The sequence below is a fragment of the Capsicum annuum genome, chromosome 9, assembly GCF_002878395.1.
Source record: "Capsicum annuum cultivar UCD-10X-F1 chromosome 9, UCD10Xv1.1, whole genome shotgun sequence".
Lineage (NCBI taxonomy): Eukaryota > Viridiplantae > Streptophyta > Magnoliopsida > Solanales > Solanaceae > Capsicum > Capsicum annuum.
In genome coordinates this window covers 158,029,374-158,164,772 of record NC_061119.1, presented here as the reverse complement: position 1 = coordinate 158,164,772, position 135,399 = coordinate 158,029,374, and the positions used below count along the sequence as shown (strand labels likewise).

General features: G+C 35.3%; 1 protein-coding gene across 3 annotated transcripts; it reads right to left on the bottom strand.

Annotated features, from left to right (window-relative positions):
- Positions 1-25,612: 25,612 nt before the first annotated feature.
- Positions 25,613-74,155, bottom strand: LOC107842435 (protease 2-like). 3 transcript variants are annotated; one of them, NM_001324597.1, is made up of 11 exons: positions 73,840-74,017; positions 70,222-70,505; positions 69,928-70,125; positions 69,112-69,458; positions 56,078-56,369; positions 42,400-42,558; positions 41,365-41,730; positions 40,924-40,989; positions 40,737-40,785; positions 30,098-30,221; positions 25,613-25,697 (listed from the first exon to the last, which is right to left on the bottom strand). In NM_001324597.1, the coding sequence occupies exons 1-11, from the start codon at positions 74,015-74,017 to the stop codon at positions 25,616-25,618; spliced, it is 2,145 nt and encodes a 714-aa protein (NP_001311526.1). In that variant the 3' UTR covers positions 25,613-25,615. The 3 variants fall into 3 exon arrangements, with proteins under 3 accessions (NP_001311526.1, XP_047251836.1, XP_047251835.1); XM_047395880.1 differs by lacking the exon at positions 25,613-25,697 and adding an exon at positions 28,955-29,470 and having other exon boundaries at positions 73,840-74,154; XM_047395879.1 differs by lacking the exon at positions 25,613-25,697 and adding an exon at positions 28,957-29,507 and having other exon boundaries at positions 73,840-74,155.
- Positions 74,156-135,399: the final 61,244 nt, after the last annotated feature.

Genomic DNA, 135,399 nt, shown 5'->3' with positions numbered 1-135,399 from the left:
ATGTGGGGTATTACATGGTACATCATGTTCAAAATAATATAAACAAAAATAAAAGGTCTCTTTAGCCAAATAAGCCTCACATATTGATCCCTCAATTCGGGAACTATTTTTTATGGTCCGCTTACATTTGCCAATTGTCCTACCTAGTATGATATTTTAGATAAAATAATGTTCAATTAAAACACACGAAGGTAAATGTTAAAAGTCAATACCTCTTAAAGGGATACATCCATCAACACTGAACAGGCCCTCCAAGTCGTGCCTCTCGCACAAGGTGAATTGGAAGATGCTCCATAACATCAAAAAAAACAGGAGGAAAATTTTTTGCCAACTTGTTTAAGGTTAAGCAAATGTTGATATCCATAAAATATAGGTTCTCCTCCCTTAATGTGTTAGAACATAAATCTTTGAAAAATAAGCTTATCTATGTTATGGGCTTCCAAATTCTATCAGGCAATGCACAGAATGCAATAGGCATCAATAACTCCATGAAAATATGACAGTCATGGCTCTTAATAGAGGTCAACTTTCCTTCCTTCATGTCAACACACCTAGACAAATTTGATGCATATCCATCTAGCATTTTAAAATTATTAACCCAATCACATATCACTCTTCTATCCTCCAAAGTGAATGTGTAACTGGCCTTGGGCTTCTGAATCTTATTGTTTAAGTATGTTAGGTACAACTCACTGTGCTGAGAATACTCCTTTAAGTCCATCCTGGCCTTTAAGTTATCTTTTGTTTTGTTACTTACATCCATCACAGTATTAAACAGGTTGTCAAAGAAGTTTTTCTCAATATGCATAGGATTCAGATTATGAGGCAGAAGATTATCCTTCCAGTGATCTAACTCCTAAAATATGATACGTTTAGTCCAGTTATATGTAACACCATAACCAGGTATCCTGGATGGTGGAGACTCTGTTACGTTAGGCAGATTCCTCACTATATTCCAAATTTATGGTGATAGTCAAACCATGAGTTTTTACCCCTATGTTTCAAAGTGAATGCTTTTGTGTCTTCCATACAACAAGGGCAAGCTAACTTGCCCACAGTCGACCACCCAGACACCATTCCATAAGCAGGAAATTCATTTATAGTCTACATTAAAGAAGCACGCAATCTAAAGTTTTGTTTCATTGATACATCATGCTTCCACACCTTCATGCCACAATAAGTTCAACTCATCAAACAATGGTTGCAGATATACATCAATCAAAACTTTTGGATTGCAAGGAGCTTGAATTATACAAGTTAAAAATATATACTGACTCATCATACACAATTCAGGCGGGAGATTATAAGGAGTCACAAACACTGGCCAACATGAATATGGTGTAGCTGAGATAGAAAATGGAGTGAATCCATCAGTAGATAATCCCAAACTAATGTTTCTTGGTTCACTAGAAAAATTTGGATACACACTACCAAAATGCTTCAATTCTTCTCCATCTGACGGATGACATAAAACACCAGGTGGTCTTTTATTTTCATAGTGTCATCTCATATGAGGGGCAGAGCTCATTGACGCATACAACCTCTTTAACTGTGGTATAAGGGGTAAGTAATGCATCGACTTCATAGGAACCTTCTTCCCTTTGGCATGTGTGACTTATTTATAACGAGCCTGATTATAAAATTTGCAATATTCTAAATTTGTATCTTCCTTATAGAATAACATGAAACCTTTCTCGCAATAGTGAATCCTCTTTGATGAAAGTCCTAACTTAGAAACCAACTTCATTGTTGTGGAGAAATCTTTGGGTAAGTCAAGTTTATTTGGGTTAAGTTCATTCATAAGTCCAATGATAGAATTCATGCCCTCTTGAGATATAGAATAATTTGACTTAATACTCAGTAACCGAACGGCAACAGATAACTTAGAATGCACTGATCCTTTATAGAATCGAAGACTAGCTTCCTTTAACTGTTCATAAAAGGGCTTAGCCTCATCATTTGGTTCATTTTGAGCCCCTGAGTGTGTCCCAAAAGCATCCCTGACCATCTCACTGTATCGTGAACTTTCAACATTATTCTCTCTTATTGGACTTTCAATATAATTTGAAAAAGCAAAATTATTACCAGCACTCTCTCTTCATGAGCTGTCCACACAATATAATTCACCATAAAACCCTTCTTATAAAGATGTAATGTAACAGCATCTGGACTCAATAACTTGCAACACTTGCAATTCCAACAAGGACACCTAATTTTCCCTTCAGTAAGAAAATCATTAAGTGTCATTGCTTTAGCAATAAATCCAGCTACCCCAACTTGATATTCCTCTCTCAACCCCGCACGGTTAGGATAAAGTCTATTATACATCCATGTACGATCTTCATTTTCCATCTACACAAGAATGACAATAATAATAATAGAGAAGAGAAATAGAAACAAGAGAAACAAAACAATAACAGGTTTGTTTAGAGATGCTACTACGCAGTGGACATAAAAAGAAAACTAAGAGATTCAATACAACATAGTAAAGCACTGCATTCACTAGATTATATTTCAGAGGTCATTTCAAATAAAAACTTGGTGCTAACACACAACTTTCAGACACATATCAGTTGTATCATCACACCCAAACTAGTTACAATAACAACAACGACATACCTATAATTCAGATATTAGTTGCATCCACGTGCGGTCACTCGTTCTTAAACAATCTTGCTAAAGCTCAAGCTACCTGTTTCCTTATCTACTATTACATATTATAGTAAGGTGCCTACTTGTTATTCATAAATGTCCATGATTGTAGGTAAATATTTGATTTTATTGTCATCTGCAGCAGTACTAATTAACCTCCCTGGCTACCACAGCAATACTCCCACCTACTAATCCTCTACCCTAATTCGTGTCCTCTACTCTTTACCAGAACAATATTCATAAAGCTTGATGTTCTTACTTAGACAAATTTTACAAATATTCTGCCTAACATATTATTATTACTTGTGATAGTACAATTAATTTGAGAGGGTTCCCAAAGCAAATTTCTTAATATACCAATAAATGACGCCCGCATTCTAATAATAGTATCTAACTATTAAGAGGGTACTAACATCAAAATAAAAGTACTGGAAATTAGTCATATTACAGAGCAACAAAGACGTCATACTATAATATCCACACAAAACATTGTCTATAAAAAAATATTAGGGAAGACCCGACCGTATCAAATGCTTGAACATCAAAAGTAATAAAGTAACAAATCGAACCTACCTAAATAAATATAATTTTTCTTCTTAAGTTCCTATTAGTTTGAGTTAACTACTATGTTGCTTTAATAGGATCCTTATTCATCATTTTGAGCTTATATTTTACTCTGTAAATATCTTGGATCTTATGCACATGTTTAATTAATATTTCAGTCATATTGAAAAGTTTGTACTTACTTGTGAATATGGTTTCATGTTTGTTTTCATTCTTGTTACTTTCTTCTTGGCTTTTAGTCCTTCTTCTAACTCTTCTTCTCCATGGTTCACTAATATTTTCTCTTTAAGTAGTAGTAGTAGTAATAGTAGTCGAAGTGGAAGTGGAAGTGATACTTTTTCTGATGCATCCTATAGATCTCATTTCTCTTCTGTTTACTCTTACTTTTTCCCTAATTCTTCACAGCAAGTTCAAAATTATAATAATCCCAATCCCAAAATGGAGTCTTGAATAAACCCTTGAAGAATTCTGTGAATGTGTCAGCAGTGGCACTCAGTACAAAGAGTTTCAACAATAATTTCGCAAACAATCTAAAATCTTTTAATTAACCATGAATTCACCAAGCCAAGCAAAAGAAGTAGTACCATTAGTCATCCAAAAAGCACTCTGAAATCAACCAAAAACCACAAAATATACTAAGTAAACAAATACTTATCTAACATTAAGCTCATCTATACAAACAAATGAACTACAAAACGAACACTGAATAGCCAACATAAAATGGTAGAAGGAAAAAGCAAAGCACAAAGTATACCTGGAAAAGAGGGAAGGTGAGTTAGCAGTAGTTCTGGCACCAGCGTAGATGATCTGATTAATAACTCACTTCCCCAAGTTTACGAGTCCACGGCTATTTACTTACTAGTGGAAAACAATATCTGAAAACTAAGATATTACTTAGTCAAGTCCTATAACAGAGAACAACAATCATTTAGCACAATTTCAACTTTAAAGCTATCCAACTTATTTTTCTCCAGCTTCGGTACATATAACAACCAGTCTTGTAAATTCATAAATGGCATAACTAAGGACTAAAACTTCCGACTAAACAAAATCAATTTTCTTATCAACCCAAAATTTTTATTAAAAAGATTCAATATTGAAGAAAAATTAGTTGTAGAGGGATCAAAAGAGGTTATAGAAGAAAGACAACAAACCTCCAACTCGCCATCGCCGTTACCACCAACTTACCATCGTCGTCACTACCAAGTCGCCGTCGCCGTTGAGTTGCGGTATTTTTTGTGAGATTGTGAATTAGGGTTGAGAAAGAGAGAGACGGCAGTTAGAGAAATGGAAAAGTGTTAATACTATGTTTATTTTATATCTTTTATATATATATATATATATATACATACACATTATTAGATAATTAAATATAAATTTTTGACTACTTTTGTCGGAAATAAATTTAATATATTTAATTATTTATAATATTTCCAACTTCAATAGTCGAAAACATTTTAATTATATTTAATTAATTATTAATTTTATGTATAAAGGTACGATTATAAATTTATTCGTATATTTATTAAGTTATTAGTATTTCTGACTACAGTAGTCGTAAATCTATATTTAATAATTTATTTATTTGATTATTTATATTTTCGACTACAATGGTCAAAAATATAATGGTAATAATTTAATTAAATAATTATTTAATTTCTATATAAGGATATGATTATATATTTGTCATATATTTATTTAGCTATTAGTATTTCCGACTATAGTAGTCGAAAATATATATTTAATAATTTATTTATTTAATTATTTATATTTTCGACTACAGTGGTTGGAAATATATATTTAATAATTTATTTATTTGATTATTTATATTTCCGACTACAGTGGTCAAAAATATATATTTAATAATTTATTTATTTTATTATTTATTTTTCGACTACAGTGGTCAAAAATATATTGGTAATAATTTATTTAAATATATTTTCGACTACAGTGGTTAAAATATATATTTAATAATTTATTTATTTTATTATTTATAGTTTCGACTATAGTCGAGGAAAACATATATTTGATAATTAATTTAATTGATTATTCATATTTCCGACTATAGTGGTAGAAAATATATATTTAATAATTTATTTATATAATTATTTATTTTTTTTATTACAGTGGTCAAAAAAATATTTATAATAATTTATTTAAATAATTATTTAATTAGGTATGATTATATATTTAGTCATATATTTATTTAGCTATTAGTATTTCTGACTACTGTGGTCAAAAATATATATTAATAATGTATTTATTCAATTATTTATATTTCCGACTACAGCGGTCGAAAATACATTGGTACTGATTATATATTTATTAATATATTTATTTAATTATTTATATTTTCACTACAACAGTCAGAATATATACTTTTCAAAATTTGTCGCCAAATATTCTGACTGTTTTTGTCACAAATATTATTGGAAAAATATTTTGCAAAAAATAATTTTAAAAAAAAGTAATTTTCGACTGAAGCAGTCGGAAAATAGCAAATTTCTGGTAATGGCTTCTTCAACACCAGAAGATTAAAAAAAGGATAAAACACTTACCAGGTGATAGAGAAGATGATAAACAGAGCCCGTGCATAGATAGACAACGTCCAAGCCGAAAAATAATCCATAAAAGGAGGAGACGCAATTGGTAGTTCAATCGATAGGCCTCCGACAACATGGTTAAGCGACAGAGGAAGACAAATGAAAAGTGTATTGAGTACTCCCCAACAAGTCTTAGATATATGTGTGGATTAAGAAACCTAGGTTTTTATTTTGGGTTTGGTTCGCTTGTGTCAGGCCTTTTTTGTTTATTTTTTGGATTAGGCTTATTGCCATTTTATATTATCTAAAATTTTGACTGAAAAAGTACAGACTGACAAAAAATTGAAAATAAAAATAAAAAAGAGAAAAAAGCTTTAAAAAGGGAAGTTGAGAGAACAAAAAAAGTAAGGGTTAATAAAAAATTTAAAAAAGGAAAAAAAATCAAAGTAAAATAAAAAGGAGAAAAAAAATAAAAAAATCGAAGTTCAGAGGAGAAAATAATAAAAAGTAAGGGTTGAGAAAAATTAGAAAAAAGGAGAAAAGAAAAACTAAAAATTAAAGTAAAATAAAAAAAATAAAAGTTGAAAGATAAATAAGTATGGAGTTGTTTAGAAATATTTGATATATGGAGGGGAAAATAGGTATTTACTCTATACATAATAGGAAGGAAGACTAATTTTGTAAGACCTTTTTTATGAGGGACAAAATAATAAAGTCACCCATTATGATGAAGATTTATATAATTTATCCATTTTAGCAAGGGTTAACTTAGAAAATGTAGGGGTGGGAATAGACCTTAGGCTCTTTGCCTTAGTAGAAAGTAAATTAAAAGAGTTTTTGATAACTACGACATCACCTTTGGTCATATTTTTGTCCAGAGAATTTGAAGATTCAACAGTAATAGCCTTCCCATTGTGGAGTTTGTTTGTGTTTTTCTTACCAATGTATTTTAGAACTTCAATTTCACGAACTTACCTGTAATGAAACAAAATAGTTTGACATTTATACCTCCTATTTCTTGGGTACAGGTCACTACTTGTGGTTTGACATTTCTCCATTTCATGGTTTGTAGTGGTGTCTTATTTTTTGATTGAAGATCATCATCTACCGGTGCTCCTTCAATTCTTGTAGTTTCTCAATTTCATCTGTCTATCATCGTAGTGGATGTAATATTTTTTACTTTTGTGGTTTCTCAATTTCATGTGTCTATAATCGCAGTGGTTGTAATATTTGTTTGGTTAATTCTCTATTTCTCTGATTTATGTGTATGAACACTTGGTTTGCATATGCCTAACTCTACCATAAGCTCCGCAAAAGGATGTCTCCACTTTGTAAACTATTTCTTGCTTCAAGTTGCCTATGAAGATATGTTTCTTAACTAGTATTATTATAGGAACTACGATACAGAAGTGATGACACTCAGATCACACCCTTGATATGTAAGCGATCGTCGTCAATATAGTAACCCAATGAAAGTCGGGGTCGAATCCCCAAGGAGTGAAGACAATAATTTTAATACTCAAGAGCGTTAGAAGTCAACTATGAGTTGACCCGTAATGCATATTAATAAACATAAAAGTAAAAATGAGGAGTTTGTTTGAATGCTTTCGAATTTAATAATTTATTGTTTTAGAATACTATTTCAAATCTAGAAATAATTAGAGATTAATCAAGTGTAGACGAGACTTGGGGTTATGCCTTACTAGGTGTGGGTTCATGCATGGGTATTTGATTACTTTTTCAAATTTAGCTAGAAGTCATGAGTAAGATAGATCTAGAGGTTTTCGTGTCAATTTGTCAATCAAACACCAAATATCACAAATGGGCTCTTTCAAACACCTCATAAGTGTAACAATTTTATCAATCTATGGCCTCAACTAACATCCTTATGTCTAAGAGATGCTATTAAATAAACTAATTCAAGTTATTGATCACATTCATTCCTCACCCATATCCCTTCTGTCAAAGATGATATGGGTTCAAAGGCAACTGGGATTTGCAACCCCCAATTCTTAGTTAAACTATGGAATAAGTAAAATTCATATTGAAACGCTAATTAGGAAGACAAATAAACAAAACTCATGCACTAATCACAACTATTCAAGCATAACCCCAAGATGAAGAATTAGCTACTCCTAGAGAGAGAAAGTAAAGATATACCAAAATTCTCTTTAAATTGATCCCTAGAAAGTAAAGAGAATATAATATCCAAGCTTTAATTTTAATAAATCTTCAATAAAAACTACGAATTCTTCACTGAGTGTCTCTCCAATATTTCTTAGCTCAAGAAGTACAAGAATAGTTCAATAATGGTGGAAATGAACTAAAAACTCCCTTTTTGACCTCAATTTCACGTTTTCTAGATATTACCAAAATGTCACTGCATTCTTGATCTGCTCAAGGTAGATGGGGTGTAGTTTGGGCGCACCTTGGACACAGATGCCACTGTTTGGTCCATTTTGGCCACCCATGTGCGCGGATGGCCTCTCGAAACGTCCATGTGAACTTTTGCGCCTCTTTTCTATCATATTTGACCTCTCATTGACTTGAATGACTTGCTCATCTTCATTTTCAAGTTTTACCTACATAAATGAGCATTACATATAAAATTAACATCAAATCAATGAGAAAAGCATGATAATTTAAACCTAAAAAGTGCCAAAAAGTCATCAAATTGATGACTTATCGATCAACCCCTCAAACTTAAACTATTGCTTGTCCTCAAACACCCAAGAACAATCCAATTAGATAGGGTATATACGACTCAAAACCACTCAAACGAAAGCTATCCTAAATATCTAGGCTAACAAAGCTCAACAAATACTTCTCAATATGTCATGGTAATAAATAAATCAAAATTTTCAATAAGCACATATCTGTGAAGCAAGGATGAAAATTTAGTATCAAATGAACCTTTCAAATCAATAATGTTTCTCAACAGGTGACAAAAAATCTTCAAAGATCATCTCAATCTTCGCAATGCAACTTACCTTGCTCATTATCCAAAGTGGGGGTAAGACATCACCCTCTACCCTAAAGTATCGATGTTGCTCACATGCAAGAGTTAACTCCACATACACAAGACATTTCAATTCTTAAAGAAGCTTAAATATTACAAGAATTCACACTCACTCTCGAAAAGAAATTCAAGTACAACGAGTAGAACCATAGGCTTTCCGTTTGTGTTTTTTGCACTAGTGTAGACTTACCCAGTTTGGAGTCACCAAATTTTTACGGGTCTATATGAACGTTTAAGGTGTGGGACGGAATATATGAATCAAGTGACTAAAAGACCTTCTTCAACTCAATCTCTTATCTCCTTCTACCCAAAATTTTCAAATCATCCATCTTATTCACCTTCAAGTCATTTCCCTTTGTTTCTCTTAACCTTTAGCTTAGAAATTATCATACAAATCCAACATACCATTTTATTTCTTCACTTATTTGGCTTTTTCAAGAGATGTTATCACTTTAAGCTTTTCATAGACCTTCATGTATTTAATTTCTCCTCAAGTTCTATGGGCTAGGTTATTCAACTTTGTCATCAATCACATCTCTTTTCTCTTAAGTACATGATTCAAAAACTCAAAATACACCTTTCTTAACTTATCTTAGCATATCACAATCTTCACCCAAACTACGAGTTTGAACTACCCTTAAATCAATCTCAGTATTACATAACCCCCCAAACTTAGGCTTTAACCTACATTTTCTTACTTAGAATCATGCAATGTATCAAAGGAGGTTAAGTGTCAAAATGGAGTTTTTCAAAAGGGTCTTAGGTGTTTTAACATGGTTATCATCAAAAGAAGAAATAAAAATGGGCAAAAGGCTCAAAAGGGTTACTAAGGATCAATGTTAAGGTGGGAATTTATCCATGTGACGGATCAAAATGGTCTCAAGTCATCCTCCAAACCAATATTGCCTAGGATTTTGCTTTGAATACACTCGGGGAAAGTTCTAAACTATAGGTATGTACAAGAATTATTCAAAAACTCACCACACAAGGCATCGTACTCATAGAGCAAAAGATTAGTCTCCTAACTAATTTGAGCAATTTAAGCTTAATAAGTTACTCCCAGTCGAAGACTCATCCATTCAAAGAGAGAGCCAAAAATTGAATTTAATGGTCTCACTCAAGAGAAAGTTCATAAACATCGTTGTTCTTTTTCAAAAAGGAAACTATATTTTTGGTTTTCCTAAAAATCAATTCATACCTTGCCAATGTTATTTTGAAAGAATTTTTGAACTTTTGTCTATTCCAACTCAACTCAAAACACTAGGTATCACCTAAGAATGTCACCTTACGATCCATCATGGTGAAATACCATCCGGTTTGACAAAAAAATGAATAAAGTGAAGACAAGAAAAGTAAAAAGGAAGAGAAAACAAAATTTTTGCTCCTTGGAAAAGAAATAAGTTTTGAAGAAAATCCTTGGCGTTTATTGGACACGTATATACAAAAAGCGATAAGAACAATGTGCAACACATCACCCAAAAAAAAAACCAACAATAACAATACAATCACAATCAGGTATCACTTTAATATTAAGCATATGAAACAAGCCCGACAAGGTTACTAACCGACATCATCATCAATATGTCCAATAAGAGTCACATCCAAAGCAATGTTGATCATGTATAATAAGTCCCATGAGGGCAAAATAAGCATCAAAATGTATAAAAAAATAGAGTATGTCTCTGTAACCCATCCAACCAATGCCATCAAATGAATCAATAGGTACAGACCATTAAATATAGAATAAGATGCCCCACCCCACACTGAAAATCATTGCATTTCCCCAATGCAAAAATAAAAATAGAGTAGAGGAGGGTAAAGACTATTTGTGGCATACTAAGCGCTCGGGTCCATGTCAGTGGATTGTAGTACAGTTTTACTTAGAGCTTCATCAGACTGGGCTCTTATAATTAGGTCCTCTATAAAAGACAACTCATCTTAGATGGCACGTTCAGGCCTTGTTGGACTACTTTAGAGGTTGGTTCTTTGTCTTTTTGGTTGTAGCTTTTGATTTACCGTTATTTGGAGTAGATCCCTTCGTAGCATCCTATGGCAACGTCTTGCTTGGAGACATACCTATGAAAAAGAAAGAATAAAACCAATACAAAAGAAAAAGATAAAACATGTTTTTGAGATTTTCATATGGTAAGAAAAGAAATAAAGATAAAAGAAAATGAAAGAAAATGCAAGGTAGCATGGTCAATACAATTCATGGATCTATTTCATCACAACAATCCAGCATTGAGACATTATATTACCACTCTATGTTCACATTTCAAGGCATGTGAGCAACCCAATCTATGATTTATATTACCACCCTATCTCCACCTGTTTGACAACCCAAATTCAAAATTTCTTATTTCTTAATGATGCTCATATTACACCCTTGAGATGTAAGTGATCGTCGCCAATATAGTAAACTAACAGATGATGGGATTGAATCCACAAGGAGTGAAGATAATGATTTCAATACTCGAGAGTGTTAGAAGTCACCTAGGAGTTGACCCGTAATGCATGGTAAATAAATATGAAAGTAAAATGGGGGGGGTTGTTTGAATGATTTTGAATTTAATAATTTGTTGTTTGAGAATACTATTTCGAAGATAGAAATAATTAAAGATTAACCAAGGTAGATGTGACATGATCCGAACCAAGGCCTAGTTGTGTCAAGTGCCTCAAACCTAACCGAGGTCGAAGACCACCCCCAATACCCAACCATAATCACCCCACACCCGGTGTCGGACGAATTCTGATTATGTAACATAACAAGATGGAACAATCATAAATCAAATATAGTCAAACAGTGTCAGCCCCAATACCTATACCAATGTCAAGGATGAACCAATACTAACACCGCCCATGCCAACCCAAAGTAGTCTCATAAAGCTTCAATCCGAAATTAAAACAACATCTGGTCAGTACATGCCCCCGACCATAGCCAAAAAATAAAGTCTAAAAATAACAAAAGTGTGTAGAGAAGTCCATAACATAAAATGGAGCCTTTCAAAGTATGAAAGCTCGCCACTTTAATCCGACACAAAGTTGTGCTCGAATCCAATCACTGAGTAGGAGGAGGAGTATAGCCGGTTCCTGCATCGCGTCGGAATACAGTGCCCAAAGATAGATTAATGGGTGAATGCTAGCATATACTCAAGAGTAAGGATAAAATAATGTCAACATTTAAAACCAAGTAAATAACCATATAAAATCACATCTATATATATATATATATATATATATATATATATAATTCATGCAAGGAAAGGGAATTAGGTTTAGCATGTATTTAAAATCTTTAACCTGGGTTTGTGTAGTTTTACCACCATAATCCACCCACGGGCTATATGGATCCAATGTTACCCCCTGAACAGGCCCCAGTGTGTGTGTAACTGGACGAACCAAAGATATCACAGGGGTAGAGAATTTTGTGTACTCTTTGCCCTCCGTTATACATATATACAAGTGTAAACTTAGCGGATTCCCATGTAACCCACAAGTATAAGGTCACCATGGCCACCTCTTTTCATGACCCGACCTAGGGCCTCACCGTGACGGATATCCGACCCGTAAAGGCCCGGATGTCCCACTCTATCTGGTAATCATGCACAACATTCATATAATAAAAGGAAAATACGGAATTCAAATTATAAATTAAATACGAAAACATGTCCATACTCTGAAATTAGTTTAACAATGAAGGAAAACTCCAATAATATCTAAATAACATCTGACTTAGTCTGCGAAATCTCTACTAAATCTCAAAACAATACTATCTGAAGTCTGGGACAAGGCCCCCAATAGACAAAAACTATAGAATGATGAATATTTGTAAGACTATAGGCCTTTCAAAATATAAAAGGCTCACCACTGCACAATCTCTTCTGTTTTCTGAATTATCTACTGCTTATCTTGACCCCTAGACTGTGCCTCAGAACCTGAGAGGCTGGAGGGGGAGGGGGTCAATACAGATGTACTGGTACGCAGAGCTAATCCAAAATAGTCATTTATAATCAACATATATGAGATCAATTTGAAATAGTTCATAAACATATCATATAGTAAGATATCACATGGGCATTTTAAAGACTTTGAAATATTTCTTTGAAACCATGACTCATTCTTTGTCTTACTTTTTAGCTAGATGGTACACCCTACAATCTGTAATTCCACGGGCTATATAGAATCCGCCCTTGACTCGGCGGCCAAGCCCCCAATCCAAGTTTACCGCAAGGATTGGAGTATCTATAAGGGGGATACGCAAGATCACACAGCAGGGTGCCAAAATCCCTAATCAAGTCAACATGTCATAGTAGTGCATAATATCACAAAGCAAGGCACCTAACCATAGTCCTAATTTGGGATGACATGAATCAAGGTACACAAGATCACAAAGCATGGTACCATAATCCTGTGTTGGTAAATCATGATTTCTAGCATAGAGTCTTTCAACTCGTACTTTCTTCGGGTAACCATCTCTCTTAAATCAAACTCTAACTCTGTCATGGCATAAATTTATATGGTATCATCATACCATTGACTTGCAACTCACATTACCACATCAATTCTCCAACTTTCCATTCCATTTACAACATGCACATATATAAAACCTTCACACACATCAAACGCATGCACCATGGTTCTCAACATGTAATAGTTTTAAGAAACTTTATCATTTATGAGTAATATCATGTCAATTGTAAAAACTCATGCTCTCGATGGTTTAACACAAGTATAGTATGGGGTATAAAACATTATCATGGGGGATTTAAAGAATTCACAATTCATATACATCGCACCTTTTCGAAATTCAGATCACATGTTCACAATTCAACAATTGAAATATATGCAAGCCAACAACCCCATCATATTTCAATATTTCTTTCAAAACCATATCACAAAACATGTTATTGATATTAAAACAAAACCCCACTTGTAAAAACATATGTATACGTATAGATAGTAAGGTCTTGTGTAAATTATTTTCAAAAATCATCCCCATGAAATTCGAGACAACCCTACGTACCTCTATTTCAGAAAGTAAATGGATGATTCTTAGAGCCTACGATGCGAGGATTCCAAATCTCCCATTATCTTCTAAAACCCACAGTTAAATCTTGAGCTATGAGGATTTTTAGTCTGAAACCCTAATGGAGTTTCTTGAGAGAATTTGATGAAAATAAACTTACGTTGATGTTCTTGGGATTAAACCCCGTGTTAGAGATGATAAGGGGTTGGAGAAGTACCATTTTTACCCTTAATGAGATGGAGTAAAAATATAACTGGTGCCTAATTTTATGGGCCACCACGATGAGCCACAATTGCGGTGGCTCACTGGAAATTACCAATTGGGAAATTGTCTCACTCCACGATGCACCACAATCATGAAGTCTCACTAGAAATTGATGAATGTGAAATTGGGATCCTCCACGATGCGCTAAACACTTGAATGACGATGTTTTACGACTAGCACATAAAATAGCCATAACTCCCTCGCCGGGTGTCCGTTTTGGATGAATCTTATATCAACAGAAAGCTTATTCAGTCACCTACATAATGAAAAGTTAAAATTTTAAGAATTCCACAGGGAGTTAAGTATAATTCACTCTAGAATCCCATGCTTGATACTTTAGGGACAAATTTTAGCTTGGAAACTTTTTGGGCGTTACAATATCCCCCTTTTGGGAGCATTCATCCCCAAATGTTGATGCTGAACACAGACAAGCATGACTTCAAGTATACTAAGGCATAGAAAGAATAAGGCAAGGATTGTACCTTCCATTTTGTCATCCACTAGGTCAAAAAGGTTTGGGTACCTAGCTCTCATGTCAACTTCTGATTTCCAAGATGCTTTTTCAATTTTCTAGCTTCTCCACAACACTTTAACTGAGGCAATCTCTTTGTTTCTCAATTTTCTAACTTGGCGATCCAAAATTTCTACAGGCTCTTCTTCATAGGATAAGGAGTCTGTCACTTTGATTTCTTCCACAGGCAACACTAAAGAATGGTCTCCAATACACTTCTTCAACATAGATATATGAAATACCAGATGAATGCAACCCAAAATGGATGGAAATTCTAACTCATACACTACTGCACTTACCCTTATCAAAATCTGATATGGTCCTATATATCAAGGACTCAGTTTACCTTTCTTCCCAAACCACATAACTCCCTTCATGGGAGAAACCTTGAGAAACACCCAATCTCCAACCTCAAACTCTAAACCTCTTCTCCTAACATCAGCGTAGGACTTCTAACGACTTTGGGCTATCTTAAGTCATTCTCTAATGACTTTCACATCCTCCATTGCCTGATGAACAAGATCAGGCCCAAACATTTGCGTCTCACCCATTTCATACCACCCTATTGGTGACCTACATCTTTTTCCATACAACGTCTTAAATGGTGCTATCTTAATACTGGAATGGAAACTGTTATTATATGCGAACTCTATTAGGGGCAAGTGCTCCACCCAACTTCCTTTAAAATCAATCACACAGACCCTCAATATGTCCTCAAGGGTCTAAATGGTGCGCTCAGCCTGCCCATCAGTCTGAGGGTGGAAAGCAGTGCTTAGGTTCACTTGGGTACCTAAGCCTCTCTGAAAAGATCTCCAAAACTAAAAAGAAAACTATGTACCTTGGTCGGATATGATGGACACAGGTGCCCCATGCAAACGAACTATTTCGGTAATGAACAGCTTGGCATAATCCTCTCCCGAGTAGTTAGTCCTGACAGGTAGAAAGTGGGCTGACTTGGTCAGCCTATCTACAATTACCCAAATGGAATCATACTGGTTTCGGGACCTTGGAAGCCTTGTAATAAAGTCCATATTAATCATATCCCACTTTCACAAGGGTAAAGCTATCTCTTGGGAAGAACCACCTGGACTCAAATGCTCTACTTTAACTTGTTGGCAATTCAAACAGTTGGAAACAAAGTTAGCCACATCACACTTCATACTATTCCACCAATACATAGATTTCAGATCATGGTACATCTTAGTAGAGCCTGGGTGAACAACATACCTCGAAGTGTGAGCTTCGTTAAGGATTCTCTGCCTCATACCATCTATATCTGGCATGCACAACCTACCCTGATATGTCACAATGCCATCACCACCAATCTAAAATGACGTCACCTTCTACTGACCTATATCACTCTTTATCTGCATCAAGATGGGATCTCCGGCCTTCTTTTCTTTAATTTCTGCACAAATGGATAATTTAGCTATTTCATGCACCATCACCCCTCCATCTTTGGAATCTAAGAGTCACACTTCAAGATTTGCAAGTCGATGAACATCTTTCACCATTTCTCTCTTCCCTTCGTCAACATGAGAAAGGCTACCCATAGATAATCTGATGAGGGCATTGACTACCACATTTTCCTTACCCGTATGATAGTGCAGGCTTATGTCATAGTCCTTTAAAAGTTCCAACCATCGTCTCTGCCTGAGATTCAACTCTTTCTATGAGAAAACATACTGTAAACTTTTGTGGTCAGTAAATATATCAACATGCACCCTATACAAATAGTACCGCAAGATTTTAAGTTCAAAAACCACAGCCACTAATTCCAAGTCATGAGTAGGGTAGTTTCGCTCATGCACCTTCAACTGCCTGATGCATAAGCCACTACCTTACCGTACTGCATAAGAACACACCTAAGCCCCATTCGGGACGCATCACAGTATACAACAAAACCTTATGTACCCTCTAAAAGAGTCAAAATAGAAGCAGTAGTCAACTTGTCTTTTAGCTTCTTAAAACTACTCTCACAAGAGTCAGACCAAAAAAACGTTACCTTTTTCTAAGTCAACTTAGTAAGTGGTGCAGCTATGGAAGAAAAACTCTCTATGAATCATCTGTACTAACCCGCCAAACCTAAGAAGATTTGAATATCGATTGGAGTCGTGGGTCTGGGCCATTTCCTCACTGCCTCAACCTTTTAGGGATCAACCCGAATCCCTTCACTAGACACAATATGCCCTAAAAAAGGAATAGCATTCAACCAGAATTCACACTTGGAGAATTTCGCATACAACTTATGATCTTTGAGAGTCTGAAGAATAATCCAGAGGTGATTGGCATGGTCCTCCTGACTTTTGGAGTAGATCAAGATGTCATTGATAAAAACTATGACAAATAGGTCTAGGAACTGACGGAAAACCTTGTTCATTAGGTCCATGAAAGCTGTAGCAGCATTAGTCAACCCGAAAGATATGACAAAGAACTCATAATGACCATATCTGGTTTGGAAAGCTGTTTTAGGAATGTTTGACTCCCTAACTTTCAACTGGTGATAGCCTGAACGAAGGTCTATTTTAGAAAAACACTTAGCACCCTGAAGCTGATCAAAAAGGTCATAGATTCTAGGAAGAAGATATTTATTTTTCACTGTGACCTTGTTCAACTGACAGTAATCTATGCACATACACAGGGAACCATCTTTCTTCCGCACGAAGAGTACAGGTGCACCCCAAGGAGAAATACTAGGTCTGACAAAACCTTTATCTAGGAGATCTGCTAGTTGTTCTTTCAACTCTTTTAACTCTGCAGGAGCCATTCTATATGGCAGAATAGAAATAGGATGGGTATCTGGCAATACATCAATACCAAAATCTATCTTCCTATCAGGTGGAATTCCTGGGAGATCATTTGAAAAAACTTTTGGGAATTCATTCACTACAGGAATAGACTGAAGAGGAAGACTTTTGATGTTAGAATCTTTAACCCGAAGAAGATGATACAAGCAACCTTTGAAAATAAGTTTACGGGCCCTGAGATAAGATATGAAGTTCCCCTAGGTGCTAAAGAGTGCCCTTCCTACTCTATTGCTGGCTCATTCAGAAAAAAAAAAAGGTAACCTTCCGGGTTCTACAGTCTAGTGTAGAATAACACGAATGGAGCCAGTCCATCCCTAGGATAGCATCAAAATTAACCATATCAAGCTCTATGAGATCTGTCATAGTATCCCAACTAAGAATAGACACTACACAATTTTTATATATCCTCCTAGCCATAACAGAATCACCCACCAGAGTAGAAACAGAGAAAGGATCGATAATGACTTCAGGCTCAAACCCAAAACCAACAGCCACATATAGGGTCATATAAGATAAGGTAGACCCGGGATCAAGCCACACATATACATCATGGGAAAAGATTTGTAAAATACCGGTGACCACATCTGGAGAGGCCTCTGCCTCCTGGCAGTTGATCAAAGCATATAGCCGATTACGACCGCTCCCAGCAGCTGAAGTGGCTCCTTTCTGAGGTGCTGGTGTAGAAAAATCCGCCTGTGACTTGGCTCCCCCAATATTACCTCCTGTATTAGGTCAATCTCTCTGAAAATATCCCACCTGACCGCAATAATAACAATTTCTCCTCTCAAAGTAACACTTTCTAGGATGATTCTTCCCGCAGGTGTTACAACAGGGAAAAGATCGGCAGGCTGCGCCACACTGCCCTGCGACTGAGTTTTGGGTCCCTGACTTGTCTAAAAACTCTAAGATAGCCTATCAACTGGAGGTCTAGGCACTGGGGCGCTAGCTGAAAACTGTGCCCTGCCCCAAAACTTCTTCTTTTACCATTTACTGCCCCAGTTACCGCTTTGTGGCTTATTGTGTTTCTGATCCATTGTTCTGGCTCTCTTCGCCTGCCTATATTTCTCTCTAGATTCAGATATTTTCTTTTCTTCTCTTCTACCTGCTGCATGTGGACTGACAGCCTAGCAAAGTCTATCTCCCTATTTAGCATCGCCCCTTGACATTCAAGTGCTAGATCATTGGAAAGGCCGGATACAAATTTCCTCATCTGGGCACTCATATTTTCTATCATTTCTGGTGCATAATAAGCCAGTTGATTAAACTTCAGAGTGTACTCATGGACACTCATCTTCCCTTGTTTAATATTCACGAATTCCTCTGCTTTGGCTTCTCTCAACTCTAGAGGAAAGAATCAGTCAAGAAAAGCTCCCACGAACTCATCCCAAACTGTGGGCTCAGCACTCTCTCTTTTCGTATCCTCCCACTCATTGTACCATTGGTTCGCTGCATCCTTAAGTTGGTACGCTGCTAACTCAACCCCTTCCACCTGATCCACATACATAACTCTGAAAATCTTCTCCATTTCATCTATGAACTCCTGGGGGTCCTCTTCTACTTTAGTGCCAGAAAATTTGGGTGGGTTCATTCTCATGAACTGGCCCACCCTAGTGGCCTCAGAAGTGATAAATGCATACCCAGTATCTTCTGATCTCTGAGTCTGTGCGGCTACCAACTGTGCTAGCATGTGAATGGACTGCCTGAATTCTACATTCGATATGTGCCTTTGAGAAAAAAAGGGACGGTTAACATTTATCCTCGGAGCTCGAGAAGGATTGGTCAGGACTGGAGGTACTCCCAGAGTAGGAACAGGTTCTGGGGTGTGGGCTCTGTTATGGGTCCGCATGCCATGAGTGGGGCAGACTTCATCATCCTGAGTATCCTGGTTGCTGGAACGACGAGGGGGCATGACTGTTTTCTGAAATACGATGGATCACTTATTAGGGGACAGTTCTAATTCAGACTCTAAATCATGAACTAAATCACAAACAGGGGAAACACTTTCCTAAACGCCTAGTAGCTTTCTGCTTATAAGTGTGGTGCGCTACACACCCATAAACAAGACTCTACCCGACGCAATTTCGCAAACACCCTGGGACCATGAACCGTGCTCTGATATAAAGTTTGTCATAACCCAAACTAGGGCCTGGACATGACGGATATCCAACCCATGAAGGCCCGGATGTCCCACTCTATCTGGTAATCATGCACAACATTCATATAATAAAAGAAAAATGCAGAATTATAAATCGAATACAGAAACATGGTCATACTCTGAAATTAGTTTAACGATAAAGGAAAACTCCAATAATATCTTAATAACATCTGACTCAGTCTGTGAAATCTCTACTAAATCTTAAAACAATACTATCTGAAGTCTAGGACAAGGCCCCCAGTAGACAAAAACTGTAGAATGATGAATATCTGTAAGACATTAGGCCTTTCAAAATATAAAAGGCTCACCACTGCACAATCTCTTCTGTTTTCTGAATTATCTACTGCTTATCTTGACCTCTAGACTGTGCCTCAGAACCTGAGAGACTAGAAGGGGAGAGGGCCAATACAGATGTACTGGTACGCAGAGCTAATCCAAAATAGTCATTTATAATCAAAATATATTAGAGCAATTTAAAATAGTTCATAAACATATAATATAGTAAGAAATCACATAGGCATTTTAAAGACTTTGAAACCATGACTCATTCTTTGTCTTACTTTTTAGCTAGATGGTACACCCTACAATCTGTAATTCCACGGGCTATATAGAATCCGCCCTTGACTCGGCGGCCAAGCCCCCAATCCAAGTTTACCACAAGGATTGGAGTATCTATAAGGGGGACACGCAAGATCACACAGCAGGGTGCCAAAATCCCTAATCAAGTCAGCATGTCATGGTAGTGCACAAGATCACAAAGCAGGGCACCTAACCATAGTCCTAATTTGGGATGACATGAATCAAGGTACACAAGATCACAAAGCATGGTACCATAATCCCGTTTTGGCAAATCACGGTTTCTAGCATAGAGTCTTTTAACTCATACTTTCTTTGGGTAACCATCTAACTCTCTTAAATCAAACTCTAACTTTGTCATGGCATACATTTATATGGTATCATCATACCATTGACTTTCAAGTCACAGTACCACATCAATTCTCTAACTTTCCATGCCATTTACAACATGTACATATATAAAACTTTCACACACATCAAACACATGCACCATGGTTCTCAACATGTAATAGTTTCAAGAAACTTTATTATTTATTAGTAATATCATGTCAATTGAAAAAACTCATGCTCTCGATGCTTTAACACAAGTATAGTGTGGGGTATAAAACATTATCATGGGGGATTTAAAGAATTCACAATTCATATACATCGCACCTTTTCGAAATTCAGATCACATGTTCACAATTCAACAATTGAAATATATGCAAGCCAACAACACCATGATATTTCAATATTTCTTTCAAAACCATATCACAAAACATGTTATTGATATTAAAACAAAATTCCACTTGTAAAAACATATGTATACGTATAGATACTAAGGTCTTGTGTAAATTCTTTTCAAAAATCATCCCCATGAAATTTGGGACAACCCCACATACCTCTATTTCAGAAAGTAAATGGATGATTCTTAGAGCCTACGATGCGAGGATTCCAAATCTCTCATTATCTTCTAAAACCCACCGTTAAATCTTGAGCTGTGAGGATTTTTAGTCTGAAACCCTAATGGAGTTTCTTGAGAGATTTTGATGAAAATAAACTTTCTTTGATGTTCTTGGGATTAAACCCCGTGTTAGAGATGATAAGGGGTTGGAGAAGTACCATTTTTACCCTTAATGAGATGGAGTAAAAATATAACTGGTACCCGATTTTATGGGCCACCGCGATGCGCCACAATTGCGGTAGCTCACTAAAAATTGCCAATTGGGAAATTGTCTCACTCCACGACGCACCACGATCGCGAAGTCTCACTGAAAATTGACGAATGCAAAATTAGGATCCTCCGCGACGCGCTAAACACCTGAATGACGATGTTTTATGACTAGCACATAAAATAGCCATAAATCCCTCACCGGGTGTCCATTTTGGACGAATCTTATATCAACGGAAAGTTTATTCAGTCACCTACATAATGAAAAGTTAAAATTTAAAGAATTCCATAGGGATTTGAGTATAATTCACTCTAGAATCCCATGCTTGATACTTTTAGGGACAAATTTTAGCTTGGAAACTTTCGGGGCGTTACACCTCTCATGTCGGCAAACATGAGTTTCTAGCATCCGTCCATCGGACTTACACCTTCACGAATAGCTATCACAACCTGTCATCATTGCCTAATTAAAACTTTTAGCACATAACCAAACCACCAATTCTAAGATTTAATTACCAAGGCATTATGAAGTGGTATGTATCGGCTACCGACTATAGCTTGCAAGCAATGACATTAGCCAACACTTAGAGGATTCCCATGCACCCGACTAGATTTCTAATTTACTAAAACCATGACCACCAAGTCCTTACCAAATCATTTAAAACTATCTAAATCAATTTAGGTTCCAAAACCATATTATGCAATGCAATAGTTTTAATAAAAGTCAAAATATGTGACAAAACCATTCTCATAGGCATTTTAACAAACATGTTAAGGGTATATAGTTTCGAGAACCAAAACCAAGTACCAAAAACCAAGTACCAATTGACCATTTTCATAAAATCACATGTTCAATCCCACAATTCTAACATGAAAACCATAAGAAAAACATGGGAAAACAATATTCATCCATTTACAACCAAAACCCCCAACATATAATTCAAAACCAAATAATACCCATAATTTAATCATGAAAACCATTCATTAAAACATGAATTTAGTTGAACTAACAATGAGGGAGGAGTAACATGCCTTAGATACCAAAGGGTACGGAGAGAAACCACCCTTGAAAGCCTTAATTGACCACCTTGAAGGAAACTCTAGCCTCTTCTTAACCCAAGAGCTTGAGAGAGATTTGAGAATGTTTGAAGTGTTTTTTATTAAGAATAATAGGGTAAATGAAGTCCCAAAAGTGTTTTAAGTCTTGGGGTCAAAAGGGGTTAAGAGGGAAAATATCCAGAATACCCCCAACTTAAACTATAAAAATCGCTGCATGAGGGTACGACTTCCCTCCCCCTTGACTCATATACACAATATACGAGTGGTACCCACCACTCGTACCCTAGACAGAATATTGGACATCACACATTGTCCATCATATGACTTTCCTTACCTAAGTCGTACCTGCATCATACAACAAGTACCTTAGAACCGTACCCTAGGCAGCCTACAAAGGGCACATACTGATCAATATATGAGTGGTTTTTCTCACTCGTACCATCTCCATATGATTAGTATGGTGTCCATTCGTATCTTGGATAGTAATAATCAAAACCACACTGAGTAACATACGACCAAGACCCCTAAATCGTACCCACATTATACGACTAGTAAGCCACAGTCGTATGATGTCCAGAGAGTTCAAAACTCAAGAAATTTCTAAGGGTCAAAAGCCAAGGTGTTTCAAGATGAGACTTGGTTATGACTTAATAGGTGTATGTTCATGCATGGATATTTGATTATTTGTCCAAATTTAGCTAGAGGTCATAGATAGGCTAGATCTAGAGATTTTAGTGTCAGTTTGGAATTCAAACATCAAATATCACAAATTGGTTCTTTCAAACACCTCATAAGTGTAACAATTTTACCAATTTATGGCCTAAATTATCATCTTTATATCTAAGATATGGTATTAAATGAACTAATTCAAGTTATTGTTCACATTCATTCCTCACTCATATCCCTTCTGTCAAGGATGATATGGGTTCAAAGATAATTGGGGTTTGTAATCCCCTCTTAATTAAAACATGAAATAAATGTAAAACCCATATCAAATAGTTAATTAGGGATACAAATAAATAAAATCATGCACTAAACACAATCTATTAAAGCATAACCCCAAGATGAAGAATTAGCTACTCTTAGAGAGAGAAAGTAGAGATATACCAAAATTTCCTTCAAATTGATCCATAGAAAGTAAAGAGAATACAATATCCAAACTTTAATTTCAATAAATCTTCAATAAAAACTACTAATTCTTCACTTAAGAGTCTCTCCAATGTTCCTTAGCTCAAGAAAAGTACAAGAATAGTTCAATAAAGGTGGAAATAACCTGAAACCCCCTCTTTTTGACCCCAATTTCACGTTTTTCAGATATTACCAAAACCTCGCTGCACTTTTGATCTGCTTGAGAAGATCCAAGGCAGATGGGACACAAGTTGGGCGCAAATGGGGCGCATCTTGGGCGTAAATGCCACTGGTTGGGCCATTTAGGCAACCCGTGTGCGCAGTGGCCTCCCGGGACGTCCATGTGAACTTAACACTTCTTTTCTATCATATTTGACCTCTTATTGACTTGAATAACTTGCTCATCTTCATTTTCAATCTTTACCTGCATAAATGAGCATTACACATGAGATTAACACCAAATCAACGGAAAAAGCATGATAATTTAAGCCTAAAAAGTGCCAACAAGTCGTCAAATTGACGACTTATCAAGAAGCGAGCATGTCTGCCCCTCAACGTTGTTGATGATGTACTCACATCAATTTTAATAAGGCTTCCTAGTTTGCTTGCAATTTTTGCAAAAAATTGAATGGTCGTACCACTGGAAGTTCAGGTAGTCTTATCCAAATAGAGAAGTAAGTTTCAATAGTTTTTGAGGATCTCTTTCTGTGGGTCAGACAACTTCCTTAAGTCAACAGACATCATATTGATCTCTACTGCTCCCGCAAACGGTGATGTGTCAATTCCCATTGATCGGTCTGCTATTCGGAATAAACCTTTGTCCAAGTAATCTTGAATCAAAATCCTGAAATTTACACAATTATTTATAGAGTGAGTCCATTTCTCATGCCATGTACAATAATGTTTTTGCTTTCTTTCTTTTTTAGGCATCTTATATGCCCTTGGATTGGAAGAAGCCATTTATGAACCGAGGCCCATTTTGTAGGGTTGTTTGTATGCTTTCTTTCTTTATGAATTTGATTATAAAATAATCAAATCCAAGGTCTATTAGAGTTATTTCCTTAGTAGGTTTCCGTAGGATGCTCAACTTTCTGTTGAGGTACAGATTATCCATCTCTGTGTCAATTAATTTGATAGTAACTTAAAAGGGCCAAGGCCTGTGAATCCCTTAAAGTCCATATTAATTTTCGATATAATATTTTCAACTGAGCTTGTAGCCTTTACTTCGGGACAGCAAAAGTAATTGGGTAGCCGGTTTAGTGCAAAAATAAATATCGACTCTTCTGCAACTGCTGAATTAATACGCTTACTATCTAATCTCTATTTAGCTGACCAAATGCAGGTTCGACAGCTGGTAATTAATCTACTGCACAATGAACAAGAAACGTATGCAAATATCTTACATAAATGCAGAGAGCTATTCCACATGATGGGAAATCCCCCATCAGGCATGAGTTTCAAGAGCAAAACAAGGTTGCGGACTTGTTAGCTACATAATGAAAATATACTCAAAGAAGATAAGTCCTTTCGTGGATTGGACAGTTCCCCATGTTCGTTTTGGAAGGCAATGGAAGCAGACAAGGAACTCCTTTTACGAGGCATATAACGTATTATATTATATAGATTGTACTCCTAGTTCACAGAAACTATCTTGTGCTAGAAAAACGACAGCCATTTAAGTTTGTAATGATGCATAATATACTAAAACTCCTTTTTAACGGGGAAAAAAGTACACCCATATTGGGAGAACCTGAACACAACTTTACCGTTCTCAATCGTATCAGTTTCGAATAAGACAGTTTGACGGCTAAGATTATAAATAAATAGTTGAAGTAGATTGATGACATTACAGGCATTACATGGCATTTTCTAAACCCACACAACAGATCAATCACATCAAACAAACCGAACATGGCATTGGCAAAAATAAATAATTCTCGACAAAATTAGAGGAAAAAAGAAAAACTAATGTGGACAACCATCGGATTTGGAACCAGAACTACCATAAGAAAAAATATATATATCTCAAGGATTGTCGAGAAAATAGTAGAAGCCAATCAAAGTCAATAATGAGAACAAACGATCAGATTTGGAACCAAAAATAAGAAAATGGTTAATGTTAGAATTGTTGAAAAGATGGGAGGATTATCAACATGATTCATCATTGTTGACCAGAGCCTAGCATGTTGAGAGCCTTGAGTACGAAAGTGTAGGTAAAGGCATCCTCCTGGAGCTTCTCAAATCTGCATCAGACATGGAAGGTTAAAACCGTGAGAAGACTAGATATGTAATTTTCATTCCGTTCCACCTTTATATAATTTATTTTTTTTCAAAAAAATTCTTATAGCAAAATAATTGACGAGAAAGTAACTTATCAATTTTAGTTTGACAGTGAGCTTGATCGAAAACTTGAGCAAATGGAAATAAGAACGACACGAATAAAGCTATTTATGAAAATTTTGTTCAACTTCGTTCGTATACTCTCTATTTTCCATCAGTCCATTTACAAATTTTCAGTCAACAAAAACATACCGAGTGAAATCCCACAAGTGAGGTTTGGAAAGAATAGTGTATGGAAATTTTACCCCTACCTCGTGGAGGTAAAAGAGGTTGATTCTGAAGAACCCTGGGCTCAAGTATAACATATAAAGATAGGTATGAAAAAGGGAAAACCAGTTAAGAAAACAGAGCAACTAACCACTGGGAGGTAGAAGGCATATATATTTTTGATTGGAGGGTATCTAAAGAAGAAAATCCATAGTAGTATAACTTTGGTATGGGATTTTGGGGTGTTGGAGGAGAGAAGGGAGGCATAAGAATTAAAAAGGACTCGAAGAATAAAAAGGGAATTAAAAAGAAAGTCAGTGGACCCACAAAGAAACTCTTGAAAAGAGAATATATGAGGTGACTTTTGAGAAAAAATTGAATACGCGAGATTCGAAACACCGACCTCTGAAACATTTTGCACGGTCCTTACCGCTAGACTAGAAGGCAAAGTCTGTAGCCGTGTCAAAGGTGTGCAAACGCAAATACATATTGGTAATTCTAAAGTCTTGACCTATATACACATAGTATAATTTTCCAACGAAGGGTGTTCACTTGCACACCCTTGAAGCTGTAGCTCCGCCCCTGCCCATGGGTATCCACCAACTGTACTCTCATTAAAGTATGTTAGGGTGTAGGAACCTCTAAAATGTACACTTATTAAGGGTGTGTTTGGTATGAAGATTAATATTTTTCAATATAATTTAAAGAAAATAACTTCCGTACATGAAGAAAAACATGTTTCAAAACTTTCCTTAGAACCTGAAGAGCCCGAAATGAGTCACAACTTCTGGCCATAGACCGACACGAGACATGGGACTTGGCTCTCAACTACGACCCCGACCAGGACCCGACTCCCGACATAGGAGTCGAATCTTGACCCCGACTTCCGACTTCAACCCCAATGCAAGACCGAATCCCGACCCAAACCCAGTACTAGACTCCTGACCCTGACATTAAATTGAGGCTCGACTCCTGACACCGGCCCGGAGCCCGAATCTCGATCCCATTCAGACCTCAAAATCAACCCTGACACTTCACCTGACCAGAGACCTAACTCCCAAACTGGACCCAATTCTTTATCCTAACCTGGGATCCTACTACAAAACCCGATCTGGGACCCGGACTCCCTATCCTGATCCAAGAGCCGACCCAAACCCAAATCCCAACCCCGGCACAGGACCACTTATTTATTTTCTAGGCAAATAGAAAAATATTTTCCTTATTACCAAAACACCCTAAAAGGAGAAAAAAGAAGAAGAAATGCTTGTAATATGGGAGTACTTATTTCTTTTAAATAATAAGAAACAATGGATATTATGGATATCCATATAATCCATTGGTTTACCCATTTTTTTATCCATATAAAATATGGGTGGGGCAGATATTTTATCTATTTTCACCTAACTCATTTTCGATCCGCGCATTTGCCACCCCTAACTCTAATCAACATCATATAGGACAGCAAACCCACATACCTTACGTCATTATTCCCTATTTCCAGTAAGGTATTGATGAAGCTGGACGAATCAGGAGGTTCTTACGGGATGGCAACAATAGTCCATACAAGTTCAAAATGGTGGAATGGGACACAGTAGATTACCAAAAAACGAACGAAGAAACAGAAGTAAAATTTGGCAGCACACAAGAAAAATCTACCTCTGAAATGTGGAGATACAACAATGATAATGGGACCCAATGGAACAAGTTGTAATAAACCAAGGACATAGACGAAAGTCGTTGGCACCCAACAATGTCAAGACTCCACATGGCACTGCTCCCTAGAAATATATCAAAAAACTATGGAGTAATTCAATAATTATATTTCCTTTGAAGTTGGTGATGGAGATACATCCGACAGGACATGACAAGTGGCTGAGCTATGCATTCTAAAAGAAGATATTCCAGATTTGAGATTTCTTCCAGTTTGTAGCAGAAGCAGACTCTCAAGCAACAATAGCTCAGTGAAGGACAAGGAGCACTTGGAATATTGTTTTCAGAAGGAATTGACAATATTAGGAGCTCAACAGCATGATGGAGTTGCTAGCAAAGCTGGAAAAAGTACAATAAATCCTCAAAGGAGAGAAAAAATGAAATGGGGCAGCAACGCGAAAGGTACCTTTTCAGTAAAATAATGCAATAAATTACAGCAGATTTAATGAAAATTGGCCCCAGAAAATCATCTGGAAAACTAATGTTTCCAGCAAAACTGGCGTGTAAAACATGGATAGCCTCACTACATATCTGTCTCACACAAGATAGCCTCAGAAGAAGAGGAATAGTGTTGTGCTGCAGGTCTTACCTGTGCAATGAAGAAACAGAAGCATTTACACTTATTTCTACACTGCACAATTGCAAGAGGCATTTGGAATCAGTTTGGTCTGCCATGGGTGATACTGAACAAATTAATGAAGTATTTATATGATGGGGTAAATGGAAATGCAAAGACTCCAGAAAGATTGACAGATGATTTCTCTTACCATCTTTTGGTGTCTACGGAAGGAGAGAAAACCTGATATGCTTTGGAGGAGTCTCGATGTCTTCCGTCTTAAAGTCTAGATATCTAGTGAATCTTTTTTGTTCGTATAAACAGAAACTTGTAGGTGAATACTTTTTGGATTTGGAAGGCTCTCTGTATTTTGGTTAGGAATGACAAAGAGCAAGTAGAGGACACCAAATTTTGCCTGAATTGTACTCTGAAGAGATCTACGGGATGCATATCAACAAAAGTTCGTTACTTCATTATAAAAAAAATTAGACCACTGAAGCATTATCTAAAGAGGAATCCAAGTCTTTAGATAGCAAAAGGCCCTATTTTCTCTTTTTTATATTCTTTAACCTTTTAAAGTCAAATGCAAAAAAAATCCCTTCCCCCCCTCCCTTACTATACGAAGAAGAGCACATTTCTTTAAAGTTGTATTGTTCACCAGTGTGAAGCAAGAACCCCTCACCTATATTTCCTTGCTTGATGGACGAGTAGATGGCTTTTAATAGCATCAGTATGATCTTAACCCCAAAAAGTAGAAATTATACTTCAGATCTAGAAAACATCTCAGAATTCAGTTAGAGCTTTCATAGGATGGGTAAGATTTTCTCAACAATAGATGCTTGATTGAGACCTAAGTGGTGCGGACCCTTCACTTCCGATGCCGTACCAGTGTCAGATTCTCCAAAAATACACTACTTTTGGAGAATCCGACACGGACCCATTGACATTTGAAGAGTCCGAGCAACATAGCTTGAGACCCAAAGTGATCTCCTGGTTTAGGTGGATAGTCGGTCATCACTAGGTGCTCATCTGATGGGGATTCCATAAGGCTGCTTTGTACTCGACCGGAAGAGTGGTTTCCTCTAGACCCCCCGGGCAGATACTGAAGTCAGAACAAGCGCCTTTTCAACCGCAGGCTGGACATGCTTCGCTGCTATCGCCTTCTCTTCCTCCGCGTTCTAGCCCTTCGAAGAATCGGCCCGTCTGTGGGGCAAGAAATTGATGTCGGATGACTGACATTCTGTTATCAAAAAGGCATCGCAAACTCTAAACTAACCAAAAAGCCTAAAAAAGATGCAAGTCCCACTGGTTATAAAAAAGAACTTATCAAAAGATTTTTTTTTTAACTTAACAAATGATTCAGGTCATAAAGCTGGTTATAAAATCATCGGATAGTTACCAATATATACTATTCGGCCATCTAGTTTACCAAACATGGCCAAAGTATACACTACTATGTATATGTATGTATGTTACTCCCTCCATTTCAATTTGATTGCCCTATTTTGACTTGGCACGAAGTTTAAGTAATTCAAGAAGACTTTTGAATCTTGTGGTCTTAAATTAAAGATATGCCAACTATACTAAAATACCCTTTAATCTTGTGGTCTTAAGCATGCAACGTGGAAAGTTGGAATTGAAAGAGTGGCTAAAAAAAAGAAAAGAGAGTTTCTTTTTTAAACAGACTAAAAAGAAAAGTAGAACAAACAAATTGAAAAGGAGAGAGTATATGTATATTAGTATAAAGTATATACTAACTATACAGTGTGTATATATTTTTAAACTAGATGGCCTGAAGGTATTGGGCTGTAAATTTTTCTAAAATCATACCTTCCAGATTTTGAAAAATGTCCTGCACCCATTTCACATTTGAACAAGAGTAAATTATCATCCGTCTTCATATCTCTCAATTTGGCCACAAACTTCGCTGGCTCAGTGTACATAACACGTGGATCTGTTACAATTTAAGACCTCACATTAAAACAAAAGTAGAAATATCTAAATAAGTGAATGAAGATTACTCCTTTATTTCATGGCTGTTTCACTAAGTTTGTGTAACTACAGATATAAGCCAATATATCAGTCTTGTGTGATCTCTTTCTGATTTGTCCATATTCATAAGCAAGCTTCCTTAGTAGCTACAAAAGAGAAGCACATACTTGTGGACTGTAGGAAATTTACACAGGATCACAAAGATGAGATCATATCAACTAAATGAACTTGAATCTTGTGAATATCTTTTGATAATTGAATCTTATGAGAGCTTCATAAAAATATAATATGAACCTCTAATCTTATTTTGGACTTTTCCTGTAATGATATTTTACGTGTTCCGAATCTAAAAACTGTGAGGAAAAGCCATCATTTGCTACTAGATATTTTTTTTACTTGTTCATAAAAAGGTAGAGATGGCTGTATACAATAGATAAACTAAAAGGTGAAGAATCTGCAAAATCTGATTCTCCACAAAGTCCACCTATTCTTCTATACAACAAGGAAATTTTTAGGTGCACCAAAAGAAAATAAGTGACCGGAGGCGATTCCTCAACTGGAAAAAACTCGACTCTACCCCTCAAAAGCTCTCCTATTTCTCTCATTCCATATCACATCAACTCAAGAGGGACCAAATTCCATGCCTTACGTCTTCTCCGCCTATACCCGCTTCTCCACAAAAAATTAAATCTTTCACAGAATTTGGCATTACCCAAGAAACTTTGAACCACCTAAGCATGTCCCACCCTAATCATATGGTAGACAATGAATGAGAAGATGATTCACATCTTTCCCCGTCTCCTTACATAAGAACACCAACTGACACAAACAACCATTCACTTTCTAAGATTTTCCACCGGCAAAAACACCCTCTAGATGCTAGCCAAGAGAAAAAACAGACCTTCCTCGACACCAACACTATCCAAATTGCATCACATGGAAACACAACCACCTCCCTGATTAGGAGTTTCTCATATAAAGATTTAACAAAAAAAAGATTATTATTTCTCAAACCCCAGCACAAAGCATCAGGTTTATCCACTAAAACGACTTGCCCGTGAAGGATGGCCATCAACCTTTGGAACTCGATCACCTCCCAATCGTGGAAATGCCTCCTAAATCTCAAGTCCCAAAAAGTCTCTCCACCATGTATCTTCCTAATTTGTTGAACCAACAGATCTCTCATTGGCATGATATTCTATACAAAATCCAAAAATCATCTTTCAATAAGTTATCCCCACACCACATATATCCCCAAATATTAACTCTTCTCTCATTTCAAACCTTGAATGAGATATTTTTGTTGAGATCATCTCTTCCATTCATTATATTCCTCCACAAACCACATCCGAAAGGCATAGTGACATCTCCAATTATCCATCCCCCTTCCATTACCCCATATTTATCAACTATCATCCCTCCCCAAAAGTCTTGTACCTCCATCCCGAAACGCCAAAGCTATTTGCCCAACAAAGATTTGATAAAAATCGCCAAATCATACTGAGACCTCCCTATTTAGGAGATGTGACAGTCTTCCATTGCGCCAAGTGATATTTCTTTGCCCCATCCACCCATCCCCAAGAAAGTTTCTCCGTAACCTCTTTTTTTCCTGTAACCGTAATTAGAGCCTGAAACAAAGGCACGAAGTAAGTGGGAATACTTGATAAAGTGCTCTTAAGAAACACCTTTTTTCCTCCTTTAGACAAGTATCTTTTTTGCCACCCTGCTAATCTCTTCTCACCCCTCTAGAAAACCGGACTCCACACCAAAACATCCTTGTTTGAAGCCCCTAATGGTAATTCAAGATAGGTAGTTGGAAGAGCCCCCACACTATAGTGCAAAACCTGAGTGAGCACCTCAATATGCCTTAGGATGGGATTGAAAAGCCTTAAACTAGGTTTAGATTAGTGCTTGCTTAGGTTGGGCTTCCGGGACTAGTAGTGGGCCCCACCAGCCCTTCTTTAGGTAGAATGCCTAATAGCCCTTGTTGGCCTAAATTACCTCCTTCCAATACCTTGAACTAATTCTTGAACTTTAGGTTGACTTAATTTATTTTATTGAACTCTAACTAGCCTTGTGACCCCGGTTGGAGTAGTATTTGACTTTAGACCATATCCTTCGGCTTAGTGACTAAAACTGGTATCACTTAGGGTTCGTTTGGTAGTGTATTAAGAAAACTAATGCTTGCATTATCTTTGTGTATTATTAATACCTTATTTTGTACACTTTTTTATCCTATGTATTACTAATCCTTACATCAGTTATACACTATATTTGATATTAAGGAGCGTGTTACTATTGCATAGAAATCATTGGTATTGCAATGGATTCTAATGCATGGATTAGCATGGTTAACGTCATAATTGTCCCTCAAAATCCTTTCTACATCCTTTCCACCATATTTACAAAGGGTATTTCTATAAATAAAAATATGTTTTTTAGAAATTATGCAATTCATGTTATTTTTAATACACCAAACCAAATAATGCATAAGAAAAATGCAAGCATAACTAACGCAAGTGTTACTAATACACAATATTTTGCACTATTCTTATACAACGTACCAAACGATCCCTTATAGACTTGACCGCCTGACTTGCAAATCTTTGACTTCTTAGACTCGAGAGAAATGATAATCTTGGATCACTATTACCTTTCGATTATTTATCAGTTCTGGTTCAAGTTCAGCACCTAGTAGCTATCATATTAGTTATCAGATTGGGTTGGACCAGGGCATTTTAATATTATGGATGGTTACAAGCTGTGGTACTCTGAGAGCGAGAGGTGTAGGAATGGAGTTGGCATCTTAGTAGATGAAGAGCTTAGAGGTCAGGTAGTGGAGGTGAAGAGGATCAACGATAGGTTGATGACTATTAAGTTGGTCATTCGGGGGTTTACCCTGAACGTGTATAGTGTTTATGCACCGCAAGTGGGATCGGAGGGGGAGGAGAAGATGCGGTTTGGGGAGGTTTTGGAGGAGGTGGTGAGAGGCGTGCCTAGTTCGGAGAAGATTGTTGTAGCAGGGGATTTCAACGGGCACATCGGGGCGCTGCCGAGAGGCTTTGGTGATGTGCATGGTGGTTTTGGTTTTGGGGAGAGAAATGAAGAAGGGGCGACCCTATTGGAGTTTGCGAGGGCCTTTGGGCTGGTGGTGGTGAACTCGGGCTTCCCGAAGAAGGACAAGCACCTGATCACCTTTCGAAGCGCGATAGCCAGGACTCAGATTGACTTTTTGTTGCTTAGGAAAGGGGATAGGGCATTGTGTAAGGACTGTAAAGTCATCCCGAGTAAGAATCTTTCGATCCAGCATAGGCTCTTGGTTATGGATTTGGGTATAAAGAAGAATAGAAAGAGGAGGAATAAGGTGTAGACCGAGAATTAAGTGGGGCGGCCTGACGCCAGTGAATGCGTGGGAGATAGGGGAGAGGTTGGCGGGAATGGGGGTGTGGGAGTGTAGGGGGGACGTGGATAGTATGTGGGACAGGGCGGCAAGGTGCATCAGAGAGAATGCAAGTGAGGTGTTGGGTGTTTCTAGGGGCCGGGCCGGGCACCTTCGGGGGGATTGGTGGTGGAATGAAGAGGTGGAGAAGAAAGTGGAGACCAAGAAAGGGGCGTATGCTAAGTTGGTGGAAAGTCAGGACGAAGAAGAGAAGCGGGTAAACAGGAAAGAGTACAAGCTAGCGAGGAAGGAGGCGAAGTCGGCAGTCACGGCAGCTAAGACGGCCGCTTTTGAGAGCTTGTATGCAGGGTTACAGGGGAAAGGAGAGGAGAAAAAGTTGTTTAGACTCGCTAAGGTTAGGGAGAGGAAGGGTCGTGACCTCGATCAGGTGAGGTGCATTAAGGGGGAGGACGGCCACATTAAGAAGAGATGGCAGTCGTACTTTCATAGGCTCTTGAATGACGAAGGGGATAGAGCTATTGTGTTAGGGGAACTAGAGCACTCAGAGGAGTGTCGGGATTTTAGCTATTGTAGACGTTTTAAGGTAGAAGAGGTTAGACAGGCTGTCCGCAGGATGCGAAGGGGTAGGGCGACGGGGCCGGATGAAATACCGGTGGAGTTTTGGAAGTTCGTTGGAGAGGCCGGTGTAAGGTGGTTGACTGGATTGTTTAATGAAATCTTCAGGACGACAAAGATGCCCGAGGCGTGGAGGTGGAGTACCATGATCCCTCTCTATAAGAATAAGGGGGATATTCAGAGTTGCAATAACTATAGGGGGATTAAGTTATTGAGTCACTCTATGAAGATCTGGGAGAGAGTGGTCGAGGTGAGGCTGAGACGGATAGTGTCTATCTCGGAAAACCAGTTCGGATTTATGCCCGGCCGCTCGACGACGGAGGCAATCCACCTGGTACGGAGGTTGGTGGAGCAGTATAGGGAAAGGAAGAAGGATCTGCACATGGTGTTTATCGACCTGGAAAAGGCTTACGACAAAGTCCCCAGGGAGGTGCTTTGGAGATGCTTGGAGGTGAGTGGAGTACCGCAGGCATATATCAGACTAATTAAGGATATGTATGACGGAGCGAAAACCCAGGTGAGGACGGCGGGAGGAGACTCGGAGCATTTCACTGTCCTGACAGAATTGCATCAGGGATCTACTCTTAGTCCCTTTTTGTTTGCGTTGGTGATGGATGTGTTGACGCGGCGTATTCAAGGAGAGGTGCCGTGGTGTATGCTTTTTGCAGACGATGTAGTTCTGATAGATGAGACTCGAGGGGGCGTGAATGACAAATTAGAGGTGTGGAGGCAAACTCTTGAGTCTAAAGGGTTCAGGGTGAGCAGAAGCAAGACAGAGTATGTGGAATGCAAGTTTAATGACGTGAGGCGGGAGAATGAGGTAGTAGTGAAGCTGGAAGCACAGGAGGTATGTAAGAGGGATAAGTTCAAGTATCTTGGGTCCGTGATCCAGAGTAACGGTGAGATTGACGAGGATGTCTCGCACCGTATTGGGGCGGGATGGATGAAGTGGAAGCTCGCGTCGGGGGTGCTGTGTGATAAGAAGGTGCCGCCCAAGCTTAAAGGCAAATTCTACAGGGTGGTAGTCCATCCAGCCTTGCTGTATGGGGCGGAGTGTTGGCCAGTTAAGAACTCCCACATCCAAAAAATGAAGGTGGCAGAAATGCGGATGTTGCGCTGGATGTGTGGACTGACTAGAGGGGATAGAGTTCGGAATGAGACTATCCGGGAGAAGGTTGGTGTGACTTCAGTGGAGTGCAAGATGCGGGAAGCACGATTGAGATGGTTCGGACACGTGAAGAGGAAGGGCATGGATGCCCCGGTCCGTAGGTGTGAGAGGCTAGCGTTGGATGGTTTTAGGCGGGGTAGGGGGTAGGCCGAAGAAGTACTGGGGTGAGGTGATTAGGCGGGACATGGAACAGTTACAGCTCACCGAGGACATGACCCTAGATAGGAAGGTCTGGAAGACGCGAATTACGGCAGAGGATTAGGGCCAGTTTGGGTCGCTAGTGTAGGGATTACTTGGTGGGGGTTTTATTCCTGCTATGATTCCGTGTTCCGTGTTCCATGTTTATTACGAATCTGTGTGCTTTCCTCTGCTTTCCGCTGTTTTATATTACTTATGGGTGCCGTATTTATGTTATGTAATCTGCTTCTGTGCTTTACTATGTGTTTGTGTGGTATCTCGTGCCTGGAGCCGGGGGTCTTTCGGAAACAGCCTTTCTACTTCATCAGAGGTAGAGGTATGGACTGCGTACATCTTACCCCCCCAGACCCCACTAGGTGGGAATACACTGGGTTGTTGTTGTTGTTGTTGTTGTTGTTCTCTAGTTCCAGTTCAAGTCCGGCATTAATGATCTATACGCGGCATTTTATTATTAAGATACTTTTCCCTAGTTCCAGTTCAAGTCCAACATTTATGATCTATTTGGGTATCGATCTGGCATTGAAAACCCGATAAGGACCGAAAAGACTTAGGTTATGACCGGGAAGGAGCATCAAGTACGCTTACTACGCATTGGCTCGCATTACTCTTAGCCTCCGGGCTCCAAATGGAAAAATCTCACACTTAAGTGTAAGGCCTGACACCACCTGGAACCAAGAAAGCACTCGGCCTAAATGATCTAGTTGGTTCATATCTGCATCACAACAAACTAAAGTATCAACTGCAAACCATAAGTGAGAAATCAACATTATCCCAACATCCCCAGTCACTGCATTAAAACCCTTTAAATAAACTCCCAAGACAGTTTTGTCCATCATCCTACTCAAAGCTTCCATAACTAGAATGAACAAGCTCGGGTATAAAGGATTTCCTTATCTCAAGCCCCTGGAACTCACAAAAACCTGCAACAATTGCCATTCACTAAAACTAAATATCTCACAGAAGAAATGCAAAATCCGATCCATTTTCTCCATTTTTACCCAGATCCCATCTGAATCATGATGAAATCTAGGACACTCCAACTTACATGATCATATGCCTTCTCAAGACCAATCTTGCACAACACGCCTGTCACTAATTGCTTTCTTCTTAAATCTACCACTTCATTTGCCACCAGAGCTGCATCCAAAATTTGTTTACCCTCCACAAAAACATTTGAAAAGATGACACATTATTATCAAGCACCTTCTTAAGTCTTGTAGAAAGCACGTTAGAGATGATCTTATAAATATTTCCCACTAAACTAATAGGTCTATAATCCTTCAAGCCTAAAGCTCCCTCGTATTTAGGGATAATGACAGTAAACAAAACATTCAAATTCTTTTCGAATTCACCCCTTTTCTAAAACTCAGCAATAGTATCCATCACGTCAGCTTTGTGCATTCCAACAGTGCTAGAAGAAAGCAAAGAGAAACCATCATGCCTGGAGCTTTGTCACACGCACAACCCTCTTCACCTTTTCCTCCTCGATCGCCCTTTCTATCGACTCACACTCCACACTCCTCCTCGTCGATATGACTAAAACATAACCTCCCCCCCAAACTTAGGCCTCCTACCTATTTCTTCCTTAAGCACACACTTGTAATAATCTACAATTGTCCCTTCCATTTCCTCCTCCCTACATGCACCACCCTATTAACCATGAAATTTCCTCTCCTATTGCCAACTACTACCGGATGAAAATATTTTGTATTAGAATCCCCTCCCTCTAACCATAACGCCCTCGATTTTGTCTCAAACTTATCCCTTGAGCTAAAGCCAACCCCTCTAGCTCCTTTTTCAACCGTATTTTTCTTTCCTTCTCCCCCACTTCTAACTCCCACCCCACTTCAAGCCTCTCTAACTTCCCCAATTCAATCATGATCTCCCTCATCTTCAGCTTTATCCTACCAAACACTTCTTTACCACTCCCTTAAGTCTTTCTTGAGCAATTTCAGCTTTATGCCAAGCCTAAAAGAAGGCATCCCCTCCACATAATTACTCCATCATCCGGACACTCAATCTTGAAATCATCTATTCTTAACCACATGTTCTCAAATCTGAAAGGAGACCTCGTTTGTCTTCCTCTGCTACAATCCAACAAGATAGGAAAACGATTTGAAACCAATCTCGAAAAAGAATTTGGATCACATTGGGTGCTAGCTCTTCCCAAGAAATGGACACAAGGAATCTATCTAGTCTTGATCTAGAAAAAGAGTCCTCTGACCTGCACCACGTAACGGAGGTACCTGTCAAAGGCAAATCAACAAAAAAAATAGTTATCAATAAACTTTGAGAACCCCTCCATTGCCCTGGAGACCACCCTACCCCCCATTCCTTTTTTCTAGGAATCTAATAGTATTAAAACCCCACCTAGCACCCAAGGAATATTCCACCTCCCAAACCATCTCCTAATTCTTTTAAAAAACTCTAATTTGACCCCTCCCAACGAGACTGTAGATGCTCTCAAAACCCCACTCTGTTCCGGTATCAATGTTTTTAAATTGGGCCCCTAACATAAATTCCCCTTTGTTGACCTCCGCACATTCCACCTTTCTATCATCCCAAAGCAAAAGTATTCCACATGCACTTTCCCAAGCCAAAATATAATCATACTTCACCCATCTCCCCCCACATTCCACCTTTCTATCATTCCAAAGCAAAAGTATTCCACATGTACTTTCCCGAACAAAAATTTTATCATACTTCACCCATCTCCCCCCACCACCCACACTTCCGATAAAACTCTTTGTCAAAGTTTCCATTTTTGTTCCTTGGACACATATGACATCTGCCCCCTATTCTCTAAACCTAACTTTGATGGTGGCCCTCTTACAAGGGTCGTTCAAACCCCTCACATACTATGAGATAATTTTAACTTCCATAGACAACAAAACTAACTTCTTCCCCACCTCTCTTCTCCCCGAAAACCCCAATCCTTTCCTTGCTTCATTCCCTCCTTTTATACACTATCAATTTTCTTTCTCTAATATTATCCTTATCTAATCACCCTTGTCTCCTTGCCTCCCTTTCCTGAGACCTTCTTTCTCTTTTTCTCCAACCCCTCTAGCTTTTTTAAATGTCTCAAATCAAGTCTAGTACCCTATCCTTCTTCCCTAAAAAAACACTCCCAAAAAATCCTCAAATCTAAGATGTTTCTCACCCACCCATCTAGACATGCCTTTTCCTACCTCCACACGCAAAAGGCAGTGCATTTACGCCTGAGCATCACCTAAACCACCTTTAGAACCAACAGATAACATAATGTAAAGCAGCCTTTTCACCCAAGTTTATATCGGAATTGGAGTTACTACAGCTCCTGCGGAAGCTTTTTTGAACCAGTCCTGCGGGCAAATAGTCACCAAAATAGAAGTTCTGACGCCGCAGAAGAACCTTCAGAGCTTGCTCTTCATCCACAAAATGAAATAAGAATTAGGTATCATTCAACTGTGAATCTTCATTCCCTTTACTACATCCCATCCCACTCCTCGGCTGCCCAATTCTTGATCGCCTCTGGAGAACCAACCCATCTAACGAAGGATCCAACCAAACAAGATTTCAGAAAACTTTTTCTCTTCAAAATGTAGTCCTCTGACAGCAAGAAGCTGGGTTCTTTCAAAGACTCTATTCTTCGACATCTACCACCTAAATCTAGAGATGGCCAAGCTAAGCTTCTTTGAAACACATGTTCTCCCTCTTCATATATTTTAGAGAGAAGTAGGAGCTTCTCTTGATAGACATCTCTTATTAGCTACTAGATTCAACAACAACAATAACAAACCCAGTGTATTCCCACATAGTGAGGTCTGGGGAGGGTAAGATGTACGCAGTCCATACCTCTACCTCTAAAGAAGTAGAAAGGCTTATTAGCTACTAGATTATGAAAATGAAATACTAAAAATTAGCTAAGTATTAGAATTAGCGCTATGATGATCTCAAATGTTAATAGTGTTCTAAGTAAAATGATTTTATTGGAATTAGACAGCTGCTGAGACATTTTGTCTTAATCTTTTTCTCCTGAGGATAGACGGCACTAGCAAAGCATATTAAGGTATACTAGCATTAGAAGAAAAGAAACTGAAAAGAAGTCGTCTCCAGATGTAACTCTGAATAAAGTACTGGTTTTCTGATTTAACTAGAAATGTCCATTGTTCATCACCGGAGAGATGAGGAGTCAAACTAACAAACCATCATTTGCTTAAGGATTTAACTCCAGAAGTCAGACAGTTCAAAATGCCATCTTTAAAAGGCATATTTGCAAAATAATTGGCTTCAGCCTATGCTTCAACTAAATCTGTTTAGCTCCATTTGGGACATTCCTTGCAAAACTCGGTATCTTGTTCTTTAAGACAGATTACTGTTCTTTAGAACTAGGAATTCTTCACCTCTCATTCTCTTTTCCCTGGACCGTACATATCTCCAAACAAAGACTCCTAATGATATTGAATCTATGCAAGTGTACCAACAAGGCAACAACTAACCAACTTTGATCCCAATTAGTTGGGGTGCTACATATATGGATACTTTGCTTTCGCGTATTCTGTTCTTTGTTGAGTTCCTCATGGATTCTAACCAAGAAAGTGTAAACAACTTCACTCCATGTCATCTTACGCATACTTCATCGCTTTACTACTTTTAATCACCAGCGTCACACATGCAAGAACAGACGTGTTCGGATGTCTACATGGGACATAAAAAAACCATCTCACACAACCCTCCATTATTTTATATACCCGGAACGTACTTCATACACCTTCCGTTAGATGCATTCATCTCTAATATTCTTTAACCTTGTATGATCGCATATCCATCCTAACATGCATTCCTAGGATGCTCAACGTGTGGATATGTTGAGCGTCTAAATTCTATGCTACTCATATTTGTAGATAAGTTGGGCCTTAGAGTCCCAACAGTCAATTTCATGTAACATTACTAGTTTCACAACTGTTCATGAAGCCAACTCCCCCCAGAATTCAAAAGCAAGTTCGATGAAAATGAACATTACAAAATCCCTTTACCGCCCTCCTCAAACACTTTTCCCGTTTCTATCATATATCTTCAAAACTGAAAAATGCTGCACTGGCTTTCATTTCACTTACCATTCAAGCCAGCTGTAACAAGAATGTCTGGATAATTCTGTGCTTTGACCTGCGAGAGTAAAAAGGACAAAAGAAAAAGCCAAAGACATTAAGCTTTCAACATAAGAAACTTACGAATACTTTCCCGATTGATTTGGTCAATGCACAAACCTTAAGTACTTTTTTGGGAGATGGATATATTACTTACATTATCAACAGGGGAATATGACTTCATGTAGTAATAGAATTCTTCCTTACGTGGATCACCCCATTCCTGTAGCAAATGAAGAGATTAAACATAAACCACAAACTTCAAAATATTCAATCTTCCAAGTCCCTCAAATGTTAATTAGAGCCAAGACATCACAATCTGATTCTCACAACTCCTCAAATATACCTTAAGCACATTTGGATCCACGTTACAAAAATATTTTACTAGTAAAGTTACAGCGTATCCACTGGAAAACCTGAGGCATAAATCCCAACACCATTACCACAAAAGAGTGCCCTCAGATACATTCTTGTAATCACATCCTCATATTGATCATCTAAATGATTTAAAATGGAGAATCCGCAACAATGAATGTCATGTCACTTAAATTTCTCAATAAAGTAAGTCACACACGGATTTAAATTAAAGAGATCTAACCTCCCACTCTGAAGTTGTTAAAGGAATAGTTGGATCAAGCATTGTAGTTAAAACATCTACAAAAGGAACCCCAGCCACAGCGGCTTTAAACAAATCAGGCCGCATGTTAACAACAGCACCAATCAGCAATCCACCTGCACTTCTTCCATTGATACAAAGTTTTTCCTTGCAACAGTACTTGTTGTCTATTAAATACTCTGCACAAGCAATGAAATCTGTGAAAGTATTTTTCTTTTTCAACAGTTTCCCATTTTCATACCACTGTCTCCCCATTTCGCCACCTCCACGAATGTGAGCAATAGCATAAATGAAACCCCTGTCTAACAGAGACATACGTGACGCCTTGAAAGTGGGATCAATACATACCTGTTAGGAATATGACATGTGCAGAGTCAACAAAGAATGATCAAGCTATAAGTTCTAACCAACAGATTAATGACTGTGACCTTGCACAAAATATCAATCTCAGGAATTCCACACTTGATAGACTGAAGACTTTACATCAATTCAAGTAGAAAGCCATCTGTTGGTAAATTTTCATTTATACCAAGGACAACGCGTACGTTTCTTGTACTGTCCATAAAAAAAGAAAAAACAAAAGGATTCATTCGACAGTATATCATCAAATTAAAACCATATGTGAATACCCATTGGCTACACACAAGCCATTCTTTAAAAATTTTGACAGTTTGACTATTGAAATCACATGAATATCAGATCTTTTCATACAACATTGCATTTTTGACCTGCAGTATTTTCTACAAAGAGTAGACTTCATAAACTTATGTTCCATTTACATAAATGCCCATCAATATAAAAAGAGACATGTCACATAACTTTTCCATCTAAGATCTGTGAAATTCCATAAAACACAGTGTTCAGAAACAATCAGAGCTACCATAATGTGCTTAGCCTAACCACAACAAAGAGATATTGAACTTCTTCCTTCAGATAAACAAGAAAAGGAAGGACAAACAGAGAATAGTACTCCACATTTAGTTACTCAATTATTAACTATATTAGCAAGTAAATCACCTCATAGGATCCATAGCCATAAAGAAGCAATGGATCTGAACTATCAAGTTTTACAAGATTCTTTTGATAGATTATTGATATAGGTATCTTTGTGCCATCTGAAACAGTAGCCCACTGCCTCTCAGTTACATAATTTGATGCATCAAAGCCTCCCAGTACCTAAATAAGATAATGAAACGAACCATTACAACTAATAAGTAATAACCAAAGTTACAATAACCATTAATTGCTGTCAGAGAATGTGAAGATGTTCCAAAAACGCCAAGAACCATCAGAAGAGTTATATAAGACTGCTATTCATACTTCTAGTACGATACTTCAAAAGTTGACCAAGATGTTCTTTCTTTGAGATGAGCGAAAAATTCTGAACACCAGAAGCATGTAATCAATCAGTATGCAATGACTGCTTATCTCATCAGTAAATAAGATACACGTGAAAATTTCTTAAACTTCAAAAAGATAAGACTGGAATGAGAAGTCCAAATATACATGTGTATTTATTTCTATATATAAAATAAATTATCTATTTTTGTATATGAAAAAGTAATAGTTTCCAAGGCAAGGAGATGAGTCCTAAAACTACTACTACTCTCCGTCTCATTTTATGTGATACTCTTTTCTTTTTAGTCTTCCTAAAAAAATGAAACCTATATATATTTAGAACAATTCAACTTTAGACTTGCTATTACCCTTAGGGGTCGTTTGGTGCGAGGGATAAGAGTAAATAATCCCGGGACAAAATTTAATACCTCACAATTGCTTGTTTGGTTGTACAACTTGGGATAACTTATCCCGGGATTATTAATCAATTCCGGGATAAGTTATTCCTCCCTCATGGTGGTATAGTAATACCATGATAAGTTATCCTTGGTTAAGCAATTAAAATGATAAAAGTACCCCTCACAAACTCATTTGATAATCATTTTTCACATCCATGAATATTCACAATATTTTTAATACCATTTATAATAACATTCACAACCTCTACTACTCGTTATTTTATGACAAATTTTCATATATTTTATTTAAAAAATTACACTATATAAATATATTTTTTATTTATGAATATATCACACATTAAATTTATTTGACTAATTATTATGTTTATTTATATATTTTGATTTCTCTTAAGAATAATAAGAATATTGACTCCATTGTTGAATTACATATTTTTTTTTTTTGAACTCGGTAACTTTTGTTGAATTACATATTTTAAATTAAATAATTTTTTAATCACTTGAAAATTGATGTTGTATATATCAATTAAAATGAATTTTAATATTTTATAGTATATGAGTGATGTGTTTAAATAAAGTGACATAAATAACAAATTCTTTTTTAATTTAACAAATTTAAGCTGGACGTTTTATTTCAAACTAAATAAGATGTAGTAAGATTTCTTTTTTAAACACACACGGCATAATCATGGAAAGGCACACAAAAAAAAATTAAGCTAAATAAGTTGAAAGTTATATTTTTAAATACACACGACATAATCATGGAAATGCACATACACAAAAAATTAAGCTACATAAGATGGAAGTTTTATTTTTAAGAATGAATATTTAAAGTTTGAAAAGAAATTATATAATAAAAGCTAAATAAGATGAAGGGTATCTTTGTAATCAATTAACTTATTCTTAGAAATTATACCATGCATATTATTTTGAATACAACAAACCAAACATTCAATAAAAAATATCTCAGCATAATTAATTTGTATAACTTATCCCAGCATAACTTGTATTCAAACCAAACGACCCCTTAGTGAGATGATTGTCAAACAAATGTGTATGACTTGTTTTAGACAAGAAGTTTCAAAAGTGTGTTTTTTCTTTCTTAATCCCTGTGCCCATAGTCAAACACCATCACATACAATGGAATAGAAAGAGTTACTTTTGTCATGCAATTATTCAATTTGATGCATGTTAGATATGAGTAGGAATAGGAATAGCATATAGAATTCAGTGGCGGACCTAGAATTTAAGGATAGTGGGTTCTTAAAAAATTAATAAACTGAAAAAAATAAAAAATCACCTCAATGAGGTTCGAACCCGAGTCACCACTACCAACGAAGCACCTTAAGATCAACTTAAATGTCAGTGCACTCAACCAACTTTTTGTTTAAGTGGGTGCTTTTATATGTTTTATACCTATTTTCATATATTTTCTATGTAATTATACTTATTTCGCATCAATTTTAATGGGTGCCTGAGCACCCCAAATTATAACGTAGGTCCACCCCTGATAGAATCCTACTTGGAAAAGGATTGGAATATAGTGTCATAAATAAGGCCTCAATGTAATAATATAGTTACAACAATTCAATAATATTTTTCTCACACACTCACATGGTATCAGAGCTTCCACGATCTTGGTAAAGAACCTACTTCTCAATATAATTTCTACTTCTCAATAGTGTCGTGCCATCATTCCGACCCTACCCATATAATTCTCTTTCTTGGTAGGGTCGTGTCATTATTCCGACCATACCCATATAATTTTTTCTCAGAATGTGGTCACTTTTCAGCCATCAAATCTAATAATCCGGCGCGTAAGCATGTTTCGGCCCGTTCTTCGGTGACTTTCTTGTTCAAGATCTACTTATCTCTTGATTTCTAGATGAACCACATATCTTATACCAGTTTTCGACAATTTTCCAGTGACGGATCGACTTTCCGGCGATGTTTACTACTTTTCGAATCACTTTTTCAGTTTGTTCCTTTTCAATTAAGATCTCCCAGACGTCCAAAGCAGTCCTTATCAGTTTTCTTACAGATATCTTCACCAAATCCATCACTGATCCTCATATTAATTACATCCATAACAAGCTTCGTATATATGTCTTCTATGCACCAGCTTGAGGGAGAGCATTAAAATATGAGTAGGAATAGGAATAGCATATAGAATCCTACTTGGAAAAGGATTATAATGTAATGTCCTATTAGGAAGACGATTGGAATGTAGTGTCTATAAATGGGTCTCAATGTAATAATGTAGTTACAACAATTCAATAATATTTTTCTCTTATATTCTCACAATGCACAAGACTTTTTTACTTGTTTGAAACCATATAAGGCTTTCTTTACTGCAACTTGTGCAACTCATTTTGAGAAGGGAAACTCATTGGGTCAAATTCAGCAGCTCAACCTATATAGTTCTTTTGGGACTATTTTGCAACTCCTTTCCTATAGAGCCTTGTACAATATTTGCTCCACTCAGGGTCAATGCCGAACACAATCTTTTATTTGCTTATACTCGAACAATTGGAATTTCCTAGAGTGGAAGTATCAAGAACTACAAGTGTTGGGCAGTCATTTCGGCCTTCTTGTAGATGTCTCGGAACATTAAAAAAACCTATGAAAAATGGAGCAGTAATGAAAGAAAGGAAGAAGAGAGCAAATCATAGCGGACTAGTGCAAGTGTTCCATGCAATTTGAGCATGCATCTGAAGCATCAAGTATGAGAACACAAATAATTAAGGTGTTTATTCCTCAGTGGAGGTTATATAAAGGATTTTAAAACCTTGGCTAGAACGAATGTTTGCCCCGCAATTCTTTAAAATTCAGCATTTTGAAATTCGGTCGAAACTTCACTTTTACCAAGGCTTGCTATAGGCTTGAGCTACAAGCCCTGGTACATGCCTTCATGTTACCTACTTTTGTATTCTGAAATTCTGTCGAAACTTCATTTTTACCAAGGCTAGCTAAAGACTTGAGCTACAAGCCCTGGTACATGCCTTTATGTTACGACAGCTAAAACAGCAGCTTTTGAGAGCTTGTACACGGGATTATAGGAGAGAAGCGGGGAGAAGAGGTTGTATAGGCTTGCTAAAGCTAGGGAGCGGAGGGCCCGTAACCTTGACCAAGTAAAGTGCATCAAGGGAGAGGATGGCAAAGTGTTGGAGGATGACGTGCACATTAAGAGAAGGTGGCAGTCGTATTTCCATAGACCTTGAATGACGAGGGCAAATGGACATTGAGTTAGGGGAGCTGGAGCACTCTGAGGGGTGTCGTGATTTCGGTTATTATAGACGTATTAAGATTGAGGAGGTCTCTGAGGCTACTCGCAGGATGCGCAGGGATAAGGAGACGGGGCCGTATGAGATCTCGGGGCTGTTTTGGAAGTATTCGGGCGGGGCAGGTTTGAGGTGGCTGACCGAATTGTTTAATGGCATTTTCAGGATTGGGGAGATGCCCGAGGCTTGGAGATGGAGTACGGTGATTCCTCTATACAAGAACAAGGGTGACATTCAGAGTTGCAACAACTACAGGGGCGTCAAGTTGTTGAGTCACACTATGAAGATTTGGGAGAGAGTGGTCAAGCGGAGGTTGAGGAGAACCGTGTCTATTTCGGAGAATCAGTTTGGTTCTATGCCCAGTCGCTCAACGACAGAGGCAATTCACCTTATACGAAGACTAGTGGAGATGTATAGGGAGAGGAAGAGGGGCTTACACATGGTGTTCATCTACCTGGAGAAGGCGTAGGATAAAGTTCCTATGGGGGTTCTTTGGAGATGCTCGGAGGTTAGAGGGGTCCTGTGGTGTACATCAGAGTGATTAAGGACATGTATGATGGAGCGAAGACTCGAGAACGGATAGTGGGCGGGGATTCAGAGCATTTTCCTATTTTGACAGGGTTGCCCCAGGGATCGACTCTTCATCCGTTTCTTTTCGCCTTAGTGATGGATGTTTTGACGCGACATATTCAAGATAAGGTGTCTTGGTGTATGCTATTGAAGGATAGCTGTAAGTATCTTGGGTCTATGATTCAGGGGAATAGAGAGATTGATGAGGATATCACGCACCGTATAAGGGCGGGGTGGATGAAATAAAGGCTCGCTTCGGGAGTTCTGTGTAATAAGAAGGTGCCCCCCAAGATTAAAGAAAATTTCTACAGAGTGGCGGTCCATCCAACCATGATGTATGGAGCGGAGTGCTGGCCAATCAAGAACTCCTACATCCAGAAGTTGAAAGTGACGGAAATGAGAATGTTGTAGTGGATGTGTATAACATCCAGAAGGTTTTTGATAAAAATGTGTATAATAGCATTTCTATTCTGTCGCTGAACCTTCTTTATAATTATTTTTGATAAGGTAATTGCATTGATGAAGCACGACGCTGAGGAAGTACGGTACATATACAAAATGCAGAAACTAGCAAGTGATCGTATTATATCTGCAGAGAAACAAAGGAAATCCAGCAGCACATAACATCCTGAGGAAACTCAGCGGTACAACAAAATTGTTAAGTTCGGAATACATCTATTTTTAGGTAATACAATGCTTTCTTATTTCATTCCCTTCAAAACATTTATAATTCTTTAAGCAGTCCACAGAATGCAAAGAGGGATGGTCGTCCAAATCTTTTTCTGCTCCTTCCTCATCCTCTGATGTTGCCAAAAACACAAGGTTTGCTTAATGGCCTATTGAATTCCATATACATTAAGGACATATCCCTAATCTTTCATACAAAATTTCAATGAGTAACAGATGATTGATTGTTCTCCATCTTTTCTGCAAATATAACTCAAGGTAAGCTTCTCCTTAGCAATTTAACAATGGGTAGAGGTAGGCCGAAGAAATATTGGGGAAAGACAACTAGACAAGGTAACTGGACAGGATATGGCGCAACTTCAGTTTACCAAGGACATGAGCTTAGATGGAAGGGCATGGAAGTCGTGAATTAGGGTAGAAGGTTATAAGGTATTGTAGATTGTCTCACTTGCCTGGGGATAGGCTGGGTGGTATAACCAACACTGCTGCTCAACTTTGAGATATATATGTATAATATTAAGGAGTATTGAGATTAGCACATATGTAATCTGTTTAAACCCAATTGGGAGCCAAAACGTTTTTGTCAAATTTATTCAACAGGTGGAGTCGATCTTAACTGCTCAAAATAGTGGGTGGCTTGATTTGAGTGAATAGCAAGGATAAAATATTGCGATGACTTGGCATAAAATTTTACAAACACTGGTGATTAATTTGTGTTTTTTCTCTACGGTCTGTTTTTTTTGTAATATATGGGGGACAACAGAATCTACTTTGCAGTAGGATTTAAGTCTTACGACATAACCAGACTTGCAGCTAGAGCTGAAGTTTGGTTTGAATGGGTTGAAAGAAGTCGGAATATGATGCGCAGGACAACTTTCAGCAAGAAAACCATGGAATGGCTAGTGTTTGTACTCCGAGAAGCTTCAAAAGATTCTGTCACACACACATGAGGTGGAAGTTAAATGAGCAGTACTCCAATTTCTTTTGTTCCAGGAAACATAACAAGTTTGGGAGAGTTATAAGCATTGTGACAGTACAAGGAGGAAATGGATCAGTCATTATTATTCCAGAATTAACATTAAATACGGGATGGGGAGATGTTGCATTTAAGATTGATAATTTCATCAAAGAACAAAAAGGTGTTTTTATCACAAACAGTTGCAACTTGCAAGAAGGCAGATCCAAAGATCCCTTATGTAGATTCAGTCAGGACTAGAAAGTGACAATCAAAGGAGGCATCGAAAGCCCAAGTCAGAAACAAAAACAGCTCTATCTTCGGTCTCTGGTGGTGATGCTAATCAGGAAAATGGTTTGCTCGGAAGATGTACAGTTGGGAACTTCAGCAAGGATGAGAAAGAGAAACCAACTATTACAGATATCCGGAAGTGAGAGGTGAGTACTTCGAAAAATGCTTTTGGCATCAATGTATACGAAATGTAAGGGCGCTCTTTCCTGTTCGAGTTTCCCAACAAACACATGGCAGAGCATATTCTTCATGGGCAGTGGATGTGGAAGCACCTGAAGATCCATCTCGACTGGTGGATGCTGACAGTCGGATGTTGTACACATCGAGAGAATTCAACATGGGTAAGAGCGATAGGCCTTCCTCTTCAGTTTTGGACAGAAAAAATATTTAAAGCCATCAGAAATCAATGCGGGGGTTGGCTGGAAACTGAGGAGGAGACGTCTTTGAAGAATCATCATCTGAAATGGGTGAGAATAAGAGTCAAAGGAGATGGAGGAGAAGTTCTGAAAGAGGTAAAGATAGTCGAAAATGGTCTTACCTTTCACATCCCCATCTGGTGTGAGTCAAAAACCTTGGTGGTCGCCGCAGAAGATGAAGTTATGCAGTCAGAGGACCAGAGGACCACTGGTAAAAAAAAACTTACCGGGTTAAAGACAGCGGTCCACACAAAGAAGTAGATAGGCACGTGGGTGCCCCTGTACAAGCATTTATTTCAAATAATAATATAGCTGGCGAGTGCCCAGCGACACGTGAGACATGGGGCAGATGAGGGGCTTGTGTTTTCAAACTGTGATTTTTCTTTGGGCCCAGCGAATAGAGGAGCAGTTTTTGAAAAGGGCCCAGTTCTATTTAATGAGGCCCATATGATAAACCCAAGACACTTTAATGGCACGTGCTCTACAAGGATAGATCCGTTGCTTGTGGAAATAAAAGAAAACCACACAAATGACTCTTTCTTCAACAACAGCTCAGGAGACCTAGCGATAAAATTCCCAGAGGAAGACCAGCCAACCTCTCCAATGAAAAGACCAATTATAGGAAAGGGGAAGATTACGAAGATGAAGTAGCAAACATTGAAGATGTTGATACACGATCAGAAAACGATAGAGATCAGCAAGACATGTAATTGGTCGATTGCATTGATGATCAGAATTGGAACATAGAAGAGGCTGAACCTCTAAATTCTGTATATGCAGAGGGGGAAAGTGATGAAAAGGTGGACGTGTCAATTTGGGTTCATCAAAACATAATCAAGCTAAGCAAGGAGTTTGGGGTAGAATTCCAGCACTGCACAAAGGAAGTGTTGGCCCTATTCAAGAAGATAGATAGAAAACGACAAGTAATCAAGAAAGAACCATTGACAAGAGTCATGAAAACTCCAAAGGTTCACCGGAGCTAAAAGGACTAGCCATTGACATGAAGTTCCAATGTACAGGGGCAAGAACTAGGGGGAACAGAAATCCTATTATACTATGATGGAGATCATAATAATTTCTTGGAACGTGAGGGGATTAAATTGTAGAGATAAAAGGAGGGTGATAAATAGTTTAATTCAAAAGTGGAAAGCAGATGTCATTTGTCTGCAGGAAACTAAACTAGACTGGAAGGAGATATAGGGGATTTAGTTCATTAGATAAGGGGAAATAGGGGGGTTGATATGGACAGCTGGAGACAAGTGGTACTAGGGGTGGTGTATTGATGTTATGGGATAGCAAGGTTTGGGAAGGGGAAATTGCGGAAATTGACTCGTATACTTTGACGTGTAGCTTCATGTCCAGGACCAACGATTTTGGTTGGCACATGACAGGGTTTTATGCACCAAGCTGCAATAGGAAAGACAAGAAGGGTGGTGGGAAATAGGAGCTAGTAGGGGCCTATTCACAGGGTCATGGGTAGTTGGGGGAGATTTCAACATAGTCATATAAGCTTCGGAGAGGAAGAATTGTTCCAGAAATTCTGGATACATGACTGAGTTCTCTGATTTTATTGAGGATATGGAGTTGATTGATCTACAATTGCATGAGGGAAATTATACCTGGACCAGAGGGAACAATCTGGAAACCTCCTCTAGAATTGACAGGATTTTATACTCTGACGAATGGGGAGAAAAATTTTAAAATGTCAATCAAGAGATTCTCCCTAGAATATGTTCTGATCATTCGTCGGTTGTTCGAGTGGCAGTTGGTAGTACACAAAGTCATATTTCAAGTTTGAAGCATGGTGGCTGGAAACTAACGGCTTTAATGACAAAGTAAAGGATTGGTGTGGCTCTTTTGAAATAGTAGGCAGGCCTAACTTTATCCACATTAAAAGCTCTGAAGACCAAGTTGAAAGAATGGAGTTCAGGTACTTTTGGGAGCTTGGAGAAAAATAAAAATTTGATCTTGAGCAAGATTGCAGTTATCGGTAATATTCAACGGACCAGATCCTTAGACCATCCAAAGGGCTGATCTATACATGGAATTTGAGGATTTTGCAAAAAAAGAAGAAATAGCATGGAGGCAAAGGTCAAGAACATTATAGATCAAACAGGGAGATAAAAAGATATGAGCTCCTTTTTCCAGAGAATTGCCAATGCTCACAAGAGGAATAATCATATTGATCAGCTGTTAGTGGAAGGAGAAGTAATTGAGGAGGCAAAGAATATCAAAAAGGAGCTCATATCTTTCTATGAGAAACTTTATTCTGAGAACTGGAGACCCTTGCACAACACAAACCAGTGTCCCAGCATCAACACAGAAGACCAGCAGGAATTGCAAAGACCTTTCAAGGAAAAAGAAGTTTTGGAAGGGCTTAAGGCATGTGTAGTAGATAAAGCTCCAGTCCCAGATGGATACACTATGGGATTCTTTGTCCAATGTTGGGAGGTCCTAAAGGTGATGTGATGTCTACAATACAGAACTTTCATTCTTAGGAAGTTTCTGAGAAAAGTTCCAATGCAACTTATATAGCCCTTATTCCTTAAAAAATGGGGCTAACGCAATTCTGATTGCTAATGAATGTATAGATTCCAAACTTAAAGATAAGAATCAAGGGATCATGTGCAACTTGGATATTGAAAAGGCATATGACCACGTAACTGGAACTTTTTACTTGGAATTCTGCAGAAGATAAGGTTTGGTGGGAAGTGGATTAGGTGGACGAGATTTTGTATTCGCACTGTCAGATTCTCGATGTTGATAAATGGTTCACCTGAAGGTTTTTCCCTTCACAAAGAGGTTTGAGACAAGGTGATCCGTTGTCACCTTTTCTTTTTATTCTGGTAATGGAGGGACTTAACAATATGGTGAAGACTGCACACCATAATGGGTGGATAAGGGCTTCAATGTAGCGAAGGGACAAAATGAGGCAGTGGAAGTAATGCAACTTCAATATGCAGATGATACTCTCATTTTTTGTGATGCAGAGAAGAGTCGGTTGAAGTATTTGAGGATTATCCTTGTTCTGTTTGAGGCCACTTCAGGTCTCCACATTAATTGGAAAAAAATGCCATATTTTTCCAATCAATGAGGTGACAAGGCTTCAAATTTTGGCTGATACTTGGGCGGTGAGATAGGGAAGATCCCAACAGTTTACTTAGGAATGCCCTTAGGAGCAAATAGTAAATCCAAGGAGATTTGGAATGTTGTTCTAGAAAGATGTGAAAAGAGATTAACTAGATGGAAAACTCATTACTTATCAATGGGAGGAAGATTTGTGTTGATCAACTGTGTCGTAGATGCTATACCTACCTATTTGATGTCATTATTTCCTCTTCCTAATAATGTGGAAGAAAGAATTGATGCTCTTATAAGAAACTTTTCGTGGTACGGCAACAAGGAGAAAAAAGGTTACCATTTGGTCAAATAGAAAACCTTATTATTCGACAAGAATCATGGAGGTTTGGGTATCAGAAGTCTGAGAAAGCAAATCAGAAGTCTTCTAATGAAATGGCTTTGGAGACTGCCCAAGGAATGGGCACTGTGATTACAACAAAGTATGAAAATGATGGGTTTTGGAAGACTAAAGAAGTGAACACTTATGGGACCGGCTTGTGGAGATCAATTAGGAACTTATGGCATGGATTCTCCGAAAGAATTGATTTTAATGTGAAAGATGGCAAGAGGATTCTATTCGGTGAGGAAAACCAGTTAGGGAATGGTACTCTAAAGCAAATGTTTCCCAAAACATTTTCTTACTAAACCAGCAGCAAAAATCTACTCTACATGAAGTATGGTCTAATCAACGTTGGAACTTAACCTATAGGAGACGGATGCAAAACTGGGAAATTGAAATATTGGCCAGCTTTTACGGCACGTTAGACCAGTGCAAAGGGCTACAGGAAGGGGAAGACACCTTACGATGGAAATGTCACAGTAAGGGCATTTTCAATGTAAGTTTTGCATACAAGGACCAAATGGGTTCTAAGATTAATTTTCTACCCAGGAAGCTTATATGGAAAACCAAAACTCCACACAAAGTAGCTATTTTTACTTGGCTGGTTGTGAAAGAAGCTGCTTTATCTCAGGAGAACCTACAAAAGAGGGGCATACATTTGTGCTCTAGATTTTTTTTTTTTGTGAAAAAAACACAAAGACAATTAACCATCTGTTCCTTCATTGTAAAGCGGTGTGCCAGCTATGGAATCTATTTACCAATTTCAGAGGCATTAGATGGACCATGCTAGGAAGAACAGAAGAGGCATTATTAAGCTAGAACACCGAGGGAGAAGGCAGCACCAACAAAAGCAGATGGAGAATTGTCCCAGCAGTAATATGGTGGACAATATGGGTAGCCCGGTGCATTAAAGCTATCGCTATGCGCAGTGTCCGGGGAAGGGCCTCACCACAAAGGTGTATTGTACGCAGCCTTACCTTGCATTTCTGCAAGAGGTTGTTTCCAAGGCTTGAACCCGTGACCTCCTGGTCACATGGCAGCAACTATACCAGTTACTCCAAGGCTCCCCTTTTCATGGTGGACAATATGGAAGGAGAGAAATTCCAGGTGCTTTGACGACAAAAGTAGCTCTATACAAAAGTTAAAAATGAATTGCATTATAAGTTTTTGCTATTGGTGCAGTTCAGAGTATATAGATGATCCAATTTCTATAGTAGACATCTTAGGATACTTGTAAGAAGAGATAAGATCTAGAGGAAGAGTATGTTTTTACTCTTTTGACTGTTGGGTCATTGATGTAAATTTTCGCTCCTAGCATTATGTGCTGATGATTTATACACAAAATCTGTTACCTTCATCAAAAAAGCAGGGATAAAATGTTCTCTGTTAAGAACGGCTAAAATTTGTTGTTAGACCTTAGGGTTAGGGTAACTAATTGAACCCTGAACCCTAAGATTATTAGGAAAACTATAGCTCACGCTGAAGCTGTCTGTTTTGGATGGATTATCACTTGGGAGGCTTTGTTTAACTCAGAATAATCCATAGACGAGAGGTTTTGCACCTGTGTTAAGAAGATCTGTTCTTGGAGCATTTGTTCTTGCATTGCAGTCTCCAGAGAAACACTGAAAGTTGCTTCTTAATGTAACTGGTGTTTCATGGGTAATGCCTCTAAAGATATCAAGAGGTTTTTTGGAAAGCTAGCAAAGTCAAAGGATGTCTAAAAGCTTGAAGAAGATTTGGAGAACAATTCCCTTACGCATTTTCTGGACTAAATGGCTGGAAAGAACAAGGGTTGATTTGAAGGAAACAGGATGCATATTTCTAGAATTAAAATACTTGTTTGCATAATTTATATTTTTGGCATAACAGTAATTTATTAGATAGTCTAGGGATATTGTTGTTTCATGTACTTTTCTATAGCAACTAGGTACTTAAGTTAATAAAACTGGTCCTTATCAAAAAAAGTGTACAGCTATGTTGGTCGAATTTGGGTGCAGATCTGGAGGTTGGATTCATCATCACATAAATATTAGGATTCGGGACTACAGATAAATGCAGATAGGGGTGCTGGTATACCGCCAATTACTGTCACATATATATGAATAATATATTTCTATTTTCAAAGTTATTGAACTAAAACTAATACAATTTAATTCTTTATAAGCACCTAATATTCTACTCAAAAGATATCTCGTGTAATAAAGAAGTGCTCTGATGCTTGATCTACTTATATATATATATATGATATAAACCCAAGAAATAAACAAACTACCAAATTATTTTTATTTTTCTTGATCATAGATGTAGTCAAAGCACCCCAAGTAAGTTGACAAAATCCAGTTTGGATCCCACAACCACTACCAGATCGTGCCGGATAACATGTGTGTAGAGGGGATTTTGAAGGTCCGAGCAACATAGGTTCCGCCTCAGAATTCTCGAATCTCGACTGCATACAATTTTTCTCCTTATATCTCCACTCTTTTGGCATTGCAGTATGTGACCCTGTGACTTCTTCTAGTTAAGATGAATTATACTTTACCATGTTACCATAGCTTTTAAATGTGATAAACCGCATTTGATCCTTCTTTTGAAAGGTGTTAGCTAAAACTAAACCATGCTATATAAGCACACCATATCAGATTGAATTCAGGCCAAATGAGTTAAAATTGAAATAAACTTGCTTCCATAATATGATTTAGATGTTAGAAGTTCATTTTAAATTCACTTCATAATCCAAATTACCAAATACAAGAAAAAACTAGCATTTGGGCCAAATTTCATTTTTTGGGAACTTTTAAAAGTGAAATATATGTCCCAAATACTATAGTCAAACACATGGTGAAACTTCATCCAAATCGTCAAATCTATGGCCAAAAGCTAGCTAAGGAAATGGCTAAAATACATGATTGGGGAAAAGGGAAAAAGCTAGGCTTGTTTAGGGCAACCCGGTGCACTAAAGCTACTGCTATGCACGGTGTCCGGGAAAGGGCCCCACCACAAGGGTGTATCGTACGCAGCCTTAACTTGCATTTCTGCTAGAGGCTGTTTCCAAGACTTGAACCCGTGACCTCCTGGTCACATGGCAGCAACTTTACCAGTTACTCCAAGGCTCCCCTTCCATAGTAAGGCTTGTTTAATGTTAAGAAAAGTAAGAGCCTGTGTTTGATGTAAAAAGTGTACTCATACACCAAAACAAAGCAAGTATTTAATGAGTCAATGCACTAGACTCATAATAAAAACAACTCAAATTACCATCGTAAGTAAAACCTCATGCTACTCACCGTCTCAATCTTCTTCAGCACCGAAACCCCTGTGTCCATATCATAATCATATACAGAAGGTGGGGTTCTCATTGAGCTATAAGAAAACCTGAGTACACCGGATTCAAATTCTGATTCTAACAGATCCACAGAGTATACAGGATCAACAAAATCAACAGCACGACCACCTTGAAGTCTTTCTAGTGGCTCTCCAACAGCAGGAAGACGATATACAGTTATTCTGGGTAGACCATTTTCACGTTCACGAACAGCAAGATGGTCAGTAAAAAGTTGTATGTCCTGGAGCTTGACACTGCACGACAACCAAATTTAATGAGCCATAATCATGAAATAGCTCCATAATATTTCGTACTCACCAAATAGACTAGAAGAGGAATAGCTCTCTTAATCCCTTTGCTCATTTCTTATGGTTTTTCCAAAAATTCACAGGACTTTACACAGGTATAGTTAAGTTGTGAAAAATCTAAGCTCAAGAGATATCACAAGACTTTCGGGGAGTTTTAGTTAGTCGGGACTGTGGCTAAATTAGGCATCAGGTTGTAACAACAAAAAGGTAGATAGAATATCGAATGGAAGACCTCTTGAGATTGCTAGCAAACTGAAGGTACATGATGATATTTTAGCTCCAAGACCTTATTCCATACCATGAGGAAAACAAGGAAAGCAATTAGCTTATGCACCACTTCTAAAGGTTATAATTACAATATTATAGGTAGTGTGAGAAGGAAGAGAAATTGAGAAAGAACACTGCTTGATTATTTCCTCAATCCATTGGGGTTTAAACAGCTATGTTTGCATTTCAAAGAAAGGTAAGAGAATTGCAATACATAATCACAGGAGAAATCAAGAATCAGGGGAAAACAAGAATCGAGCTATAACATATTTACGAGATCTAAGTTGCTCGGACTCGGGTGCGGGTATCCGAGACGGGTGCGGATCCGAGAGTCGGATTCGTCAAAATATAAATTTTAAGATTTGAGGGTGCGAATCTGTGTGGATACGGGTGCAGGGATTCTGCTAAAAAAATTAAATATTATAAATATAGAGGTTCTATTTATAATGTTATTGATGAAGACAATTTTAGACTTTTCCCAATTTAAATCAATTTAATTTTCTTTGACATATAGGGATTATGATTTATTTATTTTAGTTAGTTTACTATTTTTAGTTACTTTTGTCTTTAATTTTACTTTTCAATTAGGAGTAGTATTATTGTTAGGAACTTTTTCCCAAAATTTTAACTTACATTTATTTACCAAATATTGATATAAATTATTTTTATATCATAAAAAAGTTAGAATACACTGGACCCCACTTCTTCGGAGGTAGCGGTATGAACTGCATACATTTTACCCTTTCCAGACCCCACTTGGTGAGAATACACTGGGTTTGTTGTTGTGTTGTTGTTGTAAAAAAGTTAGAATAAAAAAATACAACTGACATGCAGTAAACTTATGTTGCTGGGCATGTGTAAACCGACATAACTCATAAGTGTAGTGAATTTTCTATCAAAAACACAATAGAAAAACACGTGTATTAAATATTTTTATTAAAAACAAAATTGTTGTATATTTATTGTTTATATTTTTTTAAACTTTTTAGATATAACGCAATTAAATAAAATTGGTTAGAGAACCGACATAATGACCAACTCCGAGAAGTACATACGTCAACGCCGTCGCCGAAAAATACATACGCCAACGTCGTCGCCAAGAAACAGTTACTGTTTCTTCCTACCCAGTCCTCATCGTCGATCATCGGCACTTCGACAAGGCACATCGACAACGTCATTTCTGTTTTGTAACTTTACAGTTCGCCGGTGTAGTCGTTGGTCAGAATTTTTTCAGGTAAGTCGTCGGCCTATCCAATGTGTCCCCTCAAATTTCTTCTTGAATTTGGTCAACGAGTCCGAAATCGTTTGACTGAATCGGAGACGGCGGAAGCATACGCACCCGCGCCAATCTCATGTCGAGACGGGTTCGGCGGCAAAACCGCCGAGTCCGAGCAGCATAATACGAGATCCTAGGGTGTGGCCTAATGGCCAATAAATTGGGTTAAGCACCTGAGGTATCAGGTTCAAATCCCAGTAGAGGCAGCAGCAGAGGCAAAAAATACTGGGTAGTTTCTTCCCATTTGTCTAACCTTTGACCGACATAGTTACCAAGTACCTGTGTTGGTGGGAGGTAGCGTGAACATCGTAGAATTAGTTGAGGTGCGTACAAGCAATCCCAACAATTATTATTTAAAAAAAAAAAAATCCTACGATATTCTAACTACTCACCCTCAAGCTGGAGCATTCTTTATCAGGTAAACGTATTTTCATTCATAAACATGGCCAAAAAACTGGTTGTATAAAGGTAAAGAATCTCCAAGAACAGATAATTTTGTACAAACTCCACCCAATCTCCTATACAACTTGGAATCCAATGGGTGCACCAAAAGAAAATACGGGACCGGAGGCTACTCCTCAACTGAGAAATGCTAGATTCTACCCCCTCAAAAGCTCTCCTAGTTCCCTCTCTCAACACCACCCACATCAACGTGAGTGGAACCACGTTCCAAGCCTTGTGTCTTCTCCTTCTCCCGCTCTTCCAACTAACCATGAATTTTTTCACTATTCTTGGCATTGCCTATGAAGTATCAAACCACCTAAACATATCCCACCATAACCTTAATGGTAAAATCACAATGAAGAAGAAGATGATCCACGTCCTCACCCGTTTTCTTGCACATATAACATTTGCTGATGCAACCAACCTTTTCGCTTTATAAGATTTTCCGCCATCAAGACCACCCCTCGAGCAGCTAGCCAAATGAAAAAACACACCTTCCTTGGTACTTTCATTATCCAACCAGTGTTACAAGGGAAACATCCACCTCTCTAACCAAAAGTTTGTCATAATAAGACTTGACTGAGAAGATACCATTCTTTCCCACATCCCACCACAAAGCATCGGGGTTATCTACTATTATGAATTGTTTATGGAGTACGTCCAACAATTTTGAAACTCAGTCACCTCCTAATCATGGAAGTCACCTCCTAAATCTCAAGTCTCAAAAATTCTCTCTATCTTGTGTCCCTCTAATTTGTTGTATTGTCAAGTCTCTTTGGCTAGAAATTCTGTGTAAGCTAAGAAAGTCATCTTTCAATAAATTTGTCTCCACACCACCTATGTCCCCAAAATCTTACTCTCCTCCTATCTCTTTCCTACCTTGAATGAGATGTTACGTTGAAATCATCCTATCCCTTCAAGATATTCCTCCACAAAACACACCCAAAAGGCATAGTCACGTCTCTAGTTCTCCCTTCCCCTTCCATAGCCCATATTTATCAACTATCACGTCTCTCCAAGAAGCATTCTCCTCCACCCGAAACCTCCAAAGCCACTTATCTAACAAAGCTTTGCTAAACACCTTTAAGTCTTTAATGTCAAGCTCTTTCCATTTTTTAGGAGAAGTGAGAATTTCCCATCTTACTAGATGAAACTTCTTAGCCCCGTCCGCTGCATCCCAAAGAAAATCTCTTTGAATCTTTTCCAACTCTCCTGAGACAGAAGCTGGAGCGTAAAACAAATAAGTAAGAATGCTCGAAAGAGTACTCTTAATGAGCACCTCTTTTCCACCTTCGGACAAATACCTCTTATGCCACCCTGCTAATCTTTTTTCAACCGTTTAAATAACCAGATTCCATATTGTAACATTCTTGTTTGAAGCTAACGGTAAATCGAGATAGGTAGTAGGTAAGGCCCCAACCCTGCAATTCAAAACTTAAGTGACCCACCTCACCTACTGGAATGATCTCGCACTTCCTTAAATTAATTTTAAGGCTTGAACTACCTGAAACCAAGTGAGGACTTGACATAAATAATCCAATTGGGTTCTGTCTGCGTCACAAAAACCAAAGTATCATTTGCAAACAATAAGTGAGAAACCAAAATTGTTCCAACACACCCAACCACAGCATTGAAACCCTTTATGAAACCTCTCATGACAGTTTTATTCATCATCCTGCTCAATGCTTCCATTATTAGGATGAACAACATGGGAGGATAAGGGATCCCCTTCCCCCTAAGCTCCCAAAAAACTGCAAGGATTGCCATTCACCAAAACAGAATATCTCACTGAAGAGATGCAAAAATAAATCCATTTTCTCCATTCCTATCCCAAATTCCATTTGTAGCATAATGGTGTCTAGGGAACTCCAATTCACATGATCGTAGGACTTTTCAAGATCTAGGTTGCACAATACACCTGTAACCTTGCTTTATCCTTGAACCCACCACTTCGTTCGCCACCAATATTGCATCAAGAATCTGCCTACCCTTCACAAAAGCATTATGAGAAGTAGATATAATCTTATCCAACACCTATTCAAGTTTCTTGGAAAACATCTTAGAGATGATCTTACTGATGCTTCCCACTAGACTAATTTAGTCTTTCAAGCTCGAGGCTCTCTCTCGCTTAGGGATGATGATGATGAACAAAACATTTGAACTATTTAAAAATCATCTCTATCCTGAAACTCAGAAATAGTATCCATCACCTCATTTTTTACCGTGCTCCAGCAATGCTGAAAAAAACTATGCCAGAGAACCATCAGGCCCGGAGCTTTGTCACCCGTGCAGCACTCTACTGCCTTACTCACTTTCTCCTCGTCAATCTCCCACTTTAACCACAAACACTCCTCCCCGTTGATATGATTGAACTCTAAACACACACACACCCCATATTAGGCTTCCAACTCGCTTTCTCTTTAAAAGAACGTTTGCAAAACAATTGCTCCCTCTACTTCCTCCTCACCCACATGCAACATCCCATTTAACTTCACCAACTCAGCAAAGTTGCTTCTCCTATTTGAAATTGCTACCCTACGAAAAAATTGAGTATCTGAGTCCCCTTCCTCCAACCACAATGTCCTCGATTTTTGCCTCTAACTAACCTCTTGAGCCAAAGCCAACTCAGATAGTTCCTTTTTCAACCCTTTTTTCCTCTCCTTCTCCCTCTCCTCCAACTAACTCCCAACTTCTATCCTCTCTATCTCTCGTAACTCATTTATAACCTCCCTCATTTTCATTTTTACTTTCCCAAACACCTCTTTATTCCACACCCTTATGTTTTTAAGCAATTTCAATTTCCTAGCAAGCCTATAAGAAGGTCTCCCCTCCACTATGAAACTCTTCCACCAACCAGCCATTCTATCTCTAAAGTCCGGCACGTTTAGCCACATGTTTACAAGTTTTCAAATATGAAAAGAGATCTTATCCGTCTTTCACTGCTTCCATCCATCATGATAGGCGAATGGTCAGATAGCAATAACGAGAGAGAACTGGATCACAGTGGGAATTAATTCCTCACGAAAAGTAGACATATGGAATTTGTCCAGTCTCGATCTAAAAGAAGAATACTCCCGCCTGGACCAAGTGAAAGAGGCACCTAATAAAGGCAAATCAATAAGAAAGAAATTGTCAATGAACTTCAAGAACTTCTCCGCCCTAGACACCATGCTACACCCATCTCATCTGGAGATCTAATGGTATTAAACCCACCCACCCCAAACATCCTAGGTATATCCCAACTCCTAATTCCTTCCAAAAAGCCTCCTTAGACCCCTTCCCCATATGTCCATAGATGTCCTCGAAACCCTACTTCATACCATTACTAATGTTTCTAAACTGCACCCCTAGCATATGCTCCCCTTAGATAACCTCTACACTCTCCAATTTGCTGTCATTTCAAAGAATGAGAATTCTCCCGCATTTCCCCGACTTGGAATATAATCATACTTTACCCACCTTCCTTCCCACGCACTTCTAATAATGTTATTAGATAGGATTTCCATTTTTGACTCTTGGATACATATCACGTCAGCCCCTCATTCCTTAAAACCTACTTTAATAATGGCCCTTTTATTTGGGTCATTCATCCCCCTTACATTCCAACTACTAATTATTTTACAACCTATCCACAAGTAATCCCCCCCCCCCGACTCCCTCCAACCCACCAACATCCATCCCACTTTGTTTCTTCTAGCATACACCACAATTTGTCGCACCGTTTTTTTTACCTCCACCGTTGACTCTTTTCCATCAAGTCCTTATCCACTAACTCTGCATCCCTTCTAGCCTCTAGATCAATGTTATTCAAGAGCTCATTAATTTTCTACTCCATTCCGACAAAGGACACAACCAAAAATTTTCCAAAATTAAGATATTTTTCTTTAGCTCATTTGGACATACAACTTTCCCCTTCTGTGCAGGCCAAAGGTTGGGATCAATCATTGTTCCTTACAAAATAGTACTTACCCCCTTTTACCCAACTCAAGGGTCAACGCGGGAGGCAAGACGAAAGGGAAAAAAGAATTAGAAGTATTTCCCCAATAGAACCATCCCACTCCCACTGGGAAACCATTTCTAGAGCCAACAAGCGCATTGACCCCATCTCCACCTACCCCCCAAGCAATTAGAATCTGTAAAGACCGCACATGGAAGAATTTTGGAATTATCTGATGCCGAAGAATTACCCTAAAGATCCACAACAGCACCAACAACACCAGAGTTGCCCCTAGAACCCAAGTTCCTTAATCATCTCCTTCTCTCCCCACCTCACTCTTTGAAACAATAGAAGATTTGGGCTGAGAGATCAAAGTCGAGCCACCATCAGTAGTTTCAAGCATTTCCAGCGTCGGTGAGGTCACCAGAAGTACCTTGGAAGGTTGTTGCACTCCTTTGCCTTTCTTAAAATGTCTTATATACTGTTTCGGGCCCTTAAAAAGATTATTTCGAGTCTGACCCTCCCTAAATCCACTCAAAAACAGGTCGCAGGAGTGACTATTCCGAACAGAAGCTGCTGCCAAGGTGCTGGGCTCAGACGACACATGCTTTGCTGCCTCCCCCTACTTAGATTTTGAGTAGATCACCCCTTTGAGAGACTTACAACCCACATGCGAAGCTGCAAGTGGTGTTTTCATCAATTTTCGGCCATTTTCCAGCATCAGCGAGGCTTTACCATGCATCTTTTGTTCAGAGTTTTTATCCTGCCAATAAGATCTGGCAACCGGTCCAAACACTTTAGTGAATCGATTCAGCTTTTGCCTTCAGCCAAATTCATTTAACCAGGGGTAAGACTGTCTTTTTACCTTTACACCTTCAGCCCTAGCTGGCAAATTCCTTCACTTCCCGTCCTTCCCCCTCATGTTGCTCTCTCACCTCTCCTCCCCTCCTTTTGTTCTCTTCTTCCCTCACCCTCACCTCTGGTCTGAACTCTAGAAACACCAGATCCGAAACTCCATAACTCCATCATCTACTACCACTGAAATTGGGACTTTACAGCCCTTCTTCACTAAAATCCTCACTCTGGTCAGGTCATGCATACTACAAGCAACATCTATAAAGCCTCCACAAAAATCTCCAACCTTCTCGAGATCATAGCACGACAAGTGAATCGGTAAGCCCACCATGTTTATAAAAGCAGAGTTACTGGACAATATAGAATCAACACACCCGACGCCTTCTGCCCAATTATACAGACTCACATAGTTCCCTCCTCGCCATCTCTTTCCTCCTAGAAGACCTAGAGAAGCTTGCTCCTCATTCACAAATCAAAAAAAGAATTGTGAATCTCCCGCCTAAGAGATCTTCATACCATCTTCTACACCTTCCTTCGCTGCCCAATTTCAGATAGCCTTCGAAGAGACCACCCATTTTGAGTATGTCCCTACCAAACAAGATTTCAAAAAGACCTTTCTTCCCTGTGTATGTTCATTTGAAATAGAGAAACAATGCTCTTTACCAGATTCCAGCTTCTCCAGCTTCCGACATCTTCCCCAATCCAATGGCTGGCCAAAGGAGTCTCGTTGTATGACTTGCGATCAGCTCTCTCAAATTCTCGAGAGAAGTAGGAGCTTCTCCCTAACCATTTTTGAATCTTCTAAAAAGTAACCTCAAGCTGGTGCATATAAATGATATGTACAGAACTTGTTACAAATGTAGCTAATACAAGAATCAATGAGGGATTTGATGAAAATATATGCAAGTTGATCATTTGACCTCATGAATTTTAACAATGCCCTCCAAAGAGCTTTTTTTCCCTAATGAAGTTAAAGTTGATCTCTATGTGCTAAATTCTCTCGTGAAACACCACATATATAAAGAGTAGCTTCATCATCACACACATTCAATCTAACTGATTTCTCCAAATTTCAATTCAATTCTCTGAGCATATGTTTAATCAAATTAGTTTGCAAGTTTTCACAACCATTGCTCAGTATTCATCTTTTGCTCTAGAACAAGCAACCACATTTTGTTTTTTACTTTTCCAAGACACCAAATTACCTCCTACCAAAACTAATATCCAGACGAAGAATATCTATTGGAATGTTATCCCACCCAATCAACTCTGTATCCAACCGTCTGTTCATGACCTAGATCCTCAAAAACTTGTTACTCGGGGCTGGTTTTGTGTATAGAAGACCATTATTGTCAAAGGCGCGCGTAAAGCACGCTTAACCCCTGAAACGAGGCTCAAAATGTATTTAGAACTTCATCTCACTTAATGCGCGTTTTTGTGTAGTCATCAAGGCGATAAAGGCATACTTTTCCTTGCCAATGAACTTTTTCTGAAGAGCGAGGCACCAAACAATTTATATTTCATATTATAGTAATTTTTACAATTTTCTTGTCCATATATTTGTCATTCATACTTATAATTATTAGTCTTGGACTAAACATATATATTTATATTTTTTCTCCCTTTCCGCTTTTTCCATTAAAGCCCACACTTTAGTTGCGCTTAAAACCCCAGCGGAATTTTGATGTTTAGTGTTGAATCTTCATAATTACACTCATTGGCAAGGAAAAGTATGTTATTGTGAATATACATGATAGTTGCGTGATGACTATCCAAATCTTGAAAATCCCTGCAAAGTCATTCTCATGTATTTCACTAGATATCTTTTAAGTATATATTTTTTCTATTTTGATTTATATATGTCTTATTCCTTTTTCGGTGACATTCAGGAGTGCAATAATTATAGGGGTATCAAGTTGTTGAGCCACACTATGAAGGTTTGGGGGAGGCTGATAGAGTTGAGGTTACGAAGGATAGCTGCTATTTCTGAGAATTAGTTCAAATTTATGCGAGGATGCTTGACTACTAAAGCCATACATCTCGCAAGGAGACTAGTGGAGCAGTATAGAGAGAGGAAGGAATTGCACGTAGTGTTTATTGACTTGGAGAAGGCCTGCGATAGAGTTCCCAAGGGAAGGGAGGTTTTATGGATGTGATTGGAGGCCAGAGGTGTACCTATGGTGTATGCTAGGACGATTAAGGATATGTACGATGGAGCCTAGACTCGGGTTAGGATTGTGCGACTCGGAGCACTTTCCCCTCTTGATGGGGTTACCCAATGATCGACTCTTAGCCTGTATTTGCCTGTGATGGATGTTTTGACGTTGCAAATTCAAGGTGAGGTGCCTTGGTGTTTGCTTTTTGCGGATGATATAGTCTTGATTGATGAGACATGTGGTGGAATTAATGTTAAGACGGAGGTTTGGATGCATACCTTAGAGTCTAAAGGGTTTAGGTTAAGTAGGTCCAAGACGAAATATTTGGAGTGTAAGTTCAGTGAGGTGTCGCATGAGTATGATATGGTTGTAAAACTTGATACTCAGTCCATCCAGAAGAGAGATAGTTTTTAAGTATTTGGGGTTTAGGATTCAGGGAAATGGAGAGATTGACTGGGATGTCACTCGTCGATTGGGGTAGGGTGGATGAAATGGAAGCTCGCTTTCAGAATCTTGTGCGACAAAAAGGTGCCTCTTAAACTCAAAGGCAAGTTCTATAGAATGGTAGTTAGACCAGCTATGTTGTATGGGACAGAGTGTTGGCAAGAAATATCACATCAAAAAGATGAAGGTGGCGGAGATGAGAATGCTACGGTGGATGTGTGGGTGTACTAGGAAAGATAGGATTAGTAATGAGGTTATTTGAGACAAGGTGGGAGTGGCTTCTGTGGAAGCCAAGATGCAGAAAGCGAGGTTGAGATAATTCGAGCATATGATGAGCAGGGGCACGGATGCCCCAGTGCGAAGGTGTGAGAGGTTAGCTAGAGATGGATTCAAGCAAGGTAGAGGTAGACTGGAGAAATATTGAAGCGAGGTGATTAGACATGATATGGAGCAGTTTCAACTTACCAAGGACATGATCCTAGATAGAAAGGTGCGGAGGAGGTGGATTAGAGTAGAAGGACTGGGTAGGAGGACTTTGTTATCTGTGTTAGTAGCTATAGTATTAGTATTCTTTCCGAAAGTGTTGTATCGTTTGTTGTATTACTTGGTGAGTCTTGTTTATGATAGTATTGGGTGTGGTAATTTCTATTGTATCTTGTCCTTTTACTATTTCTTTTCTAGATTGTTTTATCTTGAGTCGAGGGTCTATCAGAAACATCCTCTCTATCTCACCTCTAAGGTAGTTGTATGGACTGCGTACACTTATCCTCCCCAAACCCACTTGGTGGGAATATACTCGGTATGTTGTTGTTGATGTCTTATTTTTTACAAAAAATACATATTTTTATTTATTAGATATTTTTTAATTTCAATATTTTACCGAGTGATATATTTAAGATTACAATGTTCAAATACCATTGTAATGTATTATACACGCATTTAATTTAATTTTGTAAGATTTAAAAGTCTTTCCTATTTTTAAGAATTTTTACTTAGCTTTAAGGAGAAAAAAAGATGATACGATCCTAATCCAAAAACAAGGATCAAATCGACGTGAAAACTAAATAACGAGATTTATTGTGTATGTGATTCATGATGTCATGTATATTCACAAAGAATAGTATTGTATATATATTCACCAAATACATGTATATATATTAACAAAATACATGATGTCATGTATATTCACAACAAAGATGGGAGAATTTTCCCTATCTTGTTACATTTATTCCCCTTTAGACATTTTAAACTTTGTCGGCTTTGTCAGTTGATGGAAGAAGTAAGGCGGGTCATTGTTGCTGTCTCACAAGGCGTGACAGTGCTCCTGCCTTACCTTTAACCATTTAACTCACCCTTACCCCCTTTGCCCCTTTGGTATATTTCAACTTTTCCATTGCCTCTTCGGAATTTTGGATGAAAAGAATCGCCCTTTAGGCTCCGTGCTCGCATCTATTAAGCGAGGCAAAGCACTCAACATGTTTTGCACCTCGAAGCTTAAACGAGCTTTGAGCACACCTTTGACAACATTGCCTTTTGCATTCCGTGTGGCGATGTGTGGCAGCTCTGATAAGGCCATGAATTCCAGGGTTTTGCTTGCAGGAGTTCCCCATACCATTTGTGGTGTTGATTGTAGTGCAGTACTCAAGAAAGGTAAAATTTAAAACGACGACAATTTCTCTTTTTCCTGAGGTCGCTGGTAAAATTCACAGTCACTAATACCTCACAAACGTTTTAATACCATGTGAAAAGGAAGAGAAATTGTGATAGAACAAAATCAATAATTCCCTCAAGCCTTAAAATATAAATAGCTAAGTGTACATATTCTAAGAAAGGTAAGAGAATCAAAAAATAATTACAGGAGTAAATCAAGTTATACTGTATTTTCAAGATCCTAAATATTCTAGCATCTAGGATAACGGAGCTTTACAAGTCTGCTAGGAAAAATCAAAAACATAGCCGAAACCTCAAGATACCAGAAAAGCTTTCAATCTGAATTTTGAAGAGTAAGAACAGAAACCTAAAAGGTCTACTGCAAGGTAAAAATTTATGCCCCATCCAGACTGAAGCAAGCACCAACATTAGAACTTACTTTAATATTCCTGAGTATACGTTTCAGGTTCAGCTAGTGAATCGACAGTGGAACATTACTAATCCAAATAGACCTTTGTCGGTCAAAGCTTATCCAATAGGGAATTATGGGGAAAAGTTACCCAACTAGCACTGTGAATTACCAAATAACATTGGCATTTTGATTCAATTGTTAAGGAACAATACTAGAAGACATTTACAGTATCTCCACATTTCGGAATTCCTCTGAAGTTCACTAAGCTTATCTCATAATCAACAACAACAACAACAAACCCAGTGTATTCCCACCTAGTGGGGTCTGGGGGGATAAGATGTACGCAGTCCATACCTCTACCTCTGATGAAGTAGAAAGGCTGTTTCCGAAAGACCCCCGGCTCAAGGCACGAGATACCACACAAACACATAGTAAAGCACAGAAGCAGATTACATAACATAAATACGGCACCCATAAGTAATATAAAACAGAGGAAAGCAGAGGAAAGCACACAGATTCGTAATAAAACATGGAATACGGAACACGGAATCATAACAGGAATAAAACCCCCACCACGTAATTCCCTACACTAGCGACCCAAACTGGCCCTAATCCTCTGCCGTAATTCGCGTCTTCCAGACCTTCCTATCTAGGGTCATGTCCTCGGTGAGCTGTAACTGTTCCATGTCCCGCCTAATCACCTCATCCCAGTACTTCTTCGGCCTACCCCTACCCCGCCTAAAACCATCCAACGCTAGTCTCTCACACCTACGGACCGGGGCATCCATGCCCCTCCTCTTCACGTGTCCGAACCACCTCAATCATGCTTCCCGCATCTTGCACTCCACTGAAGTCACACCAACCTTCTTCCAGATAGTCTCATTCCGAACTCTATCCCCTCTATTCAGTCCACACATCCAGCGCAACATCCGCATTTCTGCCACCTTCATTTTTTGGATGTGGGAGTTCTTAACTGGCCAACACTCCGCTCCATACAGCAAGGCCGGACGGACTACCACCCTGTAGAATTTACCTTTAAGCTTGGGCGGCACCTTCTTATCACACAGCACCCCCGACGCGAGTTTCCACTTCATCCATCCCGCCCCAATACGGTGTGAGACATCCTCGTCAATCTCACCGTCAATCATGGTAAGAAAAAGCACACACAAATTGACTATTAGAAGACAAAATAATTCCTGGAAAGTTGTTTGAAATGTCAATAAATCGGTCATTTTTTTAATAATTACCTTGGACGGTGAGGAAGGAGAATAGTGGTAGCAGATATATTTTCCACAGGACACACAAGTAATTCTGAATTGAAACATTCATCACTTCTCCTCTTGATGAAGAAATGATTTCCACGATGACTAGTTGATGTGTCAATCCCAGTAATACGTGATGTTAATACCAGCAATCCATTTTCAGGTTTTGAAGTGTCTAGATAAAAGACAAATCTTGTAATTTTACTCTCAGAAGCAATAAATAAATATTTCTTGCTCTCGGATGCTTGAAGATCCAAAGAAAATGTTTCGTCATTTTCATGATAAAGGCAAGAGTCATCTAACTGGTTGGTTCCCAATTTATGCAACCAAACCTGTCAAAACTTATATAAATCAAGAGCAAGAATACCTGGATAAGCAAAAGTAAGATGAATTTCAACCAGATGAATCCATACAACTGGTTATAAAACACCAGAAATGATTTAGAGAATAGAACATACATGTAGGTAGAGGTACTTATTTTTGGCAAACGAAAACCTAAGTTATATGTCCCACCACGATAAGCAAGTCAAAAAACAATACACTCAATGATTTCAACAAGGCAACAACTTTATTAGATCTTTTCAATCAACTTTCTCTATTAAGAATCCCTTTTTGGATGGAGGATTACCTTCTATTTTGACAACACTTGACATTATTATTAGCCCAAGACATTTAACCAAACTGAATAACAATTATGGAGCATAAACAATATCATTATCAAAACCAGCCAAAAGTTGGACACTGGATGCTACAGAAGGAAAATAAATCACTTATATCCAATGGCTCCAATGAAATCCAAACCTTGTCTGGTCGAAGGATCTCATCCATTGTGACGTAAACCAATGCTTCATCACCTGCCCATTCAAGATGTGATGTAATGGCACCAACCAGAGGTTTCCCAACCAGCATTCCAGACTCTGCATCAATAACATAAACAGTGTATATTTCATCTCCTTTGGTATCCTCTGCATATGCAACTAACTTGTTATTTGGGCTGACCTGAAGAGAGGAGAATTACAATGAAATAAGATAAGTTACAAAGCAACAAAAGACATAGAATCGCAATAAGCATCCGCACAAAAGACATGTTCTTACTTTGAAAGCACCAATGCTGTAATATGTATGTTCTAGAGCTTTCACATTCTCATCCAAGATAACATGCTCTGAAGGAGCATCACGTCCAGTTGGCATTGTATCATAAACAGATGCTGGAGCTCCACTTGCAGGCACATAGCATCTACAATGTTGGACATATTCCTTACCCTCCAAGTTCCTACTGTAGTAATAGTATGATCCTCTCCGCATGGGTGCAGATATATCATCCTCTTTAATTCTTCCTCTTATCTCGGTATAAATACGATCCTCTAATTGTTTTGTCCCTAGTGAAGTGAAGCAATTGAGAATAATTGATGAAAGATATGTCTTTAAACGTTGAAACAATATCTAATCATCTTAACTTTGAAAAATAAGTTGTCATACGATGATCCACATTGATCCAATAATAACAGCAACATGCCCCGAGTATTCCCACCAAAGTGGGTTCTGGGAGGGTAAAGTGTACGCAGTCCGTATCTCTACCTTAGAGGTGAGGTAGAGAGGTTGTTTCCTATAAAACCCCGGCTCAGATGATCCACATTGATCCATCATAGAAATATATATGTTATTCTTTCGTGTACAATTATTTAACTAAAGCTTTGTTTTAATAATACGAATACTATTCTACAAAATCATGTATAACATAGTTGAGCATTCGTGTACAACGCACGTGTCGACTAACTGGTATCCAAAGAAGTGCAAAGCATTTAGTCCTACGAATTTGAAATACCAACACTAAATCCGTCCATCCAAAGACATTTTAGTATATGGGAAGTGGAACTAAATTCCAATATCAAAAAATATTATGAATAATGAATCAAAGAATAATTCAAAATAAAAGTCAAAGAATGGTGTCAGCTACCATTCTGGCAGTTACTAACTTACAAAGTATACCTATAAGAAATGATTAACCAGTGTTCAGGAATGCGCTCGCATAGTCACATAATGCGATGATGCCCAGCAATGAAGCCCCTCTTATTGCGTTTGGCTGATGCGAACCAACCTTACAGAAGCGGGCTCATCACAGGGTTATGCAACATGCGATCCGATGCAAGTGCATCATGTTTATTTTATTTTTAGGGTCAATTTTAAATTAAAAAGAGTTGTTTCATGTTGATTTTATATTTAGGGTCAATTTTATATTATATTAAAAAAGAGTAGACTACTGCGACTGCGACTACCACTGTTGCGATTTTCTAGGATTAACTTCGAAGTCCACTATTGTGACTTCCTCTTCTTCACTGCGACTACCACTGCTTGCGACTTCTTTTTCTTCACTATTTTAGAAGAACAAGAATTAGATGTTGAAACATTATTAATTTAGATTTGGTATTTCTTCTTTTTGCTGGTTTGTTTTGCTATTTTGTTGAACTATTTTATTATTATTGCATATGTTGTTTTACTGGTCTATTTCGCAACAGGTGTTTCGGTGATCAAACTTGTGATTCTGGTGTTTAATTTAAACTTTGCTTATATATATTATTTTTATTGTTGATTATATGGTTGTTGTGCTCTTTTCAACTTGTCTTACCGTTTGATGCTCTATTAGTTTTTTTCTTTTAAATTGCACTTCACTTCAACGATGCGCTCACATCACTTCACGCTTCGCGTAATGCGTGATATGGAGCCTTGTCGCTTTTTTCCGCATCACACTTCCCTGAACACTGTGATTAACTTTAAAATTGATCTAAAATCACATTCAAATATATAGAACCTATGTTTCACAAGCATTTCAATACCATGAGCTCAAATTAAAATACTCAAGACCATTCTAATATAGACTTTTCATGAACAAAAGTAATAATTCAGGGGCAATTATTTTTACTTTTTTTCTAATAAAGTAATAATTCAGTAATAATTCAGGGGCAATTTTACCTTGCCTCAAACAATGTCAAGGGACTTTTCTTCATCGTGTAAAATATATTTATTTATTTATTTAATACCATTTTGACAGGGTTGCATCAGGGATCGACTCTTAGCCTATTTTTATTTGTCTTGGTGATGGACGTTTTGACGCGACATATTCAAGGGAAGGTGCCTCGGTCTATGTTATTTGCGGATGATGTGGTGCTGATTGACAAGACTCGAAGAGGAGTTAATGATAAGTTGGAGATTTGGAGACAGATCCTTGAGTCAAAAGGATTTCGATTGAGCAGGACCAAAACGAAGTACTTAGAATGTAAGTTTAGTGATTTGTCGCAGTAGGCTGACGTGGTAGTGAAGCTGGACTCTCAGGCTATTCAGAAGAGGGAGAGTTTCAAGTATCTATGGTGTATGATTTAGGGGAACGGCGAGATTGGTGAGCATGTCACGCATCGTATTGGTGCAGGATGGTTGAAATAGAGGCTCGCTTCGAGAGTATTATGTGATAAGAAGGTGCCTCCGAAGCTTAAAGGCAAGTTCTACAGAGTGACAGTCCAACCGGTTATGTTTTATCGAGCGGAGTGTTGGCCAGTTAAGAACTTCCATATCCAAAAGTTGAAGGTGGTGGAGATGAGGATGTTGCGATGGATGTGTAGCCTTACCAGGAGAGATAGGATTAAGAATCAGATTATTTGGAAAAAGGTAGGAGTGGCTTCGGCGAAGGAAAAGATGCGAGAAGTGAGGTTATGTTGGTTCGGACACGTGATGAGGACGGGATCGAACGCTCCAGTACAGAGGTGTGAGAGGCTGGCTATGGATGATTTTAGGCGGGGTAGAGGTAGGCCAAGGAAATATTGGAAGAAGGTGATTAGGCATGATATGAAGCAGTTACAGCTTACGGAGGACATGACCCTTGATAGGAAGTTGTGGAGGACGCGAATTAGGGTAGAGGGTTACGGGGTAAGAGCATGACAGTAACAGTAAGGAAGAGTACTATGTTTGCGTCTAGAGTTTCTTATTCGTGGTGTTTGAGTGATGTCTTTGATTTCGGATAGATAGTTTATAGTATTGTCTTGGGGTTGTATTGTTTCATGTATTATTTTGCATACTATATTAGTTTATATGCTTTAATATTTTTATGTTTGTTATACTGTTATATGTCTTCAGCGGGGGTCTATCGGAAACAATCTCTCTAATTCACATGAGATAGTGGTATGGACTGCGTATACTTTATCCTCCCCAAACCCCACTAGGTGGGAATATACTGGGTATGTTTTTGTTGTTGTATTATTTAATACCATTTGAAAAACATGGGTTAATATAATAAATTCATTAAGAAGGACAAAAGTGCACTTGTATAAAAGAAGTATTCCAAAAGTAGAAAACCTAACAAAATGACATGATTTTCTATGGACGGCACTAACCTTGTATACAACTAGGAACCTCATGACCCATAGATGCACCAAAAGGAAATGACGGAAAAGAGACTAGTTCTTTTTTTGATGACCCTAAGCGCACCTCAACTACTGTCACGCTACCACCTCCCACCAGCAACAGGTTAACTTTGTCCATCAAGCCTAGGACAAATGGTAAGAAATTGTTTGTCTCTATTTGAAATTGAACCAGACACCTCATGATACTCAACCCAACTTTATTGAAATACTAGGGTGTAAAAAAAAGAGACTATTTCTCAAAAAGTTAAAAAAAAAATATGGGAAATCAGGGATTTATGGTGCATTATAAAAAAATACGCACCAGACATTACAGAATGTGTGTAAGCATTTTCTTCATTGAGGTAAGAGAGGATATCTGTGTTAGAGCGAGAGTCATCACGAAGCCAGTTATAGTTGTCTACTCTAATGTCCCCGAACAACTCCATTTCGTGCCTCACTTTCTTTGCCACCGGCGGTCCCTTCGACGTCGTGTTTGCCATAGCTCGCAGGGAGAAAATGAAAGAACAAGAAGAAGAATCTTTAGCGTGTTTCCACGGAATTGAGATCTTAGTGGTAATCGCAGTAGAACCCAACACTAAAAATAAGCGAAAACACATTTTTGTCCTGAAATTATCCTCCAAACTTCACTTTAGTACTTAACTTTAATTTTTATTTATTTACTCCTTTAACATTTTGCTCCTGAACTTATACTTCAAACTCACCCTCACCCTTAAACTTAACTTTTATTTATTTATCCCTTAACATCTTTAAAATAAATTATTTTTTCACTAATGCTAATGTGATATTTAAAAAAAAAAAGGACTTGTTTTAAATTTTTCTTCTTCTTTTCTTACTTATTTAAAAGAAAATACTCCTTTCTTCTTCAATACCTTCACCCCCTTCACCTCTCATCCCACCCCACACACCTACACCCCATATCCACACCATTTTATTCTCCAATACATCAAAAACAACAACACCCATTTTCTATAATAATTAATTTTTCTATTAACAACCTCAAACACATCCTCCAACAATACTTTTCTCCATTTTTTTCATTTCTCTCCATTAATACATTTTTCAACGAAAAAATTGAAGACATTAAATTACTTCATTAATTCAGTTTGAAAAATAACAAAATTGAAAGAAATTTTCGTAACTTTTATTTTTAAAGTTCATTATTCTTTCTCTATTCTTTATTTATGTTTACATCTTCAAGGGTGAATTTGGTGGTTGAAAACTTAAGAAAGTTTGATTAAAGTTTGAGATGATATTTAATGGAGGAAAAATTTTAATTTGATATTTTTGTGATTGTTCTCTAGTGGTGTTAATTAAGAAAAATGGAAAAAAAAAAATTGGAGGTGGGGATGGAGATGGGATTGACTGAAAGAAGAGAAATAAATAGAGGGGCAGGGACAGGGGTGGGTGGTTTGAAGAAGAAGAAAAATGAGGAATGGGGTGGAGGAAAATTGAAATTGAAGGTGGGGTGGGAGGTTGTTAATGGAGGAAAATTGAAAAACAATGGAGATGGGGTGGGTTTGATGGAGGAGGACAGCTAGTGGGGGGCGGCAGGGGATGTAAAGAGGGGTGGGGTGGGCAGGATGGGGTGGGGGTGTGAAGAAGAAAGAAAATGGAGGTGGCGGGTGCACTTTTTATTTAATATATATAAATATGTATATATAAACATAAATAAATATAAATATATATATATATATATAAATATATTTATTTATATTTATATATTTATATAAATAAAATAGTATATATATTTGTTAGTATTTTTTTTCAAAAAAATTTATAAAAATAATGTGGGAGGGATTAATTTTTTTTTAAAATAGTAATTTCTTACGTGGCAATGACGTGGCTCCAACGTGGCATTGATGTGTAAGCGAGTGTAACCCACTCTCCGTTGTGAGAGTGGTATTCAGTTTTGAGGGGTGAAAATAATTCACTTTAAAGATATTAAGGGGTAAATAAACAGAAGTTAAGTTTAAGTGTTAAAGTGAGTTTGGAGGACAAGTTCAGGGGGAAAAGATGTCTTTTCTCTAAAAATAATGGCCGGCCGATGCAGCACTGGACCATTCAAAGCGACGTTGTAGTGGCAATTTTTGTAGTGTAGAACGGGTCTTTATCAAAAAAAAAAAAAAGGAAAATCAAAAAGTCACCAAATTAATGTGAGAAAAAAAATTGATATAAAATCTATGCAAAGTATTATTACTTTAGTGGTTACCACTGTCTGTACCAAGTTCGAGCTCAAAATCTAAATATAAAAAAAAATAATTAATAGGTTTAATTAGTATTACATTTTTTTACCGCATAATTAATAAAATTTAATGACATATCAAATTATGAATTGTTGATAAATATGAATTGTTGATAAATTTTCATTATTATAAATTTTGTCAAAAAATTATAATGATAAAAATATAAAGAGTGATCTAATTGACTTTCTATTCATAGTTATGGTATTTTTAGTTTTGTACTTAAAAAATTATTTTCCTCTATAAACTAAAAAAATAAGTTTCAGTATGTTATTATGTAATAAATCTGAACTATTCAGCATACATATGAATTTTCTACTCATAGAAATAGGAGATGTGAGTACTAAGAGTACTCGTCTTGAAGAGGTAGATATACCTCAAAATCTCGACATATTAAACAAATGAACTATTTCAAAAATTGATATAAAAATCATTTGTGATTATGGTTGGTTTGATAAAGTTTTTTCTAAACAAATGATAAAGACAACTGAACAGTCTTTAGCATTAAATTCGTCAGAACAAAGGATTCGTTTATTAAATAAGCGAGATATTGATTTGCATAAGAATCATTATAATTTTATGTATATTGGATTGGTTCAAATTGTCTTTAAACCTTTAACTCTCAAAGGGTTACCGGAGACATTTTAGCAGCTCTTAGAGATGCTAGAAATCTGAATTTCAGACAGTCTCTAATGGGTTTGATTGAATCCACAGTGGCCTATGGTCCAGTTTATTTCAATACTCAGCCAAATTTACAATGGTCTTTGACTGGTGTGAATATACTTGATGTTTTGACATTAAATGTTATAACGCATGATTATAATTATGTGCCTGAATCTGAACTTATTTGTCTGTCATACAGGATTTATTACAGGTTGTTATCTACTTTAAATCCTAATGTAAGTTATACGATACATCTGATCAGACTATATTAGTCGAAACTAATTTTTCAAGGTCTAAGGTTACTACTAGGAGACCTATTAAATGGGATGAAATTGAATTCCCATCTACTTGGACCTTAAATTCAGTTATATTCCCAAGTCAAGTTACTAATGACTTGACAAATAGCGAATTGTCGATTACTCAAAATTCGGATAGTAGAATTTGTATTCAATTTGATGAAAAGTCTACTATTGATAACAGACATTCATTTTCTTCTATGCCTATATTATTACCTGCTATGCATCATATTTCTCCTATAGAGCCATTATATGGTCCAGCTAGAAGTCGTGCAGCCTCCTTGCATACGGTTGACTCTGCTTCTATAAGATTTGTAGAAAAGGTTAAGGTCAGTCCTCGAACAAATATTGTTCAAGATAATGATAATATCTCTGATAGGGATATTCCTACTGCTTCTGAAATGAACTTTGATTCACATAATATTTAATGATTCCACACCAAATCAATTTTAATCTTGGATCTCAGGCACGTAGCTATATTAAAAAAGATTTTTTTGATAAAAAATGAAACCAGTTTAGACCTTGGTTTTTTGAGACTTACAGTCCTGATGAGTTGAATAATATTTTTTAAAATTTTATGAAATGTGTGCATTACATAATCAAATTATATATTTTGTTCCTTGGTTTATAACCACTTATTTGCCTTTATATGTCAAGGTATTAGAACGTTCATATCAAGATGGAAGTGGTAACATAGTTAAAATTGCTTACCCTCCCAAGTGCCTTTTATATTGCCTAATAATACTGGTATTACTTTTTCTGCATTTCAAAAAATTATTGATAATGAAGTCGCTCAGGTAACTATAGCAGAAATTAATAACTTGATTTCTCAAAATAATTATTTCAGTTTATATGTAAAGGTTTGGGGAGAAAACATCTCTTCTCTTGATAAAAAACTCGATGAGTTAATTGATTTAATTAAAAAATTGAGTATTAGTCCACAATATACTGAAATTGCCTCTTCTTCAAGAAGCAAAACAGAAGATTTGACAACTAAAACCAGTATTCAAAGGCCTCCTGATGCTCAGGGATTTCAAATCAGATCGCCTTTAAACGATTTAGAACATCTTCTTGATAAAAAGCTTTCTGGTTTAAATATTAGACCTATTGATCTGTCTAATGCTTTTGCTGATAAAATGGAATCCACTCCTACTACTGATTTGAAAAATCAGACCAAATCAGAGCTTAATAAGCTCAGAGGAATGATTAAAAAATAATTGAGTTAAAATCCTAGGTATGCTGATTTGCCCCGTATGCAGACTTATTACTATCCCCGATCCACTCTTCATGATGTTTTGATAGAGGAAAGAGATTGAAATCAGACTAATATGTCTCATAGGGGAGATGATATTTATAAATGAAACCTAGATGGCTTAACTGAGAGGCAATTAACAATCCTCATACACCGCATTATGATGTATGCCACGGTGTGTAGAGCCACTAGTGATAAGAACACAGATACAGTTATATGTAAAATAATAGTTGCTGATTTTACTGGCCAACTTCGTGGCTGGTGGAACAATTTTATAACTCTTGATCAGTGAAACTCAATTTTTAATATTGTAGCCACTGCTCCAGGGGTTGTAACCTAGGAAGAGCCCTAGTTGGAAATAGGGAAGACGCTGTTTATACACTTATTCTTACAATTTTAGAACACTATAATGGTAGATTCACCAATCAGTATGAAAATATTCGAACTCTCTTGAATGGGCTTAGATGTAAGACCCTAGGAGAATTTAGGTGGTATAAAGATACCTTTCTAAGTTGGGTCATGGAATTACCCAAAAATCGGTATGAGCACTGGAAGACTAAGTTTATAGACTGGGCTTTCTTCACTATTTGCTGAAAAAGTGCGAAAAACTCTTAAAGGTTCCTATGGTGAAATTTCTTTGGAAAATTACACCTATGGTCATTTGATAGCAGCATGTACACAAGAAAGATTGAACTTGTGTAGTGAGTTAAAGTTATCTAGACAACTTAAGATTGATAAGCTTAAAGAAAAATCTTAAATAGGAAACTTTTATACTCAATTTGGAATATCTGAACTAGCTTTGACTTCTAAGAAGAAAAGTCATAGGTATTCTAGAAATGCTTAACCTTATAAGAAAAAGAGATCTAGATATAGATCTAAGGAAGAACGTGAGGCTAGAAAAACCTATCGTAAGTCTACTAGATTTACGAAAAATAGGTCTAAACGAGATCTTGCCAAAATTAAGTGTTACAGATGTGGTAATTTTGGACATATTGCTCCAAACTGTAAGCTTTAAAATCTTAAATCCTTAGGTCTTGCTAAAGAATTGCATGATCAGGTTTATGGGTTGTTATACACCTCAAGATCCGAATTCGATTACAATTCTGAATTTGAATCGGAAAATGAAGTTGATTTACTTGATTTATCTGATAGTGATAATGTTAATGCTTGTTCTGATTGCCAAGGTGATACATGAACTTGTAACGATGCATTTTATAATTTGCAATCCCAATTTAAAGATTTAAATATACAAACTATTATTTCGGATAATGTTTTAGAACTTTTGAAAGAAGTTTCGGATGAGAAACTACGTGAAAAAAATATTAATTTATCTACTAGTTCAAATCCTAGCACTTTAAAAATTGTTGATAGCAGTCCTTTTAAAACAGTGAAAAATTCTGATTATTGTATGCCATATTCCTTATCAGAGGTTAATAAGCGTCTTGATATAAGTTCTACCCCTGGTAAAGATACTTCTTTTAATGATTTAAAAATTGAAGTTGAAAACTTGAAAAAAGAAATTAAATCTCTTAAATAAAATCAAATGATTTGTGATCACTGAATTTCGCAAATTGAGAAAGATATTTCTCCCACTGAAATCTCCAAAGGAAAGAAAAAATTTCTAAAGAAAACAATAACGATGACACTATTTAGAAATCCCTTGATTTAAAGAAGGAGTATTTTTTGGGAATGATGCAAATTGTTACTGCTCATAAATGGTATTTAAATGTACTATTCTGATTGATAATCATTTTCAGATAACTAATATTGCTATAATAGATAATGGAGCAGATGTTAGTTGCATCCAAGAAGGATCAATTCTCACAAAATATTTTACAAAAATCACTCAAGTAGTTAAATTTGCATCTGGACATACTCTTGATATAGAGTATAAATTGCCTAATACTCATATTTGCCAGAATAAAGTATGTATTCCGTATTTCTTCTTTTTGATAAAAAAAATTAGTTATACCCTCCAATTATACTTGGAACTCATTTCATAAATATTATTTATCCGTACACTCATGTTGATGCAAAAAGATTTACTGCTACTTACAAGAATAAAGAGATATCTTATTCTTTTGTTACAGATCCCGTAACTAAAGATATTAATGTTTTAATTGATATGAAACAAAAGCATGTCGATTCCTTACAACTTGAACTACTTAGTATGAATATTTGTGATATAATAAAATCTGCTAAGGTACAGGAAAAAAATAAATTATTTTTCAAACAAATGGTTGTTGATATTTGTGTTGATCACCCCAGTGCTTTTTGGAATCGCAAAAGCCATATTGTTACTCTTCCCTATGAAGATAATTTTTGTGAGGATGATATCCCAACAAAATCACAACCTTGCCAAATGAATGTCGAATTAGTTGAATTCTGCAAAAAAGAGATTGATAATCTTTTACAAAAAGGTTTGATAAAGTCTTCAAAATCTCCTTGGTCATGTACTAATTTTTATGTTAATAACGCAACAGAGAAAGAACGAGGTGTTTTCAGGTTGGTTATAAATTACAAACCTTTGAATAAATTTTTAAAATGGATTAGGTATCCTATTCCAAATAAGAAAGATTTATTGTCTCGGTTATATGATGTCAATATATTTTTAAAATTTGATTTAAAATTTGAATATTGGTAGATTCAAATATTCAAAGAGCATACTTATAGAATTGCTTTTAACGTTCCCTTTGGGCAATATGAATGGAATGTCATGCTGTTTGGTTTGAAAAATGCCCTTTCTGAATTTCAGAAAATAATGAATGATATATTTAATCCTTATATGAATTTCATCATCATTTATATAGATGACATTTTAGTGTTCTTTAAAACATTCGAATTACATATCAAGCATCTTGATATTTTTAAGAAAATTGTTATACAAAATGGTTTGGTGATATCTAAATCAAAAATGAGTTTGTTTCAAATTGATGTTCGATTTTTAGGACATAATATTAGTCAAAGAAAGATTAATCCCATACAAAGATCTATTAATTTTGCATCTAAATTTCCTGATGTTATTACTAACAGGACTCAGTTGAAGAGATTCTTGGGAAGCTTGAATTATATATCCCATTTTTATAAGAATCTATCTCGCGATTTAGCCCCATTATATAATAGGCTAAAAAAGGATTACAAAGGTCCATGGACCACTGATCACACAAATCTTGTTAAGCGTATTACATAAAGTGTTAATTCTTTGCCCTGTTTAACTTTAGCTAATCCTGCTTAGCAAAAAATTATTGAGACAGATGCGTCTAATATCGATTATGGCGGAATACTAAAACAAGTTAATCCCCATAATAAATCTGAATACCTGATAAGATTTTATTCAGGAAAATGGATTGATAGTCAGAAAAATATACCACGGTAGCTCATGAAATGCTAACCATTGTTAAATGTGTTCTAAAATTTCAAGATGATTTTTACAATCAAATTTTTTTGATAAATATCTTAAATAAAATCAAATAATTTGTGATCACAGAATTTCGTAAATTGAGAAAGATATTTTTCCCATTAAAATCTCCAAAGGAAAAGAAAAAAATTCTGAAGAAAACAATAACGATGACATTATTCAGAAATCCCTTGATTTAAAGAATAAGTATTTTTGGGGAATGATGCAAATTGTTACTGCTCATAAATGGTATATTAAATGTACTGTTTTGATTGTTAATCATTTTCAGATAATTAATATTGCTATGATAGATAGTGGAGCAGATGTTAGTTGCATCCAAAAAGGATTAATTTCCACAAAATATTATGCAAAAACTACTCATGTAGTTAAATCTGCATCTGAACATGGTCTTGATATAGAGTATAAATTGCCTAATACTCATATTTGCCAGAATAAAGTGTGTATTCCGCATTTCTTCTTTTTGGTAAAAAATCAGATATAGCCTCCAATTATACTTGGAACTCTTTTCATAAATGCTATTTATCCGTACACTCATATTAATACAAAAGGATTTACTGCTACTTACAAGAATAAAGAGATATCTTATTCTTTTGTTACAGATTTCGTAACTAGAGATATTAATGCTTTAATTGATATGAAACAAAAGCATGACGATTCCTTACAGCTTGAATTACTTAGTATGAAATTTGTGATACAATAAAATCTGCTAAGGTACAAGAAAAAATTAAATTAATTTTCAAACAAATGGTTGTTGATATTTGTGCTGATACCCCAGTGTTTTATGAAATTGCATAAGCCATATCTCTAGATAAAAAGTCAGGAAGGAAATGATCATTTTCTTTTTTATACTGAATTTCAAAATCAAAAGGGGCTAATTGAGCTTGCGATCTTGCAAATATTAATTTTGAAGCATCATGTTTAAAATATTTATCAAACATATACTTCACAGATTGAGCATCAATTTTTATCAAAAACTTTTGGTTGTAAAGATCATCTTGAAATTTCAGAACACATTTAACAATGGTTAGTATTTCATGAACTATCGTAGCATATTTTTTTTGACTATCAGTCCATTTTTCTGAATGAAATCTTATCAGGTATTCAGATTTATTATGGGGATTGACTTGTTTTAGTATTTCGCCATAATCGATATTGGACGCATCTTCTCAATAATTTTTTGCCAAGCAGGATTAGCTAAAGTTAAACAGGGCAAAGAATTAACACTTTGTTTAATACGTTTAACAAGATTTATGTGATCAGTGGTCCATGGATCTTTATAATCCTTTTTAGCCTATCATATAATAGAGCTAAATCGTGAGATAGATTCTTATAAAAATGGGATATATAATTCAAGCTTCCTAAGAATCTCTTCAACTGAGTCCTGTCAGTAATAACATCAGGAAATTTAGATGCAAAATCAATAGATCATTGTATTGGAGTGATCTTCCCTTGACCAATATTATGTCCTAGAAATCAAACATCAGTTTGAAACAAACTCATTTTTGGTTTAGATATCACCAAACCATTTTGTATAACAATTTTCTTAAAAATATCAAGATACTTGATATGTAATTTGAATGTTTTAGAGAGCACTAAAATGTCATCTATATAAACGATGATGAAATCCATATAAGGATTAAATATATCATTCATTGTTTTCTGAAATTCAGAAGGGACAATCTTTCAAACCAAACGGCATGACATTCCATTCATATTGCCCAAAAGGGACATTAAAAACAGTTCTATAAGTATGCTCTTTGAATATTTGAATCTGCCAATATTCAGATTTTAAATCAAATTTTAAAAATATATTGGCATCATATAATCGAAACAATAAATCTTTCTTATTTGGAATAGGATACCTAATCCATTTTAAATATTTATTCAAAGGTTTGTAATTTATAACCAACCTGAGAACAGCTCGTTCTTTCTCTGTTGCGCTATTAACATAAAAAGTAGTACATGACCAAGGAGTTTTTGAAGACTTTATCAAACCTTTTTGTAACAGATTATCAATCTCTTTTTTGCAGAATTCAACTAATTCGGCATTCACTGGCAAGGTCGTGAATTTGTTGGGATATCATCCCAACAAAAAATAAATATAATGATAAAAATAAAATAAAATATAAATCAAAGAAAGTAAAGATCTAAAAAAATCATAAAAAATTGGCACTCCTTCATCCAATTTAAGTGTTTAACTTTTTTTATTCTGTCCCAAAAAGAGGTCTCTTGCTATATATACTAAATTTTTTCATTAGAACATTTGATTATTAATACTTTATGTAGTTACTCAATAATAAGAATAATAGAGAAAAAGTTATAAATCTTTCATGATTTGCTAAAATAAATAAGTAAAAATAATTAATTGTAATACAATAAATAATTGAAAAAAATAAGGAGAGATTTATGAGAAAAATTACTACTTTGTATAATTCAATTACAAAGGTTCAAACAAAAATATATCAAAATAATAAATAAGGACAAAGTTAAGCTACTGCTAGAATTCGAACTAATGCACACAGTGCCCTTGGCCTTTGTTGATCACCTTCTACCACTGAGCTATTTTCTTCAGATTTGCCAAGGATGTTCAATAAATGATATTTAACCAAATAGAGCAACATTTTACTTATAGATGCAATGTAATTTTTCGACGAAGGGTGTTTGCTTGAACATCCTTGATAGGTTGTAGCTCCGCCCATGAGACATGTGCGACAATCTAATTGCACCAAAAAATTTGTGAGAACTATCAAAATTCAAGATTCTCCCTTGTATATAGTAGTAACTAATAGCATAATAATTATATAAAATATTTTTATACAAATTAAGTATAAAAGATAAAATACAATATAATATAAATCAGAGAAAGTAAAGATCTGCAAAAATCATAAAAATTTGGCACTCCTTCATCCAGTTTAAATGTTTATCTTTCTTTTTTAGTCTATCCCAAAAATAGACCTCTTCCTGTATATACTAAAATTTTCCATTAGAGTAATTGACTATTAATACTTTATGTAGTTACTTAATAATAAGCATAATAGAGAAAAAATTATAAATCTTTCGTTATTTGTCAAAATAAATAAGTAAAAATAATTAATTGTAATACAAGAAATAAGTAAAAAGGAAAAAGGAAACAAGTAGAGATTTATAAAAAAAATTACTACTTCATATAATTCAATTACAAAGGTCCAAATAAAAATATATCAAAATAACAAATGAGGACAAATGTAATAATATGTATAGAATAAGCAAAGACATGTGAGACAATCTAATTGCACCCAAAAATTTGTGAAGACTACCAAAATTCAAGATTCTCCCTTATATATGGTAGTAATTACTTCACTTTTCTTAATAATATTATATATATATATATATATATATATATATATATATATATATATTTTTTTTTCTATTATATTTGGAAGAGTGGGAGAGAAAAGGTGGAGAGTGTCCCTTCTAACTTTTGTCTTTTTTTTTTTTTTTGTAATTTCTTATTTCATTTGTTTAATTTATTTATCTTATTTTTTAATCTATTATATATTTAAAAATATATTTTAAATTAAAATAATTAACGGCTTAAAAATTCTAAAGAAGATATACAAAAATTTGGTTGATTCTCGAAATTCTCTCAGTACTACATGAATTGTGACTGAAAAAATAACACATAATTTTAAAAAATGGCATAAAAAGTATCAAAAATCACAATAATTAATAATTTAAAATATCTAACGACATATAAAAACTTGATTGATTCTCCAAATACTATGTCACGACCCAATGTCTCAGGTGACCCACCAGTGGCAAGCCAAATCCGTAGTCCGGAACGGCTAGTAACAGACTACCCAAATCGATAAAGGAAATAATGCAGAATATATGAAACAAAAGATCAATTATATAATAGAGTCCCAAAATAGGCGGTATCAGTACAAGTGCTTCTAATATAATAAGAGTACAAAAATGAAATACCAAGAGAATTACATTGTTACAACTTATCTTCGAATACAACATAAAGACTAGTCTAGTACATAAGAGGGAGAGGAAAATAATACTCCAAACGTCAGGAGCTCACTCTAAGTCCTCGAACCATTTGCTCCGCAGGACGCACACATCAACAGCGATAACCCGTACTATGATCTGTAGGCTGGAAAAGTGTAGTATGAGTATTAAATACGTGGTACTCAGTAGGCAATTACTGACTGAGCTCCAAAGATAAAGCAGATATACATAGCATATAAAAAGAATGGAAAACTACACTCGAATGCCCAACAACCACATACGACAACCAATCTCTCTATATATAAAAGCAAAATTAAAACAAGACAAGATGCCAAGTGGCAACATATTAAAATAACCAAGTGGCAGTTTTTAGGATAAAATTAAAAAATATTTTAAGACAAAGTTAAAAATATTGTAATAAAAATTTTGAATTGAAAGATTAAGTATTTGAATTTGAATAAATTATCCTTTTACAAAAAAAATTTCATTATCTTAAAAATAGAAACTCATAATTAAAGAGTTCTAATAGACATATACTATTTCAAACTTTTCTCTTATAAAATTTGAATGTTATAAAATATATTGAAATATAATTTATTTACATATTAGGGAAAGATAAAAAATTATTTAAATAATAATAATAATTAATTGTAATAATAGAAGCAATAGTAGCAGTAGTACATACGTATATAATAATAATAATAATAATAATAATAATAATAATAATAATAATAATAATAATAATAGAGAAGAATTATATAAGATTTAAATCAAATTAATCTTATTTTTAATAAAAAAGAATAAAAGAGATAAAAAAAGAAGGAAAAAACATATGAAAAAGTTAAAATAAGCTGATATTAATATTTTAGAATCAATATCATTAATTTTAAATATTACTTTTTTTATTTCGTTTATTTCTATTGTAGAAAACTGCTAATTGGTATCATTGATTCATATAATTTTTTTGTGCAAACTCAAAATATGTAAACTATATGATAATCATGCCATATAAGATTCTAACAAATTTTAGAATCTTGAATTTGAAATATACTATCCCTTTTAAAAATAAAAATAAAAATATATCATCTTAAAAATAACAATTCATAATTGAAGAGTTCTAATAGACTTTTACTATTTTAAATTTATCTCTTTTAAAATATAAATGCTATAAAATATATTTAACTATAATTTATTTACAGATTAATGAAAAATAAAGTATTATTAAAATAATAATATTAATTAGTAATAGTGGTACGTTATGTAATAGAGGAAGTAATAATACATTTGACTTATTTGAATTTTAAATGAAAATTAAAAAAAAAAAAAAAAACACAAATAGATAATAGTACCAGCAGTAGTAATACGTTGTAGTATTGGTAAGTAGTAGTTGTGTAATAGAAGAAGTAATAATACATTTGACTTATTTGAATTTTAAATGAAAGTTGAAAATAATAATAAAAAAACACAAATATATAATAGTACCAGCAGTAGTAATACGTTGTATGGGTAAGTAGTAGTTGAGCAATAATAATAATAATAATAATAATAATAATAATAATAATAATAATAATAACAACAACAACAACAAATCAAAAAATATTTGAACTAATTTCAAAATTTTCTCTAATTTAGCTTTCTATATTATAGGATAAGTATGAGGGTGTGTTTGGTATGAAGGAAAACATTTTCCAGAAAATGTTTTCCAGTTTTCTTATGTTTGGTTGGCTTATATGTTTTGGAAAATATTTTTCAAACCAACTTATTTTCCTTAAATCTAAGGAAAATGACTTTCCTTCAAAAAGTAAGGAAAACATTTTTCAAAACTCTCTTTCAACCTCATTTTAAAGTTGAAATGTTCATACAATTCTCAAAATCATCTACCCCGCCCTCAATTCCCTATCACTCCAACATCACCCCTACCCCCACCCCACCCCTACTCCTACCCCCACTTACCCCTACCCCTACCCCCACCGTACTCCCAACCCCAAAATTCAATTGTTCTAAAAATTATTTCAAAATTTTTTCTTAGTCCATCCTCTACCCCCACCCCTACCAATCCCCCTCCAAAAATAATATCTACATTTTATTAAAAATTCAAACTTTTCCCTTACCCCTCCTACCCCCTTCCCATTCCTCCCTCCAACCTAAAAAAATAAATAAATTTATTTTAAAAAAAATTTCAATTTTTTTCTCCCCCCTCACTCCCCTACCCTGACCCCAGCTCCTACTACCCCCCTCGGACAATTTTTTAATTTTTCTTCTTAACAAAATAAATTCAAAACTTTTTCTTATACCACCCTACTATCTATTCTGACACCCCCACCCACTCGCCAACCAACCCCCTTCTCAAAAAAGGATTTAATTTTTTAAATTTATTTTTTACAAAAGAATTCTAAAATGTATTTTTACGCTTTATCTAAACACTAAAATGTATTTTTTGAAAAATATCTTTTTATTCACCAACAAAATACTAGAAAATATTTTCTAAAAAATATTTTTCATTCACCAACCAAACATAAGAAAATAATTAAGAAATCAACTAGTTTTCCAGGAAAACATTTTCTATATTTTCCATGGAAAACATTTTCCTTCATATCAAACACACCCTGAATGTTATTTGAAAAGTCTAAGGATAAGAAAAAAAATTTGATCTTCTTATAATAAATTGATATAAGGTAATATTTAAATTTGAATTTAAATAGAATTTGTATTAGAATGAAATTCTAACTTATTAACCTCTCTTATATTTATAATTATATTATTATTATAAATATATATTAATAATAATAACAATTGGTACGTTTGAAAATAAACATATTCAATTTGAATGGTGTGATCCACCATATACCAAATATTTAAATCTAATTAAAGAAAAAATTCTTTCAAAACATAAGCAAATGGATTTTTTAAAGAATAAAATTTGCAGTTTAACTATTAATGAAGCCCTTCAAAATCCAAACTTAATTGGAAAAATTGAGCTTTTGAAAAGCCAATTGTCACTTTAAATTTGTGGAGACCATCCCAATACTTTTTGGCAAAGAAAATAGCATGTTGTTAGTCTTCCATATGACAATGATTTTCAAGAAAATAATATACCTACTAAGGCTAGACCTTGCCAAATGAATTCTAAATATTTAAAATTATGTAAAAAATTGAATCTCTTTTGCATAAAGGTCTTATTCAACCTTCTAAATCTCCATGGTCATGAACTGCTTTTTATGTCAATAAGCATGTAGAACAAGAAAAAGGAGTTCCGAGGTTAGTTATTAATTATAAATCTTTGAATAAAGTCCTCAAATGGATAAGATATCCAATTCCTAATAAAAAGGATTTGTTAGATCGTTTGCATGATGCTCTAATAATAATATAAAATAAATAATAAATAAATAATAATAATAATAATAATCGCAATAGTAATAATAGTAGAAGTGGCAGTAATATTAATAGTAATAACAACAATCATAGCAGTAATAGGGACAAACTGACAATAACAATAATTTTAAAAAGCAAAACTACATGTTCCCTTACTCCAAGATAAAGGTTTTTGTTGAATTTAAATTAAAAATCAATCATTTTGTTGTGTATTCCCTTTTATAGCATATTTTGTAGCAAAAGAATTATAATTCTTTGTACGCTCCTCTTTATTAGCAACTATAAGTTTCTGCTCTTTTATTTTTGCTTTATTATTTATATTTATATTTATTCAAATCAGTATCTTAATCAATGAGCATTTGGCTTTAAATTTAAATGAAATTTGAGTTGCAATGGAGTTCTAACTTCTTAACTTCTCATATATATACTTGAATAGTGGTAATAATGCTAAGCTTTTTTTTTTTTTTTTGATTATTAATTATTATTGATCTTTAGCTTTATTTGTTTTAATATTTTTATTTTTTATATGCAGATAAGTGATGATGACATTACATTCTAATCTACTTTTCTATCATATTCAAGCCTGAATTGAAGTAAGTAATATTTTTGCATTATGATTTTGTTCCTTTGATTTTTTTATACAGACAAATATGTTCAATTATGTAAATAAACTTCAGAAGAATGCTGAATATACAAATTTTGAAATGTATATTTGATTTGATTACTCTAATATATTCCTTAATAATTTTTGATTTGAAAAGAGTTGAAAATGATGTTTTATCCTAAATTATAATACTCTAGAAATGTATTGTATTTGAAACTCAATTATGAAAATTGAAGTAGAGATACGAGGAGCTGAGACATAATAATGATTTTTGATTTCAAAATAAGGCTATTAAAGAAGATGATGATTTATGTATAATATTTTGACAAGTAACTGCATTTATCTTTTATTGAGAATTTCAAAGGAGGGAAGTATATGAATACATAATTAATAAAAAAAAAATTAACAATTTCAGAACATATTAATGAAATGAATCTATTTAACTCATATTTAATGTATTAGATAGCTTCTATTTTAATTGGATGAATCTGAACTTTAATTTATTCTAAAAGTTTATCAAAATATGAAGAAAGTGGATAGAATATAGATAACCATGCAGATAGACTTATAACTCGTCCACTTCTCCTCAAAATCTAAAATTGCACTAAAAAAATAAAGATCTAAAAAAATAAGTTTAAAAAGTAGGAGTGCTTGGGTGGAAGTGAGGGTCTTTGTGTGAGGAAAAAAGTATTTTTTTTTAAAAAAATTAGGACGGGGGGTGGGGTAGGGGTAAGGGAGGTTTGTGGAGTTTAGGGCAGGTGGTGCTTGGGGGAGGGGGGGACGAACTAGGGATGGGGCAGATTAAATTCTAATTTCTTTTTTTTTTTCAAAAACATAAAAAAGCTTGAGGTTTGAGGCGGGGAGGGGGGAAGGTAACTGGTAACAAAAAAATTGATTTTTTGATAATGTTAGAAGACAGCCTATAACATCAGATGTCGTAGGTTGGTATATCATTGAAAGCTCAAATGGGGGGTTGGGGTGGAGTGGTGAGTGGAAAAAAAGTTAAAAAATAAATAAATTAGGTGCATGGGTAGGTTGGAGGTGGTGGACAAAAAAAAATTAGATTAGAAATTTAAAATTGTTTAATTCTCTAAAGAATTGTTTGATTGGGGACAAGTTATCATCGGATTAGCTACTTTGGAATAAGTTATCTTATCATGTATATGAGATAACTTATCTTATCACTATGGTATAAATAACGGGATAAATAATCTTGAGACTAACTAATACTAACCGGTCACGCATCCAGGGCCCCGTGGAACTAGCCGGAGCTTCGCCTTGAAACAGCGGGGGCGGGTGGGTACAACTAGTCGGGTTCGCAAAGCGATACCCGAAAACCACGGCTAAAAAAAACAAACAACCAAACACGTGATAAAATAAACTTGATATCCTCATATTATTATACCTTATATCTCACATACCTTATATCTCACACGAAATAACTCTTAAGGGTAAAATATAGGTAAGCTCTTATCCAATCTATTCATTAATCACCCAATTCATATTTTATCGACACTTAATATGGGCGAAAAACGATAATTATCTAACGTATTAAACTATTTTGGAGTCTTCTTCTAGTCTATGTTTCAATTATTTTGTTATGCATAACAATACTTATCTATTTAATTTCTATATTATGAATTAAAAGAAAAGAAAACTTAATTATTATGCGTGTAACACCAATTTTTTTTAATTCCAATTCAAATTAAAGAAAAAAGTAAAGTAATTAAAATATCTATAATCTATATAATATATTAAAAGCGTGAAGACCCTTAGAAAAGTGATTTGAACGTTTTGCCGTTCATTAAAAGACTCCACAATAGACAAAATTGTCTATTCAGTTATTTTTTTCAACTATTAATTATTTATTAAGAAGTTAAATAATTAAAAAATATATGATAAATTGTTCTTAGTAGGTTTTGTTTTTTCCTTGTGTAGAAGAAAAAGGAGTCTTAAAATATATCGTAAGAAAAATTAAGAAAATTGTCCTTTAACAAGTGCAAACCACACACGTCAATTTTAACGTTTGATTAATAAAAACGCATCTCAAATTCCATGTTAATTAGAATTTGATTAAGATAAAGAAACCTAACGTATATACTCAGATTTCTTTATAAGGTAAAGTTTAAGTACTTTAATTTTTTAATATAAAATATTAAAGAAAGAATTGAATAGGATTCTACCATCCTACACCTTACAATAATTAATCTAAATGTAAAATTACATTGTTTTTAAAAAAAATTGAATTTTAACATAACTCAAACAATTAGAAGGAAAGATTTAGTAAGTTAAATTTTAGTTAATTCCAAAGTGAATATTAGGACTTCTTATATTTTCCAAATATGAAGAAATGTAATATCAATAACTTAAATTAATTAGGATTCTTTAGTCAACTTATTAGAATTACGTACATAGCTAAATAAGAATCAATTTAGATTAGAAAAACATCTATTATAATTATATTTAGAATCTATATGTAATAACCCACAAGGATTCATATTCGTTTAAATAAAAAATTAACTATTATTAGCATTCATATTGTTCTTATATCTTATCGGTTGTATTTATTGAGATGTTAAAGATACTGCTAAACTTTACTTATTGTCATGGTGTATCAATTTATCAATTGGGAGTCAATTTCTTCTACTTCTACTTTTCTTCTTATTTTAATTTGATTCAAACCATCTTCTTACATTCATTCATGTTTTCTTACTTTGTATTTACATTATTTATTGTTGTATGTCCTACACATAATTGTAAACATTTATTATGCTACATATGATTATTATCTTAAATTTAAACGTAATCATAGACATTTGTGCAATGCAGATACGTATAAACTAGAATATAATAAATATATATAAAAAATTTAATGGAGAAGACTTTCTATTTTTAGTTAAATTTCTAAATTTATGGCAATATTTTGTTAAAGAAAATCCAGATTCAAAGAAATTATTATATAAAAAAAGTTCTATATAAAATAAAATTCTAAATATTTTAGAAAAATTGGTAAAATCATTTTACATAAAATAGATTTAGACTCCTACAAGAAGGAGAATAAGAAAAAATTCTTTCAAAAACTAAATGCAAACGCGTGACTTTTTTTCAATTAAAAAAGAAAAAATGATCAAAAGCCCCCCCAACCTTTACCCCAAATCCCAACTACACACCTATACTTTGCGGGGGTCCTATGACCCCCCTGAACTATTTTAAGTGGAAGTATGACATGGCGAGAAAGTGTTTCACTCTCTTTAAAGAGAGTAAAAATGTAAATTATTTATTAAAAAATTATTTTTAATATTTCTTTATTTTCTTTATTCATTTTTTATTATTCTTTTTCTTTGTTCATTTTCGTTCTTCTTCCTCTTCTTCTTCTTCTTCTTCTTCTTCTTCTTCTTCTTCTTCTTCTTCTTCCTCACAAAAAGAAAACTTCAAGAACTCATCAATGACATCCAAGATTAATTTATCATCTTCTCCATCTCTAAGCACAAAATCGATTGGTTCCGATTTAAAGTTCGTCGGAAAATTCAAAATGGGTATTGTTTCTTACTTTCAACTTCAAGGTCGTTGGAAATTTTAAAATCGATATTGTCCATTATTTTTTATTTCAAGGTCATTGTAAATTTTAAAATGGGTATTGTCCATTGTTTCCGACTTCAAGGTTGTCAAAAAATTTAAAATTCTCTATTGTTTCCGACTTTAAGGTCATCAAAAATTTTAATTTTGGTATTGTTCATTGTTTCCGGCTTCAAGGTCGTCGAAAATTTAGAAATTGATATTGTTCGTTGTTTTCGAATTTAAGATCGTCGGAAATTTAATAATTGATATTGTTCATTGTTTCCCACTTCGAGGTTGTCGGAAATTTTAAATTTGATGTCGATTATTATTTCTGACTTCAAGATCGTCGGAATTTATAAAATCGATATTGTCCATTATTTCTGACTTCAAGGACGTCATAAATTTTAAAATGAGTATTGCCCATTGTTTCTGACTTCAAGGTCGTCAAAAATTTCAAAATTTCTCTATTGTTACCCACTTTAAGGTTGTCAAAAATTTTAAATTCAATATTGTTCATTGTTTTCGGCTTCAAGGTCGTCAAAAATTTTGAAATTGGTATTGTTCGTTGTTTCTGGATTTAAGATCGTCGGAAATTTAATAATGATATTGTTCATTGTTTTCCACTTCAAGGTTGTCAAAAATTTTAAATTCGATGTTGTTTATTATTTTCGACTACAAAATCATTAGAAATTTTAAATTCGGTATTGTCCATTATTTTTCACTCAAGTTCATTGAAAAATTGTTTAAGTTTGAAAAGGAAAAGAGATAGAAAAGTAATGGTGGAAAAATAATGAAAAGTGACAAAAATGGAGAATAAAGTAAATAAAAATTAATTTTAAATTTTAAAAATATGTGTAAAAAGGCTGTTGGTGCGTGCATCACACCTCATTCCAAATGACTAGTTGTCAGTTTTCGGAGGGGGGGGGGGGGTTTAACAATTCTACTTTAAAATAGTTCAAGGGGGTCATAGGACCCCCGCAAAATATAAGTGTGTAGTTGGGATTTGGGGCAAAGGTTGGAGGGACTTTTGACCATTTTCTCATTAAAAAGGGATAGTGGACTTTCCCAAGAAAAAAAAGGTAGTATTGTTTGTTTAAGGTTAGGAATATTATTTTTTTACTATAATATTTTGGTTTAGGAATCCTTATATTTATCTCTTTTTTCCTATTTTAGAAGTCATTTTTTAGATTTATAGGTATATCTTATTTGGGTAATAAAATTTTGTGATGGTACTTTTGTTATTGGGTAACTTTGTGGTATTTGATTTCAAATTTTTATTTATATTACGTTTTGATTTTATTGATCATAAATATTAAATCATCCTTTTATGTCTGTAAATAGTTTTGTTATTGGATCTCTAATATAATGTGTTGATTTACTTTTCATGTTTGGAATTTTATTTTCTATTACGTTGGTTTTATTGATCAAGAATAATGAAATATCTTTTTCATGTTTGTATATATCTAACTTTCATTACTGAATCTACAACATGACTTTGTTGTTTCTAGGTTTTAAATTTTCTTTTTTATTACATTGAATTTATTGATCATGAATAACAAGCTCTCATTATTGGGTAACTTTGTAGTTTCTACTCAAATAATAAGTTTCTGATTTTTTTGTGTAAGGGTTAGGTTTAATTGTATTGTTTTAATATCTTTATTATCGTATTATTTTGTTGTAGTTTACAGGTGGTAGAAAAATGTCAGTTGGCTTTGAAAATTTTTTTTAGGTAAAGGTTAGGTTCAATTGTATTGTTTTGATATCTCTACTTTGAGATTTTTTTTTGTGTGTGTAAAGATTGGATTTAATTGTATTGTTTCAGTATCTCTATTTTCGTTTTATTTTGTCGTAGTTGACAAGTAGTAGACGAATGTCGATTGACTTTGAGATTTTCTTTTTACAAAGGTTAGATTTAATTTTATTATTTGATATTCCTATCATCGTATTATTTTGTTGTAGTTTACAGGTGATAGATAAAATTCGATCGATAGGCTTTGAGATAATTTTTTTTTGTAAACATTAGGTTTAATTAAATAAATTCTCCATCTTTACATGTTCAAAAGATGTTGAATTTAATTACTGTATTCTCCTTTATTGTTTAAATAAATATCCTATTTAGTGAAATGTTTCAACTCATTAAAGCAAGGTACACGTGCGAGGCGCGTATACCTAAACTAGTATCAGAAAAAAATGAACACCAAGATTGAGGTGAGGGCGGGGGTGAGAGAAATTTGACCGAATTTTGAGAATATCACGAAGTAATTAGATCATAGAATCATAGACATAATACTATTTATAAGTTTTAAACAAAACAAACGAGGGAGAATAGAATAAAAAATTAACTATAAAACAATTAATATTAACAATTTGAAAATTTAAAATTGTAAAAGTAAATATGAAACATAAAAATCTTTTATAATCTTATGGTTGTTTTTACCCATATAGATTTTATCAGGAGTGGGAGAGAGAAAATATTAGTAATATGATATTTTTAAATTATAAATAACATAATAAAGTTAAAAAAAGCATAAAATTATTTGAAAAGTCACATGATTGTTTTTCTTCGTAGATTTGGTTAGAGATAGGTGAATTGAGGTTTTGGTTGGAGGGGGGGGGGGTGGTTAAAAAATAGGGTGGAGGTGGGTGGTGTGGATGTAGAATTTTTAAAATTTATTTTTACATTTTATGGAGAAATAGTATGATAGTTATATTTTTAAGGTAATATGATTGAACATGATTTAAACAAGACATCTTACTATGAAATTATTAATAGTTTTTTTTAATATTATCCGCGCATCGCGCGAGTTTGTATACTAGTGAGATAATAAGGATAAACTATCCTAATCATGTCCAAGAGTCTAACATAGTATGGCTAAGGAAGCAATAAGAATGCACTATCTTATTCTAGCTATACTTAGGAATCTCAACACTATACCGTATATCACTGGCCAATATACAAAGTAAGAGCAGAAGCAAGATATATATAAGTATATAAGGCCAAGGAATGAATGTACAATTTGATTAAATGAAAAGAAGGGATATACGGTAACATCATAGCTACATATAACTAAGTATGCATATGTACATTTATAAAACAAGGTCTACTCAAAGTACAACCTAAATCATTAGACTAGCTACTTAAGATCTCTTAACCATAGCAGGAGCTAGTGCTAGAATACTCAGAGTTCTAATCCAGATATCAAATTATCAGATAATCATGCATGATAATATAATCATAAAATAGAAGAGACCAGAATCATACCTCAAGTCTCGATACCGAATCAATGACCAACCTGTCACAAACTAGCCAAAACAATGATCATAATAATGATAATAATAATATCATTAACAACGCGAGTAATAGGCTAATCGGGATAATTAAATACCTAGTCGAGCCTATCACGTACCCCCACCGCCCCAAGATCTGAAGGTTCAATCAACATACACCACAACACAAGGCATAGTCATCACCCATACCTATGCAACCCCCCACCCCATATAGGCAGATAGATATAGGCGCATACTGGTGATAGGTAATGCACATGCAAAAATGAATGCAATAAAATTTACAAAATATATAAGAACCCGAACTCAAACCGGTAAGTATAATCAATATCATTATATCATCATCATAACCATCACTATCATAACCATTGTCATCATAACCATCGTCATCATAACCATCATCATCATAATCATCTTCATCATAACCATCATCATCATCATAAACACCCTCCGACCTTTTCGGGTATATAATTGCCGTACATATGGCTAGTTGGACTCGAACCGGTAGATGTACAGATAGGAACATCAATATAATCATCTTCCATCCTTGCCGGGTATATCATCATAATCATCCTCCAACCTTGGTAGGTATCAATATACCGTCATAATATTCTGCAGTCATGCCGGGTATATAAGCATATTATCATAGTCATCATCCGGCCTAGTCAGGTATATAATCAGTATCATCATAATCATCAACACACACACATACACACATATATATAACATCAATACTAAAATCCATCATCAAATTTTTACTCAAAATTTATATCGTCAATACCGCATCTTCCTCCGTCCCATATCGAAGAGATGTGTATTTAGATATAATAGGTGCACAGACTCAAGCCGTGGCTAAAAAGAGTGTAAATTTGTAAGTCCATTGCCCGAAGTAAATATCGGGACTAAATTATTATAGAAGTGTAGAAAGGATTGGAATCTTTCACGATAGGAGTAATTAGTAGTATCAAATCATAGTCTGAAATCTGTCTCAATCAAGTCTTTAAAATAATATTATTAATTTCTTTTACGTATAAGTTATTCATTAAGACAAGTATTTATTATTATGAAGATATCCCCTTTTAAGGTATAAAGTAGGTTTTAATCCTTATTTAGTAACAACTGTAATAAGATTATCATCTAATTGGAATCGTCCCAATCACCGATGCAATGATCAATGAATGTGTCGGATCTATGCATACCATCACCAGTATTCAAAAAATGGAACCATAAGCATTAATATATCAATAAACTGCAATCATATTATTTACAAGGATAAATATTTTTTTGAATGTCCAACTGCTATCATAACACGGTCTTTGGCCCAATAATACGTCCGGAATAATTATAACATCATAATCACATCCTTAGGCCCATATACGTATCCGAAAATCATATCAATAATCACATTTATAAGTTGTAGCATATCTATGAGGCATAACATATCTATAAGCCATAAAGTATATTTGTAATAATCTCTCATCTAGGAGGCCTAATATCAATAAGTCATCTCATATCTATAGGTCATATGGCATAAATATGAGGAATATTATCTCTATAAACCAAATGTTACATCTAAAAGGGAATATCGTCTTAATAGACCAAATATCACATCTATGAGGAATATCGTCTCTATAGATCAAATATCAAATCTATGCGGAATATCATCTCTATAGGTCAAATATCACATCTATGGCTATATTATGGCCATGAGGCATTAATCATTATCCAGGAAAAATACCATCAAAACTCATCAAGTCGCGAAGTAACCTTACACTAAAGTCTTACTAGTCTCAACAATATGTAACATCCGCAAATAAGTTCACATGGGCTAACAAAAGTTTTGGCCTAAGGTGGTTCGGAAGAACCCACTTCTAATCGTCAAATTCCATGTTTAGGTGATTTATATTCCGGACTAGGCTAAGGTATCTAAATTTACTTCTTGATGGTGCATAAGCCATAATCAATCCTAAGATAAGAATTCCACCTAAAGACGTGAGCATTTAAGTCAACACTACCTAAATTATGATTTCAAGATAACTAGAATAACCCAATTAAGGTTCATCATACTAACGACGCTTCCAATGCTTAAACCACTTCCCAAATTAAGAATCATATCACATCTATTCGATGAATTTGTTCAATCTAAGGAGAAGACAATAAGATTCTAAAAGTGTAATAAGCATTTCACCTTACAGGTCAAAAACCTCATCTAATCCCCAAACTTTAATAATCAAGACTAAGTCATTCTACCCATAATCAATCTTAACATTCACATGTATATAACACACATTATCTTACGAAGAAGAGTAGACAGAAGCCTACCTCAAAATCGGAACACAAATCTTAAATCATTCACCAAACGCTCGCCTTCACTTTACAATCCCAAAATGCCATCACGCTATCAAAATAGTAATCTACTCATTAATACGAGAATAACGATATCCATATTACACCATTGTGCTTCGAATCCAAAAACGATACCAAAAACTTCAAGTGTGTTCCACTTATGGAAATCATATTTTCGAGGTCAACCCAACATCCATACATGATCAAGAAATCATAACCCTCAAGAATGGGTGAAAATCAAGCTAATTTGGGGCTAAAATCAATCCCTCAAGCTATTTGGGGTTTTGGGTCAAGAACTAAGAAAATTCACCAAAAAAGAGGTGAAATGTTACCTCAAATTAAAAGATAATCGCGAATATAGATATTAATCGAGTTCCCAAGTCACCCACATATCTCAATTTTAAGTTAGCACACTATTTTAGGATTTTTGGCTCTCAAGAATGAGTGAGAAATGGCCAATTCGCGACCCAAGGTGTCTATTTATACCCATACTAAGTAATGATACAATCGCACAGCCAGGTGTGCAATCGTACTACCTGGTTGTAGGAATAGATATTGCAATTTTCGTACCCCTTGGTGTGATCTCACTACTTATTGACACCACAGCTGACCGCTGAAACTAGGAAATTTTTCAAGTTTTTGCTAATGCCTCGTGATTTATTCGGAATCTGATATACGCAAATGAACTATGTAAACACTCTAAATTTGATGTTTTAGACACAATGGGGAAGTTGAATTTTTCATCCGAAGTCGTTTCAACCAAATATGGCTCCCACACCCATATTTCTAATTTTTTAACTTTCCGATCAATAGATCAAAATGAGTTCGGGTGCCTCGAGACCCAAACCAAAGGTCTACCTAGCCTAAAATCGATATTTTGAAGTTGCTAGCATAGTTGGAATTTACACTCGAGATTGTTTTACTGAAGTTTTTTTCCAGTGGCTATTTGAAACCATCGAAGACTTTAAAATAGGAAAATAAGCCTAAAATTCAAACAAACTGCCCAATAACAGAACTGTCAGTCCCAACAAGTCATAAATGACTTGGGCTAGCTATGAAAAAGCTCTAACAATGAAAATAAGTGGAAATATGAAAAATGACCTTGAGGATCATTACATACTGTCACAGTCATATAATTTAAGACATACGGAGTAACATATATTATTCAAAAATTATTAACAAGTACTATAAGTCACAATAATTAGCAACTTAAAATATGTAAAAATTATATAAAAAATTTGATTGACTTTCTAAATTCCATCAGTGTCACATAAATTAGAATAGAGTGACTAGCATATATTATCTGAAAAGTTATGTAAAAGTGTTATAAATCATAATAATTAATAATTTAAAATATTTTTAAATCATATAAAAATTTAAAAATTATATAATTTTTTTTATGCGAGACTGATGTGATAGTGAAGTTGGATTCCCAAGTCATTTTGAAGAGAGATAGTTTCTAGTCTCTTGGTCTATGATTTAGGCGAGTGGAGAAATTGATGAGGATGTCACACACCGTATTGGTGTTGGATGGTTGAAATGTAGGCTCACATCGAGAGTCTTGTGTGACAAGTAAGTGTATGCTAAGCTTAAAGGCAAGTTCTATAGAGTGATAGTCCGACCGGCTATGTTGTATGAAGCGGAGTGTTGTCTAGTTAAGAACTCCTACATTCAAAAATTGAAGGTGAAGGAGATAGGGATGCTGAAATGAATATGTGGACTTACTAGGGGAGATAGGGTTAGAAATGAGATTATTCGAGAGAAGGTAAGAGTGACTTCAGTGGAAAATAAAATGCAGAAGTAAGATTAAGATGGTTCAGACATATAATGAGGAGGTGCATGAATGCCCCAGTACACATGTGTGGGAGATTGGTTAGAGATGATTTAAGCGGGGGGCAAATGTAGGTAGAAGAAATATTAAAATGAGGTGATTAGACATGACATGAAACAGTTACAACTTATGAAGAACATGACCCTTTATAGGAAGGTGTGGAGGACACGAATTAGGGTAAAGAGTTAGCGGATGTAGTTGTAGCATTAGGCGTGTGTATAGTTTCTTATTTGTGGTGTTTTGGGGATGTTTGTGATTGCAGATAGATAGTTTATAATTCTCAAGGTGTTTTGTTTATTTTATTATTATCTAGTAATGTGTTATCACCTTTTCTGCTTGTTCTTATGTTCGTATGTTTTTTATGCTTTTATGTTTGTTATACTGCTATTTATCCTATGTCGGGATCTATCAAAATTAGTCTCTCCATTTCATCTGAGATAGTGATATTGACTGCGTACACTTTACCCTCCCTAAGCCCCACTTTAATAGAATACACTGAATGTGTTGTTGTTGTTATATAAAAATTTGATTGACTCTCAAAATTACATCATTACCGCATAGATTAAAACGCCTAGAGTAGCATATATTATTTAAAATTTACATAAAAAGTATTATGTATCACAGTAATTAACAACTTAAAATATTTTAAAATCATATAAAAAATTTGATTGACTCTACAAAATTTATCTGTAATATATAAATTGACATAAAAAAAGAAGCATATGTTATTTGCTGCTATAGAAATAAATAAAATAATAATAATAATAATAATGCAAATAACACCACTGGGCTATGTAAGTGCCTTGTTTCATGTGGTTCAACATTAATATACGTATATAAATATACATTTTCTATCTTATATATATACAACGTAATTTTTTTACCGAGTGGGTTCGGGTGAACCCCATGGCAACCACGTAGGTCCGCCCCTCGTTAATTTAATAATGTTTTAATAACGTTAATTTAATAACATTTTAATTACGTTAATTTAATATACTACTACTATCCTTAATAACATTAATTTAATAACGTTTTATTAAAACTATAATTTTTTTTATTAGTATAGTTTCATCTTTAATTTAATATTTAAATAAATAATATTTAGATATATTATATAACTTAAATTCGTCCGCTGCTTTATAATATATATACATACCGCTTGATTTTTTCATATGAGGCTGACCCGCCTAATTAATAAATCTTCAATATTGCTCTTTTTCTGCAATGACAAAAGAAATTAGATGCCATTTTCATCTTTGAGCCAAAAATAATAAAAAAATAATAGTGAAGAGTCATTTAAAGGTCATATTTGTACACTGTCAAAGTTTAAGGTCATATTTATGTATTATGCCCTTAGATTTTAAGCTGGACGCACCCAGTTTTGCGTGTTGAACACGCGTTTTGCCACGTAGGATTGGAGGTCATATTTGTGCAGTTTTGAATAGTTAAAGGTCATATTTGTGCACTATCAAAGTTTAAGGTCAAAGTTATAATTTGGTGTCAAGTTTAGGGTCATTTTTATGTATTAACTCATTATTTAAAAATGATCTAAAAAATACTACTATAGATTACAAAAATTAACAATTTAAAAAATAAATGTAAATTTGATTAACTTCTCAACTGACAAATATATTTTTCAAAAATTATGTAAAAAGTACTATAAATCAAAGTAATTAATAACTTAAACTTAAGATGTGTAAATTTATATATATAAAGAGTAGTTGAATAATCATGTAAAAATATCAAAAATCATAATAATAAAACTTAAAATATTTAAAATCATATAAAAATTTGATTGGCTCCCCAAATTCCATCCATATCACATATAGAAAATAACATATATAACATGAGATTTTGTATTTACTAATATTATAATAATATGAATAATTATAAAAAATACCACTCGATCAAATTATTTACAGGAAAATTAACTTAACTTTATTAAAATTACATGAAATAGTCATTTGGCCATGCCGCTTTTTCTTCTTCCTTCTACTCCAGTCATTAATGACTTCTTCTTGCTCCTTTCTTCTCCTCATTTCTCCCCCTTCTTCTCCTTCTCCTTCTCTTTTTCATCAAATAGTCATTTGGCCATGCCTCTTTTTCTTCTTCCTTCTACTTCAGTCATTAATGACTTCTTCTTGCTCCTTTCTTCTCCTCGTTTCTCCCCCTCCTCCTACCCCTCCTCTTCTTCTTCTTCTTCTTCTTCTTCTTATTTCTTCTTTGTTGGTTTTCCTATTTAAAAAAATTCAACGTGTCGCAAATATGAATCATTTTGAATGAATAATACATCAAATGAATCGTAATACCCAAAAAAGCTCATATTTATAATTTGAAATTATTTAGAGGAGATTTTGAGATAGACAAGATTGAAAGAACTTACAAATCAAGTTTCGTTGGTTTTTCTTTTCACTAAAATTTGAGGTGCTGCAAATATAAAATATTTTGAATGAATAATATATGAAAAGACTCGTAATACTAATATGAGCTCATAGCTAAAATTTGAAACTATTTAGAGGAAATTTTGAGTTAGTCAACATTGAAAAATTCCACTAAAAATTTATTACTTCTACATGTGGATTTTGTCCTCAAAGGTTTCTTTAATCGGTGATCTTCAGTCTTTCCAATTTTTGGTCTATCTTTATAAAATTGGTTTGATTTTTGCCTCATGTTTCTTCACTATTTTCTATTCATTTGTTCTTCCAATTTTCAAACAGTCCTTGTTCATTTTACCTTCAGTTTTCATGTTACCTACTTTCTTTTTTAAATCAAATTTGGTTCATTCTTCTCTATATTATATATATTGTTTCTTCTAATTTCTTGAATTGATGCAGATTGTGCTCTTGACAAAGACACCTTTTAGAAAAAGAATGGATCGGACTTATGTTTCTCAATTTGGGATAAAATTGAGTTACTACTTGATGAAACTGGTAAAAAAAACACCTAGACTGATTCATGCTAGATGGATCAGTCTTTAAATTTTTGAATTGCTGAATTGGAATATTGAGGTATAATCCCTTCAAATGTTATTTTACTGAGTGATTTATGTCTATTTATTTAATAAATTATTCAGTTAAAGGTCGTCCCTATACGTGGCGTATTTATTGCCTTGTCATTTTGTTCCATGCCTTTTGTACGGATTTCATTACTATTTCTTATCTTGAGTCGGAGGTCTATCGGAAACAGCCTTGCTACTTCTCCGAAAATAGTGGTATGGACTGCGTACATCTTACCCTCCTCAGATCTCACGATGTGGGAATACACTGGGTTTGTTGTTGTATTCAGTTAAAGGTCAATTGTCTGCTAATTTTGACGTATAATCACTTGAAATTAAGATTTCTTTTGAGGTGTAAAACAAGTGAAAATTTGATAATCACTGATTGATAATTTCAATGTATAATTCTTTTATAAGAGATGCAAGAATCGAATCGGGTCTTCCTCTATTAGAAATTCTCAACGATGAAGAGAAAATTAAAGCATAACCTAAAATATATAATTCAAAAACACAAAATAAGATCGTGTAATCTTAAATCTAGTCTAGTCTAGTATAGAGAAGAAGATGCAAAGATGGTCTTTGCTTTTCTTTCTTTTGCTTGCGTATATACAAAGTACACATACACAAGAGAAAGAATGAGACAATAAAACTTACATCTATTTCCTAGATGGTACATGTATTACGTGTCTACTTCCAAGTTGATATATATCTACTTAGAATTCTGTTATTATTTAAAAAAAATGTGGAGATTGATTTTTCTTCAAATAATTTTTGTCATCTTAACATAATTTTCATTCATTAGTGACGTTATACTACATTTTGATTTTTGATTTTTAAATTATCTATGTTTATTTTAAAAAAGTTCTTGAATTTTGAGTTATGAATTAAAAAGATTTTCTATTTATAGTGCATATTATGACACTGATAAAATTTCAAAAGTAACCAATTTTTTTATATACTTATAATTTTTAGCCTTTTCTTTTTCATGTTAAAGTCATGTCCAAATACAATTACTTCGGAACACTTTTTTTACACCTCCTCGTTTATACTATTTTTCAAGGTCGGATTGGAATCTTCACTCTCTTTCTGAAGGAATTCGACGAAGAAGTCGTCTATCTTATAGAGCTTTTTCCTCTCCTCTCTTTAAACTGAGAAAGAAGAAAGAAGTTCCTCGACTTTTATTTCAATAAGTGTCCGACCGCCCCCCTTTCCACCTCTAAGTAGTGGTGTTGGTGTGTCTCGTTGCAATCATTCCGGTCAATCTCTTTAACTTTAAATATTTCTAACCTTAATTAAATATTGTCCAATATCATTATTTTAAAAAGAATAAAGAATTGTGATATTATTTTTTCTTATAATTCTTTAGCTATAGGATGGTTTAGGCCTAAGTACTCAGTTAGAGTTCTCCTAGCGAGTTGAATAATGAAAATCTCAAGGTAGGATTGTTTAAAGCCAAAAACTAGTGTTGTGTGTGTTAAGGCTGATTCATGATTCATGTTTTGGTGCTATGTTTTGTGGTATGGTATTCGCTAGGTGGTGACCTAGTAATCTAGACCTCCATAAATTTTTTTTTTGAGACAACAAATAAGGTATTAGTATGTGGTTTTAGTATCTGCCACGTTGGGATAGTTTCGTGATATCTCGAGTTCATAATATATGTTGTGAAATGAGGTATATTCAGTTCTTCTCGAGTCACTATTCTAGGGACACTGCAATGATGGGGATTCCCACTGCAGCGAGATTGCCGCAGCAGTTAGAGATCCACCATAGTAAGTGAAAGAGAATATTATCAGAGGCTATTTAGTGAGCCCCAATTTAGCACAAAGAGTCTACTATAGTGTTAATCGGATCACCACAACAAAAGACGCAATGTAGAATGCGTGTTTAAGTGTTTTATTTTGGGGTTTATTTCACAAACTCCCAAACTTTATTCCAAAGCTCTAGAAGTGATTTTTCAAGGCTAGGGTGAATTTTCTTGTTGAGATAAATAGTTCTATCCATCGTTTCATGTTATAATTTATTTACATCCTAGAATCGTTAGGAGAGTTGTTAATGGTGGAACTGTGAGTTGGAATCATGGTTGATGAAAATTATGGAAAAGCCTATGGGTAGATATAAATTATCTAGAATTGCTTTTAAGGTGTAAATTTAAAACTTTCCATCATGAATTGTTAGTTTATAAACATGATTTAGGATGATTAATAATCTTGAGTTTAGTAAAGATGAGACCTTTAGCATACAAATTGCTTAAATAGTAATAATTGAAGTAGAAGCTCTATGAATTAGATAATGTGAGTATTGTGGTAGTAGTAGTTGGTTAATTGACCCTTGGGTGACGTAATAAACTGTTAATAAGAATAAAATTAGTGGATTTGAATTTCCAAGGTGTTTTTAAAAAGTAAATGATTAACTGCTCTCCTACTTATTTGTTTTAGACCATGAACAATCTGAGGCATTGAAATGTAAAAAACTCTTTTCAATTAACTTGCAGATTCGAGTTTTTCAATTGAGAAAGGTTATGGTTTACGTAGAGTTAGACTTGAAATATTCTTTCATATGTGTTTTGAATTGATACACATGTTGATTAATCTTTAGAGATAATTTGTGATTGGTTGTTATTTGGATTGAGATGAGCTTGTATGAATAATTATATGATTGTTGGGCCTGTCTTTAAATTACTTATGAGGATTATGTACACTTGTATGTGTTTCTTTTATATTATCCTGAGAGATAGCTGATTATAAGAACATACTGATATATGTTGAAGAGTTGAGAGTATACATACTATTTTGATTAATGAATGGCTCAAGTCTGATGTGACCTTACAAATAAGCAGTTATGATATGGAGCGAGTACTATGTTGGTACGGTACATAGACCAGAGGTTGTCCCTTGCAAGTATGACTAGTTTGGCAGAAATAAGACCCTTTAGCATGTGTGTACATATTTATATCCATGTAAGTTCTTATTCTATTCAAATTGAGATTGATGAGATGTAGAAGTTATACAACTAAAAAAATTATGTAGACAAAATCTGTAGTTGTTATGTGACTGCTTTACTTGCAAGGTTGAAATGACTTGATATGTCTTATGTGATGACTCATAAGTCTTTTATTATTAGCATTGATATATTTGTTGATGATTATTTGTTCCTTGTAATGTTGATATTGCTGAGTTTCAATATTTGGGTGTCTTGATAAAATTATTAATTGTGTTGATGTACCTATCTACTTATTTTATTGGTTCATGAGATATAGTTGCTGCTATTTTGAGTTGGACTATGAGGCCGATCAGTACACAATATTTGTGTCGGTACTACTCATGTACTCTTTTTCTTGAGTGTAAAATGCATTCTAGAGACTTCAATGCAACCTCATATCTAACGATTTCAGTTGATCAATTGAAGGTGATCTACTCCAATTTAGGTTGCCATAGGTCTTCATAATTGATTTGTTGTTTTTTCGAGCAAAATGTTGATTAGATATATTTGGATTATTCTAGACTTGTTTTATTTAGTGTCCTTTGTATAATGACTAATTGATTTGGGGGTTGTAATAGTTAGTCTTTTGTATTTTTAATTAATTAAAATAATTTGAGATTGCTATTAATTTATTTCTGCATTGTGTTAAATGAATTGGTTAAGGTTTGAGTTAGAATGTTCTCCTACTGGAGGGTTAGTATGAGTACTACTCACAACTATTTGGGTCGTGACAAAATTGGTATTAAAGCTTTAGCTTTGTTGATCTCATCAAACAAGAACATGTCCAGTGGAGTCTTGTGGATGGTATGGAGATGTCTATATGCTTCTTTAAAAGGATACGAGATATTAGGAAAACTCAATTCTTTCTTTCATGTCATTTCTTGAGTTTAATTGGCGGCATTTGATGATCCAAATTTGTGTTTGATCTCTTTCATTCTTTTATCTCATAGATGGTAAGGACATGTGCAACAAAGGCAAGAGAATAATCACCTGAGCTGGCCGCTGGGGTCACAGCTTGTGGGAGAGGGTGTACAATAAAAGCAACACCCATCAGAGGCAAGGGATAAGGAGTAGCGTTTGTTTTGCAAAAAATTTGACTTTTGAGAGTCGCCACTTAATTTATTTGAAAAGGAATTAAAAAAATATTTATATGACACTTTAAAAGATCTAAAATAGAAAAATCATTTAAAATTTGAAGATTATTAGTAAGCGGTTCCTATTGATACTCTTGGAAGGTTGTTAAGGCACCAAGAGTATCCGCTAACTTGCGGTTATCCGGACTGTTTAAAAATATCTTTTGACTAACTTCAAAAAGATTGATTGTTGAAAAGTGATTGAATTTAGGAAAAAGATTCGTGTAAAATAGTTTTGGACGACTTAATAGGAATTTTAACTAAGTCTAAACAAACTAATAACAAAGAATGTAAAAGAGGAAGGGGAGAAAGTAAAAGATTTAGGCCATTGGGCCCAAATCAATAAACCCTGTCCTAATTTAATTGGGCTTTCGGTCCATCTTCACCTGTCCTAATCTAAATATCGAGCTTTGGCTCATAACCTGTCCTAAGCTATTTTTCAGGCCTGTAGGCCCAAAATCTGCTCCACCTGTATTAAATTTACAACTTTGACTTCAAGGCCCAAATGAATGAACCGATAAATAAATAAAATAAATAAATAAGACAATAAATAAATAAATAAAATAACAAATGAGACTTTCAAGTCTCTTAGCCGCTTCAAAGATGGGATTTTAGCCCATTCTTCTTGTTTCAACTCCTTGTTTCCATATGCCATGAGATCGGTTTTCAAAGTCTTCTAGAAGGTGGGTCTTAATGGCCTGTTGCGTAATACAAGGAAAAAGAGTCTAATTGAACTCCCAAGCGAGTTCATGCAAAGAAAGAGATGAATGGATTAGTATATGTTCTTAAGGATTTTGTACTTGTGAATAAACTATGCGATGAAAAAGACAACATTTTTAGACAAAAGAAAATAGTAATTCATATTCTACATATAGCCACGTGAAACCTATAAAATTGTCCAAATACATGAACTCTAGGATTATGAGTATATATACAAATAACATGCCAGTTAAACAAAGATTTATATGCAAACATCGGATATACGAGCAGGTAACTTATAAAGTTAAAAGAACCAAATAAGAAAAATGAATCAGTAATGAGACATGTGATCTTTTCACTAATGTTCTATCAATTATACAAGTGGTACTCAAAACAAAAAGATTACTCAAAATAGTGCCAAAACCAGATAATATGACAAAGTAAAAGAAGCAACAGATCTCAAAATAACACACTAGCACTAAAAAAAAGTCACCCTATTGTTTTAGCACACAAAAAAAATGAAAAAACTGACGGAAACACATTATTACATGACATACTTTTCTTTTTTGCTAGAAATGGTAATCAAGTTATAACATAAAAATGAAATCTTGACCAACAAGTACCTAAGCAAAACTAATGCTAGGAGTGTATACTTGTCTAAAAAAGTCAATAATAACAGAGACTAATCATTCAATCAAAGACAAGTAATGAAGTTTTAGCATAAAAATTTAAATCTTGGTTCACAAAATCAATAAGAAAAGCAGAACTAATGCTAAAGGTGTATAAATAGTCTACAAAATCACTAATTACAGAGACTAATCATTCAATCAACTGAAAATTCAAGATTTCTCAAAGTAGCTCCCTTTTAGTATAAAAAATAATATCTCACAAAACACTAATACCATTCCCATTCCAGAGAACACAATGCACATACACAACTTAACTCACAGAAAAATATATACGCATACCACAACATATACACAAAGGGAACACAGACCATACAACCATAAATATACACCCACACAGTAAAGAAAATAGAGTGAAAACATTTCAAGATTCGACAAGACACTTGGTTCATCCTTGCCTTCTATCGACAAGTTTCTAAGACTTTGGGTCAATATATGTCCTTGAAGGATCATAGGATGATTGAGAACCAATATGACATATCTCTTATCTTTTCTTAGCGTTTTTTGTCAATAAAAGCTTTATAAATACTTCTAGTTAACCATGAAAATCAGAAGATGAATACAAAATAAAGTGAAGAAAAGGTAAACCACCAATATTATACTAAGGCCATGAATGAAAACTTAAAAAACCTAACATTCAGCTAAATTACCAGCAAGTCAGACTGCAATATTCAGGTGTAGACATGACATAAGAATTAATAAACTTTCAACACAATAGTGGTTTTTGTAAGCAGAATTACGCATAGATTATGAGATTTAGACATTGAACTCGAGGTCAAATAATAAATAATAAATCAAAGAGACTCTTCTTTAAGGGTCAGCAAAAAAGCTGGAAACCAAACTTTAATCGCATAAATCATTGAATCACAACAATGAACTAGGTAAGAAAAGTACAGGATCTCGACGACATATATATACCCACTGATTCACACTGTAAAATTATGGCTATTCAATACCGATAACCATTAAACTAGTTTATCATTAAACATTCACAGCCAATCGATACCATTAACACTTGATGATGAACTCATTCAAAAATTAAATTGAAGATTACCACGCAATCATTGTTTCCACAAGGAAAATCAGATCAACACATTATAACAAACTAATCCTACGACCTTCATAGCCATCTATAGCTATTCCTAACAAACAAACAACACTATAACTACACCAGAAATAGATGAAGAATAGAGAAAAGAAAATGATAATAGAGATAAAAATAAAAAAAAGGTGTTTACCTCTTTTAGAGTAACAAAACGGGACCTCGAGATAACGTCGGACTCACAACCACCGAGAAACATCGGCTTCGTCATCAACTCGACAACTTCAATTAGCCGATGAATTTTACGAAAAAAAAGGTTTTACCAAAAGAGACTGAATTGTACTCAAAGATTTTTCACCCCTTCAAGACTTGATATTTTTAGCTCAACAAAGGCTCTTATATAGAAGGAATTTTGGGATCAATTTTTGTTCTTTGGGCGATATGGGACAAAAAATTAAAGGGCAGTTTTGGATTTTTTTCCTTTAAGGATAACATTGACAACTGGATTTGTACTATCCCAGTACAAAAAATTTAAATTTCAAATACAAAAAAAGGCTGAGCTCTTCTGTTTCCAGAAGATTCATTGAAATCGTGCTTGGTTGTTTCGCGATCGGGCGTGGTTTGTTCGGGCCGAACGGGTTAGGTCGGTTCAAATTTATTGGTCGATGTTGTTGGTATCGGGTTTGAGGGTCGGTTCTGGCCGGGTTTCTAGATCGGGTGTTTGAATCTGGTGTTGACGCATTTTTGGGAGTTGGTCACCATTGTGCGCATTGTTGGAGGCTGATGTTCTTGTTGAAGAAAACTTAAAAAAGGGCCGGGTCATTGGGGTAAATTTTGGGCTGGGGTGGCAGTTTGTAATTGGGCTGCTTTTTGGGTTTGGATCGGCTGGAATAGAGTTGGAATTGGGGGTTATTTAAAATAAACCCCCAATTAAATTAGGGTATGGATAGGTTAGGATATTTTGGCTATTTATTAAATAGCCAAAAGGAAAGTTTAGACAATTGCATTTAAACTTTAGCCTAATTAAAACTAAATCGACCAATTGCATTGCAATTATGGCCGAATTAATTTCAATTAAGGTCCAAATTTAATAAATTGAATTGGAATTCGATATGATTAACACCTTGTTTAATCCCGAGGTTTTTGATTAATAAAATCAAACACATATTTACCCAAATAAATTATTTTTGTGAATCAATTATGTCTAAATTGTGATTTTAATCATTATATTTATTTTCAAGATAATCCTTAACTAAAATCCGATATTTCATAGAATAAATATTTAAGTAATCAAATTATATAATCTCGAATAATTGTCACGGTAATATGTAATCGCTACTTAAAGTGACAAAATTACGTACAAAAATATTTTGAATAATTTTTATTCGGATGAAATAAATTTTTTGATTTTATTAAAATCGAAGAAACTCAGGATTAAATTTAGTCGTGGAGGGAAAAAATTAGGTGTCAACAACTGCCCCTTCCTTTTGGGTAGGGTGGATGCAAGTAACCCTGGGCAAAGTGAGGTTTTATGTTCCTAATTTTTGTCTGACCATAAATTTTTTTCTGAAAGAGATTGGTTTTCGCACGAGTTTTCTGGAGTTATGGTCGGGCCTCGGTATCAGGTTTCCTACATATCTCAGGTTACATGAGAATTCAGGCCACTCGTAGTTCATAAAGATTGATTTATAGCATGATTTTCTAAAGATTCACCAGCTATCTCAGTTTTAAAGTTTTTGGTAAAACCGAAAAGTTAGAGAATAAAGAAATTTGGGAGGAGGTTGGAATGCAGTCAAGTTTTCAAAATAGATCCCAGCCTACATATCCCCAAACTCAGGAAATCAGACTGCTTGTAGTTCTACTCGATCGGTAGAAAAGATAGTTTGTTATTATAGACGATTTTTGGCTTGGGATGAGTGACAAGTTGATTGAGTTACGGAAAGATGCTTGTAACATCTTAATCATGAACATTGAGTTCTTCACATCCATAGGTAATAATTTACCTGGACATAATTTCCAAAATTCTAAGTATGTTGTCACCCGAAATTGAAAGAAAGGAGAAAGTTACCCTCGATATGAGTTTAAAAATATCTCAAAGGTGAAGGTGAAGGTGAAACCAGAATATCCTGAAATACCCACATGCCTTCTAATAGGGGTGTGGTTTGATTGGTGGTAGTAATGATCCTTTAGCTCGCATCCAAAGTGTTTGACGTCCCTCTCTAGACTATGTCCCTTTTTACTGATAAGAAAGAGTTTCACGATGTGCTGCGTCCTATCTAGAGTCGTCTGCACCTGTGGTTTTGATTTGATATTTTTATCCGCTTGAATGTTCTCAACAATGTCTCAAACAAAAATTTTTAGTGCTAAACATAATTCACGGAAGAGGTATATAATCTTTACCATATCTCCACGTGAGTTATCGCCTGAAAAGAAAAGTCATCCTATCTTGTACCTATTTGGAAAGAAATAACTTGCAATTATAGAGACAACAACCCTCTTGGTTGTTGCATAATTATCTCATTTGTCTAATGAATGTGTCTTCAAAGTGGGGTGGCCCCTTTGGACACCGACGACACGTTATGCAGAACGGTCCCTGCAACCATAAAATCTTGTGTTGATGCAACAACCCTTTTAAGTCTTCTATAATACTTGTGGAATGATAAACTCTCCGGTTATTACCAATAATTCTTTGCATATGATCTCGGGTAAGTCATGCACATCTTTTGTATCAATACGACTTATAGATTTTCCTTGAGTTGTCAATCGTTGGATAATCTCACGCATTATTTGATGTTGGATACGAGACGACTTATAGATTTCCTTTGAATTAGTAGCTTCTAGGTGATCCTGCATATTATCCGACCTTGGATAAGAGATGGCTTACAAATATCCCTCCAATCGCTAGCTCTCTGGTATTCCTGTACATCATCCGACCTTGGATACAATATGACTTATATATATCTCTCAAATTACTAGTATTTGGGTAATCCTGCACATAATCGATCTTGGATATGACGCGGCTTATAGAGAACCCTTGGACTTATCAATTTGATAATCTCACATATTCTTCGGTAAGGATTTAGTTACGACTTATGGATAAGCTTCGGACTACCAATTTTTAGGTAACCTTGCACACTATCCAGTTAGAATATCATTGTGGCTTACAGATGACCTATGAGATATCAAATCATAGGTAATCTTGCACCCTATCCTATTTCAAATAATGTGACTTACAGATGACCCTCAAATTGTCAATTTCTAGGAAATCTCATATATCACTTGTTTTCATATAGCAACTTAAAGGCGTCCCTTCAAATAACGTGCTCTTGATGCACTCAAATGCTGATTTATAAAATAATGAGATATCCTTAATGCCAGCATTTGTGTCTCGCATGTTAACTGATATTAAATGTTGATGATATCCTCGATGCTAGTGTTTGTGTCTCGCGTGTCAATAGATATTTGAATGTAGATGATATCCTTGATGCCAGTGTTTTGTGTCTTACATGTCAACAGATATTAGATGCTGATGATATCCTCGATACCAGTATTTATGTCTCGCGTGTCAACAGATATTAGATGCTAATGATATCCTCGACGCCAGCATTTATGTCTCGCGTGTCAACAGATATTGCATGCTGATGATATCCTCGAAACCAACATTTGTGTCTCGCGTATCAACATATATTGAATGCTGATGATATTCTCGACACCAGCGTTCGTGTCTCGCATATCAATGATATTGAATTCTGATGACATCCTCGATGCCAGTGTATGCTATCTCACGTGTCAATAAATATTAAATATTGATGATATATTCGACTCCAGTATTGATGCCTTGCGTGTCAACATATATTATATGGCCCTCTTGGCAATGATATGAAATAGCCCTTTCAATGATGAGATAATATGAAATTGTTCTTCCAGGGATTTGAAAATAGTTTCTCTGAGTTCGTTTGTCTGTGTTTTGCTTTCTACATGTACCTGTACTCAAGGTAGACAGTTAGTAGACACAATTTCGCTCTCACTGGCAACTATAGTCAAGATTTATGACAGTTTAATGACAAATACTGAGCATTATGATTTGAATGACTTATTCCGCTATTGATCTTCTCTTTTTGAAGAAATAATTAAATAGCAAATCCATCAGATGCAAGTAAATGGGGCAAAGTCCTTGTTTGGTCATTATTTAAATACTATTTGCTGTGCTTTAAGACAAATTTTGAGGATGAATTTCCGCTTTTCCTCTTATTGAGCGATCCTTTTGATTGTCATATTTGTTGTGTCGACTCCCTTAAATGCACCTGCACTCGAAGTAAATATTTAGTATACACAGAGTCGCTTTTTCTAGTGACCATTTTTAGGAAAATTCTAAAACAATATTCATAAAGAAGACAAGGCGATTTTGCTTTTCTTTCATGGTCTCAAGCACTGAGATAGGCAATTCAAAAGGTCCTTGATAAATGGGTATTAAACCCATTTTGAGGCAACCCAAAAATACCATTCTTGAGCATTGTATGCTTTGATATGGCTCCCACTCGCTTGGCGATTTTTGAAAAAGATTCCCATTTTGTGTATTGATCCCTGCATCCATAAAAAAATGATTAGTCTTGAAAGAAACTACTCCGTTTTGACTTTCTTTGATCCTTGGTTTGCTCCTCGCCATCTTTCGGGTACTCCTTCATGTTGGGACTTTCGTCCTGACTCCTCGTTCCAATAGATGCTTAGGCAATTACTAAGTAAAAAGATTTATATAGATTTTTTGAAAGTAGTCTTTTTTTCAAAACATCTATAAAAGATCTAGGAAATCTCTGCCAGTCATATCATGCACTAGCTCAACAAATATCTTTCTCTTGGTTTTGACGTATGATGGAGGGATTCCAGGGATTCATGATCATCGCTGAGGGTTTCTATCAAAAGTTCTGTCATGGCTGGAAATTTAGTCCACCTAGACTTTGTCACAACTGGTGATTTCTAAAGCTTGGCTTTGGCCTCTGGTGCTGGTGGATTTGAAATATATTCCAGTATATTAGTGGCAAGTTTGAAGACCTCCTTAAAATTTTTTCCCTAGTTTAAAGTTGTTTAAGATGATCTCCTTTTTATGAATTTTTGAGATTCCTTCTAAAAAATTCTGCCCCAGTTTCCATTTCCTAGGGCTATATGACTAAGCCGTTGGGGCACTTACGTACCTTATTGAAGCAGGAATCAGGTGAAACGTAGTTCAGGACTACACTAAGGATATATAGAAAAATCTAATGGGTTGACCGAATCTGACATAGGCCGCCTACATATCCCTTTCTTGGGAATTTAGGTTAAACATAGTTCGTACATGAAAAGAAAGGATAAATTTTTTCTAAGGGGTTGACCGAAGCCGACAGAGGCCGCCTATGTATCCCTTTCTTAGGAATTCATGTCAAACATAGTTCGTACATAAAGGAAAGGGATTCTAGGCAATTACACATCATAAAACCGATACTATTATAAAGGAGATTACAAATAAGCCAAGTAAACAAAAACTTAAATATCTTTTGAACACAGTATCTCTTTACCGCATCAAAATTGATTGGTTTGGTCCACTCTTGACCATCCATCTCAGGTAAGATTAGAGCTTCCCTATATTAGGCCTCTTTCGATTTTCAAATTCCTCTATACCTTTCACTAACTGCTCCTCATCACCTTTTTTCATTAATCATCATTCCCTTCTATTTGTTCGTCTATCCCTTGACATGACATGACATTGGCAGGTTTTTAAGTATTGCTATGAAAACAAATCATGGTAGATGATAATAAGATAATAAAAGACAATAATATTTCAAAATAACTTCTTAAATAAAGGGAGATTATTTACTGAGATTTGGAAAATAACACAAACTAGGGCCCTGACCTGCACAAATGCGGGCCCATCCCTTTTTTAAAAGCTGTAAAACACGAAAAGACAATTTGAGACATAAAAAGGTGGATCGCGGGGTCTTCTCCAGATCATCATCGATTTTTAAAACTACTAGTAATTGCTTTTTCATCAACCACGATAGGCAACGAGTTATGAGCAGAGTGAAGGTCCAATTTTACAAAGCCCCTGCGGGTGCAACCTTTCTCACCCCATCAGACTTTGGGAAATCCTCTAGTATATAATTTCATCCCTCGAACCGATTTCTTATCCCATCCCCAAGACCATCATTCTTTGACATCTCACGCACAGGAGAAGACTGGTACATGAGTGACAATAGTTTAAACAGACTCATCTTTGACTTATCTCCAATCTCATCTTCCTTTCTTAGCCGGTATCCTAACCTATGTTTAGATGTTTTTTTTTGTGATCACAATGGGATCAATAATTCCTTCGAAATTCTTACGCAAGACAATTAAGATAACCATAAATTTCTCTATCTTTTCCACTTCTTCTGTCTTTCTGGGATTTTCTGAATCCACCTTAGTGATGGTTTTGCTGGATACCCATTCACCCTCTATTTCGATCATGTTACTTGTGACACCCCCATGATTATGCAATGGATTATTGCTAACATTTGGTGCCGGTGACTAAAGAGTGATGACTTTCTGATCGATCAAGTCTTGAATCCTATGCTTCAGGTTAACACAATCTTTGGTATTGTCCCCTGCCACTCCCGAATGATAGGATAATTTTGATCGGCACGATAAAATTGAGAATTTGGATTGATAGTTTTGGTTGAATAGGCTATAATGACCGCGTCTTTCAATCTTTCGAAGAGTTGGGTGTAACTTTCAGCCAGTGGCATGGAGTTTTAGGGAGTTCTTTTTTTGAAGTTTGGACGTGTGGGGTTATAACGATTTTGATTAGTAGAAGGAGGTACTTGATGATAGTTTGGAGGCGCTCGAACGTTCATTTGGTTGTTTGAAAGAGTAGCTTGAACCTGTGACTGATAATTCGACTGTGGAACTTAGTATTAGGGTAAAATGTTTGGCTGTAGAGCTTGGTATTGGGATTGGATATTTGATAGTGGAGTTTGGTACCGAGATTGGATATTTGGAAGTAGAGCTTGGTACTGGGATTGGATATTTGGAAGTGGAGCTTGGTACTGGGGTTGGATGTAGAATACATACTGAAAATTTGGGGATGGTGGAGAGGAAAGAATGTACCTAGGCTTAAATTTCTTCTTCAACATAGCAACAAAATCAGTAGAGACCTTACCTACATCTTCTTTTTTCTTCTTTGGGAACATGTAAGCCCCAGATGATATTGGGGTTGTGACAATCTTTCTTGTTCGAATGCCTTCTTCTAGCGATTCCTCAATTTTTACTAAATCTGTGAAAGTCGCCCTGACTGCAGATACCATTCTCGTATAAAATTCTCCCTCCTGAGCACGAGAGAAAACCGATTTCATTTGCTCCTCAGACATGGGAGGTTGTACTTTGGCAGCTTCCTTCTTCCAATGGAAGGTATAGTCTCGGAAACACTCATCATTCTTTTGCTTGATTCGGTCTAGTGAGTATCAATCAGAGACTATCTCAGTGTTAAATACAAATCTATTGAGAACACTTTTAGCCAGCGCCCCCCAGCTAGACCATCTTTTCAGTTCTTGAGACGTGAACTAATCTAAGGCTTCGCCGCTTAAGCTTCGGCTGAATAAACACATTAATAATGCCTCATTTCTTCTTACCCCAACCATTTGATCATAATACCTTTTCAGATGGGCCGTTGGATTCCCGATACCGTCGAACACTTCATATTTAGGAACCTTGTACCCTTCTGGTTGATCTACTCCAGGGTGCACACATAGATCATCATACCCCAAAGCATCATTATAACTTGCCCCGTGAGATTCCTTGATCCTCATGATCTCTTCAATCATGGCTAGCAACTTCTTTTCATAATCGGTCCTCCACTCCTTTTTCTTCTTCTCGTAATGGTTTATCTCAAAATTGAGGAAAGAATTGTAGATGTCAAGGGATACGATGACGTGAGAAAGATTTGGTAGGGTAGCTTGATTTAGAGGATGAGAGAGGTTGGGTGGTGGGTGGGGAGGACATTTTGGAATTTTAGAATATTTTATGGAATTTAAGAGTAGTTTGGTGGGATTTGAGAGGTATTTTGCGGATTTGGAAATGAATTTTGAAGATTCTGAGGTGGATTTTGTAGATTTGAAGATGGATTTTGTGGATTTGGGAGCGGATTTTATGGATTTAGGAGCGGATTTTGTGGGTTTCAAAATGGGTTTTGGGGATTTGGAAATAAATCTTGGTGAATTTGGAAATGGATTTTGAGGGTCAAGGATGAATTTTGTGGATGGTAAGCATCTAGGTTATTTTCTCGATTGGTGTTTTGGAAAAGTTGAGGACCGAAAGTGGACGATATGTTATTTAGATGGTCCCTGAGAATAGGCGTACTGAGGGAAGGGATCTGGAGTAGAGTCCCGTGTCCTCCTGGAGCAGGAGCGTTGATAGTGATGGCCAGATTAGCCAAATCTCGAGTATGGTTCAACTTCTCCTGAAGCATTTCCAATTTTCTCGCAAGTTCAACAATCGTTTTGCTTTGTTCCGCTATTACATTATCCTTGATGGTCAATACATTTTCTTTATTAGAACCTAGTTAAGATCCCCAACAGAGTCGCCATTTCTGTTTTGCGAAAATTTTGACTTTTGAGAGTCCCCACTTAATTTATTTGAAAAGAAATTAAGAAAACATTTATACGACCCTTTAAACGATCCAAAATAGAAAAATTATTTAAAATTTGAAGATTCTTAGTAAGCGGTTCCTATTGATACTCTTGGAAAGTTGTTAAGGCACTAAGAGTATCCGCTAACTTGCGGTTATCCAAACTGTTTGAAAATATCTTTTGACTAACTACAAAAAGATTGATTGTTGAAAAGTTATTGATTTTAGGAAAAAGAGTCGTGTAAAATAGTTTTGGACGACTTAGTAGGGATTCTAACTAAGTCTAAACAAACTAATAATAAAACATGTAAAAGGGGAAGGGGAGAAAGTAAAAGATTTAGGCCATTGGGCCCAGATCAATAAACCCTGCCCTAATTTAATTGGGCTTTCGGCCCATCTTCACTTGTCCTAATCTAAATATCGAGATTTGGCTCATAACCTGTCTTAAGCTATTTTTTCAGGCCCATTGGCCCAAAATCTGCTCCACCCGTATTAAATTTACAACTTTGGCTTCGAGGCCCAAATGAAAGAACCGATAAATAAATAAATAAAATAATTAATGACGATAATAAATAAATAAATAAAATAAAAAAATGAGACATTCAAGTCTCTTAGCCGCTTCAAAGATGGGATTTTAGCCCTTTCTTCTTCTTTCGACTCCTTGTATTCATATGCCATGAGATCGATTTTCAAAGTCTTCTAGAAGGTGGGCCTTAATGTCCCATTGTGTAATGCAAGGAAAAAGAGTCTAATTGAACTCTCAAGAGAGTTCATGCAAAGAAAAAGATGAATGAATTAATATATGTTATTGAGGATTCTGTACTTGTGAATAAATTATGTGATGAAAAAGACAACATTTTTTGATAAAAGAAAATAGTAATTCATTTACTACATATAGCCATGTGAAAACTATAAAATTGTCCAAATACATGAACTCTAGGATTATGAGTATACATACAAATAACACGCCAGTTAAACAAAGATTTAGGACAAAAGATTTATATGCAAACATCGGATATATGAGCAGGTAACTTATAAAGTAAAAAGAACCAAATAAGAAAAATGAATCAGTAATAAGACATGTGATCTTTTCACTAATGTTATATCAATTATACAAGTGGTACTCAAAACAAAAAAATTACTCAAAACAGTGCCACAACAAGATAATATGACAAAGTAAAAGAAGAAACAGATCTCAAAACAACACACTAGCACTTAAAAAAAATGACCCTATTATTTTAGCACACAAAAAAAATAAAACAACTGACGGAAACACATTATTACATGACATACTTTTGTTTTTTTCTTGAAATGGTAATCAAGTTGTAACATAAAAATGAAATCTTGATCAACAAGTACCTAACAAAAAGCAGAACTAATGCTAGGAGTGTATACTTGTCTAAAAAAGTCAGTAATAACAGAGACTAATCATTCAATCAAAGATAAGTAATGGAGTTTTAGCGTAAAAACTCAAATCTTGGTTCACATAATCAATAAGAAAAGCAAGACTAATGCTAAAGGTGTATAAATAGTCTACAAATTTTGACTAATTACAAAGACTAATCATTCAATTAATTGAAAATTCAAGATTTCTCAAAGTAGCACCCTTTTAGTATAAAAAATGATATCTCACAAAACACTAACACCATTCCCATTCCAAAGAACACAATGCACACACACAACTTAACTCACAGAAAAATATATACGCATACCACAACATATACACAAGGGGAACACAGACCATACAACCATCAAAATACACCCACACAGTAAAGAAAATAGAGTGAAAACATTTCAAGATTCGACAAGACACTTGGTTCATCCTTGCCTTTTCTAGACAAGTTTCTAAGACTTTGGGTCAATATATGTCCTTGAAGGATCACAGGATGATTGAGAACCAATATGGCATATCTCTTATCTTTTCTTAGCATTTTTTGTCAATAAAAGCTTTATAAATACTTCTAGTTAACCATGAAAATCGGAAGATGAATACAAAATAAAGCGAAGAAAAGGTAAACCACCAATATTATACTAAGGCCATGAATGAAAACTTAAAAAACCTAACATTCCGCTAAATTACCAGCAAGTCAGACCGCAATATTAGGTGTAGACATGACATAAGAATTAATAAACTTTCAACACAATAGTGGTTTTTGTAAGCAGAATTACGCATAGATTATGAGATTTAGACATTGAACTCTAGGTCAAACAATAAACAATAAATCAAAGAGACTCTTCTTTAGCGCTCATCAAACAAAACTGGAAATCAAACTTTAATCACATAAGTCATTAAATCACAACAGTGAACTAGGCAAGAAAAGTGCAGGATCTTGACGACATATATATACCCACTGATTCACATTGTAAAATTATGGTTATTCAATACCGATAACCGTTAAACTAGTTTATCATTAACCATTCACTTCCAATCGACACCATTAACACATGATGATGAACTGTAATGCCTCGAGAGTACACCCTAGACTTCACATGGTGCTTACGATCCTGAAGGATCACAAGCTAACCCATGACTGATATCTGTTGTGAGCACTGAATAGTAATACTAAAATAAATGTAGAATTAGGTTGAATTTCCATAAGGTTCATAATCTAAATACTAATAAATAATAACATCTGGTAAAAACATCTGAAAACTAACTGCTGTCTGAACTTGTTTAGTCTGAAAGCCTCTAACTAAATTATCTAAATATTAAGTTGATGGGACAAGCCTCCGATTAACTCCAACAACAGAACTACTGATTAACTAAAGTAAATCATATCCCCGATAGACGAGGACTCACTACTAAATCTACAATTGTTGACTGGATCTGTCTAAATGCGGTCGGGATCTTGAGCATCCAAACTTATAATATGAGACATCATAGCATAAAGAAAAAGTATGCGGTCAGTACGTAGAATGTACTGGTATGCTAGATGAGGCAAGAATGCAAGGGTTCATATGCATGAACAAGAACTGACTGAAATATGTAGAGTAACTGAATATAAGAGTATGTGGATAACTGATACTACAGAAATCACTGAGTATGCAATACTATACATATAAGTATAGACTGTAACTGAGATTTTCTGAAGTTGAGCACTGAGTTTTGATAATTGAGTAACTGATATCTGAAGTTACTGATAACTGATTTACTGATACTGATTAACGATGTCTGACAGTCCTGATTTTTTAAAATAAACTGAGTTCTAAACTGAAGACTAAAATTAAAACTGTGGGAGGTAATCATCTAATCGACATACCCTAAATAAGATTAGATAACTGAGTTGGGGTCCAATCTATAACCCTAATTAGAAGAGTGCTAATACTGTGCCACGAGTACTAACACCTGCTGTGGTGTCAGTCCTATCTAATGGGTGACCCCTTAGATTAGTCCTAAACTAGCCGGTGATCCCTAAGTATGTCAGTCCTATCTAATGGGTGACATCTCATAACCTATGCTGGCTATGTAGTTCTGAAACTTAGGAATTATTTCTTAGGATCCGGTCCTAACGAACGGGTAAGCCCCCATCCCTAGGCTTACTCGGTGCTGAATCCTACTCCCAACTGAATGACACTGAACTGATTATACTGAATTGGACTGAACTGATACTGAGTTTACTGAGTTTTCCTGAATTTTGTAACTGACTAAGTCTTACTGAGTTCTATAACTGACTGAGAGTATTACTGGTCGTGACATGACTGATACAATTCTGTAACTAAACTTTAGGACTTGATAGCATGAAAAGTAAAGCACCACATGATCTTACAAAGCATGACAATGTACACATGTTTATATTTCATCTATAGAGACATTTTATCAAACACTTACAGGGCATAAGCTTGTACATATACTAACATGTCATAATTTCATCACTTTATTCACATGGTCATTCTATCAAACACTTGAGGAGCACAACTTCATGCACATAATCATGGATAACATATAAACATGACAACTACGATGCTCAAACTTACAATTTCATGGGTTTAGCATGCAATTCATATAATTCCCCGTAAAATACTAATCTAATTTCATGAATCTTATAATAATCATAGATTAAACCCAATTAACATCATAGGCACATTAATTCCTCTGTAAATTCAAGGGTTTATCAAGATGATCACATATTCATCACATATGCTATTTAATTTCATGAACTTGCACTTAAATCATGGATTTAAAACCCAACTAATATCATGAACATGAATTCAATCTAATTCAAACATGGAAGTTCATAATTCAACAATCTAGTAGTCTTATAAATAGATTCTTGGACTCTATGGGTGAAAGGAACTCATAGATGAACACCTAACATACCTTAGAAGATTCTTTCTTGGAGGATTTCTTGAGATTGCTCTTGGTTTATTAAAGTTAGAGTTTTGTATTATAGAGAGAAAACTCTTGATTTTAGAAAAAAATTAAATAATGAATGACTTAAAATGTTTTTAGGGCTTTAATACCATATCTGGACGTAATAAAATCATGGGAAAAAACTAATTTAACCCTGGATAAAACTTTGGATTTCTGTTGAAAATTTCCAAAATTACCCTCTGGCACAACGCGGTACAATCGTGCTGGCTCACTAGAGAGTGGACAACTGAGAACTGGACTGATGGCGCGACACGCTATTATCGCAGAGCAACACTAGAAAAGTGACAATTGGGAATTTTTCTGGTGGCGCAATGCGATAGTATCGCATTAGCTCACTGAACAATGACAATTGCCATTTGAACTACCAGGTGGTACACTGTTTTACTAAAATAACTCTAACTCTTCATTCGGGTATCGAATTTGGGAAAATTTTATATCGTTGGAAAACTATTTAAATTTCCTATGCAGTGGCAGACTCTAAACTAAAAAATACTAAGTATTTCAAAAATTTTACATGGGATTACTCATGTAGTAAGACTTAAATTAAGTTAGGAAAATACGGAGTATTACATGAACTCATTCAAAAATCAAATTGAAGATTACCACACAATCATTATTTCTACGAGGAAAATCATAATAACACATTATAAAAAAATAATCCTACGGACTTCATAGCCATCTACAGCTACTCCTAGTAAACAAACAAACAACACTATAACTACACCAGAATGAGATGCAGAAGAGAGAAAAGAAAATGATAACGAAGATAAAAATAAAAAAAGTGTTTACCTTTTTTGGAGCAACAAAATAGAACCTTGAGCTAACGTCAGATTTACAACCACCGGGAAGCATCGTCGTCGTCGGCAAATCGACTACTCCAATTAGCTGGCAAATTTTACGAAAATAAAATTTTTACTAAAAGAGACTGAATTATACTCAAAGGTTTTTCTCCCCTTCAAGACCTGATATTTTTAGATCAACAGAGGTTCTTATATATAAGGAATTTTGGGATCAATTTTTGTTCTTTTGGAGATGTGGGATAAAAAATTAAAGGGCATTTTTGGGAGTTTTTTTCTTTGAGGATAATATTGACAACTGGTTTTGTACTATACCAGTGCAAAAAATTTGAATTTCAAATACAAAGAAGGGCTGAGCTATTTTATTTCCAGAAGATTCGTTGAAACCGTGCTTGGTTGTTTCACAGTCGGGCGCGGTCTGTTTGGGTTGAACGGGTTGGGTCGGTTCAAAATTATTGGTCGATGTTGTTGGTATCGGGTTTGAGGGTTGGTGCTGGTCAGGTTTCTAGATTGGGTGTTTGAAAGATGGTGTTGACGCGTTTTTGGGAGTTGGTCACCGTTGTGCGTATTGTTGGGGGATGATGTTCTTGTTGAAGAAAACCAAGAAAAGGGGATGGAATATTGGGGTTAGTTTTGGGCTAGGGTGGCAGTTTATAATTGGGCTGCTTTTTGGGCCTAGGTCAGCTGGAATGGAGTTGGAATTGGGGGTTATTAAATAACCCCTAATTAAATTAGGGTATGGATAGGTTAGGCTATTTTGACTATTTATTAAATAGCCAAAAGAAAAGTTTAGACAATTGCATTTAAACTTTAGCCTAATTAAAACTCAATTGACCAATTGCATTGCAATTATGGCCGAATTAATTTCAATTAAAGTCCAAATTTAATAAATTGAATCGGAATTCGATATGAATTAACACCTTGTTTAATCCCGAGTTTCTTGATTTAATAAAATCAAACAAATATTTATCCAAATGAATTATTTTTGCAAATTAATTATGTTTAAATCAAGATTCTAATCATTATATTTATTTTCAATATAATCCTTAACTAAAATTTGATATTCCACAGAACAAATATTTAAGTATCAAATTATATAATCTCGAATAATTGAACACGATAATATGTAATTTCTACTTAAAGTGACAAAATTACATACACAAATATTTTGAACAATTTTTATTCGGATGAAATAAATATTTCAATTTTATTAAAAATCGAAGAAACTCAGGATTAAATTTAGTCGTAGATGACAAAAATTTGGTGTCAACAGCTCCTTTCAAAGAAAGTATTTGAGTTGATGGACCGGATTGCGAGAGATCAGAATTCCCTCTCATACTATAAGATGTCCCTGAGAATTAGCACGGGAAGTAGTGGCACCAAACCAGGTAGCTATTGCGCATGCTTCAAACACTTCATATTTGCTTTAGCAGATTTGAGCTTTGTTGAGTAGTTTGGCAGGGACTAGTGTGACACCCATAACTCCCACTAGTTAGTATCTGGAGTTTAATATGTTGTTGCAATAGCTTTCTAGATGAATGAGGCTTTAGGGATTAGAATCATTCTGAGATAGCTAATAAGATTGTGATGATCGAAAAGGAACATAATTTATTTTGGAGGTTTTCTAAAATGAAGCATTTGGTCTTCTATGGTATTGAGGTAGAAGATACATATATGTTTATTATGGATTGTTGTGAAAGTCTCCTTAAGGTATGAGTAGTTGAGCAGTCTAGGGTAGAGTTTGTGAACTTTCAGTTGCATGGTAATGTAAAGTTATAGTGGAGAGATTTGTTGGAGTGCAGGCCAACTGGGTCGCCTTTGTTGATATGAACTTGATTCTACTCCATATTGTTGGGGAAGTACATTTCTCATACTTTGTAGGATAGGAGGCTGGATGATTTCACAAGTATTAAGCAAGGATGGGTTTTTATTACGGCATATGAGGACCACTTTTACTCCCCCCCAAGTATGCTTTGCAATAGTTACACACCAAAAAGGAGAGGATTCATAGATTTGTTAAGGGAATGAACACGGGACTTCAACTCTCTTTGCTACTGATGGTGTCCTCAGGGAAAGCTTTTTAGGAAGTGGTCGAGTTTTTTAGGAATATTGAGGAGGTGAAGCAGAATTGGTACACCAAGATTATAGAGAAAAGGTCTAAAAGGTTGGTAGTTATAATAGCTATTTTTCTAAAGGTTTAATTCATAAGGGTATTCTAGACGCCCTATTCACTCAGCTATGTAGGTTTCTACGAGGAGTTAGTTAGGTGCCAACCAACCTACTTTAGATCCTTGTTATTATATCTTTTTTTAGCTTTGGCTTGGAAGCCAACATTGGACTGAGTTTGTATTGAGTATTGAGAGCTTAGGCACATTCGAAGGTGATGTCCTAGGTTTAGATAGACCAATTAGTCAGCAGGATCACTGAGCTTCAGCTTCAGGAGATAGGTAAGGTGGTGCTCATGGTGAATATTGTCCTTAAAGGGGCGTGGTGGTCACGTGTTAGGTAGAAGTGGCCACCAGACTAATCAAGTTAGTGGACATGCCAGTAGGAGTTGTACTTATCTTGATAGAAGAAACACATAGGTAGGTGGATAGCTTATTTTTATGGTTATCCAGGCAGGTCCGAGTCTATGATCGGATGGTTACAACCTTGTTCAACCTTGACTCTGATTTTTTTTTATTAGTCTACTTATTTTTCTATGGGATTAAATATAGTGTGTGATTGCTGATAGAGTCTACCATTCTTATTTTATTACATTTGTGGGGTATGAAACTCGGGTAGACTTAGTGATTTGAGACATGATTGAGTTTGATGTCATTTTTTGGATGGGTAGGTTGTTTCCTTATTATGAAATTATAGATTTCATGCTAAGAAAGAAACTATAGCAATGCTGGGTATATCTAGGTTGGAATGTAAGGGTACTTATAGTCTTATTCCTAAAAATATCATATCTTTCATTCGCTCTAAGACGTTAATGGAAAGGAGGTGTTTGGCATTTTTATTGCATCTTTAGGACACTAGTGTGGAGGTTCCACCCATTGGGTCAGTTTTGGTTGTCTGTAACTTAGATGTGTTTTTCATAGATTTGCTTGGCATGGCACTAGACCGTGATATAGAATTCTTTATTAATCTAGTGTTGGATACTCATTCTATTTCTATTCCTCTTTATAGGATAACGCCAGTTGAGTTGAGAAAATTGAAGGTTCAGTTACATGACTTGCTTAATAAAGGGTTCATTCATCTGAGTACCTCCCTATGGGGCTGATCCTTTGTTATTTGTTAAGAAAAAAGATAGAAGTATGTGTGTGTTCATTAACTACACTATCCATAAGAAATATCCTCTTACTCACATATATGACTTGTTCGATTAGATTCAGGGTGCTTCAGTCTTCTCAAAGATTTACTTGAGCTCTGGGTATCACCATTTAATGATTTGGGAGAACGATATTCCTAATACTTCTTTCTGGATTAGGTATAGGAATTATGAATTTTTTGCTATGTCTCTTGGGCTTACTAATGCCCCAACTGCTTTTATGAGTTTGTTGAATGGAATTTTAAGCCCTGTGTGAATTCATTTGTGATTGTTTTAATTGGTTACATCTTGGTGTATTCTAAGAGTAAGAAAGAGCATGAGAGTCATTTATGAATTGTTTTAGTTTATTGAAAGAGAAGAAGTAGTATGCAGAATTTCTAATTGAATTTTAGCCATTTTCAGTGTCCTTCTCGAGGCATGTAGTTTTCAAAAGGGGATAATGGTGATCCATAGAAAATAAAGGCAGGCAAGAGTTGGGTTAGGCCTACTTTAGTAACTGAGGTTCATAACTTTTTGGGGTTGTGTAACGACCCGAGACTACCCCCTAGTCATCACACGGTGCTTAGGACCTCAAGTGGTCTCAATCTAACCCTTGTACTAGCATACTGTTAAGTAACTGATCTAAATATGTTTAAAATGACTGAGTTTACTGTGTGAAAATATAATCATGAGGAAATCTGAGTAAAATACAATATTGGTACAATTTAACATTCTGATAAAATTGAAGAGCGAAATTAAAATTACATGACTGACTCTGACTGACATCTGTGAAGCCTCTACTATATTGACTATAGATAGCTGAGATGCGACTCCAACTACCACTAATCAATACACATGACTAAGAAAGTAAATTAAATAAATAACATCTAATTGAAGTCCTCGAAGTAGAAGGACTCATCATCTGTTGGCTGGAATCTGGAACTATTTGATCGTGACATATGAACTACAATTGAACTGGTACCTACATTATTAGACAATGTAGCACATAGACATATATGTGGATCAGTACTTCTGGAATGTACTGGGCATATGGGGGTGAATGCATAAGTAAAAGAATATCTCAATATTATTATAAATTTGTAAAGGAATGCATGCTATATAGATGACTCACATAAGCTGGAATATATGCTGCATAAATCTAGTAAGTCATAACATTTAGTTTCTAAAAGATGTATTGGTATTCTGTCTGAAAATCAGCCTGTCTAAGTGTAGAAGGACTCACTTCTGTATCTGAAATCTGAAAATCTAAAATCTCATAGCTAATATCTTTTGTAAAATAATATCTGAATAAAGTTGTGAGCCTTTACACTTTATTTCTAAGAGATTTTCCATTAAGATTATTCTATTCTGAAATCTGTAGTTTGTAGTCTGTAGGGAAATACTTTTAAAATCTATTCTGAAAGTCTTTACTGTTAGGGAGATTCTTCTAACCGACATACACTATATGAGCTATCATAGTGTCCAACGTCTAGTTTTCTTATGGGAAAACCTCACGTTGGGGAGAGGTTTCATACTCTTGCTACGGAGTAAAACTTATTCTAAGTGATCACATCTGTATCTGTCATCCATATAAAAATGAGAATAATCTGATTATCTGAACCTATGTTGGCTCGTAGTTCTGGGGCATGAGAACATACCCAACTCGGTGCTAAATACTACTTTCTTTAATTTATATGCTCATTCTGTTGGAAATCCACTTTTAAAACTAGTATAAAGGTTTATAATGAAAACCAATTTCGTATATGTTAATCTATTCTGTAACTGAAACTGTAAAGTGGATTCTATGTCTAAACTGAGATCAAAAGATTAAATCTTTATAAAAAATTTGAAAATAATCTAGTCATAGGGTGCTTTTAACACAATAAATCTTGAAATAACAATATTCAACTAGGGCTTACTAACCCATGCATCAAATTCATGTCAAAGTATAACAATATTTATGCTTGATATTGAAGATATTGATAATTCATCTCAAAATATGGAAATTTCTGCAATAAGCATGAAAATACCAAAATAAACATGAAATTCATCATCTAAATCACTTCAAATCTCATAATCTTTCAATTAGCAATATGGGGTATGGACCGTAATTTGAAACTCATGTGATTTCATACAAAATCAACTTTAAAAAAAAAACTAGTTTTGGGCACAAGGATGTAAGAATATCCTTGTTCATAACCCCACATACCTTAATAGATGCAATTGATGAGAACACTTGATTTTAGATTCCTATTTGAGATCTTGAAGATTGTTTCTTGGTGTTCTTAAATTGGGAACCTTAAATTTTGAGTTTTCTTGGAGAAAGAATGGTGGAATTTGGATTTCTTGGAAATTAAGTTTTGAGTTCTAGAGTTTTCTTGGAGAGAGTTTTGATGAATGATAATCATAATAGGTTAAGAATGGGTTTAATCTTGTGTTTTTTCATGATTTAGGGCAAGTGGAATTGACTCAAATGCCCCTTCTGAAAATTAGATTGCGACTGGAAAAATTTCGATTTTGCCACCAACCGCGACGCACCACTATCCCAGTGACTTACTGAAAAATGGAGTATTACAAACTGAAACTTCACCGCGATGTGGAGCTATCATGGTAAGCCACTGGAAATTGACAAATGCCATTTAGGCCATCACTGCGATGCGGTACCATCGTAATGAACTATTGGAAAAGGGACGAACGGGAACTGGAGTTTCACCGCGGTACGACATAATCGCAGTGTTTCACTAGAATTGGACAATTATGAATTCTGTCCTTCACTGCGATACGATGCCTGCCAAAATGCCCTACTATTTTTACTAAAATCGCCATAACTTCTCAACCAAGTATCGAATTAAGGCGAAATTGGTATTGTTGGAAAGTTGATTCAATTATCTACACATTGGTAGGTCTAGAGCTTGAAAATTCTACATGCATTAGGAGTTATACCCTTTAAAAGCTAACCCTTGATACACTAGAATCTAAACTGAGCTAGGAAAAAGTATGGGGTGTTGGCTTACTACTATCATTGGTTTGTGAAAGGGTTCACTTCTATTTCTTTCCAGGTAACTCATTTGACTGAGAAAGAGGTGCCATTTTAGTGTTTCGAGGATTGTGAATATAGATTTCAAAAGCTTAAGACTTTGTTGATAGTTTTCAAAAGCTCATTACTTTGTTGACTACAACTCCCATCTTTGCATTGTCTATGGAGGGTAAGGATTTTATTGTTTATTGTGATACTTCACTTTATGGTTTGGGGGTTGTTTTGATTCAGGAAAAGAAAGTCATTACCTATGCTTCTAAGTAGTTGAAAGTGCATAAAAAACTATCGTGCACATAATTTATAGTTGGAGACAATAGTGTTTGCTCTTAATATTTGGAGGAACTAATTTTATGGTGTCGATTATGAGGTTTTACTGATCACCAAAGTCTACAACATGTGTTTATGTAGAGATATCTTAACTTGAGTCAGTGTAGTTGGATGGAGATACTTAAGAATTATGATATTACCATACTGTATCATCCATGTAAGGCTAATGTGGTGGCCAATGCATTGAGTGGTGACCCTGTGAGTATGGGTAGCGGGTCCTGGCTTGTTTAGATGATATAAGACATCTGATGGATTGAGTGGTTCAGACTCTAGCTAATATCTTTTTAAGACTTCAAATGTATAAGAAAAGCAGAGTATTGGCTTGTGTAGAAGCAAGGTCTTCCTTTCTAGATCAGATATCGTCCAGATAATTTAAAGATGTTAACCAGATAATTTAAAGATGTTAAGTTGAACAATATTCGTGATAAATACTTATAGGGGGAGGCCGAGGAGTCCATGATTTAGATGAGGGTTTCCTAAGGATCAAGAGGCATGCATGTGTTCCTCGAGTTAATGATTTAATTTAGACTATTCTTGTAGAGGCTCATAGTTTGAGGTACTCTATATATTATAGTGCGACCAAGATATATCTTGATCTATGACAACACTACTGGTGGGGTCACATGAAGTGAGACATTATTGTTTTTGTTGCTCAATTATTTAAATTGTCAGCAGGCAAAGTATGAGCACTATAGATCTAGTGAAATACTTTAGAGGATTCTAATTCTGAATAAAAGTGGAAGAGGATTGCCATTAATTTGTAGTTGGTCTACTAAAATCCTTGGGGAGTTATGATTCCATATGGGTGATTGTAGATAGGTTAACCAAGTCCATACTTTATTCCAATTAAGGTGAATTATAATGTAGAAAAGTTAGCCAAGATCAATATTCGCAAGGTTATTTGATTGTATAGAGTTTTAGTCTTTATCATTTTAGACAGTGGTACACTGTTCACTTCTTACTTTTGGAATAAATTACATGCTAAGTTGGGTACTAGGTTGGACTACAGTATAATATTTCATCCTTGGGCCAATGGACAATTTGAGCAGAAGATTCAAGTGTTAGAAGATATGTTCTCCACTTATTTAATAGACTTAAATGGTTATTTGACCAATTTTTCCATTGGTATAATTTGTGTATAACAATAGCTATCACTCGAGTATTGAAATTAATCCATTTATGGTGTTATATAGAAGGCAATGTAGATCTTCCATTGGTTGGTTTGATGTGTTTGAGATAAGATTGTGGGGTATCGATCTTTTGAAGGAATTGCTAAAGAAAGTAAATTTTGTCTAGGAGAAAATCCTATCAGTCAGAGTAGAAAAAAGTATGTATACCATAAGGTTAGAGATATGGTGTTCATGATAAGAGAGTAAGTGTCTCTCAAGCTTTCATCCATAAAGGGTGTAATGAGGTTTGGTAAGTGAGGTAAGCTCAGTCTGAGGTATATTAGGCCATTTGAGACCCTTTATAGTGTGGGGGAAGGTAGCCTATGAATTGGCTTTACCTCTAAGTTTTCAGGAGTTCATCGATATTTCATATGTCTATGTTAAAGAAGTATCATGTCAATAACAACTATATTTGTCTTATTTGCTAAGAATTTATCCTATGAAGAGGAGCTTGTTGCCATTCTAGATAAAGAGTCTACAAGTTGAGATTGAGAGAGATTGTGTCTCTAAAGGTCCAATGGAAGAACCATCTTGTTGAGGAGGCCACTTTGAAGACCAAATCAGACATACATAACAAGTTTCCCCACCTTTTTATTGATTCAGGTATATTTTCTTTTATGTTTTTTTGGGAATTAACTATTGTTTAATTGGTATCTAATGTAACAACCCCTCTAGTTTTTATAGGGTGGTTAGGGCCTAAGTACCTTGTTAAAGTTCCCCTAGTGAGTTGAGTTAATAAAATCTCAAGGTAGAGTGGTTTAAAGTCAAAAACTAGTGTTGTGTGTGTTAATACTGGTTTGTGATTCATGATATTGTGTTTTGTGGTGTGGTATTCCTTTAAGGGGTGACCTAGTGATCTAGACCAGCGTAGGAAAAGTTTAAGACTATAAATAAGATCAGAGCATGTGGTTTTAGTGGCTTCTACATTGGGATAGTTTTGTAATATCTTAAGTTCATAATTTGTGTTGTAAAATGGGGGTAGGATTCACTTTCTCTAGAGTTACTATTTTAGGACCGCTGCGATGGAGGAAATTTCAATTACAGTGAGACCAAAATAGAAGTCGAATATCCACAATAGTTGGGGAAAGGAAATTTTATCAACGACCATCATAGTGAGCTCTTGTTTGCCACATCGAGTCTACTAAAACAAGAATTAAATCCCCATTACAAAAGACGCAAGGCAAAATGCCTGCTTAAGTGTTATATTTTAGATTTATTTCACAAACTCCCAGTCTTTATTCCATAGTTGTCAAGAAGTGATATTCCCAAGGATAAGGTAAATTTTCTCGTTAAGGTAAGTAATTCCATCCAAACTTTCGTGCTATAATCTATTAACACCTTGAATCGTCGAGAAGATAGTTAATAGTAGGATTATGGGTTGGAACTCTAGGTTCCTAACGATGAAAAAACCTATGGCTAGATGTAAAATCATCTACAATTATTTCTAAGGTATAAATTAACTCTAGCATGAATTGGTAGTTCATAATAATGATTCTGGGTAATTGGGAACCTTGAGTTCCATAAAGAAGAGTCCTTTAGCATAAAAACCGCTTAAAAAGGATAATTGGAGTAAAAGCTCCATAAATTAGATGATGTGAGTATTTTGAGACTAGTGGTTGGATAATTGACCCTTGGACAACATTATAGACCGTATATAAGGATAAAATTAGTGAGTTTGAATTTCCAAGGCATTGTTGGAAGAGTAAATAATTAGTTACTCTTATACTTGTTTTCATAGACCATGAACAATCTGAGGTATTAAGGATGGGAAAAGCTCTTGTGAATTAGCTTATGGATTCAATTTCTTCGATTGAGGTATGTTGTGGTTTATGTGGAGTTACACTTAAAATAGTTACTCATATGTGTTATGAATTGATGAGCATATTGATTGGTCTTTGAATATGATTTGTGATTGATTATTATTGGGATTGACATATTCTTATATGAGTAAGATTATGCTTATTAAAGCCTATATTTAAATGACTTGTGAGGATGATGTACACTTTTTATATCTGTGTACTTATTGTATATCTTGAGAGATAGCTAATTATGAGAACACACTGGGACATGTTGAAGAGTTGAAAATATACATGCTATTTTGATTGATGATTGGCTCGAGTTCGATGTGAGCTTACAGATGAGCAACTATGACATAAAGCAGGTACCACACTGGTATGGTGTATGAACCCTAGGTTGTCCCCTGCAGGTCATGACTAATTTACTAAAAATTAAACCCTTTAGCATGTATGTACCAATTTATATTTATATGAATTCTGATTTTATACAACATGAGATTAATGAGATATATAAGCTATATAACTGTGAAATATATATAGACGAGATCTGTGGTTGTGATATGACTGCATATACTTGTATGGTTGGATTAACTTGATATGTCTTATATGATGACTCATATGTCTTTTACTGTTGACATTGATATGTCTGTTAATGAACATTTGTTCCTTGTTCTGTTGGTATTGATGGGTTTCATGATTCGCTGACTTGACACAATTATTGATTATGTGTTGAAGTACCTATCTACTTGTTTTATTAGTACATGAAATATACTTGCTACAATTTTGAGTCGACCTATGAGGTGTACCAGTACATAGTGTTTGTGCTGATACTATTCTTGTACTCTTTTTCTTGAGTGCAGACTATGTTCTAGAGACTTTGACATGACCACATATCTACCTATTCAAGTTGATTGATTGAGGGTGAGCTACTCCAATTTAGGTTGCCATGGGTCTTCATAGTTGCATTTGATGCTTTTTTGAACAAAGTATTGATTTTATATCTTTGAATTAATCTACACTTATTATATTTAGCGTCCTTTGTATAATGACTTTTGGATTTTGGGATAGTAATAGTTAGTCCTCCGCATTTTTAATTAATAATTTAAGATTGCCATTATTTTATTTTGGCATTCTTTTAAAGGAATTTGTTCAGGTTTGGGTTGGAGAGTTTTCCCACCGAAGAGTTAGTATGGGTTCCAGTCACGACTATTTGTATCATAACAAACTTGGTATCAGAGCTTTAGGTTCATGGATCTCATCATAGAAGGAAATGTCTAGCAGAGTCTTGCGTAATACTACTGAGACCTCTGTATGTTTTTTTATAGAAACTACAAGACAATAGGAAAACTTAATTCTTTCTTTCTTTCGTGCTTTTACTTGAGTCCAATTGATATTTAGTGATCCAAATGGGTATCTGTCACGACCTAAAAATAGGTCATGATGGCACTTATTGCGGCCAGCCTTGATAAGTAATCCAATCACTAAAGCTAATAAAGGAAACACAGAATCTACAATAACATACACCAAGGCGAGACTTCTAGAACCAAGTCAGACCCTAAAACACAAGTAACAATGGAAATCTAAAGGAGAACTCATGAATCCCCAAAATCTGGTGTCAGAGTGTAAGAACATGTAATACAATATCAAAAAATTAAAAATACATGTATCTGTCTCTAATAATCAAAATAAAGACAAACAAGGATAGATGAGGTCCGATTTAACCCTGAATAATGGAGCTGATCAGTACTCAAACTTTGGAAGTCTCCACACAAAATCAGCTATCATGAGAAGTGCTCGTATTAGGATCTATATTGAAAGGGCACATTAGGGGTGAGTACGGTCCATTTGTACTCAGTGAGTATCATAGGTCAACTGAGAAAAGCAGAAAATAAGAAAAGTAAAATATACTATGAGCACGTCACCTGTAAGCAGAAAAGTCCCAAATGGTAGCTCAGACCATCTCCACTAACAATTCTATTATATGAATACAAAAAAATAGAAACAATATATATATATATATATATATATATATATATATATATAT

Coding starts and splice junctions, on each gene's coding strand:
- LOC107842435 (XM_047395879.1), bottom strand. CDS start 74,134: ATGTGTTTTCGCTTATTTTTAGTGTTGGGTTCTACTGCGATTACCACT. Junction 56,370..69,111: donor CTCCTTCCTCACCGTCCAAG/GTAATTATTAAA, acceptor GTTGTCGTGCAG/TGTCAAGCTCCAGGACATAC. Junction 40,990..41,364: donor TAACAACTTCAGAGTGGGAG/GTTAGATCTCTT, acceptor CATTTGCTACAG/GAATGGGGTGATCCACGTAA.